This window comes from Dermacentor silvarum, chromosome 6 (assembly GCF_013339745.2).
Source record: "Dermacentor silvarum isolate Dsil-2018 chromosome 6, BIME_Dsil_1.4, whole genome shotgun sequence".
NCBI lineage: Eukaryota > Metazoa > Arthropoda > Arachnida > Ixodida > Ixodidae > Dermacentor > Dermacentor silvarum.
The window spans coordinates 158,553,765-158,675,660 of NC_051159.1; the positions used below are offsets into that span (position 1 = coordinate 158,553,765).

Consider the following 121,896-nt stretch of genomic DNA (forward strand, 5'->3'; position numbering starts at 1 on the left):
CTATCACGTTGTGAGGGACCTTTTTACATGATCCTTCCTTTATATTTTTTCGTGACTAGGCTTCAGATTTGTTTTCTCTTAGCTTTCTTTGCCACTTCCTCCGACATTCCCGCTGCTGCTGGGCGCTGTCATGACGAATAGCTCTTGCCGAAAGTGTGGATCATACAGAAAGTAATGTCATCGTGCCATTGTCGTCGTACTATTGTTATCCCTCTGGCTCCTGGCTTTGTACGATTGACCGGTACCGCACATAGTGCAAACAAACACAGGATATAGTGCGAATCAAGTCGGCCCACGGCGGCAGGTGATGGCGTACGTAAGCGCGGACATGAGCTCCCACATCAACACGCCATCGTTGTCATGCCGTCGTGGTCGTTCTATCGTCGTCATTTTGCCGTAGCGATTTCACTGTCGTCACCCAATTGGCGTCATGCCGTCGTCGTCAGACCATTCTAATTATTTTAGCTTCGTCATCCTATTGTCATCATGCCATCACCCGCCGTCGTTGCTTAGTGGCTATGGTGTTGGGCTGCTAAGCACGAGGTCACGGGATCAAATCTCGGCCGCGGCGACCGCATTTCGATGTGGGAAAAATGCGAAAACACCCGTGTACTTATATTTAGGTGCACGTTAGAGAACCCCAGGTGGTCCAAATTATGCCGGGGTCCCCCACTACGGCGTGCCTCATAATCAGATCGCGGTTTTGGCACGTAAAACCCCATAATTTTGTATTATGTCATCATCATCATACCAGCTCAGTCATTCACTTCGTCAGGCCGACGTCGTTGTACGACTGGCATTGTAGTAGCATAGGCATCACGTTGTCGTCATATACCTTCGTCGTCATCAACTGGTCCTCGCGCCGTCGTCGTCCCATCTTCTTCGTCATACCGTGGTCACCATGCCATTGGCTTCATTGCAGCATCGTCACGGCATCGTTTGATTGTCATCACTTTGTCATAGTGATTTCTATATTGCAATGAAATCGTCGACACGCCGTCGTCGTCGTCATACCATTGAAATCATTTCAGCATGTCACCCTATTTTAGTTATGCGGTCGACGTCATTCCAGCTACGTAATTCACTTCGTCACACCGTCGTAATCGTCAGCATCGTTCTAGTATCCGCACCACGTCGTCGTCATCATACGATCGTCGTCACTCTAGTCATCCGACAGCCGTCAATCCATAATGAATCACAGTAACGTACATTTGCCTTCCTTTTCTGAAGGGTTGAGAATCGAATTTGAATGATGTTTCCTCATAAAGTTTGAAAGACTTACAGGTTCAACTGCAGCGAAATTAGCTTGATAATTTTATTAACATGAAACTATATTTTAAATGCCCACATTTAACAAGTAAAATTGGGAAGTCGCTTAAGCTTCGCTTTCAAGAGTGGAACGCGATAGCATTCAGAGATCCCTGACTACTTCTTACGCTTCCTGACAACTGCAGGTTATGCCACCTTAAAGGGATACGGACACAAAAGTTGGCGGGTGGTTTTTTGCGTCGGAACAAAAGTTGAACTGTTGAAAATGGCCAATACAGCAAGCTGCTTTGAAAAAAAGAACGAGAAACATCTTTTTTTTTTTTTGCTATTTTCCGTTGCACCTTGCCTCCAAGCGGCCGCCGGCAGAAGCTGAAATTTGACGTCATAACACCCACCCGCGCGCGCGCGCGGGCTAAGGTCGGCCACAGCCGTCGCAGTGCTTCCGGGGGTGTCGGTCCCTTGCAGCGTTTGTTTAACCCCTTTCGGCGATCTTCACCCGTGGTCCGTCTGAAACATTATCCCCGTCGGCGCTCCACGCAGGTGGTGCGTCTTACATGCGTCTTACATGCGCCTTCCTGCGATCCATTGTCGATTGGTATTGACGCGTTCGTCGCGGCGGAAGGAAATGTCCAGACATTGCTGTCATAACAGCATCGTCGGCCGTCACATGCCGTCGCACACGTTTCCCAGAGACGAGAAGGTGCGTAAACTTTGGATACCTGCCTGTCAGACATCACGCCCCGCCTGAAGACCTCTAAAAAATGACTTCATTTGCGCGGACCACTTCGTCGACGATGATTATGTGACCAGCCCGACTGCGCTGAAAAGCCTCGGCATGCCGCTCAAAAGGCAACGCCTAAAGCCTGACGCTGTGCCATCGGTCTTCTCACGAAAACGCAGGGCAGAAATGATCAGCGGCGCGTTTGAAAAGAGGAGGCGAAAAGATGCCAGTAATGTTTTCGTCCACTTTCAGCCTTCTTGAGCAGTGTGAGGGCGAGGCTGGGGCGAGATGCCCGAGGCTGGCCACGAAGGCAGTAATGTCTTTAACATGTTGGTAAAGCATAGTAAAACAATACAAGGCTAGCACGCGCGAGCGCGACTCACGAGATCTGTCCTACATGGCAGTGACTCAGACACCATAGAATAAAGAACCAACACAATTCTGCTTCTCCACAGGCTAAAATCGGTAAAAACTGGGGAGAACGCCAGATAGGTGCTGCCATCTGTCGGGCGGCTGGCGAAGTGGACGTGAGAGTCTCGGTGGTACTAATACCTCAGAGCAGTTGCTCATGCCGACGGCATAAACAACTATTCAGTCATCCACGCAGTGCTGAAGTACCCCGCAGCTGGCTCGCCTTCGTGCGCTCTTGAAAAAGCAAGTTTACAGAGGAAATGACAAATAATCCTTGCACAAGTGTCTGGTGCAGAGCGAAATCTTCGCACTACGGTTCGCGAAAACCTGACCGGCACTTCCACGGCCGCCTGCTCTTCTTCATCGCTTGACGCAGAAGGCTTGTAACCGTAAGCGGTAATATTTCTTGCCAAGTTGGAATGGTCATCGTCTTCAGACGTGTATTCATCGCTGGTAGAAGCACCAGAACTCGAATCCATGCTCGCGATGGTGGCGTCGGCGCGCTTCGAATGACCGCGGCCGGCCGGCTGGCTATCCGACGAGGGTGTCGTGGCGTCACGCCTTCCAACTCCCGTGGGTCGGGCGGCGAGGCAGGGCCGGAAACTCCCTATTGTTGCGAATGGTGACGGTCCGAGGGTCCATCAAGGTTCCATGTATGATGCCGTGCCAGGTGCGAAGAGGAGGAGTTATCCAGGGAGATTAGAAAACTGTTTTATATACACTGTACATGGTATATTACAAGATGGGCTCCATGATATTGGAGCCGTCTACGTGCTAACATCTTTGCATGTGGTAGCGTTTACATCTCCGAGCGTTCTCCATGGTCGAGCGTGCTCTACATCGTCAAGCGTGCTCTACATGGTCAAAACTCAAGCGTCTCTACATGGTGAAGCGTCTCTCACAATACTCAACTAATCTCAGGCAGACAGAATACAAAAGAAAAAAAAATGTCACAGTTTCGCCCTAAGGGCGAAGCAATGAATGCGATAGCAACACAGCAATGTCATACGAAGTAAGGTGAGCGGCTTTGGTAGCAACAACACGCAGAACTGTTGTCGACGCCATCGGCGTTTTGCCCGCGTTAGCTCAAAATGCGTGCGGCGTTGGTGACTGTTGCTGGAGCCTCTGATATAAATAGGCACTTGGTGCCGCAGCTAAACGTCGCCTCCCTTCCCTCCCCCTCCCCCACGGCCTCTCGCGCGTCCGAAGAAGGCGCGTTTGCTCTACATATATGGTGATTGTAAAGGAGAAAAGAGACGCCTACTTCTGCAGCCCTTAAGCGAGCACGGCGCAGAACGCGCGTTTGTTCTCCGCCGTGCGTTCACTCCCCGTGAAAGACGCGCCCCTCGCGCCCTTTCACTCGCACATACAGCGTTCGGCGCGCGGCGACGATTTTATCTCCAAATGACGTCATACGGAACCTCACGGCGACGGCGACGCCGACGGCAGAAATCTGCTTTTGAGTGTCCATATAATTGCTATCGCAATAAAATTGCGACCCGTCTTCCTTGTTTACTTATTCTCGGGCCCCAAACGCACCCCTTACTTTCAAACGCACTCGAGGGGGTCGCGCGTTCCGGGGATTTCGCAAGGTGTCGTCGCGAATAAGGCAAAACCCCCTAATTTGCCTGACACACTTTGTAGCTGCGACTTTCGAACAGCCGCTTCCAAGTAGTGGGAGGGGGGGGCATTGACAGACCCGTGCACGCACTGTCCCATTATCTGCTAGGCAGACCCTTTTCTTTTCCCCCGCGAGTGCTCGGCCATTGTAACAGCCTACAGGACGCTTCCCTTTGTCCCTCTGCTTACAATGCGCTGTACGCGAGGCGGTTAGGCGACAGTTACCATCCCTCTGTCTACAGTGCACTTTACGCGTTGTGGTCAGGCGACGGTCACTACGCCTGAATCTTCGCGAGACTCGCCTTTTCGCGACGTGCGTCATGCCGATCCTTGACCTCAGCAAACGCCTAAGCTTGGGAGTTACCCTCCTGCGCTTTTTCACATTATCTGGCTGGATCATGATCTTAGCGCGTTTACCAATGTCGCCTTGGCGCTTCGCACGTTTGACTCGAGACGCCCTGACCGCCTCCACCTTTCGCATCCTGCGCTTACGCCTTTTATGTTTGGCATGCTTCGTTGGTCCTGCGGCATCAGCACACGCACTTGAAATTTCGTTGCCCTCTCGGGTTTCACAGTGCGTCTGCCTTTTTAATAGAACATTACCAGATTTGACCATTGAGCAAGCTGGCTTGTCATGAAGTCTACCTTCAGCTGGCCTAGCTCTATCACTGCCGTCGACAGCATGCAAAACTCCTTGCTGGCCTTCGAAGTCGGCCTCTGTTTCCAGAACAGCCTCGCTAAATGGCGAAACAGCTGTTTCTTCGCGCTTGTCACTGTGTCCGTTAACGACGGGCACCGCAGCCCTCTCAGCGCTGTCTGAACAATCTTTGTCACTGCCATCTTGGCCTTCGAAGTCGGCCCCTGGTTCTAGGGCGGGAAAACCACCGCTCTCTTCGGTGACCGCATTCACCTCGCTTCCGGCTACTAACACGTCTAACTCATCACTGCTTACAGCTGCCTCTGGAATCGTTCCATGGTCCTGTGACCGCTGCTCAATAGGGAATAAGCCTATCAGTCCCTGAGTCTCCTCACGTGCTTTTGCCCTGAAAGCTACCTTGCTGGAGATGGATTTTCCCGGTTCCCTCAGCATTTGCTCCGACCTATTCGAGAAGCAATGCGTGACCTTGTCTGGCAGGCTGGCCGAAATTGCCGCCGCCGTACACACTTGGCCTAAAGGGCCTTCCGTTTCTGGTGCGGGAAATCCGCCGCTCTCTTCGTTTTGTGTGTGTGCCACTTGCATCACACCTTTTCGAAAGCTTTCTACACTAGTCCTCTCAGTGCTAATGTTACCTTCGACAGGCTCGGCTTTTTGACTGTCTTTTGGGCCTTCGAAGTCGGCCTGCCATGCTACACCAAAGCGCCTGAACAAAGCCCTCTTAGCCCTGTCGTAGTCGCGCGCTTTCTCCTCGGACAAACAATGCATAAAACACGCGCCGACGCTAAACGGGAGAAGTGCTCCTAATCGCTCGGCCCACGAGTCCCGGCTGACACCCTCTTTCTCACACACTCGTTCAAAACCGGCGAGGAAATTAACAATACCCTCGTCTGTCTCGAAAGTGTGGAGCTGGCGTCGCGCTGTCCGCCATCTGAGCATCTGATTTACCCGTTCGAGCTCTTTCATCCTAAGAGCGTGCCGTTGCGCTGCCTCTTGCTCGCGCCTCTCGCGAATTTCGGCATCGTGCTTGCGCCTTTCTGCTTCTTCACGCTCGCGCCTATCGCGCTTCTCTACAGCTTCAAGCTCGCGCCTCCTGCACTCCTCTGCCTTTTGCTTTCTTTCCTCTATTGTCTCCCAAGCCTCATCAGCTTCCTCGACCGTCACCTCTGCTGCCTTCATGACGTCGAGAACCGCTTCTTTCGTTTTTGCGGAGTCGACCGAAATGCCTAACTCCTCGCAAATTAGAAGGAGGTCCTGCACTCTGAATTTCTCCATAGCGATCTCGTTTGCCTTCAAAATTCACCCTTCCTAAAATTCGCTATTTAAAGAAGGTGAATTTCCCAAAACGGTGCCCGCCAGAAAACACAAAGTTACTCTCCTAGCAACTACCTACTTGTACTAGAGAGTTCTGGCGACATGAAGCGCAAACTCAGGCACTAAGCCCGTCCTTATCGCTGCTACTTTGGGAGATTGCAGAATTTCCTCTCTTCGCTTACGAAACAATTTTCCTGGCCTCTCCGGCCTTCTCCCCACTCACTTCCTCATTCCGTAAAAGCTCCAATTGTTGACTTTTGCCTACCGCAGGGACAACCAAAATGCCCATCGGCTCACAACTTTTGAGGAGTTCCTGGATTTCAAACTTATCCGTATTTACAGCGCACCCTGTGTTTCTTCCCCTTAGTAATTCAGCCCACGAGACACTTGGTCTGTGAGACAAAATCACTAACAACTCCAAATAATCATTACCGACTTAGTAACCTGCGCTAATGAGTCTGGCGAAAAGAGAAGCAAACACGTAGCACTCACCACACCGATGTAGCCAACGCCGGCCGATCCCACCGCTGCCACCACTGTTGCGAATTGGGATTGTTCGTGGTGTCCACGAAGGGTTCCATGTATGGTGCCGTGCCAGGTGCCAAGAGGAGGAGATATTCAGGGAGATTAGAAAACTGTTTTATATACACTGTACATGGTATATTACAGGATGGGCTCCATGATATTGGAGCCGTCTACGTGCTAACATCTTTGCATGTGGTAGCGTTTACATCTCTGAGCGTTCTACATGGTCGAGCGTGCTCTACATCGTCAAGCGTGCTCTACATGGTCAAGCCTCTAGCGTCTATGGTCAAGCGTCCTTCACAACACTCAAGTCCCCTGTTTTATCCCCTTCGTTTCCCTCTTTCACTCGACGAGGGAACACACTGTAGTTCTTTTAGCCAATCAGCATCTTGGATCAGGTGGCCATATCCCGCACGTGATGTGTCGTCGTTTCCCGCCGGGCTCCGCCTCCAATCTTGTTAGGTCGCCCCCGAACACAGGCAGCGGTTGACACCTTGGGAACCGAACGTTAATGTCGTTCCCCCGGGATTGCCAGACGCGGGCCCCTTTCAAGATTCGCCTCTCCATAGTGGTCAGTTCGCGGAACCAGGTAGGGCGGTGGCTGTCTCGAAAGGCAGCAGTCGGCGTAGCGTCGTCGTGGTTCGGGCGGCGCTGGTAATTCACGGGACCGCACCAAGGGGCGACGCTGCCGTTTAGCCACGCATGAGGTAGCCCGGAGACCAACTGCTAATCCCTCAGTCCCAGGTGACAATTCTCGGCCGCGAGAAAGGGCGCCAGGTTGGCGCGTCTGAGTCGGCGCCGGCCTCCTTTGTCCCGAGGGACCGCCAGACACAACACTATACATGCCATTGGACGCTCGGTCCCATGCCAATACTATATAGGGACTTTAGCCGATACGCGGCAGCGCCGCTTCCACCATTGGCAGCTGCCGGATATCCTACTGGAAATAATTTACAAACAAAACAATGCCTCCATGACGTCACTGATGAGGTCAGAAGGTAGAGGGAGATGGCGCGCAGCCGGGAGGAGGAGGGTTGCCGCTGAAGCCCTCCTTTCCCACTTCGCTAGCAAGCGGACTGTGTTCGTGCATTCTTGCAGGTCCGCTGGCCGTGCGGCGACATTGGCCAAATCGCGGAGCACGTACAACCCGCTGAAGTGTGTCGTGTATTTCGTCTGTCGTGTGTGTGTCGTGTGTCGTGCTTTCTTCCTACCAGGTTTACCTTGCAAGCTGCTATACAACTTCTAAACCACTGGGACATTGCTCGTACGCACCAGTGCCAAGTAATTATAATGAATATTTTTATAGCGAACCGTTGTTAATTACCAATATTCGCGGTTAATTTATTACATTTCGCCATTTCGTGAAAGTAGTCGCTTTAAAAGTCCTAACTTGCGGTTACGTTTAGGGCTACACTTTAACTATTCCACAGATATAGTGGGGGGTAACATAAAGAAAATAACTTCCTGGCACCATCAATCGTTAATGTTGTTCGTGTGTTGTGAAGTGGATCAATTAAAACTAACTGATTTCTCGGCCAGCAAACATTCAACACAAATAAAAGTTGAACGCTGTTGTTTTTTGTTCACACATTCGGTATTGGAAAAAGACTGACCTCCAAGCCGTGCGAAAGTGTCAATATACAGAAGCAATTTTCATTCACAACGAAAATTTGCACATAATGAGTGAAAATAGATTCCAGAAGATCCAAACCAATGCGAAAATTATTGACCACCACGGCTGCGTCTTTCTTTCTTTTCTTTTTTTTTTAACCTTGGCTTTGCATGTAGACAAAGAGTGAACAAAATTTATAGCCCAAAAACACGCATTCAAGCCCTTCATTACAAGTATTTCACCGGCAACAGGTGGGCTGCCATCATGACGAATGAGTCGAGCGACACGGCTCTTATGTCAGTCCACTGAGGCTTGCACAGAACTGGTTTACTCATTAAAAATGAATACCTGCTTGGAAAATGGAGTGAAATACTTGTTCTTGCCCGTGGTCATTAGCAAACCTGAAAAACTTCGCAGAACTGGAATTCCCGGTGTTCGAACACCACAGAGACGCACAACACATGTGATGCCCCGATTTAGCCATCTTCGTCTAATGCTTGGTCGACTGGTTTCCTGCGTCTTCCGTTCGTTGCACGCCTGATCAAGCTTCTCTCTCTTATCTTTCCGATCTTCACACTTGTGACGACAACCGAAGCAGACGACCAAGCGCAATCTGACTTGTGATATCGCTGAGCGAGTGGCAACGGCGAGCGGAGGCAAGCTCGACGGACACACGATGGCCACCACTTCCCGCGCTTCGCCCGATTTAAAATTCACAAAAAGAGAAATAAGAAAAATAACTTAGGATGTCCGGCAACCGCTAGGAGCGCGCATGTTCCTTGAAACCGAAACTAGCTTTACCCTCCATAGCCTAGGTACAGTGGCTAGAAGACGCGCGCTCACAAAAACGCCAAAAATAAAGCCATCGGCTCAAAAATGAGCTAAGTGACTAGTTCTTTTCGGTGTAATCACACAATGAGTATTCATTTTCAGCATTTTCGTAAAACTTTCAGACTTTGTGTCCGTACCCCTTTAATGGTTACCGGGAAACGCTGCCGCCGAACGCTATGCAAGAAGGCGAGCTTTCTGGTAGAAACGCGGCCTCTTGCGTGGGCCGATCCCGGACATAGTGCACAACTGCGCCAAAAAATTACACAATTTTCAGGCTTCCGTTATTGTTTCGCACTTTATTTCAGCCTGAGAAGATTTAGCATAAAAGACATGCGCTGTGGGTGTTTTGTTTCATTACATTTGTTTGTGGGTTGTCATTCTCAAAATTCCGAGGAATAGCTTTGTCAAGAATGTAAGACAAGATATGAGCAGCATTAGTGACAGAAGGGTGTGGCAATATAACCCGCATATACCGTACGTCATATAAGAAGGCGTGGCATATATACATATATCTAAATATATTCGGAGGGCTTGCGTGGTTGGGGAGGATTTCGGCTGCGACGTCCCGAGGCTACAATTTGTAAATTGCATTATGGGCCATCAGGTAATTGGTTTAAAACTTAATTAGTAAATTTTTGTTAATTAGTCGATTATTCAGTTCAATATTTTGTGCAAGTAATGTCCGCCTCTTCGAGTAGACCAGCTCATTAACTAGAATTGGGCTATCTGCCACAGGCAACCTTAAATAAATTTTGAAAATGTTCGCTGAAACACCCTGTATACATATATCTAAATATATTCGGAGGGCTTGCGTGGTTGGGGAGGATTTTTTCGGCTGCGGACGCCGACGCCGGATTTTTTGAGATACGGGGCCCTTCACGAAATAGTCATTTTGCCTATTTTTGTTGACCAAATCTAACCGCAACTCCATTTTCTTGCCCTGCGTCGTTATCCCGGCCGCGGCGGCCGCATTTCGATGGAGGCGAAATGCAAAAACGCCCGTGTGCTTGCGTTGTAGTGCACGTTAAAGAACCCCACGTGGTCAAAATTAATCCGGAGCCCTCCACTACGCCGTGACTCATAATCAGAACTGGTTTTGGCACAAGCCCCAGAAAGAAGAATGCCCTGCGTCGCTTGCCTTGTACATACAAGCGGCATGAAACAATGGTGCGAAAATAGTTTTCGTACCTTACCATGCAGTTACCTCAGTTATATTTAGGCATACTAAAGCAACGCACGACGCTCTTTCAGCAAAGGTACCCTTTAGCTACACACGTAAAAATTAACGTATTTCTCTCAAAGCATGGCTTTGAACGACGACCTCCTCTATATAAAGTTTATAGAGGAGGTCGTGCTTTGAACACGCGAAAATTTTGAATATGCTGGCCACCAAGGTTGCTTCAAAAGTTCAGACAAGCCAATCCGTAGCTCCGTGCGGCTATTGCGGCTACTGTGGTTAGTTTCGTTTATCTCGTATGTGTGAACTTCGATTACAAATCTATCGCCTTTTGAACTTAAGATTCCTGTGAAGTCCTCGTCTAGTTACCGGGGAGTCTAGGGTAGCCCCTACGATGACTGGTCCTTGAACCAACACTTACGGTAGCCCCAAGATAGTGTGTGTGTCGCCGCGGCCTTGTTTCTACTGGCCTGCCTTCGCCAGCGAGATCGCCTTCCTTGTTCACAAACTGTGTAAATAGCGCGTCTCGATAAGTGCGACTCTCTTGGCGCTTGCTTGCGGTATCATCCAAAGAGACAGAAAAAAAAAAAGCGCAGGGACACTCTCGCTGTAGTGTGTGCGTCGTGCAAGCGAACAGGCAGTGTGAGGCTGCAGTCCTCGATTGACCCAACGCGCCAAGCGGCGAATCAGCTGGCCGAGCGCCGGAGAGAAAAATCGTAATATGACGACATGAAGAGGAAGTCGGCCGCAATTCAGACGTCGGACCGCGAACGGCGACGTGCGACGGCGAGGCGTGTGCGACGCGGAAAAAGCGATTCATTTGATTGCAGCTGCGCCCCGTCGTTGGGCGCACACTCTGCTGCGGCTGCGCTTGGAGCTTGCGATCGAGTATGGCATCGAACGAGACCGAGCAGTGGGACGCCTTTTTTTGCGCGACCAAGCCACCGGCAGATTATGACGAGCAGAAACGGCGTATCGATGAGTTCTGTTCCGCGTTTGCGGACACCGACGAGCGCGTTGTGCTGATCACGGTAGGTGAACGTACACACATGCGCGCCTGTGGTTATTTATGGGTGTACATCAAATGAGAAACAGTGCATCGACCCGCCGTCGATTTCTCATTGACGGATAAGGCACGTGTGTGCAGCGAGATTTTGTTGACCTTGTTACTTCTGGCAGACGTTTAATTCCGGCGTACGTATTTTACGCGCATAACAAACCTGAGGTGAAATGTACGTACGTATTTCCCACGTCTTCGTCGACGCATTGTGGCAAATGCGCAGCATTAAGAGCTCGTTTCTGTATAGTGCCTCCGTGCTAGAGCCATAATCCTATGTGCTCTTTGATTTAACCTTGCGTGTAGTGGCGACTTCATGTGCAAAGCGCGCTCCATTTTAACAGCCCTGCTAATATACTTAGACTTTTAGCACTTAATCCACTCAACAAATCCCATACCTTGGTTGCTCTAAAATTTATTAATTGCTATCTCTAACTGCTATAACAAAATTGCCTTCTTAATTGCTTCTGCATAATTCAACGTCCCTGTTCAGTACAGTTATTTTGTGAGAGCACAACCTATACTCACCAATTTTGGGATCTTTCATCGGCTGTAAAAGAAAGGCCCCACTGCACATGTTTTAGTGGCACTGAGCAACGGGCATTCTGTGAGGCTTTTGCGGAACTAGACATATACTGTCTTATTTAATTAGTAGGCAGACAAACAGCGTAGTGCATGAAAAAGTGGCAGCAGCAATTGACACTTCGGGGGTTACACCTTTAAAAATGCAAATTTAAAGCAATGCAGCATTTTGTGGAGTAGTGCTTTCAGATGTGTTGTTCATGTAGCATGCCTCTCTAAATTTATTTTTCTTGTTGAAGAGATACTAAATAATAGTGCTTGTCAAGAGGTTGGGGGAGGTAAACATGTCATGGGTGCTGTAACGATCTTCCTCACAGCAAACACTTACTGCTTGACCTCCACTGTCTAACGATAACCAGTGTACACAATCGATGAAACACAATGTGACAAGCTTGACGTCTGGTAGAGATGCAGGTCTTACCTAACCCAAGCTTTGGGCATGACATGTCATTCTACTGCAAGCACAAATACAGCTTTATGCAGTATTTGTGTGTGTAAAGGTACAGTTGGACATTTAAAAGTGGCTTTTGTGTGCTTTTTATGACTGACAGCAAGTTTTTGGCATCTAGCGCCGCCAGTTCCACTCGATTTATTTGTTGTGTTAACTGTGTTTCTTTGATTATTTATGTGTTTTGTCATTTTGCCCTGCCGACCTTCTGCATTTTCCGGCAGTCTGGAGGAACAACTGTACCCCTTGAACACAACACGGTGCGATTTGTTGACAATTTTAGCGCAGGAACCAGAGGCTCAGCATCAGCCGAGTATCCTTTCTTCTGTGTGTGTGTGTGCTTGTGTGTAAGGGCCTTTAATTTTTGAAGGAGAGAAAGAAATAATTCTTAAAGGATCAAACAAATGCACTAAATGGCCTTTTGTGCTGCTGCGATGTATAGGAACAGTTTTTCTTGCTACACTGCAACCTTTTATTAGCAAAAGGTTATCATTTTTCATAGCACAGCTCAAGGAATGCTTTGGAAATTGTAACTACACATGAGTGAGGTTTATTCTAGTTTGCACAAACGCTGGGCTCTATAACACTTGGACTGATTTCATTTTTTACGGGAGCAACCTGACATTTTAATAAATAAGAACTGATGTATTAGATATACTGGCTATGGAAGGAGTTCATTGACCTAGTTTTATTTTCATGGCTGCTGCTAGCTATAACGTGAATGTGAGGGCACATCTGCTCTAATGCTATAAGTTCTTTAGAGAGCATTTACTGTTGTACCCTACAGAAATGATAATGCGTACACATTTAGCTTTTTGCTGCAGTTCAGAGTTCTATAAAGGCTTACGAAGTACAGAATTTGGATGAAAAAAGAGAAAGGACAGCTTTTGCAGCATTATTTTGGCTATCAGCAGGATTCACAGAGGCTCAATTGTAATTTTCCTGTTTCACTCTGCTCCATGCCTTGCTCACTCTAAGTCGGTTAATTTCTGTAGAGCCCAAGTTCAATGCACTGGGGCCTATGATGGCACGTCTTTGGCAAATGCAACTGATAGCTGAATCCACTCACTTTTTCATGTGCGGCACTGGTGAGAATTACATGCAGCACTGACCAGTGGACTGGTGTCAACAAACTCCACAGTGCATGCTTTTTCACTGTGGCCACTTTGGCATGCTTTGTCATACTTTTAGCACTTTCGCTTGTAATCTACGACCCTCAATTTCTATTTTAATTTTCAATTTCTACTCTTGACAATACAGTGTTGCTTGCATTTTGATGAGCCTGCCGTTGGTTGGTTAACTACTGTAGAAATAAACAGATGGCTTCAATGTATCGTCATTTCCTCTATCAGGTGGTTCTTCGCCAGTGTATAAACATGTACCTTTGTGAACAAATTATACACTAATCATACGCTGCACATGTGCACTTGGTCCTCCTTTTCTGAGCCATTTCTTGAGGCTTTTGGGACTATCTGGCCAGGAAATAATCCACTATGAAGCTAACGGCATGAAATCTGATTACTCTCAAAGCCCAGCCACAGGTTCTTGAATTAAGATCGTACTTTGCATGTCTGTCTGCGAGCACTGCAGTGCTGCTCTTAATTCCGTGCATTACAATATCCTTTCTTTCTTCTTTGCGTCTGTCTCATAAACTTGCTGTTGTACCCAGATAGCTCATTATGGTGTGTCGGTAGGTACAGCATTTCCTCCTTAGTGAGAAGAAAACTGCCTTGACCAAGCTCAAACCTCAAGGTACTTTCTGGATCGAGGTTATGCTGTGCTGTTTCTGTTCCGATCAACGAGCCTGCAACCTTTTGTTAGACGATTCAAGCCTGGCGAACTGCTCAGCTACCTCCAATTTGCACCTGACGATAACAATTGCATTCAAGGTGAGCCCAAAGCTTTGACATATTGTTTCCACCTGCCCACGTGAATTGTTTTTATAAATACTAGTATCCTTAACTACCAACTGCAATAAAATTTCACTTTGGTTAAATTGGTTATAAAGGAGCAGTACAAGGTGCTACCCAAAAGTTCCGGGAATTTGAAAAGCACGGGCAAACCGAGTGTGGTACACATTTCCGCCACTAACTGTGGCTAGCAGTATGCCTTGTGGATCAGTGTGCTGAACGACTTGCATCTAAGGAGAAGTATTGTTTTGTGAAGTGTTGTTTTGCAACACTATGTTTCACTGATTTGGCGCATTTCTTAGCAACCAATATGGCAGACTTCAAGGAGCAAAGAATTTGCATCAAGTTTTGTTTTAAACTCGGCAAAACTGTGGCAGAAATTTCATCGTATGCTAGAGGACTGCTTTTGGAGTCGACACCATGAGCCAAAATAGGACATTATTTTTTTTTGCATAAATGCTTCAAAGAGGGTCAAATGTGTGTTGACGATGATGAACGTTCTGGACGCCTGTCAACGAGCACAACCCCAGAAACGATAGCGGAAGTTCGCAAGGCTATTCTTGGAAATCTCGGGCTAACTATAAAGGATGTCTGCAACATTGTAGGACAATCATGCAGCACAGTTCAGCTAATTTTGTCGGATGTTTTGAACATGAGGCGCATTTATGCAAAATTTGTGCCAAGACTGCTCAGTGATGAACAGAAGCTGCACCATGTTTGTGTCTGTACGGAACTAAAGAACAAGTCAGAGACAATCCCACATTCCTCTCCAGTGTAATAACCGCGGATGAGACATAGGTTTATGGCTATGATCCTGAAACCAAACAGCAGTCGTCGCAGTGGAAGTCGCCAAATTCCCCGCGGCCGAAAAAGGCACGTCAAGTTCGTGGTAATATGAAGTCTATGCTCATGTTTTTTTGGTTTTTTTTTACCTACATGGAATTGTCCACAAGGAGTTTATACCTCCTGGACAAACCGTGAATAGCGAGCTTTACTGTGACATTTTGAGGCGCTTAAAATAGAGCATTCGTCGCAAATGTCCGGAGAAGTGGAAGAATCATAACTGACTTCTTCATCACAACAACGCGCCCGCTCACACATCACTCGTTGTTTGACAGTTCCTGACTTCCAAACAAATCACAGTACTTCCGCACCCACCCTATTCACCTGACCTTGCCCCTTGTGACTTTTTCTTGTTCCAAAAGTTGAAGTTGAGGCTGAAAAGACGTCGGTTTCACACTGTTGAAGAGATGCAGTCAGAATCGCAGGCAGTCCTCAACACACTGTCGCCTAGAGAGTTCCACGAATGCATGGAATCGTGGCAGAAACGCTGGGATTGGTGTATACATGCTGATCAGGGAGACTACTTTGAAGGAGACAGTGCGGGTTAAGCGTTATGGTGAACACGTTTTTTTTTACGATTGAATTCTTGGAACTTTTGGGTAGCACCTCATATGTACTATCATAGCAATTTTTCAAAGCTGAAAAATGATAATTTTCAAACATTTTTGTTCATAATTCTTAAATAGCACGTCAGCACGTGACGCAGGCAACTGGTAGGTAGCAGATATGCTGCAGATCCCAGAAAATGGCCTCCAGGACTTTTAGCGCACTGCAGGCGCTGCTTGATCTTGGAAGTCATACTTCAGCAGTGTACTCATTCTCAATATCAAAAACATATATTTTTGCAAACTTTTTGTGATGCATCCACTCATATATCAAACAAAAAATTTTCCATGGAGGCTGTGATATAGTGACACTATCCGAAACTAAGATTTTTATGTGGTCCGAAATTTCATTGCAGTTAAGCTTTTAAGCATTAGCTCACACTAGTAAGTTATGTAGTGGTAAGCCATGTAACAGGTTAGTCATGCTAGGACTTACTTGCTCACAATTTCGGCAAGGTAAGCTATCGCCCCAACTTAAGAAAGAGCTTTACATCAAGGCCAAATCCAATTTCACTAACATGCTAAATGCAGATATGCTGCCATTAGACAACTGCTGGACTGGTTTGAATTAAATTTGTTGAATGTGTGACAGAAATCTCAATTCTACCAACTGAGAAAGCAGAGTAATGATGTAAGAGTTCTAATTCTTTACAAAAATTACAGAAAATTAGTACAGTTAAAAAAATAACTGATATGCAAGTTTACGAATCCATAACTCTGCAATGAAAAGAAAAAGATGTCACGATCTGTGAACGGAATACGTTGAAGTATCTAAAGCAGACAGTTGTGATATATGTCTTCAGCTTGTCTGAAATTGTTGCAATGCTTACAAGGGACTTGCGAAAGTCGTACTCACAAATTAGTTGCATATTTTATTTTAGAGCGATGCATAATACATCAGTTTTGTCCAATAGGTGCAGTTTGCGGAATTGTTACATAATTTTTTATTGCAGAGTTAGAACATTTGTAAACTTCGTTCTTCAGTTCTTAAAATATTTGTGATCTTTGAGAGTATTGTAAAAAAAAATAATTACTGGCTGAACTTGAAAATCTACTTCCTAACCTCAGAAGATTTGAAGCTTTACTTTTAAATGCAGCATGTCTTATCAATATCAGCACACTTGGTGCCAAGAAAAACATTCCTCCATACCCATATGTGTTGATAATAGCTCCTGAAGTAATACAGCTTCCTTTTAGCTAAGGTAATGTTTCTCTATATAGTGTCCCTTTAATGTCACATAAGCAGTTTCATGAAACTGAGGGCTTTTATTAAAACAAAGCTCTATTATGTGGAAATGTTCTTTGTCCCTGCTTTTTGGACATTGCTGGCCTTTGTTTCATTTTTGCTCAGGTAAACGTTGCCATGCTTGGGTGCTTCTTTTCCTCATTGTCCTTCTGCTTGACCTTCATGGTTGCTTTGCTCTTCCTTTTCCTTTTTTTATTGCATGTGTTTCTTTCCTCATTTTTTTTACACTAAGACTTCCTTTTGGGCTAGCTTATCTGGTGTGGAATTTTTAAAATTTAAAGAACTACACTTTATCACTCAAGGAGCGCATTGTGTTAAGTTGGAACAGAGATGGAGGAGCAAGAGAAATTATGGAAGCCAAGTTATGATCACTAAAGTGGACATAACTAAGTAGTGCATGCTTGTCAACGTTTTTTAGTATCTTTTTGTCCCAAGGAGCTGTCATTTCTTGACATGTTGATTTAGCTTATTTATTTTTTTTTTTGTAGCTCGAGAATAGAATATATGGTATTGTGATGAAAGACCAGCTGTGAGAAATTTGCAATCTTTGCCCACATTGGTTGTTCCTTATATGAAACAAATAACCGACAATGCTTCCTGTACGCTAGAAGCAAACTTTGCTAAAAAAGACCAGAGGTATTTGATGAGCACGTATATGCAAATTAAGATAGCGATTCCATTGACTGTTTGTGCCCAAGAGAATAGAATCTCAGACACATTCTTTTTAGTCTGAGGTTATTACCATTTGTAACGTGTTCATTCTGCTGTGTTGACTCCTTTTCTTTCCCCTTCAACTGATATCATTTATTTAGTATATTTGTACTTTGCACTTAATAATTTCAGATGTGGAAACAAGTAGTATATTAACAAGTAATAAATTAAACCTGTCCTTTGTTCGTTTCAACATGAGCTGGCAAAGCGGTAGAAAAATAGTGATGGAAAAAAGTTTAGGTTGAAAAGCAACAGCAGTAATTAAGCCTGCCTAAATTATACCTGCAGAGATGAATCTACAAAAGGAAGAAAAAAAATATAAAGAACTGTCAGCCATGGTAATGACTGAAATAAGCACATCACAAAAATGAAAATGTACCTAATGATCATGGTACTTGGTACACTCAGTCTTACACAGACTTCAGGTCACTTATTCTACAATGTGATAATGCGGTCTCTCTATCTCTTTTCTTCATTTCTCCTGTTTTATCAGTAACGGATTTTCCAGCAAATGTGTCCAAAGCTCCTGTACAGAGATGGCAAAACAACCAACTTCACGAATTATTTTTACGCGATTGATGAATCGCATAATGCACTTTTCTGTAGTGACATGCAACCTTAGTAAAATGTAGTCAATTACCACTTCTCCCATTGTGAACGTTGACTATTGCTCAGCGCAATGACCTTATTGAAGACATGGTGTCTGGATTACAGAAAATGTGCAGGTCAAGAATACAACAGATGTTGACTTGCTGTTCCATGGCTCTGTGTCAAAACATTCACATGGTAAAACTGACAATTCAAGAGGACTAGTCATGCTGAAACCTGCAAACATTTTTATTTGTAACAAACCACTTGTTGTATTGTGTTCAGTAACGCATAGCCACTGCTTTCGCACGGGCGAAACAACTAGCTGGTGTTACGTATTCTCTTACACTTGAACTGACAGTATGCAGGTCATTAGCAATTTTTACCTGTAGATGTAAATTGGGTTGAAGTGCATACGGCACGCATTGCCAAATCCTGACTGGGAGCTTATGTCGTTGAAAAGAAAAGTGTGTAATCATTGCATTCTACCGGTCCTAACATGTGGGGTGGAAAGAGGTTAACAAAGGAGCTCAAGAACAAGTTGAGGACCGCACAAAGAGTGATGGAACGAAAAATCTTAGGACTAACGTTAAGAGAAGGGAAGAGAGCTGTGTGGATCAGAGAACAAACGGGGATAGCCGATATTCTAGTTGACATTAAGCGGAAGAAATGGAGCTGGGCAGGCCATGTAATGCGTAGGATGGATAACCGGTGTACCATTAGGGTTACAGAATGGATACCAAGAGAAGGGAAGCGCAGTCAAGGTCGGCAGAAAACCAGATGGGATGATGAAGTTAGGAAATTTGCAGGCGCAAGTTGGAATACGATAGCGCAAGACAGGGGTAATTGGAGATCGCAGGGAGAGGCCTTCGTCCTGCAGTGGGCATAAAATATAGGCTGATGATGATGATGAATAGATGGGGGGTGAAATTAGGAAATTTGCAGACGGAAGTTGGAATCGGCTAGCGCAAGGCAGGGGCAATTGGAGATCGCAGGGAGAGGCCTTCGTCCTGCAGTGGACGGAAATATAGGCTGATGATAATGATGATGAATTGATGGCTTAGTTGGCCTAGTAGAAAGATGAAGACACAAGAAAAGAGAAACATATGCCATGGGCGCTGACGGTTAGTTCTGCGCACATGGCGCCCATTTCTGTCTTCTTGTGTCCTCGCCTTCCTTGCACTGCTTCCTTAGTAGAACTTCATATGGTTGGTGACAACAATCATTTGCAGGGAGTGAGTATATTGCTGTCCCCTTGTTGTGTGCAGTGCGTGCAGATGCAGCTTCCAAGGTGCGACCTGTGCTTGAGGGTTACCAGCGGGCCACAGCAGAGAGCAGTGGCAGGCGCCTCCTGCAGGTGTGCTTCACCACGCTGACTGACTACCTGTTCTTGTTAAAGGCGTGTGCTGTTGCCCTGCGACCCTTGGGAGCTCGTGCCATGCTATACCTGGCTGCTGCTGTGTCAGACTTCTACGTGCCCCCAGAAAACATGGTTAGAAAGATAACCTCATTATACAGTTGAGTTGTTTTTAAAAATTCAAGTAAAATTATGGTGTTTAACAACCTAAAATAACTTGCTGGCTATGAGAAACACTTCTCAGGTTCTTCAACATGCATCTCAGTTTAAGTACATTAACGATTTTGCATTCTGCACCCTTCAAAATGTGGTAGGCACAGCTGGGAATTGAACCTGCGACTTTGTGCTCAGCAGCAGAGCGTTTTAGCTTCATATTCATTTCTTATTTAGCTTCATAATATTGAAATATGAGCAAGATACATTAAGTCCAAAATATCACTGGCATATCTGCCAACTCTTCCGAACTTTTCCAAAAGTTTGTGAATTTTGGCTCATTTTACGATATTGCTAAATTTTTAGTGCACAGAAGCACCTTTATTTTCCAGCTGTGGCAGCTGCATTCTAACAGGAACAGAATGCAAAAGAGTGTATGTGTAATGCTGTGGGTGCACAATAAAGAATCTATGGTAGCGAAAAAGTAATCCAGAGTCCACTACTGCATTTGTCATAGGTTCTATACTATGAATGTTTGGGTGGGACAATAAAGTGCAATAATTGACCATGTACATTTGGTGATGCTGTTTTAAGTATGCTGTGACGTTGTTCACACTTAACTTATTAGAGCATACAGATAATGTTCTAATACTTGCTCTGGAGCCTTTCTTACAAGACTTGACATATGTTGATGACCTTTCGCATTAACTTTTCTTCTCGTCGTCCATACACCAATGTATGACCTGCTTGTAGCATGAGATATTAGCAGACCTTACCGTGTTTCTTCTATGTTTAGGTATGAACATAAAGTTACTATATTGACTCTAGAGGAAAAGCTTAGCAAAGAAAGTGGCAACTGCAAAGGCGCTATCATGTTGCTACCTCTCATTTTCGAAACACTAAAAATAATCCAAATATGATGCAAAAAAAATAGCATTTACACATGTACGTATGTACTTATAGACAATGTCTAAAGATCATTCCGTATACTTTTAGAAAGATCAGATGGCTATTTATAAAATTTTTATATAAAGTTTACGGTGCATGAAAGGATGAGTTGGCAGGCGCCTGAACTAGATAGTGCCATGATACTGAGGGACGCTCAGGGTCGCGTTGATTGCATGTCTCGTCTAAATTGCATCTAATCATCTGTGCCTGCGCACCTGCACAGAGTAGCAACATGGTGGTGCCCTTGTGGTTACCAATTTCAATGCATTAGTGCTATGGGGAGCTTTTCCTCTAGAGTTGGTTATATTAACTCTATGGGTATGATGCAACCTTGAGTGAGTGTCAAGACTAGTGAGCCACATTGCAGGTTTTTCTGGTTGTTATTTTCCCCGCGTTTTATTGCGATAGCAATTATATGGACACTCCAAGCGTATTTCTGCCGTCGGCGTCGTCATCGCCGTGAGGTTCCATATAGAGTCCAACGGCGATGAAATTGTCGCCACGCGCCGTATGCTGTATGTGCGAGTGAAAGCGCGCGAGGGACACGTGCTTTCACGGGGAGCGAACGCACGGTGGAGAGCAAACGCGATCTCTTCCATAGCGCGAAAAGCCGTGGGGGGACGGGAGGGAGGGAGGGGAGGCGATGTTTAGCTGCGGCACCAAATGCGTATTTATACAAAAACGTTGCGAGGCAATAAGGTGGTAAAGACTTCCGACGCTGCTCGACGAGTGTCCCATTCTGATCTCGTTGAAAACCTCCGAGCCGCCCCCCAAAGGCACCGGCAACAGTCACCAACGCCGCGTGCGTTCGGTGCGAACGCAGGCAAAATGCCGGCGGAATCGACAATAGTTCTGCACATTGCTGGTGCTGCTGCATGTCCAAGTTTATACAGCTGATAAAACTACTATCCTCACTCCATATAGCTCTCTACTAGTAATTTGCTATCACAATTGATGCTTCGCCTTTCGGGTGCGCCTTTTTTTTATGTATACACTGTAAAGTGTTTCCAAAATAAGTTCACCATCAGTTATGAACGTAAAGGCAGCAGAAAATTGGCTTCTCATCAAGCCAAAGATGTCCAGTGCTGTTCCAAGGATGCAAGTGCTGTGCCAATTGCGCAATCTTGTGCCAAATCATTGAGCTGAGCCAACATGCGCCAAAACAGTAATTTCGAATGAAGTTGCCAAGTTTATCACGATGTGCGTGTTCAGTGGCAACCACACAGCCATACACATGCGTTGGCTAGCGCTTAGTCTTGCAATCCAAGCCTAAGCCATCCATTTCAGCGTCGGCGTCATTGGAGTGTGGGTGTGTTTGGTGGCATAATTGTAACTAGGCTACAAGAAAATGAAAACCTTTTTGTGCTATACATTACATTTGTGCATTACAAATGTTTTATAGTGTTACGCGTTTATACCCAAACATTTGTGCATTACAAATGTTTTATAGTGTTACGCGTTTGTGTATATGCGGACCAGCTACAGATGATCAGAACTGGCGCTCATTTCATGGAGCAGTCAGGAAGGAAAGCCACACTGAATGAATAAGGTCGTACAGTCTGCTCAATGGGTAGCTCATAAGTTTGGTATACATTTTAGCACTCGATTTTGCGCCCTATTGGTACATCTGTGTCGATTAATGGGTGAAGGCCATGCGTGTGACGTTCCAAGTCTATTTCGAACATGCACCACGTCCTGTTGCCGGGATGATAGTCAAGACAAGATCGCGCTACCAAATGCAAAGTAGCGCGATCTTGTAATGGCTCACTTTCCAGACCATTACAAGACCGTGGCCCAGATTTGCATGTTTGTAATATACATAATGCAATAATGATGACATTTACGTCTGAGACCACATATATTACTGGTGCAAGGGACATTGTCAGGTGGATTTTTACAAAAAATTTCGCAGGCTTTTTCTTTTTTGTCGGAAAAAAGGACCACACAAGACCTAGGTCACTAGATACCACTGTTATCGGCCACTTCGTGACGTATTCCACAACCTTTGCATTGGCACCTTATTGAATAAGTAAGGTAATAAATGTTAGTTGATTAAAATTAAATATTAGTTTGTTCACAATAATAGAAAAAAAAAAGCTCGACTGGTATTAACACAAGCCTATCAACATAGAGTGGGCTCTGTTCACGGAAAGCCCTCAGCTATTTTTTTCTTGGCCACATTAAGCTAGCACAACCGGTATGTAATTTAATGGTGGTTTCTGAGTAACCTGTATGGGTTTCCTTTGTAGCTGCATGCTGCAGTCAGGTGGATGACAATTTTTCCCTGTCGTGAATTTTGCTCGCCTTGCGGGCTTCCGCAGAACTGATCTGCCGTAACCCAATAGTGTTCTGTAAAGTCAAATAAGGAACACCTTTTCTTCATATGCCTGTATTTCACTCATACTGACCTTTACCAAGCTGCTCCAAACCTGTGCCAAATTTGCTGCTCCCAGAGCTGCTCCAAAACTTTCTTGGCCGCTTCGTGTTGTCATTAAGCCTGTTGAAGATATGATCACTGGCATTGCTTGCAGAAAGTAGTGACATGGTGTAAGAAATATTACATCTCAGTAAAGATTTGAGAACACCTTTTTTTGGCAAGTCGTTTTGGGAAAGATGCAGTGTGTTTTATGGACCACCCGTAAATCCTTTTTCTTATCAGTTTGAATGACGGAAGGTGTGCACAAGTCTTGTTTTATGAAACCTCTGAAATGCAGCTAGTCTGAGGCTAACTCTGGGAGCATTGTGTGACCCCATCAAAGGTAGATCAGCAAAATAGCTTTCTGGTCATGTATTTTAATACCGAGCCATGTCAAGTGATGTTCCAGCAACAGTGAAATGCAAAAAAAAGGCTTTTCGTGCCTTAGAATTCAGTGGTTGTTAAAGAAAACGAGGTAGTCGAATGTAATTTGGGGTCATTCACTATGGTGTCTTCATAACTGGGCGGCTAGGCTTTGGAAGCAGATAAAGATCAGTCAGTTCAATCACTCTGTGATGAACTTGATGCAGCCTGAGCACAAGATCCATTCAGATGCTGGCCCGCTACAGCTGCGACTACATCTGGTTCCCAAGATGCTCAAGCCACTCATCTGCTGTTGGAATCCTGTAGCCTACGTCGTCTCTTTTAAGGTATTTACTGGCCATTACACTTATTTGAATTATCTTTGGGTATGAACAAACATACATATAAGATGGGTAAAACAGACACAGCATAGATGGTTGGACAATGGTTATTGTAATAAAATTTGAACAAAAAACGACACATAATGTGCAATATATACTGTATTGGCCCTTGACAAGGGTTGTCTTTGGCCTTCTTGGTATAGCGTAGTAGCAGGCATAAAGCACCTGGAAAGACGGGGACGAAAAAGGAGGACACAACACAAGTGCTCTTGTTGTGTTCTCCTTCTTTGTCCTTGTCTTTTCAAACGTTTTGTACCTGTTACTATGTGTTGGCCCCCTTTGGTGATGATTGTGATGATTTGAAATTTGACACTATTAATGTCACTGTAGCTAAGGCAGTACACATCTCTAGTCCTCTTTTCATACAATACCTAGTGCACCAATTTTGCTTATACCAAGCTTTCCAAGTTAAAGCTTGATGACGATTTTGATGTGGTTTCATTACAATAAACTCATGCAGCATGGATGATTAGTGCATACAGTTGTAGAACTTTGCACAGGTTTGCAGGAGTTTTGCACTATGTTAGGGGCATTAGAGGTAGTTGGAGGGAGTAACAGCAGTCGCAATAAATTATTTCAGAGCTGGAGGAATCGCTGAAGCCTGCCATTTTTTCCCCCCGGTGTTTTCATTATTAGTGCTTTTTCTAGACTTTTATCTTCATCTGGTAAATTAATCTCCATACATTGTCAAACTTACAAGTATAATTGGCACTGTTTTGCTGCCTGTATACTTGTAACACTGAAAATTTCTGATCAGAACTTTAATATTGCAGCTACAAATTGAATTCACTGAAATTTTGAATTTTGTTATGGTCCAAAGCAGAAGTACTGATCTCCATGTATACCTTTAATGCATACATTTAGGCATTTCCCTATTTGAAACTACTGATTGGAGGGCTCAGTTTGTCTACACAGCACATCTCTTTTGATGATTTGCTCACATACTATAATTAAATGTATGTTGTGAATTGCTGGCTTCATTAAAAGTGGGTAGTTATCTTCTGATACCTGGAATCAAGTCTAAATTAAGTCAAGCAGAGTACCTCACGGAGCAGTGAAAATTAGGTTTTCTTGTTTGTCCCCAGCTGGAAACGGATGACAACATTCTTCTGGAAAAAGCAAGGAGGGCTCTGGCAAACTACAAGCACAAGGCAAGTGTTTCTTGAAAAACTAGAGATAGCTTAGATACTACAGTCATCAGAGATGTGTCACAACCAAAATAAGAAACACAGTGGCTCTGTTCGAGACAAAAGTAGGCAAAGATCAGACAAGTGCTGACTTGCAACGCATTTCTAAAAACACACTAACTTGGTTTCAGTGTTGTTCTCTTCTTATTCTCTTAAGTGGCTACACTATTAGGCTGAAATCGAGCAATTGCATATCCTTAAAACTTTCACTCGGAACCACAGTGTTACCGACGAATCCATAACTAAATCAAGCATGCATCTTGGTTTGTACGTGGACATGCACTGCTTAACATGCATGCACATTTAGCTTTACAAAGCAGCCTCTCCTAAACTTCTGAAGATTTACTTTCTCTTTTATTGTTGCTAATGCTTCCTTAATTCACTTACTATGTACCCAATAATTTTGAGCAAGCACGCTATCTTTATTCTTAGAGACCTCCAAATTCTTGTTGTTGCCATTTTGAACTTGGGTTTGCGTTGAGCCAAGGGCCCCCTACACAACTGTCCCTCAAAGCCAGATGGGGGAGGAAATTTCATGCTTGAGAATTTATGATATTACATGCACAGCATTTGACAGGCAGCACACGCTTTTCAATAAAATTATTTGCAAGCTTGCACTCATTGTATCTCTTGCCTCTCTTCTGCTGCATGTTATTGCATGGCATTCTACTCCCAACCTTTAGATTGCTATTTAATCTTTTTAAATTTAAACCAAGATATTTAAATGTGACCGCATAATCCTTGTCAGTGTGCCATGTGCATTTGTATCCCACCCGTATAGCATCTTGGAATCACAAATGCTAAGGAAAGCACCTGTGTTTAAAAGGTGTTGCATACCTTCAGACACATCTGATTAGACCTGTGCTGTAGTGTCAAGCTAATGTGCACATGTGTTAAACGTAGTTACTTGTAACCTACTATGCAGTTTGAAGATGTTAAATCTCATAATTCTTTTTTTAATGCTACAGGTTAGAGCGCCTAACTCCACAGTTTGTGAAATGCTAGTTCTCATGTATATCAATGCCTGCGAAAGCATCGATGGCATGGCTTTAGAAATGCTAGCCTACACAATCTTTTTCCCTGCAACATTTCTACCTGGTTGCGTCCGCTGCTCACTGCAACCTTCCTTTCCCGCAGCTTGTGATTGGCAATGAGCTGCACAGCCGTAAGCACAGGGTCGTCTTCGTGACCAGCGAGGATCATGAGGTCATTAACCTGACCCCTCAGCAGATGGCGGCTGGTGTAGAAATTGAGCAGATCATTGTAGAGAAGCTCCTGCAGCGTCACATGGAACACATCCACAAAAGTCCAGCGAGACAATCCAGCAGCGACTTCACTGTGAACACAACCGGAGGAAGCATTAGTGGCAGCAGCACAGAAGCGTAGTGATTGCCATCACAAACAGCTCAGCGAGAAACTTTTCACCACTTCTGCATATTATTGTGCCCTGATGCAGAAAAAAGGTTGTGTTCCGTAGTTATCATTTATGCGCACATAGTTTAAGGGATATTTAATACCCTGGCTGGTATGCCCATTTTGTTTTATTGCATGTTATCTGTACAAGTTCTGTTATGATCTGCCTAATCAAGAAAAAAACAGTGCTTACCATAACCGACTGTAATTTTTTGCATGTATGCGGTAAAGCAGATAGTTTCTACAAAGGAAACACGGCGTACTATAGTTTGTGTCATAATATGTTATAACGAGTTAGCAAGAAATTATTTGCATATTAGAAGCAAACAACACATTTTGCTGCTTAGCATTTATTAGGCAATGCCCATTTTGTCTCGGTGCATTTACCCCTGAAGCTAGTGGCATCTGTGCCATGTTTGGCATGTTTTGTAATTCACACTTGGTTCGTAATTCATGCTAAAAGTTATTGACAGAGACTTTGCCAATGAACTTAATGCACATGTACGTAGTTTTGTAACATTCAATTCATCCACCTCATACAGACGGTGCTTAGCACCAGCTGTGTTCTCTCCTCTTTATGCAAGAAAGTGATAATGTACCTCTATGATGCATCTAACATGCCATGATTTAGTTTCGAATGACAAACAATTCCACAATAAGGTTGTCTCCCACATTGTTAATAGTAGCTGCATGATTTACGTAGTGAAAAACTATCAAATATGACCTAGCCATGTGCTTCTTACAGCCGACAGTGAAAGTATAGAAAAAATGTTGCAGTAGCTGCAGACTGCTTTCTTTGTTCAATTTTCTTTGTGCACCATGCATATCACGTTCAACAGTTGTAGAATAAAAAGGACATACTAACTTGCTTTTGCTCATTATTTACTTTACACAAAAGTGAGTCAAACAAAAACTATAAATGTGTAACAAAAAAGCGAATGCCAGTAGCTTATAAGTTGGCAGACATGTTCTGAACAGTGTGCCAGATGATCACTAGGTGGGAGCATCGTGCAGACGCAGAAGCGCAGACACCGGAACAGCGTAAATATAGCCACCCCGCTAGCCACTTGCCTTCAGGCAGGAACAGCATTCTGTTATTTGGTTTCTGCATAATGAAGGTTCAGTATGGTGATCCATGTGTGTCACAGCAGCAAGTCTACGAATGGAGTCACAAGTTTGCAAATGGTGTGACATCCATGGCCGATGCTTTTCATCTGGGTCGGGCACATCGTGTTGCAACTCCAGAAAACATTACAGCAACTGTAAACATCAGTCATGGTTCAGCTACCACATTATGCATGATGTGCTCAGATTTCACAATGTGTTCACAAGATGGGTTCCCCTACAGATGAAGAGGTAAGCTGCGTGGTGAACGGGTGGTTACGCACTCCCTGAACGAATTCTTTTCTATGGGAAATCAGGCACTTTGTAAGTGCTGGCAAACTTTCATTGAGTGTGGGGGAGACTATGTCGAAATGTAATGCAGCTTAGTGCCACAGTTGCACAACAAATAATTAAAAAAATATATTTTAAGGTTTTTATTTGACTCGCCCTAATAGCATAAAAAAAAGTTTATTCAAGTTACCACTGATTCTCAACAACCCTGTGCAAAAAAAAAAATAGAATTGCATTGACATTGCAAAGAGCTTGAGGTCCATCACTCCTGTGGTAAATATCACTTACGATTTTAAGGCACATTCGACCAAAATTTACGTCTTTATTTTGTTATTTTTATTTGAATATACTGCCAATCCCAAGGGGATCATATCATGCAGGTATATAATGTGGGCAAATATAATTGAGTATAACACAAATTGTAATACAATAGTATTCCAAATACATTAACAGTATTATCACAATGAAAGTACAATGAATGACAATTACATCTATGAGTGATATAGACAAACAGGTACCGAAAAAAAAGCAGCAATAATTTTAGGTGAACTAAGAAGTTCGACAGGGAAAAATAAAAAGATACATACTATGACACTTCAAATTTGTGAAGGTAGAAAAAAAAATGAATATCAACAAGCATACTTCCATAAATCAATCAGGTGTAAAGATAACACAATCTCACACGGTTAAGTATTTCGCTTTCAATGATTGATAAAAACTGGGCAAGTGACGCACTTTCAATAATGCGTACTGAATGCTTATTCTGTTCTCGTATAGTTCATGGGGAAAAATGAATTTTTGAAACGGTTGGTACGGAAAGGGTATTCAACAAGCATTTGGGAATGCTTACGACTGGTTGGCCGTGCTTGTAAGCCGGAGTTGTATTTAGTTGCATCAATACTTCCTTGGTTATGCATGAGTAAGTACATAAATATTAAGTGAGCCTGTTAAAAATAAGCCTGATTGCCTTTCTTAGTATGCCCTCAAGTTTAATAATGTTTTCATTAGTAAACGGGAACCACACTATGTTTGTGTACTCTAATATCGATCTAACAAGTACACTGTAAGAGAACAGTTTAGTATCTATGGGGACTAATCGAACACGGCGTCAGACTCAAAAACTAGAACTTTGTAAGACTTGTAAGAAACAGGTCCTGTGAGCGTCAACTTGATGTTTCTGCTATAACAATTATGTATAACCAAGGTTGGTTGCTCCACACAAGGTTAACCCTTGCTGCCTGGAAAAATGAAAGTAGAGGAAATAGAAGAGAAGACAGGAAAGATTTAAAGTAAGATTGAAAGACAAAGATTAGAGAGGACAGGAGAAGTCAACTACAGATTTCCCCCAGATGGATCAGTCCAGGGCTGCCATCTACGTGAAGCGGAGGCCAAAAAGGGATGTTGCCTCCGCCAAGGGGCCATAAAGGTCCAAACACCCAGCTTTGGCTGAACCTCCAGGATATCCTTTTACTCGGACACAGCTAAGCCGTGCACGGCTACGGCTAGATGCGGGAGGGTCCAACCCCCATGTGCTCGGGTCCGTGGTGTCGCAACACACCAAACGCCTGCTGCCGCAGACGCCCCTGCGGGTAAGGTACTGTGTGCAGTAGAGCAGGAACCAGCAGTGCTGTCAGAGTGTGATGCAAGGCAGCAGCACTGCCAGCATACATTTTACTATTAAAGTTACTAGAGGAAAAATAAATTCTGGCATTGCGATCATTCTGCTAGTACGGAAATGATGGTTGGTGCCTGGATTTGCCCGATCTTCGTGCTTGTGGCTTTACCTGCTGCGCTTTATTCACCTTTATCCGCCTAAAATTTGAATCAATCACAATTTATAAACTTACGAGGCAATAGGAATTTGCGCACGTGTTTAATTATATTGGAACTTGCCTTATAATGCACTATTTTGTCGAAAATGACTAACTCACAAAGCCGTTTGAAGCCAAAAGTTTTGGCAAATCTGTGTAGCACTGCTCTGGATTCGCATGCTGGCTGAACCGCCATGCTTGCAGCTTCCACAGACACCAGCGCCAGAGTTCCTTCTAGTAATTTTTTGGTTAAAGCTTTATGGCCACCAGGTTGGCACCTTACCAGGCAGCCATAGGCTGATGAGTCTTGAACTGCTGATTCAGACAAGCATACCTGCCAACCTCGAACTTTGGAATTTGGCAAGACAGGAAAGGGATAGGATGTTTTCTTTTAAAGTCTGCCGCAAGCTCACACCATTTGTGGGATGCATACGTACTTTATTAACTGATCACTTACCTTTAGACGCAGCTTACAATCAGCAACAAACTTAAGACAACAAATACTGATAAGCAACACGCTTTAGATACGTCTTTTCATCGACTTGGCTGTTGCCAATTTTGCCTGCTTCGGAAGTTTTTCTGAATAAACCTGCTCGAAGCAAGTGCCATCTAGTTTACATGGTGCCTTCCACTGCCACAAGAGGGTGGGAGCCCAGGTATGTACCATTGCAATCTCTTCCGAAGCTAACAGTCTTCTTTGGCTTTCTCAGCCATTTTCGTGGTGGTCTGGTCAACTCTTCCAGGAAAACTTTCGCTCTCTCTCATTCATTCAGCTATTAGCTTACACTGACAATCATCATGCATGGTTACTGCAAATTTTTTTTTTTATACATCTTTCTAATCTTGCACGTTTTGAATTATCTTTTTAAAGCTCATCTTTTATGAGCTTTAAAACAATTTCACAAACAGAATTTTTCGTAAAACTTAACGCAACATTAGTAAAATTGTGGAATGAGCACAAATTTGTCAGCTTTACGAAAAATTCGGGAGAGTTGGCAGGTATGAATAAACAAGTTGCAACCAGCGTTCTGCACCACCAGATTACAGTCTAATCGGCGCAAAATCATCATGAATTCATTCTGAACTAAGGGAAGGTTCATTATATTCGTTTAAAGGAAATGTTCTGCTTTGTTAAAAAGACACTAAAAGAAAATATTAGGCAGTGTTAGATCAATGAAGTAAAACCTTGTTAATTCAACACCTGCTAATTCGGAAAATTGGATAATTCGGACTCGTCCGTTGGTACCAGCAGGTGTATGCTACTTTTAACAGCAGAGCTGTTATTAGTTGAGCCTTCGCCGTCTGTCCGGTGTCACGCAGGTAACATGACCAGGAGAGGATGAGAGCCGCGACGGCGGAGAGAAGGTCACGTGGCCAGCAGAGAAGCGCCCTGGGGGAGGAGGCAACCATTGAGCAGGCGCGCTGGGGGGAGGAGAAGCGATGGGTATAAATGAAGCTGTTTCTGTGCGGCGCGCCCGTTCGGATAACGAACGCGCATCGCTGCACCAATGAGGCAACGTGCAGAGCTTTTGCCGATGCCGTCCGCGTTTCCACGCGTTCTCGCCGAACGCACGTGGTGTCCGTGACTGCAGCCGATGCCTCTGGCGGCGGCTCGGCAGGTTTCAACCAGAGAGCTGGGGTGGTAGTATATTCTGTAAGAGTCTACTTAGTGGACTGTCCATTTCGGCTGTTGCGATTGGCTGCCGCTCACGAGCATGAAGGTGCCAGCCAGTCTCCTTCGCGCTCGTGAAGCGGCAGCCAATGGCGACAGCCGAAGTCGACAGTCCACTAGGTGGACTCTTACAGAGTAGCCCCCCTGGACACTCGTCGAGTAGCGTCGGAAGTTGCTGGCTCTTCTCGCCTCGGAACATTTCAATATAACTTCCTGTTGTAGATCTGTGTTTATGCAATTGCATCACATGCAACACATGCACATGTAACACTCGGTGTAACTGCCACAGCTTCGCTGTTCGACCATCTTCACGGAGTGAAAGGAGTGGTGAGATTTTTTTTTACACCGGTTCTCTGGGCACGGCGAGCGATAAGTGCCGCAAATGCATGACATAAAAATGCAGAAAGTGGCGCTATAGAGCGTCTAACAAGAACGAAGCGGCAGTCCACATCACTGTTCATCAGCGGAAAACTACAAGAACGCCGTAATGCTTCGTGTTGGTTACAGCGAAGCTGTACATGGCTTCTGTCGCCTGTACGCAGAAACTATCATCATCAGCAATGGCTCGAGTGTCTTCTTCCACAGTCGACTCGTTGGCGCCCCTCGGCGCAACCGCGCTCGTGCCACTGCTCCCGCGTTCGATCTTCTTCCACAGCTAGCCCCATTGCCACTCATCACTCCAACATAGAATTTCACTTCTCTTCTGTCGTCGTAATGGGGAGGCCCCGTTTACGGCCCGGAGCTATGAGGCATTCATTGTCTTACATGACGGACAATTTAATTTTGAAGAATCGTAAGCTGCAAATTGTGACAATGGCGGACTGCGGGCATACCGTCAGTGGCGTCGTTTTCTCTGTCGCAGCCGAACTCGTGTGTAACCTCATTAAGAAGCACAGACAAAATCAATAATTGAGAAAGACTTTAATGTACCGTCGGGATTAACCCAGTGATAAACACCGGGGCCGCACGTACTATCAGCTTCGCTGGTTAACCATCTGTACGGAGTGCTTGGGCGATTATTTAATTTTGTGTTCGAGTACAGCTCAAGCATACTCATATATGTAGTTCAACCAAGGCGAACGAAACAGTCTGGGAACTTTGCTGCTGAAGCCTCCATGTCTTTTCTCTCCCACTTGTTTCCCTGCAGTAAGAAAGACCTCCGAGGTCTGGTCGCGTGACTGGTCCTGGCGACTACCGCCTCGATCTTGTGGGCAGTGTCTTGCTGCTCTGCGTTCTACTTCTTCCACCTGAGCGGACGTTATGTGCTGCAGTGCCATTTTATGAAAACCACTGAAGAGCATTATGAAGTTGGGCTTCAACATGATTTGTCTTCATAGCCCTTATTCTTGCTTTTGCCGCTGCGCATGACACCGCGTTGTCCGCGTGCGTTTCAGAACCGCGTAGTCACCATGTGATTGAACCTACCGCGACCGTGACTTCGTCCGCTGCGGATGCAGCAAACAGCAGTTTTGGTTTAGACTCAGTGCGCGATGGCTACGTGGCCGCCATCCATCTAAATTGCATCAATTTGGCAACCACGGCTTCGTTCGCAGCGTTTGCGGCGAGAAATAGTTTCATTTTAACTCAATGCAATACGTAGGTGATACCGCAGTGCCGACCAGCTCACGGGCGAAAAAATAATCTGGATGTGCGCGCTGTAGCGAAAAGCATTTCTCGGATTAAGGCGCAGGTTTCGCACCACGGTCGCAATGCGAAAGAAGCCGCGAGGCCTTCGCCGCTGCAACCGCTGAGTCGCGAGATGATGAGAATTGAAGCTTCCGAACCGCTTCTGTGCCTAGTAGAAACAGAATTTGCCGATTCAGTCACTAAATAAAATCGTGTTGATGTATGAAGAATTTCTTTTTTTCTCTTGGTATTCTCGATAATTCGACATTCGGTTAATTCGAACATTTTTCTTGGTCCCGTAAAATGCGAAATAACGAAGTTTTCTGTATTCATGTATAAGTCCATCGTCGTTTTCTGTGTGCAAAATATCACTTTGTTGCACAGAAAATTTCAGTTCCCACTGCTGCTCAATTTGCATACCCACGCCAAATTGGAGTTGATGTAATACCCACGTGACCTCCTTCTCTACCTCACCTTGTGAAATAGTGGCCGTCGGTATGTGGGCACTATAGTTTGTGGATTTCAACAGCTCGTTTCAAAAGGTACATCAAATGACATCGCTGCAACGAACAAACATAAACACATTTCGCTGCTGTCAACTGGTAACTAGAGCTTTCATGACACTGAACAGCATGCTGAGAAATGTAAACTTTGTCATTCACCACGCTAAAGTACAAGCTCAGCCTACCGAAACCTGAACTTGTTACTGCGCAGTTAGCAATGGGTGGTAGAGTAAAAACTGTGCCCTAATGCAATAGTTGAGAAACTTACTCTTCACCTCGAACATGTAGCTGTAGTCGAACAATTAAAATAGCCAGTGCTGATGTCACAAGAGAGATACTATAGTCCAAAATAGGTGGTGGCACTCTGATTTCCCATATTCATCATTTTCTTGGTTACAAAAGCTCCATTCTCATTAAGAATGATGAATTCCATCAAAGCCGAATAATTGACATTTTCCTTCAGTGTCCCTTTAAAATTGCATTTAGACGCTGGTTTTTTTTGGAAATTTCAAGAGAAATTGTGGTTATGCTTCATTATATGTACTATACCTAGTTATAACCTGTTTCATATAACCAAAAATGTGACTGTAATGAGGTGCGACAGTAATTGCATTCATGATGCACAAGAAAGACATTTAGTAAGGATTCCCAACCCTTGTGCGTTTTACAGTTCAAATAAAGTAATTCCAACTTTCTTTGGAGATACTTTGTAGCCACTGATACCTCCATAACCTCTGAAATTTTCTTAAGTGCGTAAAAAGGCCACTGGTGACAAAAAATTATGATGGCAGTGCAATACAGAGCTTGATTTGTGTAATGGCACTGTTAATGAACAAGCTTGTGAGCTTCTGCATAACACCACGGACGCAAAGAACCAGAATTTTTTTTTATTTAACATAGTAACTTACAGAAGTGCTCAACAGGTTACATTAAAAGTTTCAAAATGACTGCAAAAGCAGAGTATTGTATATAAATTTATAATGTAATTAAAAGCTCACTGAAATGAATGCCAGTGTTCACAAGCACTGGACTGCTAAATGCAGACGCCAGCCATGATTAATGCCCTAAAAAGTGCAAATGCATATAAAAAAATATAAGGATGCTGTGCCCCAGTCTCTTGAAAGTGTGGGCAATATGCAGTACATGATATATACACTTTGTACATGTGAACAAGCTGCTGCACGTGCCCAGTATGACGTGCCACAGGGAAAAAGAAAAAAATGAGCAATCCTGAGGACTGCTCTTCACGACAGCTCAGGAACAAAGTTCGGGTGAACGACCAGGATGGGGTTTTCGTCTCCTTCACCATCTTCTTCCACACCTTTCAGGCCACTCTTGGAGAGTGCAATAAGAATGTGATCCTGCCAAAGAAGCACAGCACAACAATTAACACTAGTTTTCAGAACATTCCACTTTCCAACACAGTATCCTATCATGGGAAACCAAACGGCAGCAAACAAGATGTTTAAAAGGAATGTGACACATATTTTGAAAACTGTACCACACACGCTTCTTGCACGTGGAAAAGTGACACATAAGGTTTTTTATTATTAAAAAATTTTTTTTGTTAGATTTTATGTTAAGGATGGTCTCAAAATGCCATACTTCGTGTCACCGACACTATCACTGGCCAATGCTAATTAAGAATCATGAAGGGCCTACTCACACACATTCTTTAGTGATCCATATGAAATTAAAATTCTTAAGAATTACAAGTGTTGAGATGGCTTCAGGCCGAGGGCACACTCACCCGGTTGACAAGCCGGTCAATAACTTTCTCCACAATAGTCTTGCGCTGGATGAGCTCTTCCTGTGTCTCTATTTCACTCTCAATTTCCTTCAGGTACCAGTTGATCAGATCCATGCGCCGAACACCACCGTGATCATCAGCTGCTGCCCCTTCCTGCTCTGCAGCTGTTGCAGCAAAGAAAAGACAAAAGAGCAATGACACCGAGTTCAGGCCACTCCTACATTCTTTTGCAGCATTTACTTCTGCTGAGGAAATGAAAACTTATTCAACAAGACCATTCTGACTTTACTCTCCTGCAGTGCAAATAATCATTTGAAAATATACCATAAGTGAACTGTTACATGCATTCAGAAGTGATCAACACTGCAACAACACAATGTGCTGAGAATGACAGGCTGCCTTGACTAAAGTAGGTCCACATACCAAAGCAACTGGCCCGTCTTTATGAGCCATTTCAATGGCCTTCCATAATTCGGTCTATAGTTCAACTTTACTATGACAAATGAAGAGGGTCCTTCGAAATGATCACTGCTGAGAAAAGTAAACTAGAACTGCAACAGAAGACCTCTAATACATTTCTTATGGGACCACAGCAACAGAGTGCACACTGCAGAGCCACCGGAAGGCACACTGAATACGCAAGTTCAGCATTCGCACATGCAGTTTCTAGCAGTATGAAGCTCTCTACCCACATGTGAGCACACAGATGAACTTGGCACGTGTGCTCGTAGTTGCCAGCTGGTCGACTGTGGACCCGAACACCGCTTTAATAGCCGTCAATATAACCCGTACGCGTGATTTTGCGACCAATCACTGATGAGCCACCCGTAGCAACATGCTTTCCGTGATGGAAAGCAACATATTAGCAACAAGCTTTCCGTGACGGTTTGGGGCCCGTTATCACATCGGCCGGCAGTGAACTTTCGTCACGGCTGCATCACCGACCACTTTCTAGCATGTTAGGCCTAATATTGGATTCGGAGTCTGGTGTTAGTGACTTGAGTTACGGTTACCGAATCAACACAGATGATATCTATTCACAGCGGTCACACGACATTCAGAAAGCCTACAAACCGCCTCGCCAACTAAAGCACGTGCACGGGATGATTGTTGCATGTTCAAGGCCACCATCCTTGCAAAATACCATGCGGTGGCCCTTCTTTCTGAACACCATTCGTAGGGGAACAACGGCCTCTTTCATACCTTCGAGCGACCAGTCACAGGACTAGCTTTAGATCTATATGGCGGGCTCGAAAATATAATGTAACAAAGCGCTGACCCCCAGCTGGAGATGCATTTACACAGTTGGCAGACAGATGCGGCTAAGAGAAAAAAAAAAAAAGAGAGAGAGAGAGGAGGAGGGGTGCCGCGCAATCTTGCCCATTTGAGACCTCTTTACAGTCGGTGCCGACCACCGTCTACGCGTGCAGTGCCTATGACAATGTGGAGCGGTGCTGAGTGATGCGATGCGCATTCCCTTCTTCTGCCCGTCACGCAAATTGGCCTTATAACGAGCTGATGATAACCCACAGAAACTACCTGCCATAAGAATGAAAAAACCCTCCTGTTTTCTGGAAGAAAACTGGAAAGCAATGGTTTCCAAGCAATAGAAGATTGCCATTAAGCACAGTACGGCCCACTATTAAACATTGGTACAGAGGACAACTTCGCTATCTCTTCAGCTTCAGAGAAAAAAAAAAAGCATTCAATTCTATTTGACAGACATTCCACCAATAAAATATATTTTGCACGCCTTCATATACGAACTGAGTTATCAGTGCTAGCATACTAATTTGGTACGCCCTTCGATTCATAGGTACATAAGCTATTGATAGCTAGCAAGATTCTTGTTAAGTAATGTGATTAGCCTCCTCAGCATGTGCAGCACTGATTTTTGCAAAAAATTTGAAAGCATAAATGTCTGTGTCAAGTTTTCTGATATTCGATACCATATAGGGCTTTTTTTCTTGATTCAATTGGATAATCTAACCGAAATTTACCATCTGGTATTCGCAAACCCCTACCGAATAGTAGATTTCGAATCAAATATAGAATCGAATCAAGAAAAAAAAAAGCCGAATATTGAATGAAATACCGAATATTAGAAAAATTTTCACGCAATTTAATGCCTACCAAAGGCAAGAAAATACGGTACTGCTCATGCTCGGGAATCTCCTAGAACTGCATAACAAGAATGTAGCAAGCTATCAGTAAATTAGGTACATAGAAATCAACATTTAGAGTATGGTCTACTCTTATTAGCGAGAACACCAAATTACCGTATCTGCACGTAAATAACGCGACCGCGAATATAACGTGAGGGGGTACTTTCAGTCCCTACAAAAAGAAAAAATATAATTACGATTATAACGCAAAGGGATGTAACTGGAAACAGCAAAGAAAAGGTGGATGTCCGCAGGGCCTTTATTATTGTTGCAGCTGTCGGACAATAATAGGAAATAAGAGCATGCACAATTACTCGTCGTCACTGCTCACGTCTGTCACTCGCGGCAAGAACCGCGTTGTTGTCCGTGCAGTCAAAATTATTGGATAGGCAGCACTTCAGAAATGCCCGCGTCACTATTGAAGGCGGCAAAGCCTCCCACGTATTGCTGATTCATCGCATGACTTCGCAGACTGATGCCCGCTTGATCGTTCGGTCCTCTCACGATGCAAACCGTGGTTTCCAATTTCCGCCGCGGCACAATGCAATGGCTGCAGCATGCTCTAGTGGCGCATGTGCCAACTGTGATGTGCACTGTCGCCAGTGTCGCGGTATCTTCCTACACGCTATCACTGCAGTTTCAAGTGCAGATCAGAAAGAACCGCCTTATATTCAGGTCACGAACATGAAGTATAACGCGAGGCACGTTTTGAACGCAAGAATTTTGTGGAAAAAAACTCTCGTTATATTCGTGCAAATACGGTAGTATACCAGCACTGATTACAGCTCAGTTCTATTAAATGAAGGTCTGGAAAATATTTTTTTTTGTTAATAGTATTTCTTTTGAACAGAATCAGGGGACGTGAAGTTTGTTGCTGAGTATCCAACACGATCTGCGTGCCTATCGGAGGCTAATCATTAGCCCGATCATCGCACATGCTTTCGCACTTTACGAAATACGCGCTGCTTTGGTTGCCATTCCCTCTGTCTGCATTGTGTTACCATTTTGATCGGTTCTGTCAACCCGCACAAACTTTGTACCGACAGAACCTGCCCGAGCTAACGCAACACTGTTGAGCAAATTGCAGCGTTCGGGCATTGAGTGTGCGATCCCTGCATCGGGCCAACGTCTGGGAGCACTCGCAGTGACAAAGACCGCTACAGTGTCAGCCGGGGCAGCCTGTCCACAGCACACTCGGTGCTACTTTTGTGTCGAATATAAAGTGAAACGCTTACTTGGGCGGCTTCCAGCACGAGGAGCTCCTCGGTGCACGCGACACGTGGAACTGCGCGGGTCTCTAGACTGAATATATTGAATATTTGAAAAATCGAATAGTAGATATTCCATTTGCAAAAAAAATTATTTGAAGTTCACTATTTGATTCGGTAACATTCGAGTATTCGCACATCCCTAGTTATACAGTCAAACCTCGATATAACGAAATTGTATTTGCAATGAAAAACTTCGTTATATCGAGAATTTTGTTATATCGAGGTTTCGTTAATTCAATAGAACTAAGATGGGGAAATAAAAATAGTTCGTTACATCGCAAATTTCGCTAAATCAAGGTTCGTTATATTCAGGTTTGACTGTAACAGGCACAGACTGTAATAGTCAGAAAAATGTTTGGCAGCAGGCTTCAAGTGCAAATATGAACCAGGTTTCAGAGGTTGCAAGGTACAAAGAAGATACTTGCACACACCTTCCATGCGACTCTCCTCACGCAGCAGATGTAACACAAGGACGTTCGCTGTCCTCTTGTAGTCCTCGTAAGAGAGTGTCAGTGCCTTCTGTTGAGCAGCTGTCAAGTGCGGCTTCTTGGCACCTGCTTCTTTCTTCTTGTGCTTGGGCTGGATGACACCAATTTCACTCACGTCGTCTCCATCGCCACGTGCATCCCCATTAACAGGTGGCTCGTCAACCTCCATAGCGTCTGCATTTTCTTCACCCTCTGCCTCATTCTCTTCCTCTTCTTCCTCATAGAGGTGGATGTCTGGCTGCTCGACACGAATAATGGATTTATTGAGTAGCCGATACGCCTCCTTCACGTGCTTGGGAAGGACCTGTTGGTAGTTGTTGCCATGGAAAAACAAAACATGAGAAGATAGCATTTGTTATGAAGAGACCAGCTGCAGACCTGTCAATCTTAAGATTGTTTAATCTGCAGTAATTTTTTTTTTTTACTGCAGTGAAAACCAGAAAATACTAAATCTTGGTAGAAAATGATGTTGACTGTTAATAAAAAAATTGCAGACTGTATTGCAGAGACACTGTGACCAACTATGCTCTGTAGTTACAGCAAGGATGACCGAAACATTGGCTGACGTTATAGATTCGTTCGACGAGTCGGTGGAGCTGCTGCTGCTGTGGTTTGAATAATCGAGCTGGATCAAGAAATTGCGGTCTAAATACCGGTTGGAGACTGTCTTTGTATCTTTTACAAATCAGTTTTGCCTTGAACTAAGCGCAAAGTGATTATCGTAAAGTTAATGGCGTCATTAATTGTAAAATCGTAAAATCTAAAACATGCCAAAAACAACCGGAAAACCAATTTAATTTGGTCAGGTTCACTTGCCTGGTCTGAGCAGTGCATCCGAGCAATGCCCTCAGCGAGGCGCACCATGCTCTCCAGCTGCCGCACGGTAATTCTCCACGATGACTTGGACAGGCCTCCTGCATCACGCTGCCGCAGCTGCCGGTACTGTTCCACGAGGTAGTCCCGTGCCTCTGTGCTGACCTGTTAACAGTTAGTATGCTCATCACAGACATGCAGTGAGCCATCATGTTAATCATGTTCACTAAACTAGGAATGGGTGAAGAATAACGATATGGTTTGTTTATGAATGATAAAGCCGATAAGGTGCCAAAGCAACAAAAACTTCTTTTGCTTAATTGAGTGCCTAGTAATTGTATTGGAGGGTTAAATTCACAAAAGTCCTTACATGCCTTACGGTACATAGTTTGCTACAATGGGCGTGCGTTGAAGATTGGGGCGTTACTTTTCAGACAAAAAGTTCCCAGCTTTGATACCAGTAGAATGGCTTCCTTTCTTCAATCTTTCACACATATGAATATTTTATCATTGTCATGATATGATAATGACCACTAGCAGGAAGCTACTGCAGCAATGGCTACACTAACATTACAAAGTTAGAAGGCCCCTATAATCAGCTGAAAACAATTATTCCGCATCAACAAGTTTATGCTGCTAGGCTTTGCTAACCATACACGTAGTTGAAATAAAAGCGACCTGCTCACCTTAGGCTTAAACATACGTGCAAATTGGATGTAACGTTGAATGTCTTCGTGACTGTATTTCTTCTCAAGGCTATCTTCATGGTGGCAGTGCAGATCTATGATGCGCCGTGCAATAGCATAGTCTGTGACCTGCAATTGATGAAAGGAAAAAGTGGGAAAAGAATTAACTACACTTAAAGCAATGACAAGCACTTGAAACTTGCCGAGGCTGTAAGGCCATATCTGCATCTTAAGGTTCTAGCTCTACCTAGAATTCCTGTATTTGTCTACAATGAAACTTTATTAATACAGTAGAATCTCATTAATTTGAACTTCAGGGGGATCGGAAATTTATTAGAATACAAAGGAATTCGAACTAAGGATAGCCCCTTAAAATGCAGCGCCTGATAAATTGTGCGGTACAGTACGCAACACTGAAACAGTCAGTGGGATTGCATAGAAAAGTCTTATCCTTCCTCCATCAGTGCGCTACGACATGTGCCGGGAGAAGCCTAGGTTAGCCTAGGTTCCACATAAAGTTCAAGAGCAATAAGATTGCACCTCGTGCCCCGTTTGCTATAGATGCAAGGAAAAACGGTGAGGTGAGCACGAGGTAACATGATCAAGCCCGGGCTGGGGGGCTGCTTCCTGCTTCTTTTAAGCCGGATGGAAAAGAACGATACATGCCACTCTGCTTGCTATGGTTCCCACCTCTTTCCAGTGATCACTGAACCTGAGTCAAAGGCTAAGGCATGTCCAAAAAGTAGTCCATGGGAGGGAGAAATTTTGTTTGAAATAACTGTTACACTGTTTGTGGAGTTCGAATTAACAGGAGTCTTTCTCTATTCGAATACATAGGACTTAGCTGGGACCCACAGAGCAGTTCGATTTATGTCAATTCCAATTAAAAGATTTCGAATATTGAGATTTCACTTTACATGTATAAGGCCTAGTTATAGTTAAAATCTAGCACTGACTCTACTAACATTTCACCTAATGCATTCGATGAATGTAGTGACTTATCGTGTATCAGCCAATGAGTACATAACATGTTCAGTTTTTTGCCACTTGTATGTTAAATACGCCACCTTGACTCCCACGCTGCACTGCCCACGGAACACTTTCAGCAATACTGGAAAGTAAATTCAGTACTGAGACTGGCAATTCAATCATTTTAGTGCACATTTCAGTGATTGCAACAATGGCGATGCACAGAAATTCATAGAGGTTCATGTGCCCTTCGATTGTTGCCAGCACCAGTATCATCTTCATATTCAAGTCCAGCTGTGTCGTAGAGTGTGTGGCATGGCACAGTGCATAGTAGTGTTGGAAGCATTCCAAGTGTTTTTTGCAGATCATTGTCCACACATGTTACCTACATCACATATCCTCAAGCTATGTGCTTGTTTAGGCGTACACAGGTCACTAAAAAGAAAGCAACTGCAAAGTAAAGGTCTACTTCACGGGTGTTAACCAGTGAAAAGCACAAACAATAAAGAGGCCCACCTCGTTACATTCATCCACCAAGATGAAGAAAAGGTCAAAGCGTGACATGATAGGAGGTGACAATGCAATGTTCTGTCGCAATGACTTAGTACGATCATAGCGACCCCCAATTGGATTGGCTGCAGCCAGGATGGACGTCCGAGCATTCAAAGTTGCCTGCAAAACAGTTTATAAGAAAAGTTGGAAGTCAGTGATGCACACTTACATATTGTCTATGACTAGGAGATAAGGAACTGGGGTTGGCTTACTTTGACACCAGCTTTGGTAATGGAAATGGTCTGCTGCTCCATGGCTTCGTGAATGGCCACCTGATCTCGGAGTTCCATCTTGTCAAACTCGTCAATGCAGCAGACACCCTGGAAACAAATGCAGCTGAGAAATTTGGTGCCAGCACAGCTATCAATGAACAACAAATAAGAGCTGAAACTCTACATAAACAATAATTGTTTATTGTTCTCATGATACCCTCGATGATTCGACATTTGGTAAATTCGGATATTTTTTCCGGTCCCGTGAAATCCGCATTAACATTTTATTGTAGTTGTTAGAATTTGTGCTGCTGTCTAAAATCTGGATTGGCAGAAATGCGCTGCTGCCGCCACCATATTGAAATACTAGCAACTGAATATCAGTCTCGCATACAAGGCAGGGGGTGACATTGAGGCAAAGGATGGTAGAAAAAAATACTTCGCCTTATATTTGAATAAATACGTTCGTCACCTGCAGTTAGTAACTCGCAGTACATTATCTGTGAAGCTGTGGTTGTACTAACCAATTTGTATTGTGCACAGCAGACACCACTGTTGAAATCCACAGAACTTCGCGACTTAATTTCTAGTTAAGAACACCCAGGTAACGAAGTGGATTTACTAGGACGGTGAATGGGGAGACTTTAACAATGGCTCTTATCAGATGGCACATTACCATATGGCTTCCACTTTACAAACCTTTTAGGCTAGATATAAAGTTATGATTTTAGCACTAGTCTGTAAAACATGTCTGCGCTTTACCACTTTGTCGCTACACACTCAAATTATGAGAAGCAAAATGTCTATTTTCACTAATGTCCTTGGAAGAAACACCGGGTTAATATAAACACAAGTGATTCACTTACATTGTCAGCAAGCATAAGTGCACCAGCTTCAATGACAAACTCATGGGACTCTTCATCACGAACAACAGCTGCTGTCAGACCAGCTGCACTTGATGCCTTGCCACTTGTATACACCGCCCGCGGTGCAAACTCCGACACCTGCCTAAAAAAGACCATCAGTAATTACTTCCTGTATTCACGGCGCTGCAAAACGTCAAAAACTGACAATTTGGTTAATTCTAAGGCAAGGCGTCGAAGCGCAATGCATAACACTTTATGTACAGAAAAACTGCAGCCTGTCTGTACACAGACTAAATAGAGATATAAAAATTATTCTTCATGTCACACACTGTGGATACTAAACACACCCAAATTTTTGGTGTGCCTGTTTCTGTATTCGATTTCTTGCAAGCGCACCACACAAGAATGCCCAAACATGGCATAAAAATGTCAGGTGCCTAACATCAAAGAGCTTTGCAACACTTTGTGAAATGGTAGATAAACTTGCTAATCGGTAAGTAAGTACTGTTATCAACATCGAAGCCAAATACTATTCCTGTATATGTTTGTCACTAATTTTGAATAAAACAGACTTCGAATATAACGGACCTTTCTCGCTGGAATATTACAGTCCGTTGCAATGAGCATAGACTGTCCAAGGTGCATTCAAAAAGGCCACTATTAAGCCAAGCTAAAGTGATATATAAGCGCTTGAATGTGTTCAAACTGTCACGTTTGCAGTTTCTGCAACCCAGCAACTGACATAAATGTTAGGACAGGAAAGATTCCATCAATGTTAATTACAGCAACAGCTCCCATGACTAAACATGTCCCATTTGTAATACATAGTAAACGAGTTACCGTATTTACTAGGAGTGTGCGAATACTCAAACATCAAATCGAATAGAATAGTGAACATTCGAATAATTCAATATCGCATATCTACTACAGTCGAACCCATTTATAACGAACTGCACATTTTCTTGGCCAAAATTTGCAAAGCACTAAATTTTGTGAAAATTTTTCTGACATTCAATATTCAGCTTTCTTTCTGATGCGAAGCATCAAATGGCTCATTGAGCAAAAAAGCCAGCATCTGTAGCAGCAAAACAGTACCTAAATTCCTATTGGCTATGACGCCACGTCATGAGTGCGCCTCGACGGAGCAGAGCAGGCGAAAGGGAACTACTCCCGCAGTAGCGCACCACGTGTTGCGTAAGAGGAGAGGGCATCGCCGCGCCACCACGTCACCCTCGTTCTTGGAAGCCTGTGTTATCTCCGCGTTCCTTGCCCGCGCAAGCTCTCGCCTGCATTCCAACTGTGCCTTGGTAAGGTCAAATCAAAACGCATCAAGCGTCTCAGTGCACTTGCTTGCCCGTGAGGAGTTCATAAATCCGAAGGACCACTCAGCAGCGTTCAATTGGACATTAATGCTTTTGCTTAGGGGTCCTCGGATTTTTTCTTGATTCGATCCAATATTCAATTCGCAATCTACTATTCGCTATTCACCCTACTCTAGTACAGTATAGACCACTTATAACGTAACCGCTTATAGTGCAGGACCGGATATAGTACGGTCTTTTCAGACTCCCGTTAATTTTCCCATAGCACTCCATGTATTCGCATTCCGCTTACAGTGCAGCCGCGTGAGACGAAATACCGGTTATAATGCGGCTTCCGGGGGAAAATCTCGCCGACAAGGGCGGCAGCGAGCATGCTTCTCAACGAGGTGCGCGCTCCTGGCCGGCGTATGCATATATTATTTAATGCAATCAAACTATCAATAATTCGGGACTTATTTGGCCGCACATCGGTTAATTCGGAGTATTTTTGGAGCTCGGTGAGCGAGGAGCGCCGCAAATGTGCGACGCAAAAGAAAAAGAACGGCGCTAGCATCCAACCGAAACGAAGCGGCAGAGTCCGCATCGCCACAGCCATCAGTTGAACTCGCACGTGAATGACAGCAACGCCGGAACGCTTCGAGCCTATTTGTGTCTTTAAAGCCTGAATTCTTGCGTTTACCGCTTCGCATAACACCGCGTTGGCCGCGGGCTTTCGTAACTGCATAGTCATCATCCATGATCGCATCGATGGCGGCCACGGTTTTCTCCGCAGCAGTTGCGGCGAATAGTAGTTTCGTTTTTACTCGGTACGCGCGTCGGTTGCGTGCCTAAGAAACTGCGTAGTCGCAATCGATGATCGCATAGATAGCGACCGCGGTTACGACTGCAGTTGTTGCAGCGAATGGTAGTTAATTCGTCCAGACTCGGTGCATGCGTCGGGCGTGTGCCTTCAGCACTGCAAAGTCGCCGTTCATAATCGCGTCAATAGCGGTCACGGTTTTTTCCGCAGCGGTTGCGGCAAACAGTTGTTTCATTTTGACTCGGTGCAAAGCTGTCGAACTTGAAGAGCACCGGCTACATCGCGATAGTACAAAGCGTGTCTACATGCTTGGTCTACATGTTTTGCACACATGCAGGGCTTGAAAATCGTTGTTTTGGTTATAGTGCGGTACCGCTTATAGTGCAGATATTCGCGACTCCGGCGACTTACGTTATAAGCGGTCTACACTGTATATACATGATTCTAATGCACGTGCACCCAATTTTCGCAGGTTTAACGTAGGGGTGTACGAATGTTCAAAACTTTTGAATAACGAAACGAACAGTCACTATTCATAAATACGAATATTTTCTGAATACTTTTTGGAATATTTCAAAGCATCAACTGTACCCAATTAAACATAAAATTGGAGTAAAAGTACGGTAAATTTCAATCCCTGCTGGCATACTATAGGGATAAAACATGAGAACTTGCGTAGTGGAGCAGGCTATGTTGCTTAGGTAGCCATACTCGACATGCTATACAGTGATCATTCGCATTCTCTGAAGAGGCATGTGCGTGCAAAGAAACTACTTGTTTGCCTCCAAACGCCCCATTTGTGCTTTTAATAAACAATGCTTCATACTGTACTATGTAATGACAGAACCTTGGATGTGAACATTGTAATTAACAGTCTGTTCATTATTTGAAAACTATTCAAAATTTATTCAATATTCGATTCTGGAGCTATTTGATTCGTACTCGATTCGGTCTAAAAAACATTATTTGCAAACCCCTAGTTTAAAGTAAGAAAATTAAAGCGCACCTGAATGTAGCATACGCCGGATTTATAAAAGAAAAATATAGCTTGCCCCCACGTTTGCGATCACAAAAGACGAGACGTGCAGAATTTACTTTCACAGAAGGAAAAAAAAAAACTTTTTTTTTTAAGTGAGATTTTATAATGAAACAAGCGCTTCGTTGTTGCTATTTGTGCTTTATTGGCAACAGATTCAAAGCAGATAGGGGCGGTATTCTCAAGTGATCACTTTTAGAAATACAGTATAGACTGCTTATAACATAAATTGACAGAGTAGCAAATATCCACGCTATAAGCGGTACTGCACGATAACCAACACAACATTTTCCAAAGGCTGCACATGTGCAAGACATGTAGACCAAGCAGCCATGCGTAGCAGAGAATTGAAGCATGCGACTGGGACGTTTGCACCGCTTTAAATTACGAATGTTCAAAGGTTATTGTCTGAAGATTCATGGTCTTCACATGAAGCAAAGCAACACAGGAAAAAAAAAAATTGATATAGAAGAAAGTAAGTTGCCCACTAATTTTGCAGACGTGCTCAATTATTCAGAATTGTTCACGGCACCGCCACCAACCTCACAGAAATAATTTAGAATGGCGACAGAAATTTCACACACCGTACGGCGCCTCATTCAAATTCTTGCACTGACAAGCGTGCACAGTTTCGAAAACACGGTGACAGCAATCCCAGTTGCTGCCATTTTAGTGTTGCATGTGCTACCCGTGGTGCCCAGCAAGAGAAAGCTTGCCTAAGGCAAATATTCCGTTGTTCCCAAAGCAATCAGCTGAGTCACAAGACTGAAATTCTGTCAGATCACGAGTGCACTCCCAGCTCGAAGGCGAGAGCCCCCCCTACTCCTAGCGCTCCGACTCATCCAAGCAAACGTGTTTGGAGTGCTTGATTTTGACTAGCCAAATGTAATGCTGTGCCATCAAAGCCCTTGAAAATGACTTGTCAAATGCGCCATAAGTTAGCTCTTGGTCGGCAGAAAACTAGGTGGAGTGATGAAGCTAGGAAATTCGCAGGCGCAAGTTGGAATCAGCTAGCGCAAGACAGGGGTAATTGGAGATCGCAGGGAGAGGCCTTCGTCTTGCAGTGGACATAAATATGGGCTGATGATGATGATAAAACAAACTCTAAAAGCTTCCTAGAAGGGTAATCTAAGAATGTAGGCTTACTCAATTCTTCAACGTTTTCTTTAAACAAAAAGTTCTGGTATCACTGTTGCACAACAAAATTGCCCAGGGAGCACACTATGCCACTGAGCAGTGTGCGCCCTAAATCCACAGATAATTGCAATGCCTACTTGAGAAACTGGCTCTTGGCCGTGCTGGGGTCCCCCACAATACAGATGTTGATGTCACCTCTCAGAGTGGTATTTTCCTCTGTTGTCTTTGGCACTCCACCAAAAAGCATAATCAGGATGCCGCGCTTTATCTCGTCGTTACCTGCAGGGTGAAATACAAAACACATTAGAGGATGTTGCACACCCTCCACTATTTTGGGCTACCAAGTTGGGGGAATGGCCCTTATATGGATGCGGCCCTTACCCTAGTCTATACGGTATTTTGACCATTGTCATGCTGTCACTACAGACAGATGAAAGTTCAGTCAGTGCATGAATCAAATTTCCATCCCTTGGTAACACAACAGGAGTCGACAGTGTTACGAAAGGATCGCGAGTTGCTTTGAAACAGTCATTGTCCAGCACTTACACAACTTAGTTGTCGCCCTAATTGGTGCAGACATTGAGGGTGGTACGTGGGAGCGGCCCGCTGCACGCTAGCACGCGCCCTAAAGGACACTAATAAAGTTCTTCATCCATCCATCCATCCATTGAGGGTAGTGTTGGCACCACTTGATGATACGGATTGACAAAAATTTACAATAGCAATCAAAACATAAACAAATGAATGCAGGACATGTGGAAATCTCACAACCGTGATACAGCCTTTAGAATTAGCAGCTTGCCTTGGTCTCATGCTAGTTTCAGTTCCGAAAAAGCACTAGCAACATGACCGACCATTGCTCCATGATGCTGGCCAATGACACATGCTGGCGATGAATTCAAACACACATATTGCTCTTCCTGCTTGACTCGTTGCCAAATGAGCACGCAGTCATGCAGGTGGAGTCAGAATTATCGAAAGGCACGCTATAAAGTGTCTGAAGTTTCGGTCGTCTTATGCATTAAATCTATGGAGACAACGGCATAGCTGCGAAGCCGTTTGAATAACTGAGCATGTCCAAATGCTCAATGTCCACATTATCTGTCAGCGGTTGTACCATTGCAGGTGATATCTGTCAGCTGCTTTGTGGAGCCATACTGACAGCCAGTTAACTGAGCAGACGTGATGAAACTTTGCTCCATTAAGGTATTTGTAAAATAAAACATAATCGCACGTCCAATAAAAATGCCATAAATAACAGTACATAGACTACTTGATAATGCTAGACATTTTAATGTTGCACTATCGTCGTCAGCACGATAAATTCTGAAGTCTGAAAGGCAACACTACTCTTTTGCCACTGTGCATGCGCGGATAAATTCCAGAGAGTAGAGTCCCAGCAAGCAGAACTGTAGGAAGAACAGACTTGTGTACACACCGTGGATAGTAGGGAACAGGCTTGCGATCAGGTTATGGTACAGGTTCTTGTCTTGGCTCATGGCGTAAATGCGGTCCCACTGCTCGGGCGTCAATTGCTGCTTCATTGCTTCCGGAGTTAGCTCTTCCGATGATGCTGCCTTGCCTCCCAACTGCATGAGAACAGCAAGCACAGACGTGTAGAGTTGGCATGTCTAACGATGACAAATTCTGCCCAGAGTTTATCGTGCAACCATCACCATCAGCAAAGTTTAGTTTACTGCAGAACAAAAGCCTCTCTACAGTATCTCCAGCTTCACCATGTGCCATGTGAACCAAGCTCACCCTGCACCTGCAAATTTATGTCACCATCACACCAACTTCGTGTAGTGTAGCGAAGGCTAGGGCTTGTCGCAGCCAGTCAGTAACGAGATCAAGCTTGCCTGTTTCAGATGAGAGAAAAGGGCTCATCTATCATGTGCTGCTATTCCTTTCACGAAGCTTCCATTAAACCATGGTCAAGCTGAGGCATACAATGGAGGAACCCCTCTTCTGGTTCTCTTTTGGCTGGTTATGGCATGACCAATAGCTTCCACTGCATTGCACAGAGTGAAACGGAGTATAATTCTCTGCTGTTTTCAAGTGCGTTTCTTCAAGAATGGTGGTTATCTGTTGCAGGTGTCACACAACAAGTCCAGCTCCATTTCTTCCTCTTGCAGTGGGGTGGGTAAGAATCGAAATGCCACTGCAATTATTGCAAAAGTCTGCAGATTCTACCGCCAGCGCCACGCATAAAGACCCACTTACCCTGGGGCTGGTCTGCTCGACAGTGCAGGCCAGAAAGGCAAGCCTGTACGACATCTCCCGCACGCCAAGGTTCTTCAGGCCCCGCACACCTTCAGTCTCAAAGCCTTCCATGCCCTTGTGGTGGGCTGAACTCTCAGTGCGCAGACCTGGAGCACAAAATGAATGTATGAGTCAGGGACAGAGAGAGAGAGAGGCAGAAAAGAAAAGCCTGCTGACACCTGAACATCAGTCAGCAGTGTGGGGAAGGAGGAGAATGGGCAGAAAGATGACAGAGATAAGAAAAAAAGAGCTCACGGTAACGTGATCAAATGGTGATAAGGTGGATCTCCTTGCTCTGCCGTGTGTCTTTCCTCGTCATTTTAACAGCACAAGACATTACCTTCGCCATTGGCTTAGGTTTGTCCAAAAGGTGGTCGATGGGTTTCAGAAATTTTGTTCGAAATAATCGCTGCGTGGTTTTTGGGATTCGAATTCACAATAGTTTTTCTCTAAGTATGTATATAGGACTTTGCCGGGACCAATAAAGCAGTTCGAATTATACGGATTTAACTATATTTTGTACTTATTTCACATGCTAACCTTTTGTTTCACCATCATGTATACATGCATATTAATTGAATAATGCAATTCAAGCACTAGTCAGCGCAGGCAGTTTTGAGCAATGCTGTATAAATACGTCCTCTCACATTTTCAAAAATCTGCATAGATTCTTTAAGGCCATTAATACAACTCAAGGCACAAAATCCCAGTTTTAAGCGTATGGTAGCAAAATAAAGGCCTAAAGGTAAAACCTCAAATATATGATACCACATTATTAATATCAACTTCTGAAAAAGTGTGTAAACACAATCGTGCCCACCAAAGGGAAGCCAGCAACAGTTACTCCTGCTTCCAAGCGAAGCACTGACGAGGATAAATCAGCTACAGTAGACTTGCGCTTATTCCACTCTGGTTAAATCGATTTTTCGGATAATGTGATCCTAACCGAAGGTCCCTGCTGGCACCAATGCATTTCTATGGGCCCTAACTTTCATTATTACGATTCTAAAATTTTCCTTCACTGAATAATTAAAACTTGACCAGTCAGTATGCACGCGCGTGACCCCTATGGTAACCCTAATAGCAACCATTTTAGTAGCAGCATGTCTCCGTGGAGATTAGGGGACAGTAAACACATGTCATCTCCCATCGAAACTGCCCTTTTGGATCTGTCGTAGGAAGATTTTTCAAGCAATAACGGTAGCACACAATGTCCTATTACATTATTTGCCCATTTCTAAAGCACGCTTTTTCCCATGAAAACTGGGTCGAAAATAGCCTGCACGGTGGAATCGGAAACGATGCAAAACTGCCTTCGTGGCACTCGTATGCTTTACCCCATACCACAGCTGCATTGCGGCGAAGCTGACTTTAGGAAACCGGCCGCCATTGTGCACAGTTTTTTTGCTAAAAAATTAGGTGTGCGTTAGATTTATGTTTTGATCAGGAACTTTAATGTTATTTCTACGTTAGTTTTCTACTTTGAACACATAGGAAGTGGGTGCGCATTTCATTCAGGGAAAATTTAACCCGCTAAATAATTTGATCAATTTCGAAGGGTCAAATTAACGGAAGTCAACTGTTTCAATCTACCAGAGCGTTTAAATCAAGCATTGACACCACAAGAACTATTGTATAAAGGTGACCTTCAATGGCCCAAGAGACATGTTCACCATAATGCAGCATCTTCAGCAATTAGTTAATTGGCATGTCTAACATTTCATTCCAGTTCATATAATAATCACTCGTATAATTTAAATGACTGCAATTTCACCCACCAGGTGTGGTCATCTGGCTGACATCAGGGACTACGATGAGTGTGCCTGTGAAATCGCACCGGTCACCAGCTTGGGCAACTTCAACTGCTTCGGCACGTACAATAACCTCCACACTGCATAACACAAAAAAGAAGTCAGGTTAGATAACATAGAAAAAGAGTACTACCAACAAGCATCACAATGAAAGAGGCACAATTCAAAAGCGAGATAAAAGCAGGCAAGAAGACCTTGCTAATTGCTGGTCACATGTACTGTGAAGCAATTCATAACTGCAGAGCTAGGACTACTCACTTAGAAAGCTAGTTCTCTCACATCAATTTATTTCAGGACCCTTCTAGGGGTACCATGTAAGGGGTGGGTTTTACAGTAATGCAAGCAATATCGAAACAGACGTGAAAATACCCCAAACACATTCACACCTGCGTGGGATGTTTCCTCGCGGAAGCTCAGCCTGCGTTTCTTGAATGCGCACCTTCTGGAAATCCACAAATGTTGACCTGTTTGCATCGAGAATGAAACGTGTCCTGTTTTGGCACACAGGGTTCCTGCAGATGGTGGGCTGTAAAGGCAGGATAAAAAAAGAAAATGAACAAGCGAACATCAGAACTAATCACTGTTCATATTCATGCTCATTACATTTTAATTAAGCAGACTTTAGGTAAGGAAAAAGTATTTTTCTTGTTACATTTGCTTAGCCAATAATAATAACAACAACAATATTATAATAATGTGCTTTAATAGAGCCATAATAACAGGTTATCAGCTACAGTGGACAAAATACTGACAAATAAGATAGCCGATTCACTGGGGTACATACAACCAACTTCACTGTGCTGATCTTCAAGAAGTTGAGTTACACTGCAATGTGAATAAGAAATAATTGTGGTTGGCCGGATCGGAAATTTGGCACAAATTTTGGCCACATGTTTGGAGAAGTCGCTAGTTCATTTCAGGTCAGTGATAGTAGTTTCAACTATTGTTACAACAGCTAGTTGAATACATGCATTTCTAGCTCCCTCAAGAGGAAAGCTCCCATAATCTGTGAATGCTAGTCTTCTATAGTCGGGCACAGTACACCAACAGTACGAACTCGAACTCCAACTAGTTCCCAAGTTCCCTAATGAGATTACTTTCAATATTGCCACCACAAGTGCAAATGTAATGTCATTTGGCGTAATGATGATAGCTGCCCTTGGTAACAACCAATTTCTGAATACTAATTTAAAATAAGTGTGCATATAAACCTTGAAACTAGCTTCAATATTTCAATGTAATAATACATGATCAAGTACAGCTAGTGTGGTCAGACTGAGTTTGTTGTCATTGACAGCAAGCCATTACATGTAAAATACAAAGATTAAAGAAAAAAAAAAGTGTAGTTCACGATTCTATGGCGTTAGGATAAACGCTGCCAGAAACAACGACTTGACTAGTCCTAATGGCCAAGACAAATAAAAATGGTAGCACATGGTAGAATGACAGATATAGAGAATCTGCAGCAACTACAAAAACGTATGAACCAGTTATCCTAAAAAGCAAATACAAAACAATTATAAAACTAACAATGAATATTGTCATGTCAGGTGTCATAAAGAAAAGGTAGTGAACAAAAGAAATCAATGCATGCCATGGTTTACCTGTGTGTACTTGAACTGCTGCTCCACGCCGCCGACAACAGTCTGGCAGTCAACACAGACGAAAGTGCCACTGACAAGCTCTGGGTGCACAGGATGGGTTCGCACAACTTGGCCACTGATCTTCAGCAGGCTGCCAACCTTGGTCGTCGTTAACTCGCGCACCCTGCAACACGTGAGGATTTTACAATGCAAATGTGCAGCTGTGCAGAAAAGGGTGGGATTTCTTTGTCATGCAAAATAAACAGTATTGAAGTGCTGCAGCTGCATTGCAGATGGCATCAATGGAAGGAATATCTTATGCAACTCATTATAACCAAATCATAACATGGTTTGTGCCATAAATATCTGTTATACAGTTCATCACGGGTATACCAAACTCGAAGGGTATCGCAAGATAGTTTGATACATCGATAATTCTAAATATAAAAAATGTCTATCTGAAGCTTATCTGACACACCGCGGAGTCTCCCAAGATCATGAAAAGCGGTAATTTATCAATTCGTTTCTGCAAGGCCGTGTGCAATCCACAAAAGTACTTATTTTGTTTTTTGCAGACAAATGTCGCAAGTTACTCGTGCTGCGGAATGTTCTTTGATAAACTTATTGCAACACTATCCCTTAATGCACGCGTCGCTCAGCCGCAAGACTGGTGCACCTCGCACGCTTCGAAGTGCTTCTTGTGCGTTGTTATTCAGGATAAGGTAGAAATAGATGCAGCGTGAAAGAAAACCAGCTGTGCTGCCATCAGCACACTTGTACTGCAAATCGCGCGTCAACGGGCCGAACGGTGCAGGATAAATGCTTTAGACAAAGGCCATCAGTCAATATTCGAGCAAGAAAAACATCAAGGATCGCCTCTGCCCACACTTCTTTTAAATTAAGGCACGTACACACTCACAAAAGGAGCACATCTCAAATAGAAAGGCACTCCTAATTATGGAAGGGTTTCACAGTACATCACTGTGCACATGTTGCTTATTGTTACGTGCATATCGAAAAGGTAGTACTATAAAGGCTCATTCACACCGGCGACTGACAGTGGTCGCGCGACCAAGTTGGTCGCAAAGCGACCAGTCGCAAATGGTCGCAAATGCTCGCTTTTCTCGAAAAGCGACCATTTTGGGCTAGTCGCTCACTGCGCGATTTTTCAGTCGCGCGACCGTGGTCGCAAAGCTGCTCAACCAATCAGCGCCGCGCCGAAAGTGATGTGTGTCGTCGTCCACGCCAAATGCAATGTCCGTGTCACGATATACAGGCTACAGGCCGGTAATTGGTGTCTTGTCTTGTGATTCTGGGACGCAGCAGTTGCAGCAACGTGTCGAATGTACGTGGTCGCATTCGCTGGAAGTTAAACAGCAGAAAAAGAAAGCACAACACAAACCCTTTTTCCAGCTGCCGTTCGTTGGATGAGCACGCCACCCAAAGGCGAACAGCGGGTAAACAGCTTTGCTTTAATATTATGCATCGAATAACACGCAATGCGAACCAGAAATTACAACTTGCTCTCTCTCGATAATACTCGTCATGTACACAAAGTTCGGGCAGGAGGCGGCTTGCGTGGCCGGTCACTTCACACGAGCGGAGGCACGGGCGCACCCACGAGCGTCGCGTTTTCTTCGGAGGCTTCCGCGCTGCCACAGCTGACACCCCGGCGGAGCACATCAGCACAGGGACGGCGTCTTCCTGTTCGCTCGAATCAAAATCCAGCCATCGCTCGAATCCAATTCCATGGCTGTTGCCGGAACGCGAAACCAATTTACACAGTGCCAGCGAAGTGCGCGCTAACTGCGTAGATCCCTAGAATTCTCGCTTAAGAACGAGAATGTCCGGGATTGCGACTTGCAGGTCGCGCTCAGCCGGGCTTGCCGGTGTGAACATCAGTCGCCTTCGGTCGCTTTTTGTTCGCGAGTCGCAAATGGTCGCGCGACCTCCTCAAGTCGCCGGTGTGAATGAGCCATAATGCTGATTAAAGTTTATACAGTCAACAAAAGAACTTAGTTCCAGCAACGAAAAAAAAAAAAGACTTGCAATATTTATTTATGGGAAAAGGTGGCTAGTGTGGCACTTAACACGGATATCAATAAATTAAAAATTAACAGGCCTTTGTTTCAAATGTAAGCTGCTAAAAGCACATAAAGTACCAATAAGAATTATTCATTCGTTCATGGGGTTCAACATCCCAATGCAATACAGGTGCCATGAGAGACGCCATAGAGGAGGGCTTCAGATTAATTTGGACTGCCTGGCATTTAACACGCACCTCAATCTAAGTGCATGAGTATTTTTGCGTGCATCCCAGTGGCCGGGAGTCAAACCTGTGACCTTGTAATCGGCACCAAAACGCCATAGCCACTGAGCCACCATAGCAGGCAATACCAATCGGGCGTTGCCCCCAAGAGTAGATGACCATGTGTGTGAATATACTTCGAAAACCCTTTGGTTCTCAAAGAAACTCTAAAATATTTTTCTGATTTACAAACAATGCACTTACTTGTGCCTCGTGGCCACATCCACAAAGCTGACGTAGTATTCCTTCTCGACATTCACTTCGGCATGGTCTCTGACAAAGTTGCGCAGAGCACGGCACAGGTAGGGGTACACACTGCAAAATAAGAGTGAAAGGCAAGTTTTCTAAATGTGAAACAACCGGAATAGCTGGTGTTTTGATATTATAAGAGTAGCACAACAAAACGAGGATGAAAGTAAATGTTAAGTGGCACTGCTGTGTTTGTGCCATTCTTCCTTTCATTCTCATTCAGCTGCACTACTCATACTATGCCGTTCAAACAAGAGCTCAGCCAAGTTCGTTTTACACCATCTTCATCACAAGTCTTTATGAGCTTTCAAGGATTAAGTGTTCAAGTTGTAGGAGCTTGGAAAACAAGCCCTCAACAATGCTATTTGAAATGACATTTAATTGCATGTGCATTTGTATTACAAATCAAAAACAAACAAAAGGGCTCTCCCTCGCCACTTTAAGTGGCTGGTATTTAAACAATATCACAAAGGAAAGTGCGATAAAATTCCCAATTTCTTTGGATTAGGTCCTGAACTTCCTTTAGAATGCAATTTGAGCTCTACTTCAGGGCCATGATAGCTTTCTCAACACATACTAAACATACCAAACAGTTTATAATGAACAGCCTAATTTAGATGGCGCTTTTGCATGCCCAAATTTGAACCCCAAAAAATACTAGGCAGAAAAACATTATGTTAAATACAAGCACCACAAACAGAAAAAGAGCACTCCTGCCAGAATGGTTTTTTAAAAAGTGCTGCTTTGTAAACTTCTGTAGTTTGCTCAAAATCAACTCACTTAACATAAACACAATTGAGCTAAAGCTATCACTCTTCTGAGTGGCACTAACATCAGCTCTGTAGTGGCACTCAAGAATGTATTTAAAGCGAATACCTTTCCTTGACTATTTGTCGTGGTAAGGCTTTCACCGCTGATACAAAAGTGCTGATGCCAAGGGCACATACTCTCGCGCAACCGAGTTACGGGGCGCATTCGTTGTCGAATGCCAACTAATACAGCACTTTGATAGCAACAAATATAACACTTTGAGGCATTATGTGCTGCTGCGCGAGAGCTTTGGGGAGTCTGAAGATTTAGATGCTGTGGTGGAGCACTTGGGAAGGACAGCTCTCCTCTTCTCTCACAGCCCCCTCGCCCTGTGGCGGTTGCGGGAGAGGAGGATGGCATTGGTCTTTCACACCCAGGCTTGTGCCACTGGACACAACACACATAACTAATCGGCTTGTATGTATCGTCACCTATACTACCGCTACAGACTGTTTAACAGCTGTTCTCTAGGGAATTACACAACAACAAACGTTACCTAAATATACTCACTGCAACAAGTACATGCCTTCAAGCGCATCATTCCTTTAAAAGAGATTTAACAGGTTTTCAGAAGGGTTTGGTTATTCACTAACATTGATAATCATCGACGGTTCCCACACAACTTTTTTTACACAGCTAGACAGTAAACTGTCTCCCCATCAATAAACAAGGCAAATCAAACCAGTCTTCAAGGCAACTCACCGATAGTATTCCTCTTGAACCACAGTAGCAAGGTTCTGGTTGAAGCGCTCAATGTCAGCAAAGCTCACCTCGAGCGTGTTTCGTTCTGGCTTCACCAGATTTGTTGCTTCCTCAACGTACTTGGGCTCATTCCGCTCGTTCTTGCACCTACGTAACACAGATTTGCAAATGCAGTTATGGCATGCAACCACGGTTCCGAAAGTACAGTTGTGCTAAGACTGAAATGTTGCAGGCAACCACAACATGGCCAAGCAATATCAAGCACCTCAGTAAGCAGTGCAATGAGTAAGAGTATGATGACAAGTGGCCCATGAACAAAAGAAAAACTAATTATTACATTTTTTTTTTTTGCTTCGAATGCACTACCATGAATAATGTCCATGACTCCTTGTGTGGTTTGTGTTTGTTTACACAGCCAATCATGCTAAGAGAAATGCACTAACAATCTCCCTCAAGGTGTCCTAGAGAAAATATCTATTTTTATGTACAAAGAATGTTGCATTTATGCCATTATTATATTCAAGCAGTTTAATATAACCCTTCCCTCAGGCATAATTTTGTTTCTTTGTTATGGTTGAATTTTTCTGTTCGATTTAATTTACACAGAACAGTATTTCTATGGAGCCAGTAAGAGTGCATTTAACTACGTTTTAGTTTGCCGATTTTGTATTGTTTACCAGTTCCCCTTTACTGATTGATATCAAATCTATGCACTTTCATTTTTTTTTTAGCATGCACTTCCATATTTTTTAGCATCACTAGTATTACAAGAACATTAACTCAACAGCTGTGCTCTATGAATTCATACAAAAACTAATGTAAGTGATACACAAAGCATATTCCCTACAAGACGAATATGAAGGGGCCTTGAAGATATATCCGTCTTACCGATAGCTAAGTACGTAGGAAATAATATATGTAGGAATATGTAGGGAACTAAGTACGGGTCCCATAGCTGTACAGCTTAACAGGAAATTATCGTAACAGAGCTGGTCTTGAAGGACTCCATGAAACTTGATGCAAAGTAGCACACGCGCATAGCACGTGCAAATAACGGTTTCTCCAAAAGTTCAACTTTGATCTAGCAGCGCGAGAAGTGAAGACGAGAACAATCCCAAACAAGGACATCGCATGTAACTACCTCTCGAAGATTTAAAATATTAATGCACACGCATATAACGTTTGTTGGGAGCAATATGTTTACACAATTTCAGAAACAAAACTGCTCAAAAAGTAAAAAAGAAAGTTAAGCTTGAAGAACAATTTTGTTTAACGACCGCAAGCTGAAACACTTGCTTAAAGACGAAGAAAAAAATTCGCGATCACGCACGGAGACGGGGAGTACCGGCGGCGAGCACGCCTTTGTCCACAACATTTTTAAAGGGCCACCATTTCAGCGGCAGCAACTTACTCTTCGAGAAAATCTTGAAATAACTTCTGGCAACGGTCACCAATGTCATCTTTAACTTGTACGGGCCCCGTTCGAAGGTCTGCGACATCCATGGCGCAGTATTAAATCTCGTATCAACTTTTGCTAAAGGAGATTAAACTTATATCGTACGGTAGCAGGTGGTCGCCCCTCGCCCGCAAATGCTGTAGTTTCCCGCAACAATGCGGCGTTTGCGCGCGCTTTTCTACCCAGCGTTGACAACTAAAACCCAAACCACGCTATGGCGCGCCGTTTTAGTGTTTTAGTCTTAATTATTTAGCTCCGTATAGTAAAATAATAACTTAACATCTTCTGCTTGATAGCGTATTCTTAAATAAGTGAACTAGCTGAGTTGCTTGCAAATGCATAAAATTATTTTTGATTACTAGAAGCGTTGGTCACTTTGAGACGCACTTGATCTCACCGACCTCATTTGTTTACATTTAGTATCATCATCATCTTCAGTGAATTTCTCCGGCCGCTCTGGAATGCGTGATGAGAGCGGTGGTTTATGTTTTGTGTGCTGTTGGTTTCGCTCGTTATTTCTGCTCTACATGAAGTTAATCTTAGCACTCTACCCAACTCTTATAGTCTGTAACTAACGCGTGTACTATGGCGGCCATAGAATCCTTCATGCAATATACGCTGTGCGAGCTGTGTAGGGTGAGTCATAACGTTGGGAAGAAGCACGTATATTCGAAGAAACACCAAGAAATCGTCAAAAATGTGTTGGCAAAGTACCTTAAGAAAGTAAGTGCCGAAGTTTAAGGTAGTCGTAATATGTGATCTTTTTCTTCCTACTCTTAAAAATCGTTCTGTCCTAGGTGAACGAAGCGAAGCAATTCCTGAAAAAACCCGAAGTGCACGATTTGCTTTGGGAAGATGGGGCTAAAGTTTGGTGCTACTTTTGCACCGTGGAGGTCGAAAAACATGGGAGAAATGTTGACGATGCTTTGAGCGTTCGCAGCTACAACTTTCTCCTGCACCTCGCAACGTAAGTGCCGTGATCACGTCTATCATGCTAATGCGCTGAGTATTTCTTTGATATTTCGCATTATCAGTGTTTTTGCACTTGAGTGCAAAACGTACGGCGCCCGTGCGAGGATAATTATGTAACGCCAACGAGGAATTTGCCACGCCTTGTGCCCGTGACCTGTGTGCTTAAGAAATCCGGCGTTTTTTAGTTGATTTGACAGTTGATGAGTACAGATGGGAGCGAGTACGTTAAGTTCCTCATGAAAGTTCACTGTCATAGCTTCACCGAAAGTATCAAAACTTTTTTTTCACTGTGAAAGCAGTGTTTCGCGTTTTAACGAAATTTTTTACGAAACACCACCACCTGCATTCTCCGGTCACAAAAGGCATGCAGGCGAGTCAACGAATCGTTTGTGAGAGCTTAGTGTTTGCTAACGAGCGTTAGCATAGAACAGAGTACGACTTTGTATTTTGTTGTAGATATTCCAACTGTGGCATGTGATGCAGATGATAATCCAGAGAGAAAATGTGTAGTTCATTCAGTGTGTCTTGTTGCATTCTTATAAGATTTACCATTCTTACCTGTCTTTTTTTTTTTTTTTTTGCTTCTTAAATTTTCTTCAATAAATTTTTTGTGGGGTACTTGTCATGCAATATGCATCAAAATATCCTTGTGAACATTAGAGTTACAATTGCCAGCAGCAAGTTAACCAGAATTTCTCTTTCCAGGCCAGCCCATGAAGCAGCCTGCAAGTCTTTCTTCTGGAAGAACAAAATCAGCAAGGCATCAGTTAAGCTGTACATAATCAACAGTGCCATAGTTTCGAAGTATGTTCTTTAGCCCACATAGAAAAGTTACCTTTTTTTTTTATTGTGCGTATATGCACAGCACATTATACAATAGCCATGCTCTTTTACAGAGCCGAGCCACTTATTAATGCTGCAGAGAAGGCCTACCTTGAGAAAATGGAAAGGCTGCATCAAAAGGTGAGAGAAGTGGTTCACTTGGCTTGCCCCTCCATCTAGATTAGGCAGCCTGATTTTTTAGATGCACTTGCTAGCTTGAAGCCTGTTTCATATGGTGCGATCTTGCTTGTGATTTCGCACTTGCAAATTTGCAGGTGGGGCACATGTGTTGTCAACGCCTTCGTATGTTGAATTTTTCTGTGTTCGGCATGCTAAACTTTGCTGCAAAATCATAATGCTGCATAGATGGGGAACCAATAACAATGCAGATAACTAGGCATGTTGCCTTGGCCTGCTTGCTCAATTTTTTTTTTGATAGAGTAACGAGCTCAAACATAAAAAACATTTCATGTGAAGAGTTTCTAATTTGTTTTACTTTGTTTTTGCTAAAGCAGCTAGGTCAACATTGAGAATAATTCAGTCTTCCACTGGGTGCTCACAAGTGTGGAAATCGCAGCTGCTGCGATCAGTGCGTGTGAAGCAGCAATGCGAAGTTCGCATTTGCAGAAATCAGTGTTATAGTAGCTGAACATGTGAAACAGGTAACTGTTTCACATGTAACTGTTTCACATGTTCACAGTAGCTGAACATGTGAACATGTAAAAAGTGTTCTTCGAGCAATAGCTCACTCAGATTTTGCACAGTATGTGTCACCAAGTAGGTGCACAGGGGAAGCTGAGGCATGGAGGGTGAACATTTTGAATTGTTTAAGGGCACTCAGCTTATAGGTGACACAGTCATTATGAGGCAACTATTCTATATTAATGTATAGGTGAGAGCAAGGCCTTCATATTGGAATTTGTGATTTATGAAACTTTACATGGTAGGCCTTCTGGCATAGCAGGAAACTTGGTTTGCCATCTCTGGCATACACGGCTGCACCTCTGGAATGGCCTGGTTCCCCAGCTGATGGTCAAGATGTGTCTTTTTGTTTTATATGTATATATATATATATATATATATATATATATATATATATATATTTACACTTTTGCTATGTTCGTTGAAGAAAAAAATGAGACCTCACTGGGATAATTTGAACGATGGCACCCAATAAAAAAATGTTCACTTGATCTTAAGATTTAATCACTAAGCTTGATTAGAATGTAAAGATGCTATACACCATTCTTTGTAGAGTAATATGAGTTTTGCCGAAATCTGAGATCCTTCAACAGAACTGCATCTGCCCATCCTGGAATTATCCTCTTGGCATTTAGTTTGTCCATGATAGTGCATTATCATGAAAATGCTGTTAGTAACAAGCTTCCCTGATATTAATAGGTGAACAAATTTGTAATATTTTACAAGCACTCTGTGCAAAATGGAGCAATATTAGCAGTAACATGGTCGTAACTCATCCTCTTTCTTTTTTCCCCTTTAGAGTGTTTCTGCCATCCTTAAAGCCAACAAGCAGAGAGAAGATATTGTGAAGAAAGCACGCCTCGAGGTTTGTTCTGGATGAAACGTATCCACATTGTGTAGCATTTCTATATGTGTGTTGCTTGAATTGTCTTTATTAATATGCTCAGAGCTTAGGTTAATTAGCAGAACAAAGGGACGGGAAAAAATAATTATGGTAACTTGTGTACCTGGTATAAGGATTCTTTTCTCACACATTTATTGTGACATAAATTGTAAACCTTGAAGCAAAATGAGCAGTATTTACATCTGTATTCTCTTGTGCACCTTCAAAAGTAATAAATTATTGTTGTGTTGCTGAGTGCTCCCCTAAAGAAACCACATTTGGTATGACAAGGTAGCTAATAGCAGCTTAGCAAGGGTGCTTTTAATGGTAGTGCTGGCTGACAAAGTACAGTCAAGCAGCGTTAGTTTAAAATATCAGAGACCGTAAGTTTTTGTTTGAAGTATAAGAAGTTTGAATGATCCATTGGCGACATACGAACAGAAGCATGAATGAAGAACACGAGCAAGCTGTAGGAGACATCTTAAGAGTTGTTATAAGGAGATATATACCCAAATGACTTTTTACCTCCCACCACCCCATCATGTATCAACATAATACTTTGCAAAATAGGAGGTAAGAGAAGAGTTCCTTCGCATGCACTCGTGAAATATGCCTATAAACAGGCATGTTATAAACATTCATGCTTTATGGTTGTCCCTTTGTTACCTGCTTTTTGGCTACCGCATTGCTGGGACCCAAGAAAATGAAGAACTTGAGTCGACTGAAAGCAGTTTGAATTAAGTGGGTTCAGATTGAATTAAAAATATTGTAGGCTATTTAACAAGCCAACCAGAAAGGGTAGCTTTAAAAAGTTGTTCTGGCACTTGCATTATTTCGAGGCAACTGGCAAGAAGGGATAACGATTGTACCTAAGACAAACATTATCCTGAATGCCACATTTGTCACCTTTGGCTTTTTTTCGAGGAATTTAGCTGATGGTGCCTGCCATTTCTCATTACTCCTGTACATACCGCCCTTAGCACTGTTTGCATCCTGGTCATTGATCGGCTGGCTAAAATTAGGCTCATGTTCAGTAGGCATGTGTGAATAACAATTTTTAACACCAAGTTTCGAATAGTGCCAAAAGTGAATACGAATCGAATGTTGAATACCTTTAAAACAATAAACAGCCATTTTCACCTCTAATACATTTTAAATGATCTTCACAATCTAGTATATTCACAACATTAACAAGTTTCTGTCATCACATCGCACATCATGAAGTGTTGTTTATTGAAAGCAGAAATGGAACACTAGAAGCAAATAAGCAGTTTATTCACATACTCAGGACTCATTGGTGAGTGCAGATGATAGTGATTCAGGCCGAAAAGCCTGGCTCGCTGAGCAATTTAGTGTGCTCCTCTGTGTAACTTCTCGTGTTTTATGCCTAATATAGCCACGAGGATAAAATGTGTTGCACTTTTGCTCCAATTTTAGGGTTATCACGCACAGTTGGCAATTTGAAGGATTTCAAAACTATTTTAAGAACATTTGTGTGTACTAAAGTGTCTACACAGTTCAAAGACCGAATCGAATAGGGCAATATTTGATTCGTTATTCGAAAGTTTCAAATACTATTCACATATCCCGGTGGATCAGTACATCAAACTATTTTCTTTTTTTGAATAAAAGATTTCTTTAGGAAGTATCGAACAATGTAAAACCTTGTATGCAAATTGGCGCTAGGACTGCAAATCCCTATCAGTTTGAGTATCACCAGAGAATGTTTCTGTGCTTTGTTCAAATGCTTACGCTCTCAATGTGCTGTGAATCCTGAATGTCCAAACAACAGTACTCTTCAGCGGTTAGCGAACACGCTGGTCCCCAAGCCCCAGCCTGGCTGCAGCAGCTGGTCATCACTAAATGGCAGTTCATCATCGAGTGTACAGGTCAGTCTTGTAACATTGCTCTTCCTTTGACAGCACTTGTGCTAGGGCAGGGGCCATATTATCTATGCATCAGACAAGACATAAAGTAGTGCAATAAGACATAGGACACAAATGCGACAGGCAGAGGGGGTGTTCCTGTCTGTGTAGTAGCTGCTGCTTGTGGTGGGTCTCCTTGAGCTGCTGTACTGTGTCTAGCCCACCACAACTATGCTGCATTTTGTACTTAGCAGGCAATGCTGCGGTGGGTAAGCAAGTAGTGTGGTTATAGAAGTCCTCGCTCTGTGCATTTCACAGTGTAGTTAATAATTTGCAAAGCCTTCTGCAGAATAACTATTTCATATATTACAACTACAATTTGTGGACTTAACATTATGCCAAGTTGTGTGTTTGTGCACCCTTGTGCTTCCAGTACAGAACTTACTATGTTTTGGTCAAGAGCGCTAATGGTGCTTTGTGGCTGGTGGCATCACTCCACTTGCTTGGCGGTAAATAGGTTCAGACCTGTGACGCCCTCTATGTAATAAGTATGCCATATTTCATGACATAAATGTACAACACTTAATGTTGCATCAAAAACATGGCGCATATACTTATATCTTTCTTTCATATGTGACACACTATTTTTTGGTTGCAAATGCCAGCAGGGAGAGAACTCTCCATCTTTTATAACATTGCCTGCTATGTCTAAAACGGAGTATGGTATCCGAATTTCCTGTTTTTTCTGTGTTCTAAGTGCAACTCCTGTCCGTGTGTTGCCTTTTTGTGTCACTCTACCTTATGTCTAAGCCATAACAGCTAGCCCCTAGCGCAAATTTTTTGTCTGAGTGGGTCACTTTGAGGGATACACCTGACACAACGGCTGTGCAGCTGTAGCATTCTGCTGCCTGTTCAATTGCTGGGTTTAGCAGCCACATTCTGGTTTGGCTTGAAAGCAACTTTATTTTTGCCCATATCACCTTACCCTGTATAAATTCTAACAGCAAATTATAACCCTAGCAAAAAAAAAATTCTGCACATAGTTTATGCAGATGACTGCAAACAACAGATCCCTACCATAGTAGCCTGGAACAATTTTCTGCACAGAAGAGAGCCCCACAAACAATTATGTCTATTTCTCTGTCTCTCTTTATATACTGTATTACCTCATTTTGCACTGCATTACTGACAAACAGCATTTCTAGAAAGAAAGCTCATTTTTATATTTCGGTATGAGGCTGTGATCCCATCATCACATGCATGTCTTTTTTTTTTTTCTGACAGCTAATGGAAAAGCTGTTAATACCGAAGTGGCAGGTCATTATAAGCAATGTATAATCATGTGTGGCATTATTATATCATCGCATCGTGTTCTGCGAAAGTGCATCCATTGCAAATTCTTGCTTTTCTTCTACGCTACGTTTAAAGCGAGCCATACCACAGGGGATGAAGGGAAATATCCACACTGGAGCAAAGCCTCCCTGGCTGTGTGAAGACAGTGAGGAGGAAGATGAAGAGGAGGCAACCATGGCCAAGCGTCCATGCATTGGAGAGGTTTCCAAGGCTCCCATTGGACCCACCATGGAGGACTTCCAGAAACATTGTATGGAGACACTTCATAGTATTTTCATGTTAAACGCCATGTGGCTATGGCCTAGCGCTGCTGTGCTTGAGGTTGTGAGTTCGAGCCTGGCTGCGGTGGCTCATTCCAGTGGGGGTGGAATGCAATAACGCCCATTTACTTAGATTTAGGTGCACATTAAAGAACCCTAGGTGGTAAAAATTAATAGAATCCCCCACTACGGTGTGCCTCATAATCAGATCGTGGTTTTGGCACATAAAACCCCAGAGTTTATTTTTGAATTTATTTTAATGCCTTCATATGTTGTATTTCCACATGGATAGAAAATGAGTGAAGCTGGTGTAAAGTGCATCAAACAGGCTGTGCTGACATTTCATTTGGTCATATAGTGACAACATATCTTGATGTTGGCCAGTTTGGCTAAGGCATCGGTTCACAACTTGTTCATTCTTCTCACAGTGGTGGGTTCTATGGGCTTGTCCTCACCACTCAAAATGTTGATGACGTTTTTACCGATTGTTTTCGATATTGCCCAATATTGCCTGATGCTGTAGAATGTAAAAATGCAGCCAGATTTAAAAGCACGAAGTCAATAGTATTTTGCAACGTTGTATGCCAAATTCCAGATAAGTGTTTTTGTTTATGTGAGCTAGTTATAGAGTGACTGTGATTATGAAACAATGGCAAGATTTTTTAAGGTAATATAGTTGATTTTAGGGTTGTTTGAGCTGCATTGATGGTGTTCCCAGCAGTCATTGCCATTGGTTGTTACTTTAAAGCTGTAGTAGCTCTAAAGTAAAGGTTATAAGTTGACCACAATGGAAGCTTGGGCCAGTTGGTTCGACATTGGAAATGGTAAAGCACTGCGAAAGACATGGACAAAGGGACTATGTAAGACTCGTAAGGGCTCTGACAACTTCACTTTATTTGCTTGCATGTGCGTGATACATACCTTAATTACTCGTGTAAGGCACACCCTCATGTGAGGCCGGCACCCCCACTTTGGAGTGCGAAAATTTGGAAAAAAGTTTCACTAAGCGTCACACGCATACTCACATGCTTGGTAATTCCTGCAAGCCACTACAAAATAGCACTAATCCGTGTCTGAAAAACCGGACGTCTGCTCTATCAATTGTTTATTGATAAACAAGGATTTCATTCCATTCTAAAGTAACCATTTACTAACCTAGTAAGGTTCAAGATCTTGGAACAAAAATGGTCCAAACATGCAATGATGTCTATGATGCATACAGTCAAACCCACTTATAGTGTAAAGGCGTTTATTGCACGCAACCGTTAGAGCCGACCGTTGGATCAGCTCAGGGAACTTCGGGCGCGAGCGGCGTAGTCCGAGCAATGCGCTAGCTGGAGAGCTTGACCCACTAGACAGCTCTGGTAAGGATGCCCCACTGCATCGTCCCTCTTCTTCACTACAATTACCCCAGGGACGAAAAAGGGAGCCGTCCGGCGACCTAACAGTTCGTCACTATTAGTGGATCGTAATACCGCTTGAGGCGCTCGATGTTGACAATGTCGCGTCCGCGACGGCGCATGGCCGAAGATGGTTCAACGGGCTCAATCACATAGTTGACGGGTGATGCACGCTCGACGATGCGGTAGGGACCTTCATACTTGGGCGTTAACTTGGAAGACAGACCAGGTGCAGCGGAAGGAACTGAGAGCCATACAAGCGCTCCAGGAAGAAAGGTGGGCGCAGAGGTGGTATCACCGCGAGTGTTCTTCTGGCACTCTTGGTCATTGGAGGTAAAGGCCCGGGCGAGGTCGCGGCACTCTTCGGTATGTCTCACCGTATCAGAAATGGGCGCACATTCAGATGCGTCGGGCCGGTATGGTAGCATTGTGTCGATGGTGTGCGATGGGTGCCGGCCGTACAATAAGAAATATGGCGAAAACCCAGTAGTGCTCTGCGTAACAGTATTGTACACGTAGGTGACGAAGGGCAGAATGGCGTCCCAGTTCGTGTGGTCGGAGGAGACATACATTGAGAGCATGTCGCCGAGCGTACGGTTGAATCGTTCCGTGAGTCCATTAGTTTGAGGATGGTAAGTCGTTGTTGTGCGATGAACAACGTGGCACTCTTTGAGAACAGCTTCAACTACTTCAGAGAGGAAGACACGTCCGCGGTCACTGAGCAGCTCCTGGGGTGGCCCATGACGCAGGATGAATCGACGAAGCAGGAAGAAGGCAACGTCGCGCGCAGTAGCTGCCGGAAGCGCCGCAGTTTCAGCGTATCGCGTAAGGTAGTCAACTGCCACAATGGCCCAGCGGTTTCCAGCCGATGTCATGGGAAGGGGCCCGTACAAATCGATACCGACGCACCCAAAGGGCCGGGTGGGGCAAGGTAAAGGCTGCAGCCCAGCTGGCGAGAGGCGGGGTGAAGATTTCCGGCGCTGGCAATCGGGACAAGAGCGTACGAACTTTTGAACGTAGCTGTACATCCCTCGCCAGTAGTACCGCTGTTGAAGGCGCTGGTAAGTCTTGAAAATGCCAGAGTGGGCACACTGGGGATCGGCGTGGAAAGCTGCGCATATTTCGGAACGCAGGCTGCGAGGCACTACTAACAACCACTGGCGGCCAGTCGGAGCTGTAATTGCGCCGGTGAAGCAGGTCGTCGCGAATGGCGAAATGGTGAGCTTGACGGCGCAACGCGCGATCGGAGCACCACGTCGGAGCACGCCCTGTATGAAGCGGCTGGTGATAGGGCTGCACAGGAGGCCTAGCCACGACGTCGGCATAAGTAAGGGGCACATGAGCAGAGAGTGGGCGGGGCCTCGCGACGACTTCAGCGTAGCTGAGCGGTGCTGGCGCCGGAGCCTGTTGCGGTGGTGCCACGACCTCGGTGTAGCTCAGTGGCACAGACGCAATAGCAATATTGAAGTGCCAAGAAAATCCCATTGTTATAACCAATAATTGTTATAACCGGGTTGCATTAAAAAAGCATAGGCAGAAGGTTGGTGTAGCAAAGGTGCTCGCAGTCTTTTTTTCTTTTTCCGTTGGTTTTGCATTCTTTTTTCTTTCAGAGCACACCTCGTAGCCAGATGTAATTGTTATAACAGATAATGCAGCATGGGGAGCATTCTATTAAGTGGTTTATTTTACCGTAGAGCACATACAAAAGTTGACAATGCATTGGCTGATCATTGTTATATCAATATATTGTTAAAACCGGTATTGTTATAAGTGACTGTGCTAACATACTGGCAGTGCAGCTAAGGCGCGAAATCCGAAAGTGTGAATGTTGCCCTTTATTTTCTTCCTTATTAACCAACATTTGCTGTTAAATAAATGTTAATTAAGTACTGAAAATAAACTTCACCCGACTACAGCAACTTTAGGCAGCATTAACTTGTGTGTTATCACGACATCAAGATTTTTATGCAGACTATCATACAGGTATGAGATATGGCACAGTTGCCTGCTGCCTCCTCATATCTTTAAGCACAGTGTAAGTTTTGTCACATGAACACAGCGTGAAGAGTTCAAATGCATTCACATGCAACCTATATTGCTTGTAAAGAAAGTAAACAGTCAAATGAAGCGCCACAACCAACTGAAGGTCACGCTGTAATTAAGTTGTATGAACTCGCCGAGCAACAAGTTCTGCTAAACTTCATTTTTTCACATGGCATGTGAAAATAATTTTACTGTGCTTGTAGATCTGAAGAGGGCAGCTGTGACGTATGTGAAGAGAAAGGTGTAATGGGGTTTCTATATGTTTGTTCCTTTAGTGTTCCTGGAGAAGCGGAAGAAGCTCAACCCAAACCGTGTTGGGGCAAATTTCGACCACTTTTCGGAGACATCAGAAGAGTGGCTTCCATCATTTGGGCGTGTGTGGAACTTTGGTAGAAGGTGGCAGTCTAGGTAAGCTTTGGATTTTGCCATCTTTGGATTTGCCATTTTTTGCCATCTTTGTGACCTGTAGTATCTCCATTAAACTTAAGAACCTTAAGTCCAGCAGGAAAGTCTGTCCTTTGCTATCGAAACTGTGAGTAAATGTGTTAGATCATTGAATTGGAGGTGTGACAGGTGCTAGTGACATACATCACTCAGCTGTCACTGAAACTAATAAATAGTTTAGAGTTGTGACTTGGAAGTATGACATTCCTGTAATTCCACGTAATACTGTATGTCAGGCACGGTGCAAAATTTGTATACTAAATGCTACATCTTATATTTCTTCAGGAGTCAATACCGAAAAGAAGAAAAGACTGCGAGGAAGTGGAAGAACCCAAAGGAAAGTTAAACTTCGCCCGCACAAATACTTGTCTTAATGGGCACAATGCTGTCACTGCTTTTTGTAAATAATAAATGGTATATAATGTCTGAAGCTTGCAGCAATTTCTTTTTCATTTGCATGGGGTGTGGTGTCACTGGAGTGCCTAACATAAGGGAATACAATTTAACCTCATAATGAGGTCGCATCCAACATAAAAATACCTTTGTTATATGCAATATTTATTAGGGGTGTGCAAATAGTACTTTTCGAGACTGAATTGAATACAAATCGAATAGTGCCAGAAGCGAATTCAATTGGATAGATCGAATGTTTTTCTAATAGTTTGCAAATATAGTACCGCCTTCTCGCCATTAATACAGTATAGACCACTTATAACGTAACCGCTTATAGTGCAGGACCGGATATGGTACGGTCTTTTCAGACTCCCGTTAATTTTCCCATAGCACTCCATGTATACGCATACCGCTTACAGTGCAGCCGCGTGAGACGAAATACCGGTTATAATGCGGCTTCCGCGAGAAAATCTCGCCGACAAGGGCGGCAGCGAGCACGCTGCTCAACAAGGTGCGTGCTGCCGGCCGGCGTATGCATAATTCAATGCAATCAAACTCGTTAATTCAGACTTATTTGGCGGCACATCGGTTAATCCAGACTACTTTCGGAGCTCGGTGAGCGAGGAGCGCCGCAAATGTGCGACGCAAAAAAGCAAGAACAGCGCTAGCGTCCAACCGAAACGAAGCGGCGGAGTCCGCATCGCCAGAGCTATCAGTTGAAATCGTACGTAAATGACAGCAACGCCGGAACGCTTCAAGCCTATTTGTGTCTTTAAAACCCGTATTCTTGCGTTTACCGCCGCGTATAACACCACGTTGGCCGCGGGCTTTCGTAACTGTGTAGTCCTCATCCACGATCGCATCGATAGCAGCCGCAGTTTTCTCTGCAGCGGTTGCGGCGATCAGTAGTTTCGTTTTTACTCGGTACGCGCGTCGGCCGCGTGCCTAAAAAACTGCGTAGTCGCCATCGATGATCGCATAGATAGCGACCGCGGTTTCGACTGCATTTGTTGCAGCGAATGATAGTTAATTCGTCCAGACTTGGTGCGTGCGTCGGGCACGTGCCTTCAGCACCGCAAAGTTGCCGTTCATAATCGCGTCGATAGCGGTCACGGTTTTTTCCGCAGCGGTTGCGGCAAACAGTTGTCTCGTTTTGACTCGGTGCAAAGCTGTCGAGCTTGAAAAGCACCGGCTACATCGCGATTATGTTTTTGCCAGCTCACTGGCGAAAACGTAATCGCGATGTGCGCGCGATAGTACAAATTAGCGTGTCTACATGCTTGGTCTACATGTTTTGCCTACGTGCAGGGGTTGAAAATCGTTGTTTTGGTTATAGTGCGGTACCGCTTATAGTGCAGATATTCGCGACTCCGGCGACTTACGTTATAAGCGGTCTACACTGTATCCGACAATTTTCACATTTTGGTATTCACACCATTAGAATGCTTCTGCCATTAGAATGCTTCTGCCATACCAGTGCACATTATTATAGCATGCTTTATTAAAAGCACAGAGGAAATATTAGGCACAACTAAGCAGTATGTTTGTAAACTCGGTGCTCTTCATTGCACACAGAGTCATGTTTTATCATGTAAAGTTTAAAAAGCCAGCCTTATAATATCTGTGTAACCTTCGAGACTATCAGAAATGCATGCCGTCCACAGTGTTGGCAGAGCAAGAAGGAAGCCCCTTTTCTCTAGTTCGAATGGTTGCAGCAGGTGCCGCCACTAGTATTTTATCAAAGTATCGTCATCATCGGCTATTTTTATGTGCACTGCAGGATGATGGCCTCACCCTGCGATCTCTAATCAACCTAGTCTTGCGCTAGCTGATTCCAACTTGCACCTGCAAATTTCCTAATTTCACTGGAGCGAAACAATATCAATATCGAATGTTTTTCGAATAGTTTGCAAATGTACCGCCTTTCACCATTAATATCAGACAATTTTCACATTCTGGTATCAATTATACTGCAATGAAATGTATTTTTATTTAATCTAGTGAGAGGACACAGGGGCTGCATCTATAAATAGCACCAAACAATACCCACTGCAGAATGTCATGTCTAAACATTGCATAATGCGAGTGATTTTGTTTAGTCGAAAGAGTCCAGCTGTCTGAGCAACACAGCATGCTTTATATTTACCTTATTTATTCGATTATAAGGCAGTCATGATTATAAGGCGAGCGTGCCAGTTGGAGGACCGAAGAAAAAAAAAACTGAAGTATGCACACTATTATAAGACGATATAGAGTAGCCGATGGATTATTCAGACTCGGCAGGGATTGCCCAAAATACTGAATTACTAACGCAGCCAAAGCGCCAAACTGGCAGCCATGAAATATGGGGGAAGGGAGCTCCAACACATGGAGTCCAGGTTATATGTGAATTTTTGCCTTAAGGTGTTGCTTCACGGCAGCGCGAATATCGCCTTATAGTGTGGCTTCATAACACTGCGGTGCGTGCTGCTTTAAAGCCACACTATAAGGCGAAAGCCGCGCTGCCGTGAAGCGACACCATACAGTGAAATTTGCGCTGCCGTGAAGCCACACAAGGCAAAATTCGTGTATAAAGCGGGAGGGGGGGGAGGGTTACATCAAGGCTGAAGATTCTGGGAAAACGCCTCACCTTATATTCGAATAAATATGGTAGTATGTTATGTCCACTGCGGATTGGATGAAACATGTCGCATTTTTACTTCAACTTCATGTTTGAACATGTATGGTAGACAACAAAAGTATTCAGACTTCGAAAAACATTCAGGTTTTCAAACATTGACCAAATCGAATAGGACAAATTCAATTCCTTATTCTAAAGTCAAATATTTTCATACTCCTGATATTTATTATGGGCATATGTTCATTGCATGCTAATATCTGTGAGAAAAATTTTAGGTTTACTTTGTACGAGGGCGAATCAGAAAGCCTTAGCCATATTTTTTATTAGCCAAAGTAAGGTACGTACAGGTAATTACGAATATGCGTACTATTCTACGTACCTTACACTATTTTTTCACATAGTCCCCATACTGGTTCAGACATTTGTCCCATCGCAGCACTAAATTTGAGATGCCCCCGTGGTAGAATTCATTCACACGCGGCCTCCCCGTACTCTCATTGTCATGCAAGTCTTCACGGCCTTTTGCGAACTTGCAACACCACCACCTCACACTTCTCAAAGCGCGACACCTTTGCCCATATGTGGGCTGCATTTCCCTGTGAATTTTGATGGGCGTTCGTCCCTTGCTCCATGGAAAACGAATCGCACTTCATTGCTTGTATGCCGTGGACCTGTGAAGCACAACTGACAGCAGCACCGTGCTGCAGAGCTACCGGCAGATAAGGCCGGGCTGGTCCAAGAAAGGTCCACCGCTGGGAATGGATACGTTGGCTTCGCATTTACAGACGTAATTTCGCTAAAAAACATAGGGGCAAGGACTTTCTGGTTCGCCCTCGTAATATTGTATCTTTATATTGAGGTTTATATCTTTATATCGAGCATGTGATGGGCCTGCGCCTTCAAGTTTAGGTGGCCAAGATCATATGCATTGCACCCAACCCAGCTTGAATTACATGTTATAAAAATGCCAGCCTAGGGCTCAGCCCACCAGCAGTATAATTGGACAACAGTAGCTATGCATGCACACAGGCTTGCACTACAAGGCATAACTTGGGTAACAGTTCTTGAAGTACTGGCTGTGAAACAACTAGCATGAGCGTCTTGTCCTTGTTTTGACTTTGTATACTTGTGTAATAGGACTGTAGAGTACACTTTTCATTAAAGAGGCTCTGAACCACTTTTTGTCGAAGCCGAGAAATGCATTTGAAATTAAAATAGACCATTTCAGAAATACTTTGCCACTAAAAGTACTTTGATGCATTCACCAGAAGCAGAGTTATTGGCAATCAACGGTCGCATATGAGCCCCTTTGCAGTGCCTCCGCTCCTCCTTGAATGCCTTGCACGGCGGAGCGGGGCCTGCCCACAATGCTTCACCTACTGAACGTCACGATGACGCGCAGTTCAAATTTATTTTAGGATGTTCGTGTAGACCCTGCTATTTCCGATTTTGGCACCTATGACGCACCCAACGTGTTTGTCCACAGTGAGCCACAGTGCACTCAGCCAGCGAACTCGTCGTGGCCGCCGCAATATCTATGCCACGTAGCAGACCATAGCTACATGCAGCTATAGTGTGTATGCACAGTGTTTACTTTGTGCACGACAGGGCTTGAGTGCGTGCTCGTGCTCATATGCTCCAGTCTGGCCATGCTATGTGGTGTGGATCGGCTTTGTCCTGCACCATCTTGACCGACGGATAGTAGCCACATCCAACATGCGCATTTTGAAGCGTTATTAATAGCTCAATACAAAGCAAAGTCTGCCAAGGCATCTAGCCATGAGCGGCCAGGAGTGAGCGCGCACTGGCAAGCGTGCGTATCGTTTGACCTTGAGTTTCGCATGGTTCGAAGCTAGTTGAGTGTTCAAAATTAGTCGAAATTAGCGAGACCCAACTGGCTGCAACACCAATAAGTAGGGTGGCCTAAGTTTAATTCCTTCGCAGGCAACCACGGCTGAGTGTGAGTAAACAATAGACAGCTTCTTCCGGAGGTACGTAATTCTTGTCATAATTAGCAAGTACGTATATGCTTCACCTACTTTAGCCTGTTTATTAAATTGAGTCAATGAATATACACAGTAACAGTAGGAAGAAGCACACTGATTTAAACACGCTTCTTGATTGATGTCAGCTATTGACCAATAGCAGCCACGCATAGGGAGTCTGCTACATTACGAAATAAAGTAGCCCGAAAAGAGGGAGGAGCAGACTTCTATTGAAAAGAGAGCATTTGAGAAAAAGATGACATCGCACTCAGCTTTCGAGCTTCATGCACTGCGCACGCCTGCATAATTTGGCTGGGACGTTCACAACAGCGTCTTTTCACCAAGCCTGAGGGGGGGAGGTTCAGGACCCCTTTAAGCAAGGCTTGATGAAATCCCTTCTGTACTTGCGTGAACCCAGCCTAGGTCCTCATCTTCAAGAATGGGATGCAGGATTGCCTCCCTTTATTAGGCCGAGCTTGGATGTGACTGAGCTTTCAGATAAGCGCTGTGGGGATTACCAAAATCTTGATTGCCACAAAGATCTAAACACAACCGCTGTGACTTGACGCTACAGCTGTGACGATGGAAAATTGGTCATGTGGTGCCCTTCACACCTTGGAGCATGCATAGCCAAGGCTTGATAAGTCAATAGCACTTAAGATCAAGAGGGCGTCTGCTGCAGGCCAGCGTGGCACGTGCGTGTTCTCTGCACCTCGCTGGGGCCAAGGTTAACCGTCCAATGCTCGAGGGTGATTGCCACTGTTGTCAAGCTTGTGGAAAGACTTTCATAGACTAAATTTCTTATTCGTCTTATTACAAAGTTTCAATCCATAAATAATATTTCGTTCCTACAACAATGGCTTTTATTTGCCTGTTTTTGGTGAAGACTACTTCCAAAAGCAACCAAGAAGCCAAGTCGCTTCAGCCCAAACCCATCCTTTGCTCTATATGTTGCTTAATGTGGCCCTTAAGTGCGTACAAACATTCGATTTCTAAGTTTGAAGTGAGCACACATGCATTTAAACCTCAATTTTCCTCAAATGTTTTCTATGTAACAGACCTTTTCAATTTTTCTAGGATGCTTCCAGAAAGGGCCGTGAGTCCTTCTAATTTAGCAAAGGAATTTCATGTTGTGAGTTTGATCAAAGGGACATTTCATTTTTATTTTTATAGTATGCATACAGAATCGGTGAGGAAAACACATTGTCATGTCAGTGAATTTCTGGGCCACAGCACATTTGCCAGTGCCCACACTGGGTGCATTTGGATTGCATTCGGGGGCACTCGCAAACAGATGAATCTGAAGAGATAATTATTCCTTCTTTCCACTTGTTTCTGTCTTCAGGGCCCTAGCAACCTGTCGTGGTTATTAACTTTGGTTAGTATCACAAAGATAGTTTTGGAATTGGGCCGAGCAGCACATTGAACCCTTATATTAATCGAGCGATTCCTGGAAGAAATGTGCTGAGGTGGCGAGGAAGTGAGGTGGACAGCCTTTTGTATTTGGCCCTCCGCAGACATCATACAAACTGTGATCACAGTTTTAGAAGTAGGAAAAGAGGGGGGAAAAGCTTTAACTTAAGCTATACTTGCCCCACCACCTAACCACTTGACAGCGAATTTATACATATTACCTGCAGTACAATAACAAGGCAGAAATGTTACACTACAGGAAAAAAGAATGGCTCTGCATTCAGGCATCTGCTGTCTGGCAGCAACACTTGAACCTACGTTCACTAGCTTCGGTGACTGTTTAAATGATGACGGGTATACAGTAAAAGCCTTTACAACAAGCGCCTCTACAATGATATCAGATGTATAATGGAATATTCTGTGTCCCAGCTGAATCGCTATTTTTCATATCTATTGTGAATGCCTTTACAACGAGTACCACTACAACGAAGGAATCTAGGCATCCTCTATTAGCAATTTGTTGCTTAATTACAAACGTGCTCCGCAACCAGCACCGAGCTGCTGGACACATAGGGAACGCCGGTCAACACCCTACAGTAAAATCTCGTTACTAGAGACATGGTTACAAGAGACATTTGAAAATGGTTTGGTTGGTTTTCTTATGTTTGCCATGTTAACTACATTGCATGCAAGAGACATGGTTACAAGAGACACTCGGTTACTAAGGACAACTTTTTTAGGTTCCTAGAGTAAATTCTTCACTATTTAGAAGACACAACCCAGACACGCTCATGCAACGCGGCCGACGTCATACCAACCGGTATGCGCTGCACTTTTCATTCCCTTGGCTCGATTCTTTTCTGTTCCCCAGCCGAATGTCATTTCTCGCAAGGTTGCGACTACAAATTGCACCGAACTTTGTTATTATACTTTTTGTCATTAGGGCAGAAAGCATCGACACTTGAGGCTGACGAGCATCTAAGAGCACTTCAAAGGTATTGTGAGCAACAGGAAGGTTTGCAAAGTGAAGTGCTTTACCTCCAGAAGTTGGGAAGGAAGCCAATACAATCTGCAGTCACTAAAAAATAAACTACCTACTATGAATGGATTTTTTAAGCCATACTGAGCAATTTCCTGTAGATGTGTTAAAACACACTTTAATGCCGACGTATAATAAAGTGATCTAGTCCGACTCTCCGGTGTTTTTACAATTTTTGGTTACAAGAGACCTTGAAGAGACATGTTTCCCGGGTCTCTTGAGTGTCTCTTGTAACGGAGGTTTTACTGTAACAGAGATGCGGAACAAGCCGTCAATCTGAATGCCATAAGGTCAGCGGCTGCAGGGAACGCTGGTCAACACTACAATAGAGATGCGGAACATGCCTTTAACCTTGATGCCATAAGGTCAGCTGCTGTCATATGTTTCATTCGGAGAAGTGCATTAAAGAAAATTTGCAACTTTCACTGTGTATGTGTCCTTACAATGAAATGACCTGTATGACAAAATATTTTGTAGGTCCCAGGTGCTTTGTTATAAATGTGCTTGACTTTACAACAGTTTATCTCTCACTGAGGTAGTCGGCTTATCTTGCAGTAGGGGCCGACAGCACAGGAAACATTGGCAAGATCCAGAAGGACATTACAAGTGCACTGGTTACAAGGGAGAGGCTACAATTCTATTATGTTTCTTTTTATGCTACAATGGTTTTTCTTTAATTTTCATATACAATATTTTTCAACCTTATTCTGCGCAATACGATACAGTAGTGACTCTCACTGTTCCCTGACACCTGTGGTAACAGCTTTAGTCTTGTATTTTTATTTATTTATTTATTTATTTTTGCTGGCTCGACTACGGCCATCCAGCAATTTGAAATACTGCAACAAAAAAATCCTCAAGACCAGCATGAGTGCACCGCTGTAAAAACGTTGCGTTCTTTTCAAAGAAGTAATTCCTTTTGACATTTTTTGGGGAGTGGAGGGAACCATTACAATAAAAGCTCGATGATACGAATCTCACGGGATCACGAAAAATATTCGTATTAGCCGAAATTCGTATCATCGAAACAATTAAAACTACTGTCGAATCTCGATAATACGAACTCGAAGGGGCCCGAAAATTTGTTCGAATTAAAAGGACGTATTTTTGAAGTATTCGTGCACCATAGCACGATGCACGAACGGTGCGAGTCGTGAAATATCGCGGCGCGCAAGCGCATAGCAAGCGCGGGCCACGAAACTGCCCGCGCCGGCTAACGGTCGCTTCCCGATAACGACAGAAAACGAAGCTTCAGGGAGCGAGCGAGCGGCGCCGGCACGGCACACGGGTGCGCGCGGAGACCGTCGAAGGTGAGGGAGGAGGGCGGCAGGGAAGCGGATTTGGCCACGTCCACTCCGCCGCTTCGGTGGCTCCCCTCGCCGTCCCTCTCAACTCCCTGGTAGCTCTCTCACCTTCGACTCCGTGCGCGCCCGCCACCGTCGTGCTGGCGCCAGCTTATTTTAGCCGCCCCCTGAAGTTTCGTTTTCTGCCGTTATCGGGAAGCGAGCGTTTGCGGGCGTGGCAGTTTTGTTGGCCCGACTGTGCCTCCGCCGCTGCTTCCCTCTGCGCTGCTGCCGCAGCGTGCAAGGTCAACATGTGACTAGAAAATAGAGGAGAAGGGTTCACTGCCATTTTATCCGCGTGGCTGAGACGTCGGCACTAGTGTGTGCTAGAATACGGTTGTCTAGAACACTCTAGTCGGCACGTACACGCTTGTTCCGGCGCGATGCAGAAACGGCGACCTTGCAATTTGAGAGAGAAGGAAATTTCCGCCGCGGTTCTTTTATTGCGATAGCAATTATATGGACACCTCAACCGGATTTCTACCGTCGTCGTCGCCGTCGCCGTGAGGTTCCGTATAGATAAAATCTTCGCCGCGCGCCGTATGCCCCAGCGGAAGCGTGCGGGGACGCGCGCTATCACGGAGAGCGTGCGCACTCAATCTCCCACGCGCAAGCAAGGAAGCGGAAAGCCAGCGCCGGAGGGAGCAGGGGGGGCACTTCTCTGCCAACAACCGCGCTCGTCGCTCGTCCGCACAGTCTCTTATCGCTCCCACGCGCAAGCAAGGAAGCGGGAAGCCAGCGCCGGAGGAAGCGGGGGGGGGGGGGGGGGGGCACTTCTACGCTGCCAACAACCGCGCTCGTCGTTCGTTCGACCGCACCGTCTCTTATCTCCACACGGCTCTGACCTTTATGCTCCCTGCATTCGCCTCTCAGTTTCCGTTGAAGCGATAGACCGCACGTACATACGCTCGCTGCCAGCGTTTTGACAGTCATTGACTGCAGTCATTCAGTGTGATCTATTCATGTTTGTTTGTGCGCGCTCACACCACGCTTGTTCATTCAGTTAGTAATAGTCGGGCCACATTTTCCAACGCACGCTACACATGCAATGCTGCCCAGATCGGCAGTGCAGCGCTACAGGTGTGTCCCTTCGCACGCGCGCTGCCCACGGGAAGCGCTTCTCATCAACACCACCGTTTCACACGCGCCTTCTCGTGGTCATCGAGTCTCTCTTCATGTAGGTCTACTTACGCCGCAGCACACCTGCTTACTTAATCAGCTCATGTTTACTACAATTCATATTGCTACCAAGGCCGCTCACCTTACTTCGTATGACATTGCTGTGTTGCTATCGCATTCATTGCTTCGCCCTTAGGGCGAAACTGTGACATTTTTTTTTTTTTTTTCGTTCTTTCGCGTGCGGCATTGAGGGGTCTCTCCTGAGCTTTTGCTCTATGGCGGTGTCGGAGCAATGCCGGTCGGAGGCGCCGCCACGTGATTTGGCGCGCTGCTAAGAGCATTGTCGGTGCGCGGTATGTTCGAAATAAGCGTGTTCGAATTCGCTTGCTTCGCGTTGACGTTGAACGAAAGCACGTTTTTCATGATAGTCTCGCTGTGCAACAATTGTGCTCAGTGTTGACGTTGCGAGGCCTAGCTCCTTAGCCAACTCCGTCCGCTTCCTCTTGGGATCCTCATCGACCTTTCGAAGAATGTCTAATTTCTCTTTAAAGGAGAGTGCTTCCCGCTTGCGAGACATAGCTCGCTGCGACTAGGCAAAATGGCGCAAACACGAAGAACGCGGCCCCAAGCGCAGCAGCCATTCCATCTGACGGCTCGCAGAAAAGGAGGAAAAGTACAAAAGCACCAAAAGCGCCACCGCTTCAAACTCTTCGCGCCCAGTCGCGGAGTCCGCGCTGTCCGGCGCCGCGCCTCCGCACCAAAAGAGAAGGAGAGAAAGCGCGTGACTGCGCGCTGTTGTCTTTCGCGGCCGTCGGTGGGGCGGCGTTTATTCGTATCAACCGACGCAGGCTGAAAATCGATTCGTAACAACCGTTCTCTAGCACGTTGCAAAGTAATGGGGCTCGGCCGAGACCACAGGAAAAATTCGTATCATCCGGAAATTCGAATTCGTATTAGCCGTGATCGTATCATCGAGCTTTTACTTTATATAATTATACAAGTTTACCTCCCTCAAGCATCTCTACTTGAGTTAAGAAGAGCGCACAGTGAATGAGGTATGGATCACATCTGTGCAGGTTGCTTGGGCTGCGCGTTGGCTCGGTGAAGGTTTAAAGGCAGAGTGGCATGTTTAAACACCTGTGGTATTGTTTTCATCATCTGGAACAATAAACACAATTAAGCGGCCCGTCGGCATCAGGCTTGAAATGAAACCATCGACTTACATAACGCCTGCAATAACTCGGCACACAAGACAGCATCATCTGGACTCACTAACACCCTATTATGCTCGAACTGATACGTTTAAGTTTTCTTTTTTCCCAGAACAATATCAGATTGGAACGAAAGTTTAGACACAGTGTGACTAAATATTGTATAATTTTGTACTTGCTTGTTCCTAATTTGTTCTCTTTTCTGTATGTATTCTATTGCTCCTCTGCTTGGACCGAAAGGTCTGCAGTATGTACTAAATAATAATAAAAATCTGATCAACGTCCCCAAGGCCCAGACACACATCTGCCATGTATGCTATACGTGGCCGTGCATTTTAGGTTCATTTGCGTTATGCTAGTTACCGTGTTTTTTTGTCTATAACTCGCACCTTTGTATGAGACGCACCCACCTCAAGACGACAGTTGTTCCGGAAAAAAAGGAACACGTATATAAGTCGCACCAGTGTATAAGACGCAGCTGTTCGTTCGGTAAGTGATCTTAAAAAAAATTACAGTGACGTTTCACTCCGTCAACGCGGGTCACGCGCAAGTGTATGAGTGCCATATACAGTGTAGACCGCTTATAACGTAAGTCGCCGGAGCCGCGAATATCTGCAGCACTGTAAGCGGTACCGCACTCAAAACAACGATTGTCAAGCCCTGCACGTATGCAAAACATGTAGACCAAGCATGTAGACACGCTTTGTACTATCGCGCGCACATCGCGATTGCGTTTTCGCCAGTGGGCTGGGGAAAACGTAATCGCGATGTAGCCGGTGCTCTTCAAGCTCGACAGCATTGCACCGAGTCAAAACGAAACAACTGTTTGAACCGCTGCGGAAAAAACCGTGACCGCTACCGACGCGATTATCAACGGCGACTTTGCGGTGCTGAAGGCACGCCCCCGACGCACGCACCGAGTCTGGACGAATTAACTACCATTCGCTGCAACACCTGGGCAGTCGAAACCGCGGTCGCTATCTATACGATCATCGATGGCGACCACGCAGTTTTTTAGGCACGCGGCCGACGCGCGTACCGAGTGAAAACGAAACTACTGTTCGCCGCAACCGCTGCGGAGAAAACCGCGGCCGCTATCGACGCGATCGTGGAAGACGACTACGCAGTTACGAAAGCCGGCGGCCAACGCGGTGTTATGCGCGGCGGTAAAAGCAAGAATACAAGCTTTAAAGACACAAATAGGCTCGAAGCGTTCCGGCGTTGCTGTCATTCACGTACGATTTCAACTGATGGCTGTGGCGATGCGGACTCCGCCGCTTTGTTTCGGTTGGACGCTAGCGCCTACAGTACACTGTACTAGCGCCGTTCTTGCTCTTTTGCGTCGCACATTTGCGGCTCTCTTCGCTCACCGAGCTCCGAAAGTAGTCCGAATTAACCGATGTGCGGATAATTAAGTCCGAGTGCTTATGTATTTTGATGCGAAAGCGTCAAATGGCCTATTGACCGAAAAAGCCGGCGTCTGTCGCGTGAAGCAGCGAAACGGCACCTGAACTCGCATTGCCATTGGCTGCGACGCCACGTCATGAGCTGCGCCTGGACGGAGCAGAGCGGGCGAAAGAGTACACCTAGTGTTCGCGCCAGGTGTTGCATGAGGGGAGAGGGCATCATCGCGTCAGTGGCATGCCGCGTTGGCACCGCAGGCTGCTGCTGCTGCTTGCTGGTTCGGCCAGCACGTACCGCTATGGTAGGTTACTTGCAGCGCAAAACTCGAAGGACCACTCAGCGCCGTTCAATTGTACAGTCGAGTGCAAAATTTTAGAGACCACGGGAGCGGCGACTAAACTAAAGTCCCTATATATATATATATATATATATATAAGAAAAGTACCGCCATCCTTTGATCAACGCCGCTTCTCTCTCTCCTGTATCTCCGATTGGACGATGATAGCGCGCGCTTTCACTTCTTTATATATATATATATATATATATATATATATATATATATATATATATATATATTGTTTTTTCGCCTCAGAGCCATGTTGAAAATCCTCTGCGCAGCCGCAGTCGCCGGCGGCGGCGGCGGCGCGCGCCCGGCCTAAAAGCTTCAACGTGGACTTTCTAGGTGCGCCACCGTCGACTTGGCTTTCGCAAGCAAAAAGTAAAGAAAAAAGCAAGCGCTTTAGGAGAGGAGGCCGCGGAGGAAAGAGTAGATGGCGGTACTTTTCTTATATATAGGGATTTTAGTTTAGTGTAGTTTAGTCTAAAATCCCTATATAAGAAAAGTACCGCCATCTACTCTTTCCTCCGCGGCCTCCTCTCCTAAAGCGCTTGCTTTTTTCTTTACTTTTTGCTTGCGAAAGCCAAGTCGACGGTGGCGCACCTAGAAAGTCTACGTTGAAGCTTTCAGGCCGGGCGCGCGCCGCCGCCGCCGCCGGCGACTGCGGCTGCGCAGAGGACTTTCAACATGGCTCTGAGGTAGGAAAAAAAAAACTAAATATAAAGAAGTGAAAAGCGCGCGCTATCATCGTCCAATCGGAGATACAGGAGAGAGAGAAGTGGCGTTGATCAAAGGATGGCGGTACTTTTCTTATATAGGGACTTTAGTTAAGTCGCCGCTCCCGTGGTCTCTAAAGTTTTGCACTCGACTGTACATTAATGCTTTCGCATTCCCAACTCATAAGTGCGTAGGTGTCCTCGGATTTTTTTTATGCTTACGCGCGTATTAATTTTTTTATGTGCCTCTTTCTCTTTCTTTCTTTTTACTTGCCGCGGTAGCTTAGTGGTACGGCATTGCGCTGCTGAGATCTAGGTAGCGGTTTCCAATTCGGCCGCGTCGGCCGTGTTTCGATTTGAGCGAAATACAAACGTTCGTGTACCTAAATTTAGGTGCGCGTTAAAGGACCCCAGGTGGTCAATATTAATCCGGTGTCGCCCCCTACGGTGTGCCTCATAATGAGGTCGTGTTTTTGGCAAGTAAAACCCCACAAATTATTTATTTTTTGAACTTTGTAACCGACGCTGTAAATGAAGAGGCATATACCGTTGCCTGCGGTGCGTAAAAACGTGTGCATCGTATGATCCAAATTATCGTGGTTTGATTCCTCTCCAGAGCTGGAACCATGCATACGAAAAGAAGACAGGATGTATATTTGCCCCTATTTACCTGGGCAGCATAAAATGTCCGTTTGTCTTCGTCTCCGGTCTTGCCGAAGAACCACGCGTTCTGGGTCGTGCACTTCTGTCGAGCGGTAATAACGCTAATTTTTACGTTTCGGTAGCAAAAAAACGTCTTTTCTTGCGAGCTTTTCGTGACGCATCAACTTTATTCCAAACGTAAAATTTCGCATGGAGGCTGCTGCATATCTTCACCATCTGGAACTAGGCCTCTTACGCGTTCCCAAATTTCGTTGCAGCTTGCAGTTGGCCTTTAATGCCCCTTTAAAGCATGCTTTCTCTCAGCACTGCTATGCTCACGCGCGGAGCACATCACCTTTTTGCAGGTTAATCCGTAGCCTAACGTTGTAACTAAGGTTACAGATCGCTCTGGACGTCAAAATAAAGTTCCTAAACTTCACTTGACACTATATTAGGGCAGCCATATCTGTCCAGGATTGAGATCAAAATTTTTTTTTCTTCAAAACGTCGTGTGCAATATTCGCAAGAAATGCGAGTGACAGTTCTCAGCCCTGCTCAAGCTTATTGACTTTGTTTTATCCTGCGTTTGTTGGCGACTCATTAGCTGTTAAAGTTCTCGATGATTCAAAACTTTTGGAGACACAACAGGTATATAATACGTTTCAGCCTGCTCTGACAGATCCTGTATGGAGTCCAGTTGAAGTTCAGCCTGGAGTGAAACAATTCCAAAATCTTTCAACATTGCGTTCGGAAGCATTACCTTGCGGGCTTCGGCAAAACTGATTTGCCATATTCAGTGTCCCTGCGTTTGGAGTTGTCGATTAATTCGTCCTCGATCGTTCTGCAATCTGCTAGCCTCCCGGTTAGCTCAAGTGGCGCCCGAAAAGGGGGCCTTGGTCCCGGGTCCGATCCCTGGACGAGGATGAATTTTCTCCAACTGCTTTCTTTCTGAGAAACTGGTATGGATTTACTTTGTAGCTTCGTGCTGCATAGAGTAGATGACAATTCTCCCCCCCCCCCCCCCCCCTTTTTTTTTTTGCCGTTCGGAAGCGCGCCTTGCAAGCCCGTAAATATAGTAGTAGTAATAAACAACTTCATTTCCCGTAAATGGTAGAAAAGAACATCACATGCAATATATTACAAATTGTAAAACATCAACCTCTTTTTTCTCTCTCTCTCTCTCAACACGGCTGCTGCGATGCTGCGGTCAAGCGGGCTGGGTTACCGCTGAAACAAAGGTTACACAACACTGAACTCCGTATCTGCAACTTTAATGCCTATACACTCTTATGTCCTGGGTCATTTACCTCTTTCTCGCATCATCCCCTGCCAACCAGGATATAAGTCATCCACGTTAACTTCCCCGCCTTTGTCATATTTATTTCTCTCCCGTACAGAAAAGTCGTACCACTGCTACGTACAGTACGGTCAAGGAGCCACTGTGCGTACGAAGAATCTCCTCGGAGTTTTCTGCGCTTGCGCAGTTGTGTCATGTTCGCGTCGAGTTATAGCTAACATTCCACGCTTTAACCCCTTTTCTTGGTCCACTACAACTCTATGATATAAAATGTAACGAGCCCTGTATTTTTGTCAGTGTTTCACACTGCAATTCACATCACAACAAAAGGAGAAGTAAGCAACGTCACAAAGTGAACAAAAACCTCGACCTCTCTTTAACTTCACCAGCAACTTTACAACAACAGTAGAGTTCAGCATTCGTCATTCTTCTCGAGCGTGCGACGTTGTGCTTTTCCGGTGGCGACGTGCTTCGAGCTTTCGCTGAAGTGCTTTGCTCAGTCTTGCCTGACGGAGCTCTTGTACTCTCTTGAGCACCTTCATTTGCTCGTTGTGCTGGTAACGCAGCTCTGCGACTTTACCTATAGCATAGTTGGTCGGGGAGAATTAAGAAGGGGGTGTCACAATAAGCAACAACACAAGCAGCATAACATATACAAAGAACTAACAATGATGGTTCGGGGTCATAGAAAGGTGGCATAGACTCTAAATTTTAATCAAGTATGATTTATCAGGACTCAGTATCTGCTTATATATTCAGGTTAATCTCAGGGGCGCGTTGCTCTAGATTAGTTGTTCACTGCGTCACTCAACACGATGGTTTCAAACTCTTCGTTGCGTGTAAAAGTAAAACAGAGAGCCAAGGACGCACTTGCGCGTTTCCGTTTGTCTACATCTCGCAGCATCGACAGCTTTGGTGAAAACATCCCGAAACTGCACCGAATTTTGTGGGACTCTGCTTACAATAGATACTTTTGTTGTAAAAAGCTATCTGATCGACTTTTTCATCCTTGTATTTTATCTATCCCAAAGCGACGAGAACAATGTACTTTGTGAGCATTAGACATTCAATTCTGCAAAGCAGATAGGCTAACTCATGCAATTTGGAAGTGCGCCCTGCATTTATCATGAACGAAGTTTGGTATACGGCCGCCATATTGGTTCACTTGAGGCGCCCATTGTAGGTAGAAAAATGGCAGATATTGCAAGCGGGTAATGGACGAATGCATTATGTTCTAACCTACCGAATATCTTTTCCGTGGGAGGCAGGGGAGCGAGATCAGACATTGGCACCGGCGTTGGAAGCGTTGTCCGGCCAGTGTCTGGAGTCACGATTGAGCTCTGTGGAAACAAAAGCTCGAAATAAACTGCGCTGCAGTGAAACATTTCTTCCCTTTGTCTCCGAACCTTCCATAAGGCGCGCAGTCAAGGCGAAGCTAGGCACATAAGATAACGTCTCGCATCGGGATGAATATTTAATCGCTTGTGGTACCACTGCAACGACGACAGCAAACAGATGACTTGGCAGAGACAGTATATGCCGATCACATGGTTTTAAATGCATAGCTAGTATTGCATGAATATTAACAGTGAAGCTGTTCATAGTCGACCTTTCACCGTCTGTCCGGCGTCACGCAGGTCACATGACCAGGAGAGGAGAGCCGCGCCGGGGGAGGGCAGGTCACGGGACCAGGAGAGGAGGAGAGGCGTGCTGGGGGAGGAGGCGACCAATTAGAGGCCGCGCTGGGCGCGAGGAGGAGAGGCGATAAGAGAAGGTGTTTCTGTGCGGCGTGCCCTTTTGGATAACGCGCAACGCGTGGAGCTGCTGCCGACGCCGTCCGCGTTTCACCGCGTTCGCGCCGAACGCGCGTAGTGTCTGTGACTGCAGCCGATGCCTCTGGCGGCGGCTCGGCACGTTTCGACCAGAGAGCAGGAAACTCGTCGAGTAGCGTCGGAAGTCGCTGCCTCTACTCGCCTCGCAACGTTTCAATATATGTTCCTGTTGTAGATCGGTGTTTACTTGTGTTTACGCGATTGCATCACGTGCAACACATTTGACACTCGTAACACTCGGTGTAACTAACACAGCTTCGCTGTTCGACCATATTCACGGAGTGGAAGGGCGGTAATTTTTTTAAGTTCTCTATGCCGCTGCTGTCATTAAAGAACGTAGCGTCTGGGGTATCTTGTTACGTGTGTCTGCGCGAGAAATGGTAAAAGAGGCAAAGACAATCAATTACAATAGAGTCAATGTACTAGAATATTGTAGTTAAACTAAGAAAATGAACCGTTGACACGTGCGTTATGATAATGCTTTACAGAAATAAGAGAAAGAAAACGCAGGCAAAGCAGCGAATGGAAAAAAGAACCAAGAAATTAGTTAAATGCAGTCATGTTGTATATTTTCATAAGGACGCCTATCGTGGGACACCAATGAACACACATAGAATGGTATAACACCTAAACGGCGTCGTCCCCACTGACACGGAGCAATTAGTTAAAAGAAAAGGAAGTGGAGCTTTCTGTGTGGATGAAAAAAATAATAATAAACGTATGCTGTTAGCAACCTTTTGAAGACATATCCAGTATGTTTCGTTCCTATTATACAGTAATTAGTAGTGATTTAACTAACTTTTTCATTATTAATTTATTGCGTCATTGTAAGTACAATATTTGTAGAGCACACGTTAGTACATCACTTTCAGTTTGCGACGCGTTACCGTAGCTCTTTTTTCCGCATTTAAAATAAAGCCACTGTGGTATCCCGAGCGTGATAACTACTTCAGTCGAAGAATCGGATATATGACCTTACATTTGCCTCTTTTAACTGAAAAAGAAAATATCCACTGTGGTGGCTCCCGCGACTGTGGCGTTCTGTTGCTGGGCACAAGTTCAGGACTGGGGGCCTGTGTTCGCTGACGAATATCGCTTACGTAAGAAAAACTTTGTGATTTCGGCCCCAGGGCCCGTAGTCAGACAAGTTCTTAAATATAATTGTTCGTAAGGCAAAGTTCCAGCCAATCCTAATGTTGGACATACCATTAGCGAAGGTGCTTGACCAATAGTAACGAACACTTACAAATGAAAAGCTTTGTGAATTCAGTGCCTGTTCTCGGCCGTGGCGGTCATATTCCGATATAGGTGGACTGCAGAAACGCCTGTGTAGTAATGTTTCCGTGCTCTACAAAGCGTCCCAGGGGATCGAAATTGACCAGAATTAAGCCACTGCGCTGTCTTTCACCACAAGGTGTAGCTTTGAAAACTAATATTAGAGCTCTCAGGCAGGTGAAGACAACTGGGGAAAAAAGAAAAGGTATACGCACCCTACTCAGCGCTCTCTCTGCATGAAACAGCTGGACAGTGTCGTCATCTTGCAATATGTCCGTATCGGCATCCATGTTGTAGTCGACTGGAAGAAGGGCATATTGCATATGAAATTCAAAGCGGGGAAACAGTGCTGTTTCCAGCGAAATCTCAATGAAATCAACTTGCGATATGTGACCCTTCGTGAATTGAGTGCCTGATCCCCGAACTCTAGACTCTTGATCTTGCGGTTGATCCTCGAACTCTAGACTCTTGGAACCCGCTGCCCTGAAGGTTGCTCAGCACAACCTAGCGGGTGCCGCTTCAGCCGTATTACGTACAATATGAGCGGAATGCAAAAACGCATGTTCATCGGGCTCTGGATGCACGTTAGGGAACCCCAATTCATAAAAATATTTCTGGAGCCTTCCATCTAGCAAGGTGTTTTCAAGCTTCCAATAGTTGTAGGCTTCAATCACCTGCGGTCCCCCTTTCTTTCTTTTCTTTTTTCTCTATACAACCGAGCTACTTTAATCCGGTTTTCGGAGTACAACAGGGAAGCGTTGTAGCCGGCAAACTGATTGCAATACACGAAGAAGTATTACCATAGTTGTATTACTCAGAACAGCCTTCGGCACCGTCATAGCTGCGACACTTTAATGAAAAACGTATCAGTTGGGCTCTACCGTATTTAGCTGTTTAGTTATTTTACGACATCATACATCTTTATCTGAAGCATCAATGTATAAACAACGCTTAAGTGATTCTCTACGTTTTCATGACTGCTGCGAATATGCCTGTTTTAAGGTGAACCCTATTTCTCGATCCCTAAAGAATCCGGCGCTGGGCCATCGCCTCCTGTGCGCCGTAACGGCTTACTTACCGCCGTCAAGCTTGATTTCCTTGCCCGTCGTGTTTTTGACTGAATCCTTTATGAGCCGTATTCGTTCCTTTCGCAGCAGCACGGATTTCTCTCGACACCGCTCTTCTAGAATGCCGAGGTCGTGGTATATTATGTTGTTGATCACCTGCAATAAGTACAGCGGTACTGAACACAAATTGTTTTGGTATATATACGGGGTGGTCATTTTTAAGTTTCCCGGTATTTTTAAAGATCGCCTGTGGCGGATAGTGTAATTTTCGTCCTTGAGCTGCATTATTCAGAAGAGGGGGACATTACTATTGCTCGAGATATCGAAACACACATTCAACTACTTAAAACATTTCCTATAGTAAATAATTTCCTAATTAACTACTTTACGTTTGCACATATTGCAATATACGAACTGTAGCCGGCGAGGTTGCAGGACATATCCACTTGAAATGAATCTCCAGGATGACACCAGTTTCAAAATATTATTTTCCAATGTGTGGGGCGAAATATATGGGCGTTCCAGTGACTGCTGTGCTTCAATGCATAAAAGACCGTTTTGTTAAAAAAAGTAAGTGTAACAACAGCGAATATTTACTGGCAAGTTTGTTGGCGCGTATCTCCAAACCGGTGTCATTCTGGAAATCCATTCCAAGTGGCTACACCTTGCAAACTCATCGGCTTCAATTCTTAAACTGCAATATGTACCATAAAGTAATTAATTAGGAAGTTAATTACTGAATGTTTCTTAATTAGTTGAATAAGTTTTTCGATTTCTCGTGCAAGTAATGTCTAGCTCAAGGACTAGAATTATGTTATCTGAAACAGGCAATCTTTAATAATTCTGGGAAACGATGATCACCCCGTATTTCCCCTGCTGGGTCGAGGTGCCTGTCCGGTTCGATTATATTGGCGCTGCAGCAATACCACATCGCCATTAAATCATTATATATTATTCTGCTGTTAGACACATAGCCTTCTGCGTGATAACTCAGCCGGAGCGCTTGAATTCAAGACTGTATAGCTTATCCACGTCATCTCGGTGTGTTGATGCTACAATGTGGCATTGGATGCATTTGTTCACTGTTTTGTGGCTATGTTCAAAAAATTTTAAGGCGGGAACAGCGCTACACACACGGAAACACGTGAAAGCACATGGAAAACGACAGGTTGCGCTGACTAACAATTTTTTGAACAAACCAACTAGCCGATGCTTTCCCGTTATAAGCGTTCGAAAGGCCTGAGTTGTCTGCCAAGCTTGAGCACGGAGATGTAATTGTCGCTGCTCCATTTCTAGAGTTTCGCATGACGTCGTGTCTTTCAGTTTGTCGCTATTACGTTGGAGGGAATTGGCACTGCGGTACTCCGGTTATACCATGGGAACCCCGTGTAGTGGGTACTTCGAAATGACGTACTGCTCAGAGTGACAGAATTCGTTGTTACATGAAACATCATGAAAGACGCCGTTTAAGGCATTGTTATAAATAACATTGGTAGCACTTTGTTTTTGATTATAATACCACTATTATAGACTACAAGGAACCAAATTATTGAACTTCAACACTGCGGCGGATCGTTAAATTTAGAGAAATACGAGAAACTCCACGCCATGTGCGCCGTTTAAGTTCAGTGCTTCCTTCATGCATTTTTTACTCGTATGTGTTATATCTTATCTAGGCAAACTGTAATGTAACGCGTACCATGACACATTTATAACTATTCACGGAGCATTAAATATGAGAAATTTCCAATTGCATGGTCATGTCCTTGTTTTAAACCAAATGACCTAGCCGATTCCAACGTTAGCCTTTTCCGGCAGATACAAGCGCCTTTCAATAAATGCACATATTTAGCAGGGCCGGCACATTTCACTGGATTATACACTGTAAAATATTCTTCATTCGGCAGTCCGTACCCACCATTTCTAGCCACTGCTTCAGTGCTCCTGCTCTTCTGTATGCGCTATTATAACAATTGAAGGCGTGGTCTCGTCTCTCCGACGTTGTCATGTCGGTGAAGATGTACGTGATGGCCTGCAAGATGAAACGGAAAATACATAAAAAAAAGAAGTGGCAAAAACGTTTATGCGTGGGTGGTGCACTAACATGCGACCACGTGTGTATAAAGTTAGTGCAATCCCTTCACTGCCCCCCCCCCCCCCCCCCCCCCCTGTTTTTTTCCAAATATGAGCACATCCTTGCAATGATGTAGCGCTGCAGTGGAGGCGTCAGCCGATCAATCATAAGCGCGATCGTGCGAATGCATGTTTGCCTATTGCGTACAAGAAAGTTTTGTTTGCTCATTCTCGAGCCCAGTATTGAGCGCGCATCCCGATTGCCAGAGCACGTCCTCGTAGCTTTCACGCTATTGTCATGCCAGATTAATGTGTGTTGTAGAGCACTGCACGGGCCGATTTTTTCAGCCCGGGCCCGGCTCGGGCCCGTTTTTACGTTGGGCTGCCCGCCCGAGCACGACCAAAAGCTTTATGGCGAGACCCGGGCCCGGCCTGGGCCCGAAAGTAATCTACGTTACCCGCCCGGCCCGGCCCGCCACCCCTTTACCTTAGGCCTGAGCTCGGCTCGAAACCGACCCGAACCCGGCCCGAGACCGAAAAAGATCACCGAGCGGCATTAAAAAATATAAAATAAAAAAGAGAATGAAATGAATTTATTCATAAGGCATAAATACATGTCCATATGCAATTATGAACACCATTTCAGCGGTCTGAACGCAAATACCAGCGCGCGAAGTAGTACGAATGACCCTGCCGAGCAGTATCGCCAGCAGTTTCCAACGACGCGACCTTGATGCGGCCCGAATGATGATGATGATGATGATTTATTGGCATCCCCTTTGAAACGGGGCGGCGACTAATAGTCACCTAGCCTGCTTGATTTAATCAGGTATACATGTTCTTTATCTAGCATTTTTGTATACCTCTCATTATTTTCATTTTTCAAAAATTTACCTTGTACCGCTGCCTATGATTTTAAGAGATCAGGTCGTATCCATCTTTTCCCTGCTTTTTTTCCACCAGTACTCTAATCGTCTCTTGCTGATCTCTACGGCTGATCTGTTTATATTTCCTTCCACTTTAAACCCAAGCGCTTCTGGGAGTTGCACGTTACCTATAGTACGGTTCTCGCTGGGTGGATCCCGTCGCATTCCATTAGGATGTGCTGAGTGCATGGTCTCTGGATCTTTACTGCAGCATACACATGTCTCATCTAGTTCTGAATATTTGTTCCGATATGTTTTCGTCCTTAGGCAACCGGCTCGAGCCTCAAATAGCAAGGCACTGCCCTTTGTGTTATCGTACAGATTTTCCCTTCTAATTTCTTTCTTCTCATTCTTGTAAATCTCCATTGTCCTTTTCGTTTCCATTCTTTGCATCCAATTCACGGTCTCTATTTCTCTCACTTTCTTTCTGATGACCCCTGGTTGTCTATTTACAGTTTCGATTATCCTGTACTTGGTTGCCAACTTCCTTGACCTCTTCCTCTATTCTGTGTCCACGCTTTTCATGTAGAGATACCTGTGCACTTTAGCCGCCCATTTATTTTCATCCATGTTCCTGAGCCTTTCTTCAAAACTTATTTTGTTTTGTGCTTCTCTGACTTCAAAAGAGGCAGAACCCATGTCACCATGCACTGCCTCATTTGTCGTATTACCGTGTACGTGCTCCCAAAGCCAACCGACCTACTGATCTTTGGTTAACTTCCAAACACGCCAATATATCCGATTTTAAGCATATAATGGCATTTGCGAATGTTAGCGCTGGCACCATTACTCCTATCCAGATTCCACGCACCACCTCATACTTATTGTGGCCCCACAGTGCTCTGTGTTTCATTATTGCTGCATTCCGCTTCCCCTTTATTTTCAGATTATCTTGGTGGTTGCTTGAGTAATTCTTTCCATCGTTTATGTGTACGCCGAGGTACTTATCCACTTCTATCGCAGCGCCACCACAGTATTTTTCCACGTCGGACGCCTCAGTGGAAAGCATGCGCCGCCCTAGCCGCTCGTCCCACTCAACCGTATTTCTAGTCGAAGCGCAGCCACGACCGGTCGTTAGCGCAGCGCATGGATGGAGTAAATGGAGAAAGAAAACTTCTCGTTCCTCCATGGTGCAGCGTAATGCGCTGCTGCTAGGCGGCCGGTTGAGAACATGCGCGCAATCATGGATGGACGTAATGCCATATTTGGGCCGCGTGACAAATTATCTTATCTTACCAGTCATCGTTTTACCAATGCGCCTTTGAAGAATCAGGAAGTCGCGAACGCACTTGCACCGCGCTGAAAGCATTAATTACAATGATTTAGGTAACGAATACAATGGCATCCTTTGGTTTGAGGCGACTTCGGTCTTTCTGAACTTTTACATTCTGTCAGCGCAAAATACGACGGAAGAAGTAAAGGGAACTACACAGGAGTAGCACTGCTAGCTTCCAGCTGCGCCGGTGAAACAGGTTTTTCAGAGTAGACGCGCGAAGATAACTTACTGCACGTTACATGGACACCACCAGAAAGCCCGAGCCCGGCCCGGGCCCGCGTCAAAATACCCGAGCCTGGCTCGGGCCCGGGTCAAAAAGCACATGCCGTGCCCGAGCCCGTGAAAAAACTGCCCTACCCGGCCCGGCCCGGCCCGGTCCACGGGCCGGGCCGGGCCCGGGCTTTCGGGTAAGCCCGAGCCCGTGCAGTGCTCTAGTGCGTTGACAGCAATACTGCTGATGTGCTGTAGGGTCCTTACTGAATGACACCAGTGCTTTGCTAATTCGGACACAAAATGCAAATAAAGAAATGTCATTTGAGGAAGTCTCCCATTTAAGCACAGGGAGATGACACACATGTCCCCATTAGCTCCGAATAAGGCTCCCGTGGCTGCTTATCCTTTCTGCCTTTCAATAAATCAGACTACCAGCGTTAAGCTCTTTCATTCTTTACACCACAATAAATCGTCAATTTCTTCCAGAACGGACCTTTACCCCCTGTATTGTGTTTCACCACGCAAACGATAATGCATGTAATATATTAGGCTGTATCACTCCACAACACATCTGTTTAAGTATTCGTATTTTTCCCGGATCATCGAGAGTGGAATAATTTGTCAGCGGAATTGATGGACTGCAAAAATGTTGTCTTGTTTTATAAACAGTTGCCCCCACAATAATGTCTTAGTGGGACTACGGGACTCTCTGAATAAACAATAAAAAATCTGATTTGTCTCTCGTCTGCCTATTCGAGTCGTAGGTACTCATAAACTTGCCGGTACGGTTTTCCTTTTTACGTGCGGAAAGCAAATTTTAACACAATAGAAATGTGTAGGACATGAAAGTAACGTGAGAGTATACGACGGTAGTATTACGAAGACGAAGATGTGAACATCTTATCAACGTCATACGTGCAGTAAACCTATAGTAAAATAGTATATGGTGTAATGTTTTCAAGCAATTAGCATAAATAATTTCCTTTAATGAGTTGTCAGTAGTACAGCATGATGAATGGTACATTTGCGATAAGATGCGTTCTTCTGGTGCGTGTATACCTTGGATAGCACCAAGGTATCCGCCGAAGGCATGCAGCTGGCCTGGAGTGTGCGTGTGCATGCGTCACACAACATTCTCTGGGAATTCTACGACCCAGGTGTAAAGGACCCCTAATATATGTGTATAAAATGTTATTGTTAGTTCTGGCTTGCTTGAAGATGTCGGCTACGTAAAACTGCCACCGTGTAACTCGCGGCATTTATGCAGTGCTGCAAATGTCTAAATTGTGTGCCAAACCCGCGAAGCAAGACAAACACTCCGCGCATATAAATTCGGCCTAGCAGACGAACGCAGCGCGAAAGAGACAGAGAGGACCAAACAAAACGAACAAACAACGAAAAAAAGAAAGATAGAAAGAAAACAGGAGTTTGGCGCTATGTATGTCGGATTCGGTCTATATGCATATTAACCAAACCCCATCCATCAAGATGTCGTGACATGGGTTAGTCGCTTGGATTTTGCGGGGCAACGCGAGATGCGTGTGCACTACTGAGCCGTAGAGGACATCGCTCGAGACAAGTTCAATTTGTCTCGATCGTCGCTACAAATAGCGAGGACGTGCTCTGCGTGCGAACATTTGACGACGATACGGGGCCTGTACGGGGTATCATTATCTATGTGGTCGCGGTGTCGATTTTCTGCTAAAGGAGCATCAGGCATAGAGAACGCACCTTGTAGACGGTCTCTATTTCGCCGGCGTCGCAGTAAGGGAACTCAATATTCTTCAGGTAACGTTGGGCACCTTGCAAGTTTTGTAAGGCAGCACTGAGGTTGTTTCTGGTTTCAGCTGCACAGTAGTACCGCACTTTCTCGTCGCTAAATAGAGAAAAGAAAAGTCAGGTGAGAGAGGTATATGGTAGAGAGGAAATGACTATGTGCAGATTGTGGCGACGGCGAGCCGTCACAATAAGAATAGGTAAAACATTATGCGTTCACTATACGCAGCCAATTAGCGAGAGTCAACGAGGGAAGGTACTTCGAAAAACCCCACCGTGTATAACTCTTACAAGAGGGATAATGTTGATAATAGTGAGAAATGTGGAACTAACTACATAAAGTTTTAGGTCTGGTTAGAATGAGTTGCAAGTGCATCGTACTTTTCCAGCCAGTGGGTCCTTTTCTCGGCTCGTACGACAACGCCTTCAGCGTTCTTGTAAAAAAAGTGCGTAAGTGACAGCTGTTCTCCGATACCTATGCACATGTACAAGTGTACAGTCGCGATAAAAAGTTTGGGGATCACGGCACCAGCAAAAAATTAAAATATATTCAAGCTCAGCTCCGCGGCCTGGAATTGGTTTAACACATTGTATTGGCCAAACACGCGCGTACGCTTGCGCACTTGATTTCAACTGAAATTTCAATTGTTAACTTTCTTTTCTTGTCTTAAATTTGAAGAGGGCACCTTTTGGCAGGCAGGTCGTCCGTAAATGCCTTGATAAATGTCTGTCTGTCCTTCTTGATAAACGTTTCTCATCAATGCTACAGCACCTGTAGAGCCAATCTCGTGGACACAATCGACCTCCTTTGAGGGTTCTCTTATCGTCCTCGGACCACATTTTGAGAAATGCTGATGCAGGCGATTTTAGTTGCGATTCACGCGCAGTGCCTAATAAGAACATCTTCTAACAATTTTTCTCGCGATGATGATGAGTTAAGGCGCTGTTACGGAAGCTGGGGCTAAATTTCCTTCTCTAACACATTCCTTCTGTTCATAACAAATGGAGAGAAAAAGATAGAGATAGAGAGTTCTTGAATAGTAGAGTGCCAGCATAACATAATTTCTAAAGTCAGCGTGAAGACATCTGAGCTATGCGACAGCCTTTGATTGCGCAGTGAACGCTGTTGTCTGTGCGCACGCACTACTTGTTATCTCTGTTCTTCTCCCTTTCCTTTTTCTTTTTCTTCACACTTGTCCCTCCCCTATGGTAGGGTAGCAAATCAGGTGCAACCTCGTTAACCTCCCTGCGTTTCCTTTTCTTCTCTCTCTCTCTTAAAATAAGCGTCAGCAGATCAATAATGAAGTGATCTACAGCAGCAAACTGGAAAAGAAGGGCTGTTGACTGCTGTAAAAGCATAATAATAATAAAAAAACAGTTCTTCTATCTAAAGTTGACGACTTGGTAAATCGCTGTATAACTGCACATTAACCAATTTCTTCTGGTCATGTCACCTAAAAGCTCACCTTCTAATCTCTGTGGTAACTTTGTTCGCTTGATTCTGCTTGCCTTAATTTGTAACAAGTTTTGTAAACAGAATTGTGATAGGATAAAGGCACATATCAGTTGTAAAAAAGCGATTACTTCACAACGCATGTGTTTTGACCGGAGAGTGTATTTGACGAATAAAACGTATAGAACCGTATTCAAGTGGGTCTTAATCCTCGTGGGAAACGTGCCTTTCCGGGACAGTGTCGAGGTCCTTCCACTTTTTGAGTGCCCGGGCGAACTGGGAGCACGCCTGCCGCACCATGAGCAGCGCCTGTGACCACTTAAAGTTCGTCAGGTCTACCTGCTGCTTGCAGATGTTGAGCTTCTCAAGGTCCAGGGCAAGTTGGCATTCCACCTCGCTCCCAGAAGTCTTCGAGATGATGGTGTCTGTATGCCGTAGAATTATCGACACAATAGAAAAAAATATAATCAGAGACAATGAGTAGAATCGAAATTGGTCGGAAGCAATTGGTAAATGAGATCTTATATGATGCCCACTTCGAAACTGCTTATAGGCTTCACGTTTCAAGATTCGGCGCGGTACCACATTTAGAAGATCTGTATAGGTTGCGGCATCACCTGCTGCAAGTAAGTAATGCGAAACGTTCTTTTACAACGCAACAAGTTTCTTCATATTTATTGCGCGAGAAAGGCGTGCGAAATCTATTGCTGACCAAAATTGGTCGCAACAGGTTGCCGAATTTCTGGAGTTCTGCATTTTGCCTAGTTGCTGACCTGTGGTTGATATGTTTTTGAACAAAGGAAGGTTGGTGACGATGTTATGCGAACGTTCGAAGAGATAACCAATAATTTTGCACAGGTGTTGTTTGAACTCGTATACCATGAGAAATTTTTCAAATCTAAAAAATTAAGAAGTAGTAATATTGATATGCAAGTTCAAGGAGATCATATGGAGACCCTTTCCCCAGAAATCAGGCGCAGGGAATGAGATCCTTACCTGATGAATTCTGGATGCTAGCGCTAGGTGAACACAACCGTTTACATTATGCCTGCTAGTTATTTAAGAATAATCTTGCATGAACATGAATAGAGTTAAGCACGTATTTCGCAGCTGCTCAAATCAGTCCTTCATTTTCCCCGTTTCTCGTAACCACTTGGTTGTTGCAGAGTGGCGTTGATTGACCTATTTCGTAATATTCAACCGCAACATCACTCGAAGTGACATACCTAAAAGGTTATCTCTGTCTTGGTACAGTTGCGCAAGCTCTTCGCAGTCATTTGAAAGCTCTTGAACTTCTTTTCGTATGACTTCGATTTGCCTTTCCGTCGCTTTAAGCTCGTTGTTGCAGACTTCCTGTGGAATAAAGAGAGAGAAATAGAAAAAAAGATAACATAATCAAATTTAACCACGCGAGTATACCAACATCTGTCAGAAATTCGCAGTCATAATTTATACAAAAACAAAGCCCGCAGCAGTTCGTCAAGAGCGCCGTTGACGAGTTGTACCAAGTTTTGTACCGTAAACGGAGGTTCACAAGATGGTCCGTAAGTCTAGTTTAATTGGTTAAGTGGAATTGAAGCTACTTCAATAGCTCTCCTTTTTATTACACAGATTCTTGTATGCGACTTTGTCTTCCAACTGGTGTTTCACAAGGTGCACTGACATCGGCGCGGTGCATATTACATGCCATCGTACCCAGAACCGCGCATGATTTTCTCATTGGAATGGCCTGCAGTCATGCATAACAAATGGGGATATACGATGAGGCTCACGCGCGCCAGCCTTCGCTTTTGAATGCTTAGACGAGCACTATAGGCAGACTCGATAACCGTCCGCTATCGAAACGAAAGACAGGATTCTAGTATCGACTGAAACCCGCACTGAAGAAGTTTAACGTTGCTTTCTTAGAAAATAAAAGCACTGGTTTGAATCTTGAAGGAGCCCGTGCAGGTGCGCAATAGATTTTTCCTCGTTCATGCTTTTCCTGAATTCATGCTCCCCATTGACATCACTTTCGTCACCCCCTTTTCTTTTATCTTCGTCTTTTCATTTCTTTAGCACTCTCCCACCGATGGAGCAGCAGACTGAAGCTAGCTGTGGTTACGATCACTTCTCTCGTGGCTTGCACTTCGTCCCCGTCTCTGTTCAAAAGCGTCTGGTGATCGAAAGGTCCAGGAAGTACCCGTCAACTTTCAGGTATACCGCAGCTGGTTTCATTTCATTTGTATTGTCTCACCACTTTGGACTCTGCTCCTTCCCACATCTCTCGGAACGCCTCCTTGAATACCAACGTAAACTCAGGGACGAGTCATATACGGATCACTCTACAAAGATCGGGATCATCATCATCATCATCATCATCATCATCATCATCATCATCATCGTCGTCGTCGTCGTAATCATCATCAGCCTATATTTTATGTTCATTGCAGGACGAAGGCCTCTCCCTGCGATCTCCAATTACCCCTGTCTTGAGCTAGCGTATTCCAACTTGCGCCTGCAAATTTCCTAACTTCATCACCCCATCTGGTTTTCTGCCGACCTCGACTGCGCTTCCCTTCTCTTGGTATCCATTCTGTAACCCTAATGGTCCATCGGTTATCCATCCTACGCATTACATGGCCTGCCCAGCTTCATTTCTTCCGCTTAATGTCAACTAGAATATTGGCTATCCCCGTTTGTTCTCTGATCCACACCGCTGTCTTCCTGTCTCTTAGCGTTAGTCCTAAGTTGTTTCGTTCCATTGCTCTTTGTGCGGTCCTTAACTTGTTCTCGAGCGTCTTTGTTAACCTCCAAGTTTCTGCCCTATATGTTAGCACAGGTAGAATGCAATGATTGTACACTTTTCTTTTCAACGACAGTGGTAAGCTCCCAGTCAGGATTTGGCAATGCCTGCCGTATGCACTCCAACCCAATTTTATTCTTCTGTGAATTTCTTTCTCATGATCAGGGTTCCCTGTGAGTAATTGACCTAGATAAACGTACTCCTTTACAGACTCTAGAGGCTGACTGGCGATCCTGAATTTTTGTTCTCTTGCCAGGCTATTGAACATTATCTTTGTCTTCTGCATATTCATCTTCAACCAAATTCTTACACTTCCTCGATTAAGGTCCTCAATCATTTGCTGTGATTCGTCTCCATTGTTGCTGAATAGGACAATGTCTTCTGCAAACCGAAGGTTGCTGAGATATTCGCCGTTGATCCTCACTCCTAAGCCTTCCCAGTCTAAGAGCTTGAATACTTCTAAGCATGCAGTGAATAGCATTGGAGAGATTGTGTCTCCTTGCCTGACCCCTTTCGTGATAGGTAACTTTCTACTTTTCTTGTGGAGAACCAAGGTAGCTGTGGAATCCTTGTAGATATTTGCTAAGATATTCACATATGCCTCCTGTACTCCTTGATTACGCAATGCCTCTATGACTGCTGGTATCTCTACTGAATCAAATGCCTTTTCATAATCTATGAAAGCCATATAGAGAGGTTGATTTTACTCCGCAGATTTCTCGATTACCTGATTGATGACATGGATATGATCGGGATGGTACCTGCTAAATTCACGAGCTGCCTTTCTGTTTTCTTTTTCTTTCCCTTTCGCTGGGACAAGATGAGATGCACGCTAGAGTCATGTGATACTGTCAGCGGAGAAAAAATAAGGGAGAAGAGCGGCGCGAACGTGAGCACGCTTTGACGGGAGTGCTCGTGCTTTTTGAAGTGAACGCGCAGAAAATCCCATCATGTGTGACGCACTCCAACCCAATGGCAGCAGCTGTTCGCTCGTCGCGTGAACGAGACAGCATTTTGCTATAGTTGCTGTATACACGTGAGTGGTCGAACCTGCTGAAATACGTTACGCGAAGAAGAGCTTTTTTGGATATTTCCGAGCAATCAGTCAAATAAAGGGGAAAAAATAAAGAAAAGCCTAAAGTGGTAGGGCGTTTATACATGAGGTCTGGGAATGGAGATCGTGATGGACGAGCCTGATCGCAACATTGATGTCTCCATGTGATGTCTCCACTGCGAGTACGACGCGTGTGTGAGAGCATGTATTCATTCGCACTATCGATTCGCCTACCACATGAACTTGCAAAAGCATGCAGCTAGCAGTTGGAGTTGCGCACGCTACCGAGGCATGGCCTGCATTATATAAGCGCTATGCCCAGGAGCACGGCAAATCGTCTGATACCTCGGTCGTCAGATTAGTATACTGAAGTGCTGTGCATCTATAATGATTTTAACCTTCGCAATGGAAAACATTTAAAGGATCAATTAATCGATTAAACGGATTTGTGAATTTGCGCACGTGGGAAAGAAAAGAAATAGGAACAACAAAACTGGTGTTTCATCCACATAAACATTGCAAAAAAAAAGATTAAAAAAACAATGTGCAGTTTGAATCGATAGTCGCCTGCAGAGAGCGACTTCTTGCACGAGTGCTTCTGTAGTTGAGAGTTCCTTGGCTTATCAGCAGTCACGCCAACTGCACTCTTCGCGCTCGCGTGGCGCTGTATTTTCCCTCTGCTGACCCGAAGTGCAGTGGGCGTGGGTGGATTATATCCTGAGGGACCCACAGGCATTTTGTTAGTCGGAATGGCGAAGTTCGAATTGTCGTTCCCTTCCTTACTGTTGAGCCAGGTCGAGGAATCATCGAGGCAGGGGCGTCTGCGCCGGCGCTTGTATTCCTTATACTTTACTCGCGACCTCACCCGATCAATCGCATAAATAATTAATCGAATAACCGGATCAATCGCCCAATCTAGTATGCAAGCTAATGATCTAAGAAAATGCTTCTTTTTCTGTTTGTCAAAATGAACTACAGTGCCACATGGCGTCAGCAATGTCAACCGGTGGGTGCTCGAACACGATGAGCACGTGTGCTTTGTCGAATTATTATAATTATTCATATTATTTCTTTTGAAAATATTTATACACTTGACAGGAAAGGGAAAGCGAGGAGCGGGCTGGCAACTGCCACCGCAAGGGGCACAACGCCTGCCTACCCTTCCCGAAAGGGGGAAATAGAAGATAGGAAGAAGGGGGGAGGAAAGAGGAAAGACAGAGAAAAATGACAAATCTAAAAAATAAAGCCTAACACACTCAGCATAGGTCACGAAAAGTAGGGTCGGGCACGCTACTAACGAATGTTAGAATAGAAGAAAAAGTGTCTGAGGTATTGTGATTTGAAAACAGAAATAAGCTACAAACGTGAACCTAAGCTAGTTCCTTCTAGAAAAGTAAGGAGAGCCCAATGAGCCTGATCGCATCGAGACGCACAACCACGGGGGTACAAACATTCGTCGAGTGTCGTACACCGCAGGCCAAGGAGATAGTCCCTCGCCAGCGACGTGCTCTGCGCAGTGAGAGCGGGACAAGCCAATATCAGATGCTAAAGTGTCTCGCAGCAACCGCAAGACGTACTCTATGGACTGTGCACACATCCTTGTCGGTATATGAACGAATCAACGCAATTGTATTAGAGGCGTTTTTTTGGATATACGCGCCTAATTTTTACAGCTATAAATCAAAACTAAACGGTCACTCATCGAACACTTGGTGAACTAGTCATTGCGGAAAAAAAAATCACGCGCCCGAATTTGGTCGGCAACCGTGCGGTTGTCTCATACAGTGTAATACTGACGCCGTGGCCAAAGGAGCGAAAATAACGCCACATGACATAGGATGGTAGGTATATTATATCGTGAATATTTAATAAACAAACGGAAGAATTCTAAACAGAGCAATCGAGGAATCGTGCTTGGTTTAGCGGGCAATGTGTGTGGATGATCATACTGATCTTGAGCGTGCCATGGGCCATTTTATAGAACAGCGCGAGTTGCATTTTTTAAAGACGGTAGTCTTTCTTGGGCTACCTAAACGCGAAAAACTTTGTCATTCGATTCAACCGCCCGGCAAATCCGATTCAACCGCCCGGCCAAAACCCACCAAGCTAGCACTGGTTGCACGGGGTCATACACGTCAACATTTGAGGCAAAATATATGTACATAACCGTGATCCATAGCGTTCATTTAATGAAGAATCCACATAGGACTGGTTTTTGCGTTAGTAAATGAAAAATCAACGCGTTAGGAATGGTGCCGAAGAGACGCAGCGCAAAGGGAACCTCAGGCCTATGTGAGGCAAAATATATGTACATAACCGTGATCCGCAGAGTTTACGTTAATAAATGAAAAATCAACGCGTTAGAAATGGCGTCGAAGAGACGCTACGTGCTAAAAACAAGCCGACTGAAGCCGCGGCTCCGTAGCCGGCTTTAAGCCAATAGTAATAAAAGGTCCCAACGGATGGCGCGAGAGCAGGGCGAACGCGGGAAATTTGAATTAAATTCAGCAAAACCTCAATTGCATCCATCATGGGAGGAGTGAGAGGGGAGGGGAAGAGCGTGAGGGGTGGGAGGGAGAAGAAGAGAGGGTGTTACGTATCAGGGGCGGCAGAAGACTATCGTATTTCGACGTCATTTGCAGCGAAGCAAGCAGATATGCGGCCAATTTTTTTGTCAGATTCATCAACAAAAATTTCATATTTCTTTGTGTCTTTGTGTTTCAGTATTCCCGTTCTTGTTCAATTTGTCAGCGGTAGTAGTTTTCACGGGAATTCACCCCAGCGATATCGAATAAAGCGGAGGCACGGGAAGCCTAACTACAATGCGCGTCGGTTACCATTCTGTTCACGTTGTCCAGGTACTCCTCTTGATCCGGATGTAGCGCACCGACGACTTCCTTTTGTCTCAGCAACTCGTTCCTCACTGTCACGACCTCGCCGTCGGTGAAGAGGCTATTCATCGCCGCCCTGTAATAAGCGCGCGCAGGATATGTCAGGAGGATTTCGTGCGAGCTGAAAAATATAGACGCTGGGAGACATGGGCATGTAGCACATGACATAAGCTGTATAAGGCTCTTGTTTAAATTTCAAAAATCGCGAAATTTTAATAATATTCCACGCACCGTTCTCACGTCTGCGAGTTCTACTCAACCATTTGCACCGCTAGCTCTACCTTGCACGTATTTTTTTACTTATTGTTGATTATTATTCGTACTTGGAAACGCGGAAATGCTCAAAATATAACGTCACGTTGCAATGACAGTAAAGAGCCAAACACTGACAAAACTGGGAGTTTAGAACTTAACATTTTTATACGGCAAACTTGTGCCCAGAAAAACAAGCAACACTCAAATCACCACTAAAGCGGCGAGCATAGTCGTCGGTCGTCGAATTTAAACTTCACGGATCGAGTTCGTCCGCTATATATTTCCGCGTGCCTCATCGCACACTCCAGATTAACCGGTGATTTTCGTGTGCATTCGAATATCTACAACCAACGCTATTCGCAACGCCGCGCAATCTGATCAGACCTCCTGAGCACGAGGTCGCTGGTTCGAATCCCATCCACTGCGCGGCCTCATTCCGATGGGGGTGGATTGTAAAAAAGCTCGTCTGCCGTGCTTTGTGTCCACGTTAAAGAACCTCAGGTGGTCAGAATTGCCTTCGGGCAAAAAGAGCAGGAACAACGACGCACAAATAAACCGACACACAGGAACAGCCCCCGAGCGTGACATCCATCTCATTATACATCACCAAAAGAATTGCAGTATCTGGTTGAGACTGTGCACTGACGCGCCATGACAGCACCTTTTGTATAAGTAGTTTCCATTTTCTCTTTAAATAAATTATTTGGAAGTTGCGCTTTGCGTGATTCGTTCTAGCTGTGTGTCGGCGTTGTCGCATTTTTTTTTTACCTGAACATGCAAAACCAACATGCCCGAATTTTCATTCTAAGGTTAAAATTATTTAGAGTCCTCCACTACGGCGTCCCTAAACTTTACAATTAGTTATTACACACGTCCTTTTGCTAATGAATTGGAGACAAAGTTGAAGACGTTTTAAATACTGTAATAGGCACCGAGCGAAAAGTTTGATAACAGTGATAAACCATCGAAAGCGAACACCGTCAATAAGTAAGACATCGACACGTGCCGATGTTGTTGTCGCGCTCCCTCCTTCTTGCACCTTCTTGACCTGCTCCCCTTTCGTGATGAGAGTGATACAAATAACAACAAGGTGCTGTCGTCGCTATATATGCTTCCGGGGAAGCGTGCCCACGTGGTCTTCGCTGTCGCGTCGCTTTGCATGGGCCGTGCGTGCGAGGCATTGCGTGAGAAGGTGTAATACTGTCGTCCGTGGACAAACGATGTTGACGCGGCCGCGGGCAGGACGTCAGAAGCAGCACACGCGCTCTCCCTGTGCGTGTTAGGATGACGACCCCGTAGTGGTTGTTGTTGTATACGTTCGCGACATCCCCAGAGATTAATACTAATCCATTCGCTGCAGAAAAATGTTGCTGTTAAAAAATTAAATTATGGGATTTTACGTGCCAAAACCACGATCTGATTATAAGGCACGCCGTAGTGGGGGACTCCGGAAATTTGTACCACCTGGGGTTCTTTAACGTGCACCTAAATCTAAGTACACGGGTGTTTTCGCATTTCGCCCCCATCGAAATGCGGCCGTCGTGGCCGGGATTCGATCCCGCAATGTTGCTGTTTTGTTTTGCGGTGGTAGTCATTTCTTTAGAGGCAATGCATTGTTAATTAATGTAACCGCTGCAGCACATAAAGTAAATCCGCGTTCCCTATATTAAGTGAGAACAAACAGTCTCGCATAAAACAAGTATTTATAGCCGCGCTCATGCAAAAAAAAAAGGTAACATCTGTGCGTTTGTGTGTGTGTGCCTATAGGCGACACATTGTACCAGAGGCTTTTAATATGCCGAATAAAGCCTGAGTCTGCTCGCATATATGCGTATCGCATGAGCACCCTTTTTATTTTGTCTGACTATGCGTAACATGATTACAGAATTAGGGCAGATTATTAAGTGATTGGTGGTGTGAGATAATGTGCGTTATAATGGTGACCATTAGCGTGCCTCCGGATTTATCAGGCTCTGTTAATTTTTGTGCTAATTATGCCTATTGCAGCAACTGCGAATTTATTGTCGAAATGTTACCTTTGGGATTTGCACCTCTTTTGTTTAACATGTACAATGAGGATTACTCGGCGCTTCCTCAGTGTGCTAACATCTTCACGTACATGCGAATAAAAGACGTATTCAAAAACAAACAAAAAAGAAAGAAAGAAGAAAAGAAAAAGAATGTTTGCCACGATGTCACCTAGTTAAAAGATAGATGGTGTTTTTGAAGCAAAATTTAAGATCAGTCTAAAAGTGTAGCGAGAATACGAAACACGAATCACAAGCGACACAACATTCGATGGGACATAAAATTAGTAGAAAAATAAAACATTGAGATAAACACTTCGGGTTTGAAGAAACCAGTATAGGGACTGCCCATTATTTTATGGTATGTGTTTTTTAGGCAGGTGTTTTGAAAATTTCTGCTGTCGTAACAAACTATCACTCTTAGGGATTTTAAAGCAGACTGATATTTCTAGAAGAAACCAAAAACAAAAGGCAAATGCAGTTTGAAACAAACAAGCAAGTGTAAATTAATTCTACTACCCACTAATGGAGCATACAGAAAAACACTACAATTGTAAGATCTCGCTCTATTATGCACTTTTACAATACTATATAAATTATTAGTTGGTATAGTTGGTAGAACTTCATGCTCTATATAGTTGATAGAACTTGACCGTTTCTCAGAGCCATGTTACGGATATGGATTGGCATTTGCCTCATTACGTTTTTTGAGGGAACATAAGAATAGCTGAAAATACCTATTCGGAGGCTAGAATAAGTGTGAATTAGCGCGGCTAATTACATCATGCATTGTGCTTACATGTCTTTATTATGACGTCGGCGCAGGAGGCTTTAATGCTTCGAAAATGCCGCATGGGACTTTCTGAATACTCATAGAAAACTATTTATCTCGAGTCCAGTTGCATTATTTTTGTTTTTGTTGTTTTTGGTGTTGCTCCCAGTGTCTCTTTTGTTGTCATGCGTCGCGACCACGTCGTTTAGATCCTGGGTGCTTGACCTCAGCCATCATCAACGCAGAAAGCTAAGCATGCTCTAACGATTTTTCTAAAACCAACAGACCCGAGAAGACGCTTGTAGAACCCGATGTCTACAATTGTGCGAGTGAACTACCTCTCTACTTTTGCCTTCTCCTTTTTTTCGCCTCTCGATTCTTCGTCCTCTTCTCTCCCGTGCACGGTCGCAAACGGGACGTCCTGTCTAGTTAACCTCCCTGCCTTTGCTTGTTTCTATTTTTCTCTTTCTGTCATGTAAGTCACCATAAGTGACACTGAGGCCTAAAGGCAAGTTTCATAAGTAAGTAGTTTAGTCAATGTATGGTTTGTACTGTTAGTTTTCTCCATTTCACTTGTTGCAGTCAGGTCAGCTAAACCTAATGGAGGAATCAATATGTGGTAGAGGTCTTACAACTCGGCAAGCCATACAAAGGGCCAAAAAAAGTAGCATTGACATAAGCTAGTGTACTGCCTTTGATCCTTTCTTTTTTCTGTTAGTACTGCAGACCAACACGCGAATATCGCCGTCACGATTGCAGAAAATGATGCTCCCCTCGTGCTTATCAGTTGTCCTGAATTCGCCGGCCGCGTCGGGGTCGCATTGTCGTTCATCGATTACGAAGGGAAATGCAAACAGCTAACACACTAGCGCTAGCAATGTCCTGTGACCTGCCACGTGGCTTTCGCAATAAATTCGCTAATGGCGATCGCGACGTCGTTCAAATGAGCAGACGATTATGCATCTAAACAGCAGCGGTGTGGTCGCTTACTCTGTATGCACGCCTTTTGGCGAATGTTCGCTCGAGAAGATGTATTTCATCTAAGAGGAATCGCTCATTTTATTTGCGAAGCAACTGATATCGGTACAACGAGCTTCGTAATCACTAGTACTTTCGAGGACTGGCCATCGTTTGCTTCAGTTTCTTGGACGCCAACTTCTCAGTTACGCGTGACAGTGACAAAAGAGAGAAATGTGAATATATATTGCGATAAGAAACTAGATGGTTCACCACTCCCTTTGATTGGTTTCTTGGTTGGTTTGCCTCTTATATGGCTCATACCCACTATAGGGGTTTGACCAAGAATAGGATGGAGTTAGAAAGATAATTAGTCGAGCAAAAAATTAACACCAAAGAAAAAAATTCATAAGAACAAAATGATAGTTACAACGTTCTAAGAAATTAGAAAGGAAATCTTGAATCAAACAGGACTTTTTCAACGGCTGCGCTATATGACAACGTCTTATAGAGGAGTCTCGCCAAATAACTTTGTTATCTCTTGTCTTCCCCACAGCAATCCACAACCCGCAAGCTAGTTTTATTTTCTTTCTTTTTTTTTTCAACATCTACGATTGCACATGAATTATACCGTCCTGACAGACCACATGCTACCGTGCGATATACATGTGTTTGCGAGCTTCAGTATTTCTCATCTAGTCACATTTTGGCCCTATACTTGCATTGTTCTTTAACTTTCCTGCATCTTAATTATTCCCGTTCGCGTAACAGGGTGGCTGGCGAGATTCATTTATATATATATATATATAGTAAACCGTCATGACATCTTTTTTTTCTTCCATTCTTTTGTCTCTCAAAAAAGGTCTCGAAACGCTGCAGATTTGCTTGATGTTGGAGCATTGGGTGAAACTTTGCGCTGTGCAATTTGTCGCCAAATTTTAGAAATTCAGAGCAACTCCGAACGGCCTTTCTTCATTCTTGAATTCTACAACAGTGCTATTCGCACCAAAGCGACAGTTAAAACTATCTAATAAGAGTAAAAGCGCAAAGATAGGCTGGACCGCAAGAAATGTGGACAGGCCCTTTGTTGAAACACGCGAAACATTATGAAGTGGCTTGAGCGGAATCTCAGGAGCTTTAATTAAAAAAAAAAAAAAAAAGGTGGTGAGTGCAGTTAGTGAACGTTTTATACCATTACCCACCCTGCGCATCTTATGGGGTAATGAGGTGTGAAAATGTGTTTAAAATATAAGAAATCTCGAGGAAAAAAAAAAGAATCTCACGTTAAAATTTGGTGCCCTTCTTAGCCGGTCCTTGCTGCACTTTGCGCTATTCCCTAGAATAGGATGTGGCACGGGTGGGTTCTTGTAGGCGCTTGTGAACACTATGTTCAATGGAGAAGCTAATTTCATAGTACAAAGCCAAAGCCGATGTTTTTTATAATGCCTCATGAATTTTCTTTTTTTTTTTCTGCCTTCAGCGATGCGCAAGCGCCTAACTTGCCCGCGCCATGGGCGCGGACAGCAAAGGACAATTAACGAACCAATTACTAATCAAATAATTAGTACGGTAATTAGATTATAACAGAAAAAACATTTATTAGTTGTCTTCTACATAAGTCGAACACCTTTATAAAGAAGTGGCTGGAGCCTCCGAAATAATTCGTTATACAGGTCACTTCGTTGCAAAGGTCGCGCACCACACAGCTCACAGTATTACCGGGACAGAGTTATTTCTTCGTTACACAGGTCATTTTGTTGTAGAGGTGTTCGTTGTAAAGGCGCTTATCGACTCTCCATGAACAGGAAAAATTGACCAACGATTACGATGTTCCCTAATGCGAAATTTGAGCATAGCTCTATAAGGGTTTTAATTTCGCGATAGATTGGCTGGCGTGGACAATCTATGCCGTGTGGCACGTTGAAAACAGAGCGAATTGTGGTGCGGCTGCCCCGCTAATCTGCAGATCGCGAGAGCCAGGGTTCTTCGCGCACAGCTCAGCAAACTGTGGCGTCACTTCTTAGCCCCTGGCTTTGTACAAATATACAGGAAACATTCAATAATGAAAATGTAAGCGTGTTTTTGCTAGTTACCAATATATGGGACATGTGTTACATGCTCTCAACAAGAAAAAAACAATGTTGAGATTTTGATGTTTCTACTGCTTAATAGTGGTCTTAAAGCGGTCCGCTGCACCCTCCTCTCCACTTTCCTCCTCGTGTTCTTCATCTCCTGCTGCGCTCCGCGTCCGCTTTCATCTTTCGCTGTGCTCGTTCGCTCGGTTACAAGTGACGACTCCAACGCCGAAGTTCGCCGCAGGAACGGGCGCCTAAGAGATGAGCTCTAATAAATGTCAGCAATTTGTTCCAATTGTCCTTGATGTGGAATTGCGTTTAGGTATTACGAGGTTAAACACGTCTGGTGTGCGTTCCTTGCTACGCCGCTCACATTTTCTGGGCCAGCCGCTGCCGTTCGTTCTCGAGGTTCGTGGCGGCCACCTCGAGTTGGCGCAGTTGGTCGAGCTTGATCTGGTAGCACTGCAGCGTGCGCCGTCGTTCCAACTGCTGGATGCGTCGCTCGTGCTGCACGTACGCGTGAAGACACTCGGCGGCGATGGGGGTCTCTTCTTCGGCGTCCACACGAGGTGGTTCCTCGTCCGGTTCCGCCTTCTCTGGGTCCTTCTTGACGGGCTGCGTCACCTGCGGTTATAGGTGTAGCCATCGTGAAACGTTCACAGGCCACGACGCGTGTGACAATACTCCGCGTTGCCTGGTGTTGGCTCCACACAGGCACTTACATTAACCTACCCATATTACATTGCATACACCCCACAGCCTACAGGGACGAATACCTGTGGTGCGGGTCCACACCAACCCTATACCACATTACGTGGGAGTGCACGCTACACAGCATAGAACACCACGACACGAACACCACGAGGGAGCAATGGGAGGCACTGCTGTCCAGCTAGGCCATCGACGACCAGCTCAAGCTGATCCAGAGAGCGGAGAAGATGGCAAGAGCCAGCAGAGCCCTGGACTAGAGGCCCCGACCATTAGCGATGCCTCTCTGGGGGCAACACAAAACTTTGATTATTCTTCCAATAAAGTTTATCTATCCTATCCTACCTTGCGTTACGCCCTTCATTTAGTGCATCCAAAGCGTCAGTCAACCGTGAACGAAAACGGCTGCTTGTTTTGTGTTCCATGTAATCTGCGTACTTATTTATGCAAGTAATAAAATTGACTATTAGCACCTAGTCTCTTTCACGGCCTTGTCGAAACAAGCCTGCAAGTTCATTATGTACGGATGAACGCACAAGTGAAGCCACGAGCATGCAGACAAAACTGTCCTCCATGGGGTGACGGAGCGCCGACCGCAAGGACACGCGAGCATTCAGAACTTGGTACGAGGACGCTACGTCATTTTGCTGTCTGACAAAGAGAACTTAGAAACACGAACATACCTGCGCCACAGTGGATGTGTCGGTTTGAGGCACGTATGAATTTTGCTGGGGCTTCACCATTTCTGCCACGGTGTCCTTGTGAGGGTATGTGACCTAGAATAAAAAAAAAGAGGGAAATGCTTGGCTTCGCTGCGTTGAATGATATTACTGGCTTTTGTTGCCCTCTATGCTAATGTGTTCCTCATTTCATTTAGTTGTTTGTCCTCGATATAAAAGGCTTGATTCCTTAGTTACGGACACGTGAAACGCAGAAGGCATAGTTAAGCAAAGGGTGAACTAATGCGAATAAAAGATATTGCATTTAGAAAAGAAAGCTTTAATTAGAGTGAGCCTCGCGGAATTTTGGTTTACACTCCTCAAATATAATCCCTTCGGCTCCACCGCAATGCCTCTTTTCACATTAGGCATGGGGAGCATCCCCCTGGCGCTATGGTCGCACCGTGCTGCGGCTCGCCTGTGCAACTTTCGCTTAATCGTCCACCTCAGTTTTGCTTGAATTTCTCTTTACGTATACTGGCCTATACAATGGCAACTTTGCGCATTCGGCACCAGCTACTATAGATGATCCGGCCTTGCCAGATTTATATGTTATGGTATATATCTCATATACAGTGGTAAGTTCTGTAACTCGTGAACGCATGCCATACAGAAACGATACACAAGCGAGACAAACACATATATGTTTTGCAAAGCAAACACGTCCGTTTACTTACGACAACATCCAGTGGAAGCGTTGCATGGCTGCTGCCGCCACAACCCATACCAGCAGCCTGGGGACTCCCGTTCCGTTAAGTCTGCAAGCATTTAGATGAACATCAATGCCCTATCGAAAATTCTACCGTGAGCTTATCGTGCTAATATGACCTGGTGAGGAGAAGGGGGACAAAATAAGTGGCGAGAGAAGGTGACGAGGAGAGACATAAAATATGCGCGTTGTCAAAATACATGACGCAGTGACAATCCTACAGCCGCTGTATTCCAGACGTCCCACACAAAATTATAAGCGCGGCTCTTGGTTCCTGTCCTACAGCTGCCATAAAGCCTTTAAGAGGTCAAACAATGATCGCGAAAAAAAGAACAAGCACAAATGGGCAAGGAATAAGTATATCTAGAAAACCTTGCTTTTGTACCATTATGTTTCTTCGTATACAACGCTTCTACGACACCCCGCAATCTTAGAAGACACCCGCAATGTTAAGACACACCGAAATGCTAAAATGACCATAGGTGCGACTGACCTTGTGATGGAGGAAACAACTTTTTTTTAAATACCGAAATACCTTTGGCGACAACTTAGAGCAGTTTTGCCGCAAGTTCGTACTTTGTTCTGTGCGTTCGTGTAAGCCTGCGTGGATCGTCGCGGCATTGATTTCTACGCCGTGACCTTGCGTGCAGCTTCGTGCGGCTGTCTCGGATCGGACTATTTTCATTCCGAGGAACAAAAGAGTAAAGGGGGCCCGCCTTAAAAGTGGTCGATTCCGCGTTCGAAGGAGCACGCCACGTGGTTACAGGGGGCCCACCTGCCTATTTCCGCACTTCTCGGACTTGCACGTCAGCGCCTGTTTGAGCCAGAGGCGCCCACGCCGGTGGCGTGCCCTCGAGAAACTTCTCGGTAAAAAGAAAAAGCGGGGAGCAATCTTTAAAACTGGTGCCGCACAACACTTGTTAAACCGAAACCGCTAATAAACCTAACGCTATGTTCATTCGGCTTATTGCGTGGTTTTGCCTATTGCTGTTGTTCAAACGTGTATGCACATGATTGGCGTCCCACGCGCTGGCGCTCGTGAAGCACAAAAAAGAAAACACGAAAAGACCGAGGTGATACCACTGCATCAGATTGCATGGACGTATATTTGTTTGAGTTTCGTTTCATTAAAATACTTTCAGCTTATGCTACTTTTGCTTTGCTGTATTGAGTTCGTACTTTAGAGGGGCGCTCGTTTGTGGCATAATTTCAAGAGAATTTCGACTGAGGTGGCTGATGCTACTGAACAACAAATTCTAGATACTTGTGTGTGGCAAAGTCACATCTGTTGAGAAGGAATAAATAAATAAATAAATAAATAAATAAATAAATAAATAAATAAATAAATAAATAAATAAATAAATAAATAAAATTTTATAACCGATATATACAGTAAAACCTAGAAGCACAATAATATTCTTACTGCTTAGCCCAAGTGTGGCAGCATTTATTATTTCTTGAAAATATTATTACTTATTGTTTAGTTTAGGAGCGCAAGATTTTCCGACTGCTTAGCCCAATAAAAGATGTAAGCGGCATAACGCAATATTTAATTGAGAAAGCTGTTTATGTATGTTCATTTATTTATTTTTGGTCTTTTATTACGCAGCGAGTTTGGTTTGAGCAAACGTGACTACCCAAGTAGCAAGAGTGTTCAGCTCTATATTTCACAACATAAATAAATAAAATAATTTGGGATCTTGAAATGATGTGGCTACTCTTTTCATTAATTCTTGCTGGTAGTTTTGCGATTTTCAATGAGACAAGGCTGAGACTATGAGCTCCGGTTATTCAGAACCACGCAAATCCGATTCATTTGCCGACTATAAGTGCTTGTGCGCTTGACAAATTGTCATGGTTCTCGCTTAATTCGAGAAAACGTAAATTACGCAAAGTACAGATTACCGGGTTCAAGCGAAGACACGTAGAGCGCCTGTGTTTTGTGAGGTAATAGCACACGAGTTTAGAACATTAGTATCCTTTGCAGCGTTAGCGTAGCAAATCATGGAGGTTTCGCCTCAATTTCGTCTCGCTTCTCGGTCCTCCCGAAAATTTACGACTATGGTCTCGCGGAGCAAATCTCATTTGCTTTCCATCGTCAAGTAAAAAAAAAAACAATCACTGCTTAAAACGGAAGGAGAGAAAGAGTGTCGACGTCATAACGGTGACCCAGAGCTGGCTCACAAGGACAGGGGGACAATGAGGTGCTCGCTGTGTCAAGTATGACCGGTGATCGCTTTCTACGGTAACGCCCCTCTCCGGGCCTCTTGTCCGCGTGTATGTAGCATCGACCGGAATACGAAATCACGGCTAGTGGTGTGGCAGGCAGCCATAGAGTGGAGGCAATGGCGCGGATGTGCTGCACGGCGCGGCCGAGCCCTTGATTAATGGGCCGATATCGCCGCTCCACTCGCTGGCCCGCTTCCGAACCGATGGCCCGGAACTCAGGTCGCTGGCCCCTTCTTCTGCCTGCCACCGCTTCCGTCAGAACCATGGCGGCAGCGTTCGAGGCACTTGTGGACCCAGAATGAAGGAAGCAAGGGGTGACTCGTAAGGAAAAAAGAAAACCCTTCAAATACGCACGAGAGCGCGAGGCGACAACCGTTCGAGCACCAGGGATTGATCCACGGTCGAAGAACACGCAGGCTCGCTCCTCTGCATTTCTATGCTCGGGCTTTACAACGACTCATTTACGTAGGTGAAACCTAAACGTTTTTTTTTTCTTTCTCAAATAGGCGAAGAGAGAAAGAAAGAGAGGACGAAACGTAATGAAAAAAAAAAAAGCGATGGACAAAGTGGGGCAAAAAATATGGAAAAGAGGTGAGGGGAGGGAGACAGCATTTATGCAAAGAGAGGGGTTCATTATTCGTTGATGAAACCCGGAATCCTTGTAGAACACGCCCATTTTTTAATGCTTTAGGTGTTCGCATTCGCTGTACGTTGTCTGGCGTGAGAGGTGACCCAAAACGTGATCTTGCACGCTCTTCTCTTGTTTTTTCTTTGTTTTTTCGACTTCTAGCACGCACTAGGGGAGTTGGAAACGACGAGGAAAGGGCCCATAGCGTGGCACGTGCATAGGTCTGGGCGAGGCATGGAGTTTAGAAGAGTACTAACGCACGTTAAAAAACAAAGTTGAGCTGCGTGATCAAAAGGCGCTGCTCCTCATGTCCGATATATGTATACGAGAGAACGGCGCATAAAAAGTAAAGCGACGCGTTGAATAGACCACAGTCAGGCGAAGACGAAAGGCACCGCTGAATCCTGGAGTATCGTCGGAGTACGATCAAAAGAAAAGAAAAGAGAATGAGAAAGAAAGCAAGAAAAAGAGGAAAGAAAAATGTAGAAGTGATTGAAGAATCCCTAAGCGAAGAGGGCTGACTAAGCAAACCGGAGAAAAATGCCGGAAAAGAGAAGAGTTTGCTTAAAGGCAAAAATATGTTCGACAATGGTGCCAGTCGAAGACGCGGTTGCGGACGTAAGTGGAGGGCATCGCAGGAAGCATACAACATGCCAACACAAGCGGTCAACGCCATGAGGAGGTGTACTGATTCATACCTGAATATTACTCTAAAAGAAAAACATTAAAGGAAAAATATTTCCGGCAGTCCCGTACTTCAAAGTGCACGTCTTCCGGGAGTGGCAGCGCTCAGCAGTGATTTAGAGGGTTGCGAGTATGATTGCCACGACTATGGACGCTTTCGTTTCTCCTAATGGCGTGTATTATTCAATTACGCAGTCTACTTTCTTCAAGGTGCGCTAGAAATTCACGTATACAGACATCTTGTCCATTTGCGGACGCACATGTCATGCCGAAAATTTAATGCGACGTCGATTAAAAACTCCATACTAGGTTTGCTCTGTCAGTCCGTCGTTATCATAACTTCATCGTCCACATGACTAGCCGTTATCCTGACCTTATCCTGACTGGTGATCACCTCCTCATTCTGAGCCCCACCCGTACCACGTGGCAAAGAAAACCAAAAGTTTACCCACTACCGCTTCTATACTGTGGGTATCGAACTCAAATAATTGTGACAATAGGCAGTCGGGAGTTTGACACGCTAACCACTGAACTATCACGAAACTTTAATTTTGTTCAATGCAATGAAGGCCGCAAATACAAACAGCATATACCAGAAATTTAGGAACAGTGCATCTTGAACACAAAAATGTTTAGGCGCAGTCAACTTCAGTTGACGTGTACGCATTGCGGGAGCATTACGTAGATGTCACTACGTAGGTGCTCTTTGTTGTTGTGATACCCGGTGACCTAAGCTTGCGTCACAGAGGTTCATTGGCCCAGTGGCCCCAGTGGCACATACCGAAGTTGGCGTTAAAGAAGTTAATTGAAGAGAGGCACACACGCAGTGGCAAGAGAATGATAATTCAAGATTGGCAGTCAAGCCTCTAGAGTCTATACAGGAGCACGTCTTTCTAGGTCAATTACTCACAAGGGACCCTGATTACGAGAAGGAAAGTCACAGAAGAATAAAAATAGTTCGGGGCACATACGATAGACATTACCAAATCTTCAAATCTTGACCGGTAGCTTACTGTTATCGTTCGAAAGAAAAGGGCTCAGTCATTGCATTCTAGTGGTACTGACATATGGGGCAGAAACTTGGAGATTGAAGCTAGACAAAATGTTAAGGACCGGGCAATGAGCGATGGAACGAAACATGCTAGGCGTAACGTTAAGAGACAGGAAGACTGTGGTGTGGGTTCATGGGCAGGTGGGAGTTGTCGATATTCTAGTTGACATATCAACAGGAAAAATGGAGCTGAGCAGGCCATGTAATGCGTATAGGATGGATAACCGGTGGACCGTTAGAGTTACAGAATGGATACCAAGAGAAGGGAAGCGCAGTCAAGGACGGCAGAAAACTAGGTGGGGTGACGAAGTTAGGAAATTTGCAGGCGCAAGTTGGAATCAGCTAGCGCAAGACAGGGGTAATGGAGATCGAAGGCAGTCCTGCAGTGGACATAAACATAGGCTGCTGCTGCTGATGATGATGACGTAGAATAATTTAGCTCAAGGTAGGGGTTTTTGGAGATCGCTGGAAGAGGCCTTCGTTCAGGCAGTGGACATAAAAATAGGCTGATGATGATAACCAGGGGCACACCGACCCAAATTTTAGACTCCACTATTGTCGCGATCGGACGCCGAAAACAGCCAGGTACCGACCAGGTAGTCGTCGCAGAAAACAGCGTTAAACTCGTCGAGAATGCTTCGCATTAATACTTTTTCGCGCTTGGTAATCTGCGCGGAATATTGTGCTCCGCGCAGACTCTCATTGTAGTGGCGTCTGTGCGTATGTTTGGGAGGCTATACAGCAGGTAATAGCGGTAGCGTGTGAGGACGACGCTTAGCGCATTGCAAAGAGAAAGTTGTTTTTGAGAAGATGGCCATGTACGCTGTGAGAACCTGCTGCTTTCCCGGCAAACGAATTCAGGGACGCAATAATCGCGGAAGTTTTCTATGAGTAGTAGTATTTTTGTAATGATTATTTTGAGCTCGGCCAAAGCAGAATTGCTTACCCCTGAAAAATTTTGAGAAACGCTCGCCGCCGAGCTTTACAATTACCGTCATTTAGTCTTGAGAACTAGCCTTGTATTTTATCCCGCGCTTAGGAACGACACGCTTCTTTTTACATGGTCAGTGTGCCATAAACTTCCATAATGAAGCTTTTCCATTCCGCATATCTCTGCGTGCTATTTCTGTCGCCACTTTGTGGACTTTATTTGGCAGTGTCGTCTTTACGTCGGAAACCACGTGGTGCCAGCCACACTGTGCAACCTTTAGTTTTTTCTCCGAAGCCGTTTCATTTCTCAATTTGGGTGTGCGTGGGGAACTATTACTTCCCATTACGTGCTGTAACTTGTAATCATAAACCACAGACTTATTCTTCTTTTCCTGAATAAGCAGAAAATGTCGGTTTATAGAATTGAATTTGTTTGGAAACTCTGTTAGCATTCTCGACTAGGCACTAGTCGGGCGCTCATCTCGTCAGACGAGTGGCAGTCAGGGCTGAGAGCTTCGTGAGCAATTACGAGAAGCATTCGAGCGAAAATTTTTGTACGTTTGCGGCTTAAACACTGAGCGTTGCTGTTGTTTAAATAGGCAGAGAAAGAAGGAATCAGGATTCTTTATTTGTTTCGTTTTTTTTTATTTGATACTCTATAGCAGAGAAAACAAACATCCTGTTCGAAAGTCCATCGCGAAGCTTTCTCCGAGCTGTTCGTTCTATGCTTAAAGAAACGAGTGCGCGAACGTTGTAGTTGTGCGACACATGACCGTTAGCTTAACATGACGCAAATAAATAAATAAATAAATAAATAAATAAATAAATAAATAAATAAATAAATAAATAAATAAATAAATAAATAAATAAATAAATAAATAAATAAATAAATAAATAAATAAATAAATAAATAAATAAATAAATAGTTGGCGTTACCCCGTTTTCCTCTTCTTTCATCGATGTCGCACTTTCGGCAGCGGCTTCACACTGTAATTCCTTTCCAAGAAAGGTCTGTTAATGAACCGATCATTCTACGTAACTTGGCTGGAAGCGCAACATGTAGGTATAAGCGAACCGAAATGAAGAAGTGCGCAAATAGCACCATTATTTTCAGATTTTATACTCAGTGGTGAGGTAACTTTTTTTCTGTTACCGCTTGTTTAACCATCTTAGGGCGCAGAAAACAAGCAAACGTAAGGGATAAGACATTCACAAGCGCTAATTTCCAATTAAAGGTTTTATTACTGAGAGCATGTTATTTATACACGAAGCCACACGTATAACCCATATCACAAATACACCAAGGTAAAAAACAAACCAAAGATTACGACCGGAGCACGCATCCAAGTAAAAAAAAAAATGCAGGTAACGTATTTGTTTTATCCTTTGCGTGCCCGTGGATTCTGCGCGCTAGAAAACTTTGGTCATAGAATACCAACTGACTCGATCTCTTACATTGTTAAACAACTCTTTGGTAAACAACTGACTGTTCGGTTAAAAAAAAATACTCCACGTGAGGCCGCAACAAATTATTTATTTTTTTGATACGTCATACAAGTCTCACCTCTCGTTTTCCTATTGAAAGTCAGGCTTAAATGTACCACTTTCTTTCGTTTTGCTACACCCTCGTATTGTACAATATTGTTCCCAGAAGGGCTTCGTAATTCACTGAAAGCGCCGCTGATCGCATTGTTATGAAGAAGATGATGAGGGTGATGATGATGTACCACTTTTATGGTTCGTACCCACTGAGAGGGATAGGCCAAGAATCGGGCAGCAGGAGGTAACTTAAAAGAATTCTTATTTGAAGAGGAGAAACGGCAAATTAAAAGGGAAAACAAAAGGAAATAATACGAAAACTGGAATAGTATGTGAGCGAGCAGTCAGACTTCTCTTAGTTTTCACGTGTTATACGTCATTTTCTTATGTAATCGCTGCATTAGCACGTGGCATATTTCTTAGTGATAGAACGCCAACCGTGCCTATGAACTCATCTAAGCAAACGTCGTTAAAGTAAGAAGACAGACAGGCCCACAGCCAGGGCCTCGGAAATCGCCACTATTCTATTCAGCGCCATATCTTTTTGACGTCATCATAGGAGCGCGCACACTTCGCTCCGCCTTTCTCAGTTTTTGAATGTGATGCCAACTGAAAATACCGGATATAACAGTAGCTAAGCAGGTCCCATATGAAGCTAATTTTCATAGACAGTTGTCGCTCGCTTAAGTGCTCAAAGCATTCAATGGCGAGTACGTGCGTCGAGCAAAGAAGTCAGCGCAAGCAAGAATATATATATAAATAACAATTTGAATTTGTATCGTTGCACATGATGCTTTGTGCGTGTAATTTCTAAATTGCCTGCCTCAAAAGCCTATTTAAATATAAAAACAGCGTATAAGTTAAACAATGCATGGTCTATAACTTTGTCCACGTGTGATTCTGGAAGTTACAGGAAACGTGATATAGGCCAATGCATGCAGCTTGAATTTTACAATGTTCTACGGCTGCCTTTTGAGCTTGTGCTCTCAGTGTTATCTGTGTGTGACTTCAGAATACTAGAGACCCGAATCATTTGCGAAACGAGCTACCATGTTAGAAGCATATGAGGCATAACAAGGTTTGGCCTTTTACTCCCGATCCGACTTCTGATCATCATCATCATCATCACCATCATCATCATCATCACCATCATCATCATCATCATCATCATCATAATCATCATCATCACATATTTATGTCCACTGCAGCACGAAAGCCTTTTCCTGCGATCTCCAATTACCCCTGTCTTGCGCTAGCTGATTCCAACGACTTCTGTTATTTGACGTCAGTTAGTCCCGCTAACCTCAAGTACATTCGTAAATATTTCTGATTTTACAGATTGACTGATGTCCGACAATGTCGCACCTGCCTTCAGTTTCTCAATTAGTTTCACGACTTTGGTAACACTCACTTTGTTTTCGCAAAGGCTCTTAGGCAATCTGCAAACAATTTCATCTCACAACGTAAGAGAACGTAGGGAGAAAACTTCTCGCTTGGCACCTACACCGTGATGTTCCTCGTTTAATTGTCACTCGTGAAACGGCGCCCGCAGCACGCGGATCCGCATTATTTCTCTACGCCAGCGACCAGAACATTCCCACTCGAGCCATCCTCTCGTTCTTTAAGAACGTGTCATTCGTCTCTTTGTCACTTCTGGTCGATGTCCGCAGGTAAAATCAAACTGTTTTTATATATGAAAGCCTCCCCCACGTACAACCGACAGACTTTCTTTCACCTCGGAAACAAGCGGAGCAAAACAAAGGTTACGACTTGGCAGCGGTCCCGCGCACTTTGTCACTCAGCTGTCACGCGTTACTTACTGCAAGGATACGCGTCCGTTTTTCTACGCCACTGACCAAGAGACACATTCGCGATGCCCATTTCGAATGCGTGGCTCGCGGCCCACGCGCGGAGTTGCACCACCGCCGCCGCCGCCAGTAGCGCGACCGCCGCTGGCTGACCACTGCTCACCTTTCGCTCCGTGCGCGACGGGCTCGGCCGGTGGAGCGACGTGAGTGTCCGGTACAGGGGAGGGGCGATTCCGTCGCCGGTCGGTCGCGTGGTGGACCCGCTCGTCGGCGACATCGAATCGTGAAGCGGCGGCGTCTGCGGACAGTCCCCGCCCGACGCTTTTGTGTTCCGCACGGTCGATATCGTCCGGGCAACAGAGAGCGTCAGTGAAAAGAAATAAAAAGTAGATATAACGAACACAGTGACTCGTATAGTGCGTGCTGAGTTGTGCCCGGCACGTTCACCATAGGGGCCGCGGCCTGGGCAATAAGGGGGAAGGAGAGGCTTGCAAGACGATGAGAGAGGAGGGTCGTGACCCGACAGCCGCTCGTACAAGGGCCACTTTTGTCTTCCCTTCTGTTCAATTTCTTTTTTTCTTGGATGGAATGAAAATAGGAGCGACGCTTCATCGTTTTTGTTTCACTTGTTCATTTCTCTTGTTCATTGCGCAACAGATGGGTCAGAAGAAATCCTAAATAAAACCATCGAATATAGAAAAAATAAAGTAAAAAGAAACTGCGGCTTCTTGACTGACCGACGAGAACGAAAGGTTAAGACTGTCTTGGACATCCTGTCATTTCTTTCGAACGATTGCGCAAGCAAATGAAACGCTTACGAGCTAGCTCGCGTGAGCTTACTAAAAATTGCGCATCGGCTACTCAACCATAGGAAGCCGTCTACTCGGACGAAAGTAGTAATTGTTCATACAGTGAACGCAGATAAGACCATGCCATAAATTAGAGGCAAGGCACTTTGGGAATTCGACACTATTTTTTACCTTTATTTATAGAAAACCTCGTGCCATAAATTAGAGAGAAGGCGTTTTGGGGATTCGACACTACTTTATACATTTATTTATCGAAAACCTCGTGCATAAACTTAGATGCTGGTACACGATCAAAAATGCCAGACGATCGGAGTCTTCCCCTACGGCCTCTCTCGCGGCCCAACGGGAAATTATGGAGCGTTAAACTCCACAATTTCAAGTTTCTCCACAAGTAGAGAAAAAAAATATGCGTGCCACAGCTATCGCAAACACCAGAGACCAGCGGAGCTGGGCAAAGCCTAGTAAAGTAATGGCAAACCACACACTTAGTCTAGC

At 44.4% G+C, this 121,896-nt stretch overlaps 4 protein-coding genes across 4 annotated transcripts; 2 read left to right on the forward strand and 2 right to left on the reverse strand.

Moving 5' to 3' along the window:
• The first annotated feature begins 10,386 nt into the window (after positions 1-10,386).
• LOC119456296 (phosphopantothenate--cysteine ligase-like) lies at positions 10,387-27,223 on the forward strand. Its single transcript, XM_037717990.2, has 7 exons — positions 10,387-11,166; positions 12,447-12,535; positions 13,975-14,111; positions 19,394-19,617; positions 23,590-23,709; positions 24,849-24,914; positions 26,088-27,223. The coding sequence occupies exons 1-7, from the start codon at positions 11,026-11,028 to the stop codon at positions 26,334-26,336; spliced, it is 1,026 nt and encodes a 341-aa protein (XP_037573918.1). The 5' UTR covers positions 10,387-11,025; the 3' UTR covers positions 26,337-27,223.
• Positions 27,224-33,979: 6,756 nt separating this feature from the next.
• On the reverse strand, positions 33,980-58,785 carry LOC119456298 (DNA replication licensing factor MCM6). Its single transcript, XM_037717991.2, has 17 exons — positions 58,573-58,785; positions 57,162-57,308; positions 55,605-55,715; positions 53,114-53,276; positions 51,896-52,035; positions 51,477-51,589; positions 49,660-49,805; positions 48,875-49,025; positions 47,574-47,715; positions 43,143-43,284; positions 42,277-42,384; positions 42,029-42,184; positions 40,544-40,672; positions 39,861-40,022; positions 38,988-39,348; positions 35,121-35,284; positions 33,980-34,731 (listed from the first exon to the last, which is right to left on the reverse strand). Exons 1-17 carry the CDS (start codon positions 58,662-58,664, stop codon positions 34,615-34,617), a joined length of 2,544 nt encoding a protein of 847 aa, XP_037573919.1. The 5' UTR covers positions 58,665-58,785; the 3' UTR covers positions 33,980-34,614.
• A 282-nt stretch (positions 58,786-59,067) lies between these two features.
• On the forward strand, positions 59,068-69,807 carry LOC119456985 (centrosomal AT-AC splicing factor). Its single transcript, XM_049669166.1, has 9 exons — positions 59,068-59,340; positions 59,415-59,584; positions 60,295-60,393; positions 60,486-60,552; positions 61,913-61,978; positions 63,789-63,885; positions 65,210-65,464; positions 69,193-69,325; positions 69,647-69,807. Exons 1-9 carry the CDS (start codon positions 59,203-59,205, stop codon positions 69,705-69,707), a joined length of 1,086 nt encoding a protein of 361 aa, XP_049525123.1. The 5' UTR covers positions 59,068-59,202; the 3' UTR covers positions 69,708-69,807.
• A 15,421-nt stretch (positions 69,808-85,228) lies between these two features.
• LOC119456299 (uncharacterized) lies at positions 85,229-120,960 on the reverse strand. The gene is made up of 13 exons (XM_037717992.2): positions 120,756-120,960; positions 111,692-111,772; positions 110,979-111,071; positions 109,961-110,211; positions 103,448-103,577; positions 97,998-98,124; positions 96,998-97,196; positions 95,274-95,418; positions 90,973-91,086; positions 89,066-89,210; positions 88,203-88,288; positions 86,124-86,220; positions 85,229-85,460 (listed from the first exon to the last, which is right to left on the reverse strand). The coding sequence occupies exons 2-13, from the start codon at positions 111,737-111,739 to the stop codon at positions 85,303-85,305; spliced, it is 1,593 nt and encodes a 530-aa protein (XP_037573920.1). The 5' UTR covers positions 111,740-111,772; positions 120,756-120,960; the 3' UTR covers positions 85,229-85,302.
• Between the last annotated feature and the right edge of the window lie 936 nt (positions 120,961-121,896).

What these genes read in the sequence shown, in the direction of transcription:
- LOC119456296 (XM_037717990.2), top strand. Translation starts at nt 11,026, where the DNA reads ATGGCATCGAACGAGACCGAGCAGTGGGACGCCTTTTTTTGCGCGACC. An exon ending in AGCGCGTTGTGCTGATCACG is followed by an intron (nt 11,167 to 12,446) that starts GTAGGTGAACGT and finishes ATTTTCCGGCAG; the next exon opens with TCTGGAGGAACAACTGTACC. An exon ending in CCTACGTCGTCTCTTTTAAG is followed by an intron (nt 23,710 to 24,848) that starts GTATTTACTGGC and finishes GTTTGTCCCCAG; the next exon opens with CTGGAAACGGATGACAACAT.
- LOC119456298 (XM_037717991.2), bottom strand. Translation starts at nt 58,664, where the DNA reads ATGGATGTCGCAGACCTTCGAACGGGGCCCGTACAAGTTAAAGATGAC. An exon ending in CGAGGAAACATCCCACGCAG is followed by an intron (nt 51,590 to 51,895) that starts GTGTGAATGTGT and finishes TGTGTTATGCAG; the next exon opens with TGTGGAGGTTATTGTACGTG. An exon ending in TTGACCGGCTTGTCAACCGG is followed by an intron (nt 34,732 to 35,120) that starts GTGAGTGTGCCC and finishes CTTCTTTGGCAG; the next exon opens with GATCACATTCTTATTGCACT.
- LOC119456985 (XM_049669166.1), top strand. Translation starts at nt 59,203, where the DNA reads ATGGCGGCCATAGAATCCTTCATGCAATATACGCTGTGCGAGCTGTGT. An exon ending in TGGCAAAGTACCTTAAGAAA is followed by an intron (nt 59,341 to 59,414) that starts GTAAGTGCCGAA and finishes GTTCTGTCCTAG; the next exon opens with GTGAACGAAGCGAAGCAATT. An exon ending in TTTCTCCTGCACCTCGCAAC is followed by an intron (nt 59,585 to 60,294) that starts GTAAGTGCCGTG and finishes TTCTCTTTCCAG; the next exon opens with GCCAGCCCATGAAGCAGCCT.
- LOC119456299 (XM_037717992.2), bottom strand. Translation starts at nt 111,739, where the DNA reads ATGGGTTGTGGCGGCAGCAGCCATGCAACGCTTCCACTGGATGTTGTC. An exon ending in ACACATCCACTGTGGCGCAG is followed by an intron (nt 110,212 to 110,978) that starts GTATGTTCGTGT and finishes CTATAACCGCAG; the next exon opens with GTGACGCAGCCCGTCAAGAA. An exon ending in AGACAGAGATAACCTTTTAG is followed by an intron (nt 97,197 to 97,997) that starts GTATGTCACTTC and finishes TACGGCATACAG; the next exon opens with ACACCATCATCTCGAAGACT.